Genomic DNA, 143629 nt, shown 5'->3' with positions numbered 1-143629 from the left:
GAAAAATGTATTTATGCATTTAGTACTATATGCATATATAGGCTTAATGGAAGCACGCACTCACTGAGGTGTCTTTGCTCTGTTGTATCATCTTATATACTGTCAAAAGTTTTTTGAGCTTTCTCTGAAACTCGCCTTCAGTTTTTGCAATAGTTTATAATAACTGTGTTCATAAGATTGTTAGGGTTTGGGTTCTTGTGTTTCTTTTTAGTGCTTTTCCATACACAATAATAGAATAAAAAGTTGTTGCTTGGGGTTTGGATTTTCATGTTTCTTTTTTTCTAATCTTTCTAGGTAATGTTTTTCTCTACACAATAAGAGAAGAAAAAGTTATTTTATGCTTCATTAGGCTGGGCGACATATTCTTCCAAGATCCAATGGTCAGCAGTATTTTCAGCAAATTGTGTGTTACACTTGACTGCAGTTTACAGGAAATTATAGAACAAGTAACTACAGAATATGACAGGTCTAATTATGAATATATTGACAAACTTTCTTTTCTGTTCACATGCCATTCATAAACAGACCTTGATTTCTGTGTACATATTTGATATTCATAAGTATTTGCCAAATACCTTGGACAAATGATACACTGATTTGTTGGTATCTATTTGTCCTGCATGTTTATGAACAATCACCTAAGCCAGAGTATATTATTTCTGCTTCCCACTTTGAGAAATGTTTTAACTGATGAACAAAAGCCAGTGCTAGTTCTTGCTCTTGAGTATGTAGTATGTTTTCAAATGGAGTATATATCGTGCATTAAAAAAAAATTCTCCTTTTTGAATTTTATTGCTGTGCCTATTTCTTTATACCACTTCTCATGTTGCCCTACTCAGTGCAGAATCCTAAAACTTTAAATAACAATAAATTATGTCCAATTAGGTAGTAAATATGACAGAATTTATTGATACCTTTCTGACTTTCAAATAACAAACTTCTGCATGGCAAAGATGCTAAGTGCAATGATGCTTTCTAAAAACCAAACTAGAACTCTACAGCGAGCTTCTTCTTAAAACAATTTGTAACTACAAATCTCCTCAGTATGCCTCATAATTGCAAGGAATTCTTCTGGTTTGAATGTTTCAAGGCACATTGCCTGGACAAACGGCACTAGCTTTACACATCACTGTGTCATCAAATGTCATTTGCCTTATAGAAATGTTAAAACAATACCGCCGAAAAGCTTGTGGTAGTTTGGAAAGATTTTGGTTCAATATTGTGATAAATCACCCATGTCCAATTCAAAGAAATTACGCTACTGGTTCAGACCAGCTAACTGGCTGGTAGTTGGCAATGGTGCAAAATAGTTTCACCTGTAAGCCTATAAAACTGGCCCAAGACTCTAATATCCCCAGCCTTCACTGAAATAGTTTAATCTGTCATTTCAGGATGTCAGTGTTAGAGTTTTCCCTTACATTTTTGCCAAGGCTGTTTCCTCTTTAATAATGGAAGCATTATATTGAAATACAGTTTAAAAACAGGTTGTAAAATATTTTCAAGTTCTGAACATGGATGAAGCACTTGCAATTTGGCAGATTCATTTTTCCCTCAAGATGAGTGTGCTACATCATCGAGATTAAATATAGTTAAGCTGTTAAGCTTATTGCTTTGTTTCTCTAAAAGAAGTTCTCACTTCTACAGGTAGTCTTTAAAAATGAGTTAGCACAGAGGATCAGTAAGAAATCTGAGTCTACTGGAATCCATTTTAAAAGATCAGCTCTGACTATTTTCAATTTCATCATCACATCTTAATGATCCATAAAATGATAAAGAAATGAACTACTCAAATCACAAAATGCACATAAATAGTCTCCACCTAGCAAGGACAAAGCAAGCTCTTCTCTGTACCAGAAACAAAACTGATCCCCAGATAAAATTCTTGAAAGCCATCAAAATGCTTACCCTATAGCAGAAAAACCCAAATAGAAGAGAAATTGTCATTTACCTTTAAAGACAAAATGTTTACTTTACTATTGACTCCAATGTCCTTTTTCCTTACTTTAACTTTGAAGCTTGACTTTGAAAAATGACCCTGCAGATTGCTCATACATTGGCACAGATGCCTAATTCTGTGTCATATTCTCATGCATTCTGCAGTTCTAAACAAGCAAATGCTCCTAGTTAGCATGAGAAATGGCTGGAGGCTTCTTCCAAAACCTACTGAGGCCAACAGACAGTGACCTCTTGCCCTTAAGCAGCAATTTGAGCTCCACAAAATAATTCTGCTGCTAGGCAACTTTTTTTTTTTCAAAAATCCTCATTATTTTTGCTGACCTGTAAAGCCTGTTCTGACTCAGTTTTATGTGTGCTTTTCCTTGGCCATCCACAGTTGCCCGTTTCTGACACAAGCATGGTCCCTGGGCTGTGGGGACTGTGGACAACCACCCAGGGCTCTCAACAGGCAAGCAGCCAAGATGCTGGCTGCGAGCTTTGCCTCCAACCTGTTTTCACTGCACAGAAGTTCTCTGTTCATCTCCATTGGGACCTCCAAGCTGAAGATGTGCACAGTGGCTAGCAGACAGTGAAGTATTCAGTTATGTTGATGCCACAGTGTGCATTACAGAAGCTGTTGTCAACTGTTGGCTCTGGGAATGCACGAAAGGGTCAGGGCCCATCCCAGACGGGCACGGAACATTTCTGGAGGAACTAGCTTCAATTCACAGCCAAGCATTGAGAGAGCTCTGCTACCCTCAGGGTCTGTGCAGCCCGATCAGTGATCAACCTCATGTACACTGAGTGAGTATCATGGTTTAACCCCAGCCAGCAACTAAGCACCACACAACTGCTCACTCACTCTCCCCCGTGAGATGGGGGAGAGAATCGGAAGGGTGAAAGTGAGAAAATTCGTGGGTTGAGGTAAAAAAAAAGCCATGTGCAAGCAAAGCAAAACAAGGAATTCATTCATTACTTCTCATAAGCAGGCCGGTGTTCAGCCATCTCCAGGAAGGCAAGACTCCATCACACATAATGGTTACCTGGCAAGACAAAAGCCATCACTCTAAACTCCCCTCCCAACTTCTTGTGCACCCCTAGTCTACTCACTGGTGGGGTGGTGTGAGAAGCAGAAAAGGCCTCAACTCTGTGGAAGCACTGCTCAGCAATAATGAAAACATCACTGTAGCATCAACTGTTTTCAGCACAAATCCAAAACATAGCCTCATACTAGCTACTATGAAGAAAATTAACTATCCCAGCCAAAACCAGCACATTCTCCATCCCTTATTCCGTATCATTTATGTCATGCTGAGGTCCCAAACTATCCAATACATTCTCATTACCCACCACCCCCCTTCCCATCCTTTGATACAATACACAGATTTCATTCCCCTAGTCTATGGACCACCCCTTTAAAATGTCTGTAAAATGTCCAGAAATGTCCACAAAATGTCCACTGAGTTCATTTAGTCCATGACTTTGGGGTCCATCTGTTATGGTGGTCACTCAGGACAGTTTTGCGTGGAGTTATTGGGCACCAAAGCCAGCTTAGGTTAGGTCAACGCTGCACTTACACTGCTTCTTGTAAGGCTTCTCCTCCACTGGTTCAGGTGGTTCCTGCTATAGTAATTCTTATAACATGCAACTGAAATCCCAGGTTACAACAATTTAAAGGTATTTCCATTACAATTTCCACCCCTGGTCCCTTTGGGCTAGGTTATAGGGTTTAACATTGCAATAAACTCCTCCCCTTGCCCCTGCTCTGGCTTGGACTTATCCACAGACTGCAGTCCCTTAGGGATGTACCTGCTCCAAGTGGAGCCTTATCTATGCACCACAGTCTCTCCAATGGTACACCTGCTACAGCATAGACTGATCCACAGCCACAGTTGCTTTGAGATGGGCCTGTTCCAGTGTGGCCTTATCCATGGGCCACAATGCCTTCAGAGATATAGCTGCTCCAGTGTGGCCTTATCCATGGGCCACAATGCCTTCAGAGATATAGCTGCTCCAGTGTGGCCTTACCCACAGCCACAGTCCCTTCAGAAGTAAACCTGCTCCAACATGGCCTTACCCATAGCTGCGGTCCCTCCAGGGGTGTACCTGCTCTGTCGTAGGCTTATCCATGGCCACACGCTTTGAGGTGCTCCAGCATGACCTCATGCACAGCCACTGATGCTTCAAGGTGTACCTGCTGCAGCATGGACTTATCCACAGCCACAGATGCTTCAAGGTGTACCTTCTCCGGCGTGGACTTATCCTGGGGCCACAATCCCTTCAGAGGTACACCTGCTGTGGCACAGACATAACCACAGCCACAGACACTTGGAGATGTACCTGCTCTGGTGTGGACTTACTCATGGCCACAGACGCTTCAGGGTGTCCTGCTCCCACATGGACTCATCCGCAGGTCACAGTCCTTTAGACTTGAGTTCACACTGGAGTTCCAGCCTGTCCAGTAGAGTGGCACAGAAACAGCAGCAATGCCCTGGCCATCTGCCAGCCCAGGCACATCACCGTTGCTGTTATCAAAATGTTCCCAGGCACAGCAGAGTAAGATGATGAGCAGTACAGCAAGCAGTGAAAGCAAAAAGCAGCCACTAACGAGCACTAGACTCTAATATGTGACATTTGTGGGTGTTTATGGACATTTTACAGACATTTCACAGGGGTGGTCCATAGAATAAGTGGGGTGGTGGTTAATGAGGATGTATGGGATAATGTGGGACCTGAGCATGACATAAATGGTATGGAATAAGGAGTGGATACTGTCCTGGTTTCAGCTGGGATAGAGTTAGTTTTCTTCTTAGTAGCTGGTATAGTGCTGTGTCTTGAATTTAGGATGAGAATAATGTTGATAACACACTGATGGTTTGGTTCTTGCTGAGTGGAGTTTACACTAGGCAAGGACTTTTCAGCTTCTCGTGCTCTGCCAGGTGCATAAGAAGCTGGGAGGGGGCAGAGCCAGGACAGCTGACCCAGACTGGCCAAAGGGCTATTCCATACCATATGACATAAGCTGGGGGAAGAAGAAGGAAGGCGGGGGACATTTGGAGTGATGGCGTCTGTATTCTCAAGTAACTGTTATGCGTGATGGAGCCCTGCTTTCCTGAGGATGGCTGAACACGTGCCTGCCCATGGGAAGTAGTGAATGAATTCCTTGCTTTGCTTTGCTTGTGCGCATGGCTTTTGCTTTACCTATTAAACTGTCTTTATCTCAACCCATGAGTTTTCTCACTTTTACTCTTCCGATTCTCTCCCCCATCCCACCGGGGGGGAGTGAGCGAGCAGCTGTGTGGAGCATAGTTGCTGGCTGTGGTTAAACCACGACAACAGTAAAGTAAGCAAGCCCCATGGCAAGCACAGAAGCCTGCGAATTGATAGCTAAACAGCAATAGCAGCTATAAATTCAATCTAATCTAGCACATGCCAATCAAACCTGTCATTATCTCAAACCCTTTGAGCCCCACATTGGGCACCAAAAAGGACCCCAGTTTAACCCCAGTCAGCAGCTAAGCACCACAGAGCTGCTCGCTCACTCTTCCCCTGTGAGATGGGGGAGAGAATTGGAAGGGTAAAAGTGAGAAAACTCACAGGTTGAGATAAAGACAGTTTAATAGGTAAAGCAAAAGACATGTGCTCAAGCAATGCAAAATAAGGAATTCATTCACTATTTCCCATCAGCAGGCAGGCATTCAGCCATCTCCAGGAAAGCAGGGCTCCATCACATGTAACAGTTACTTGGGAAAACAAAAGCCATCACTCCAAACGTCCCCCCCTTCCTTCGTCTTCCTCCAGCTTTATATGCTGAGCATGACGTCCTATGGTATGGAATAGCCCTTTGGTCAGTTGGGGTCAGCTGTCCCAGCTGTGTCCCCTCCCAGCTTCTTGTGCATCCCCAGCCCACTCGCTGGTGGGATAGTGTGAGAAGCAGAAAAGGCCTTGACTCTGTGGAAGCACTGCTCAGCAATAATGAAAACAACCCTGTAGTATCAACACTGTTTCCAGCACAAATCCAAAAATAGCCCTATACTAACTACTCTGAAGAAAATTAACTCTATCCCAGCCAAAACCAGCACAGTGAGGAACTGCACAGAGACTTCGGCATGAAAATTAGAAAACTAACTTCCATTCTTTATAAAGCTTCTCCTAACCACGCTAATCTCCATGACACACGAGCAGCTCTCAGAGGAAGACTAGGCAATGTGTCTCTCACCTTTTACACATCTGCTCTATAATCGTCTCCTTGGGTGAAAAGTGGATAGAGTAGAAGATGGGACACTTTTGATAAGCCGTAACTCATGGCCTTTGGGTAGGCACTGAGCAAGTAAGGTCCTGGTTATTTGTGGATGTGACATGGGACGGCACAAGATGCAGTAAGACACAAGAGCAGAGAGGTTAGGGAGATATTGTTTTGAGCAGTTAAAAATAAAACAGTCTACATTTGAATGGACATGTGAAGAGAAGGAAGGTAGTATGGGATGCAAGAAGAGGTTAACCTTAAATATTCATAAGCAGGGCACCTGCTTAACACTTATGAAAAATAAATGCATGTGGACAGTGCACTTGTTTTCTGTTTGGGGTTGTTCAGAGATTTTTGATGCATACTCTGGTCACAAATTTCAAGTGCTGCCCTATAACCTTGACAGCTAGAGGCAAGCCTTAAAAAATGGAAGGAAAAGTGAGCAAAGGCAAGAAGAGGAGGGGAGAAAGAGTGGAGAGACAAGGAGAAGAGGGGGAGAGGGAAGATTCCTTTTCTCTGGAAACGGGGGCTTTCCATCAAACATTAAGTAATAGTTTCAATAAAACCTTAAGTCTTCATGACACTTTATGAGTGAAAGCAATAACATAAAAATAGCTCCATTAAACTGTCAAAAGTCTTGTTTCAGTATTTTATATTACAGATACTGAAACATTCAGTTGTAGCCATAATGATTAATCAGTCTTGTTGGATGGAGACCCTAAAAGAATAATCTCTAAAAAGACGAACTGGTTTTCTTGGTGAAAACCATAGTGAAGTTTGCTTCCCAGTGCTTACAAGCCTTTCTTTTTAACAGAACTTCATTTCAGTAATTAGTGTCAAAAGTGCCCATTAGCTGTTAAGAGATTTGGTTTTATCATCATTCTCTTCTATACAATCTAGTTCTGGATAAAGCAGTATTTGTCAGAAGTATTTTAATGAGAACTTTTGAAACTGTTGTTCAAACAAACACTTGTGTTATTAAAAACAGAATATAATAAAACAAACCTGTGAAATACAAGCTAGTGAGACCAATATTTTACCCTAAAATGTCCTCTTTAAAAATAAACTGATATTTCTGTATTCGTCCTTCACTCAGCAGTAGCTAAAGGTTTCTGGAGAAGTCTTATTTTGTTGAAAGTTAGTAACGTAATGCCTCAGGCCTAGGTTCTAGTCTGGTTTATTCACAAAAATATTTAATCCATGTTTACTTGAGCAATACAATAAAGCAGAAATAAGACATATGTGGGGTAAAATCCTAGACACACTGAAGTCAGTGTTGCTCCATTATTTATTGGCATTTACAAACCTACAATGTTTTGTTAAAAGTGTGCCACTTTTTTAACTATTGAATATCTACATTCTGATTTATGATAAAATAGACACTAGTCATTATCATATAGTTTATCATATGTCTAGCTAATAATATCACATTATCAATGCTTTTAAAAATTAAACAGTAAACCCCAGTAAGAATACCTAGGGTTGTGGATTGACTGTAGTCATGGGCTGGAGCGTGATGGATGCGCTCGACCCCTTGACCAGACCAGCAGTGGTTTGGTGCAAGCTCCGGAAGAGGTAAAGGCCTGAGCTGTAGCCAGGCCGTGAACTCCTCTAGTTTCAATCTGTTCTCTGAAAACCCACAAAGGAGCAGAGTGGTACAGTGAGCATCGATGCATATGAGCTTGGAACACCGATCGTGCGATTGACAGATGAATAGTGGGGTGGCTTTTCCAAGACTCATTTATAAAGGAACAAAGCAAGCTGTGGGTACAAGGAGTCTTCTGCATACCTTTTCTATCGCATGTAATTTGACTACAAACCAACCACTTTATCCTATAAATATGACAGCCTAAGTGAGCCTTCTTTGAGGTTTCTCTGCTAAGCAGCATGGCTGCATGGTGGTGATGTCCCCTAGAGCTGGGACACTTCTCAAGGTTGCTCCTTGAAACAAGGAGACCTTTTACCAATGACAGATCTTTGGTAAGTGACCAATATCACGCATAATTTTGTAGTATGGTGACTTTGACTTTGGCTTGGTAACTGATTGCATGCTGAATTGATGCTAATGAAACATTATATGAATCTTGCACGTACAATCCCTTAGATATAAACTGCTGACCAAGTCTGAGACTACGACTGGATTCAGCCGCACCTAGGCTCCTCTCTCAGAAGGAGTTTAGAAAGCAAGGGGGTCCTTTCTGAACCTTGTGACTCAATGGGAGAGTCTTCCTTATTCTTTGCATCTCCAGTCTCTCTGTGAATCATTCTAACTCGAGTGTAACTCAATTTTCCTTTGTATGATTCTTCCATGCAGTAATTAATAGTGAACCTTGCCATCAAACTTTGTTAAGTTGCACTTTTTATTAGAACTGCTTTTGCTGATACCTTTGTTGGTGATTCCTTAAGTGCTCAAAATCTCCCATTTGTGACAAATTGGCGTCGTCGGCAGGACCATAAATCAGGATTTGCGACAGAAGAGAAAAAGCAAGTTGATCCTTTTGCTTTAAAGTCATATTGGCTGTTTATTGCTAAGAGATTTGAGGAGTTATTCAGTGGTCTGTAGGCTTTTAAAGGAAACAAAAAGTTGATAAAACTATTTCTGCCACAGTAAATTATGTACTGTATGCATTCTCCATACATGAAAGATCATTTATCCAAATGAAGAATCCTCCTATATCCAAGGGAATAAAGTAGTGAATGTACCGAACATTAGAGCTGAATCCTGATAAATGCCCTTATCAAAATTTGAATGCCAAAAGAGTTCTTGTAATTAGGTAATTTTACAAGTCTTGTCTGCTACCCGTAAGGACTCTTATCATGTATCCTAAAATAGGCCAATACATTCATCCAGATGCCTAGCCAGTTTATGAAAGCCATAAAGCACCAGCTAGCGTGCATATTCTGTATGCCTTTGGGACCAAGGCTTCTGGTCTCTGGCATGGGACAGCACATGGCCTGATGTTCACCCAGGGCCTGGCCTTGATACTGAGTCAGGATTGGGCCAGTATGTGCACTTGGACATAGGCCCTCCAAATTCCCTTATGATCTGCCAGCTGGGATGTAGCCAAAGAATGCCAGGAAGGAAATGGCTAATGAAATGCCCTGCTTGATTCAAAAGAAGAAACAGATCCTTCCCTCCACCACTATTTTGACAATGATGTAAAAATCATTGGCTACTACTCCCAAGATTCCAAGTGTCTCTCAGGATAATAACTTTGATTAGTACATGATGTGGAGGTTTTAACTGAGTAGCACCTTATTGTACAAGGGATACCACTGAAGTCAACAGATAATCATGGAGTAAGATGTTAATGTGAGAGATAGCTGTCAGCATCTGGCCTTTGATCAAAATCAACACGTTTTAAAAAATATTTTCATGAGAAGAAGGGGGCTGGTGGGAAAGAATGGTTTAAGCAGAATACCTGCATTCCTTCCTCAAAAGCTTTGCTCTGAGGGAGCGGTGGAGATAGGTGGACAGAGTACAATGTTTCTGCCTCCTTACAGAGTGGGGAACCAAGAAGAGTCTCTGCAATTCCACCCAAGTGCTCAAACAGCCTCTGCACATGAGGGAGAGGTAATCCCTCAAAATGAATGTCAAGAGCGATGCAGGGCACCTTAGCCATCCTGTCTAACCAAGGCCACCGTGAGTAATGAAACTTTCAGCTTGCAGTCTTCTGCTTGGCTTTCAAATTCACAGACATTCACAGAGAGGAATGTAAATTCCCCTCTTTTCCCCCACTTCTATCTGTTTTCTGGTCTGTTAGGAAACACAGAAGAAAGATGTGTGAAAGAGGATATCTTCACCCTGGATTTGTGCCAAAGCTATTGAGATCCAGGAAGAAACAAGTGACCAACTGCTATGCCAGGAAGAAAAAAATCTAATTCTTAAAATGCTATCAAAAGGCCCTCAACTAAAAGCTAAGGCTAGTGTAAAGTTGAAAATAAGCAATGCTTTTGGAGACAACACTAGTGATACCTCTGGGCCCTAAATTTGTCATGTCCACCATAAAAAGTGTTGGTTTATATTTAGGGAATATGACAGCAAGTTTAGGAAGGTTGGAAGGATGAACAAATCATTGAATGAAAGAAACATACCTTTCATGTAAGTGGCAGACTGAGTACTTTATTTTCAATTTTTTGAGGGAAAAGAGTATTGATGATTTAATACCAAGAATTGATGATTTCATATTGATGATTTAATACCTGATATTAAAATCATATGCATCCACAGTAATAAGTTGAAAGCCTTGCGTAGTCATCTTGAGCATTGAGGTTTTATATAAACTCACATCATGGATCCATGTCACTGCTAATTGTAATTCTTTTTCATTCATTACTCACAGGAAAGTAAAACATGGTGTGGACTTTTTTAGAGTTGTGGAATTATTTGGGAAACAGGAGTCAACAGAGAATCACCCTCCTCAGTGGCTTTAACTGAAGCCAGTTAATTAAGCAAGCAAGCATTGGCTTGATAACTGAATAAGACAAAAGACTACATGCACCACAATGGTCTTAGAATTTTGAAAAGAACATTTTAGCATATTTTTTCTAACTTTTTATCAAAGATAACTTGCAGTACAACTATTTCATTTATTTTTTCCTTTATAACTGTTCTGTGGCACAAATTTTTGGAAGAGTGTATAAATTTCAATTGTTATTAACTTCTACTTTCCATAGCTACTTTAACTCATATAGCCTGTTGTGACCAAAGTTGCCCAAACTTGACCAAGTTATAACAGCTAGAACCTTTCAAACTGTAATCCTTTGCCGCTAAGTAATGTGAAGGTCATGCTGGGCATGTCTGTCTCACAACTTCAGGTTCCGTTCTTCTGGTCTTTCCCCATGGTGGCCACTCAGATGGATTTGAAGGACAGGACCCTATGCTGTTAGCAATGAATGCTCCATATTGCTGCAAGTCATGTCATAGGCATGGGAAAAATGTGGGCTGCGTGACTTGATGAGCATGCCTGTAGAGATACCAGAAAGGGTAGGGATGGCACTTCTCAGAGGGGGTTTCCACCCACCCAGAAAGAGGACTGAGGGTAGCTGTAGCTCCCCTATTAAGACTGGGAATAGGAGGAATGTCCCTTGGATGCAAATGATACAGCATACAGGGGTTAAAGGTTGGCACGCACAGAGGCAAATGAAGGAGTCCACCATGAACAGAGAGAAAGGTGGGGCATAGCAGTTTGTCTGCATTTGAAGGGTGCTGGGCTCTTTGCATTGGCCACCCTGACCATGGCAGTAGTCCTAGGGGCTCTGACATGGCGCTTGATTCCTGCTTGCTCCACAGGCAATGAAAGTGTGAGGGCACCAGTGGTGGACCCGATGGCATCAAAGAGGTTGGGAAACCACTGGAAACCACTGCCAGCCAGTGGTGATGCCAGCAGCCGATAAGCTGGAGTTGCTGTCAGTAGAGCTAGAGAGATTTCAGGGACTTGGTGTACTTGTGACAAAGCTCTTTCTACAAACATTGATGTGCCTGGCACACCGCTTCCTGGGCCATCACCACTGGGATCAACTTCTCCTGACAGTGCTGACTGCAGACACAGATATCGTACCTAAATCAATAAAAGGGAGTTCATCAGAGATCAAACATGGGAGATGAATATTTGCAATTTCTTCCAGACAGTCTGAAAAATCCCATGATCTTTCTTATAAAAAGTTCCCTTTCCTTTATCAAGCCAAATGTTGTTCTGGCTTTTTTAATACCCTTGAAAGTACAAGTCAATTCTTGGCAAAAGGAGCCCTTGAATAGCAAGATCAAATCAAGTTTCAGGAGAAAAGGAGACATACACAAGGGCAGAAGAGTGGATATGAAGTTTTTTTACCAAGGAATAACTGAAGTTAAAATCCTGGAGAGCAGCGCTAAGGCTGAGAACAGTGATGCCCAGAGGGCTGAACTTGGCCTGCAAGAACACTGCCCACAGAGCAGGATTAGAAATGAAAGCTGCACGATGCTTTTGCAAACTGAGCTCATGAAAAAATATAACAGTACTAAATACAAACCCTGCCAGTCATTGGGAGGTTTGCCATTTATTGCAAAAGCTGATTACACTTCATTATCTCTTCTTTATGAAGTGATGTGGCATACTTTTCAGTCGTGAATGCCTGGCTAGATGGGAGCCAAGCTTGGTAAAGCAAAAAACCCAGATTTTCCATGTACCGAAATGACAGGATGTAGAGGATCTTTGAAAGCTGTAAAATAGCATTAGTCAGAGATAATAAATATAAATTTTCCTCTCTGTTCATTAATAACATATGGACATTGGGGATAGTGCTGGCTTTTTTGGAGATGGAGATGGTAAATATAAATCAGATGAAGCAAGCTACCTTAAAATGCAAAATCTCTTGCCAGATTCCAGAGCACTTGTGGTATCAGGAGAAGAAAACTGACAGACAAAAAAACAAGGCATATTTTCATTGCATATTCGTTAACTCATTGCCATGGTTTAACCCCAGCTAGCAACTAATCACCACACAGCCGCTCGCTCACTACCCCCCCCAGCAGGATGGGGGGAAGAGAACTGGAGGGGTAAAAGTGAGGAAACTCGTGGGTTGAGATAAGAACAGTTTAACAATTGAAATAAAACAATAATAATAAAACAACAACAATAATAATAAAAATAATAATAATAACAGCAGCAACAATAATAATAACAATAACAATAATAAATAATAATAAATTGTAATGAAAAGGAAAATAACAAAGAGAAAGAAATAAAACCCAAGAAAAACAAGTGATGCAAATGAAAACAATTGCTCACCATCAACTGATCGATGCCCAGCCAGTCCCCAAGCAGCTGCCACCCTGCCAACCATCCCCCTAGTTTTACTGCTGAGCATGACATCATATGGTGTGGGATATCCCCTTTGGTCAGTTGGGGTCAGCTGTCTTGGCTGTGCCCCCTCCCAGCTTCTTGTGCATCCCCAGCCTACTCTCTGGTGGGGTGGGGTGAGAAGCAGAAAAGGCCTTGACTCTGTGGAAGCACTGCTCAGCAGTAACTAAAATATCCCTGTATTACCAACACTGTTTTCAGCACAAGTACAAAATGTTGCCCCATACTAGCTTCTATGAAGAAAATTAACTCTACCCCAGCCAAAACCAGCACACCAATGTCATGGATGCACTTCAGTGAATATTTCATGCATTAATGGAAGTGATTATACACAGCTATTTTGATAATGCAAAACAAGAAGTAATTATTTAACCGGTATAGTTTTTGGCAGACATTTTTTGTAGCTTTGAGTAACAGTTGAGAATAATGCATTTTCAATTTAAAAGAGCAAGAGGTTGTCATGAAACACAGGATCTATAACAAAGACTTTAGGAGACCGGATATGAGTGAGGAACTCTAGTATGAAGTGCTAAAATAAAAAATAATTTAAAAGCAGAACAGTTTAAAAAAACCTCACAACCCAAGCTTATTAAGGCTGTTAACGATATGATTTTCTGCCAACTGTTTCCTGTTTGTTCCTCCACAGAGAAATCTAGAAAGAATAATGACAAAGAAACAATTATCTCTTAAAGCAAACTTTAGAAAAAACATGCATTTTTTTCTACAAAATTAAATTCAAGTCTCAATGAAAATCTCATTCACCTTTCAGCAGAAAGATAAAATTTTGTACTTTTACAAGAAAGCCATCCTCCTTCTAAAAGACAAAGGCAAAAAACATACCTGAAAGATGGCTTTTATATCCAAAAGCTTGTTTGTTATTTTATTGGCTTGATTAAAGGTATTACTCCTCACCTCAGATCCTTCCCCATTTACATGTTCAGAATACCATGGCAGCAAAAACTTCACTAAGAATACACCATACATCCTGAAGACTACTTTTTCAGTGCAAAATCATAATTGACAGCTGTGACATTTATTTGTAGAAGAAAACTATATGCCTGGATACATGCCTCAATTTGCCTCTTAGTGTAGAGCATATCTTAAATGGATTTTTCCAACTATAAATAATTTATATTAGAGAAAATCCAATTATTATTTAGTGCATTTTGCCCACAGCCACTACCATGCTACTACTGTGTTGATGCAAACCATTCCCAGGTCCTTTCAGTCATGGCCCCAGAGCTAAAACTTTCTGTGACAGGGTGTGAATAGTGAGACTGAGAAGAGACTTGAAGGTTGTGTGGCACTGGTAAGGGTACAATTTACTGGAAACTTACTGTTTAGAGTCATATAGCTGAGACATAGCTTTGGACAATTCTCAAGAGCCAATCCCTAAATGATTATCACCATGTGCCTCCTTCTCTAGATCAAACACTTATAGTCAAACATAAACAGCCATCTGCAAGGCAGGTGTCTGTTCTAAGCTCAATACCTAGTTTGTCTCTGAGAGAGACCTTGATTTATCCTACAGGTCTTAGTCCCCTGCTTTCTGGAGGTGCTTATCCCCCACCACCATTACAGAAAGGGCCTATCAACATATCTCATCCTGGCCCAGTGACGTTCGCCATGTAAAAGTTAAGTGAAATGAATACCACCCATAGACAGTTGCATATACTAGGTATATGTGACCTGGGGGATCTTGGCAGTATTTCATCTGATTTTAGTCATTCACTGTTCACAGAATGAAAAAAGAAAAAAAAAAACAATAAACTAACAAAGAAACAAAAACCCTATCAGATCCGTTAGCAAGGAAGCTCGACATACACACAGAAAAATAAATTCCAGTAAAGAAATGTGACGGAAAATACTAGGTGCTTATCTCAAATAGGTGACAAAATTTATTAAATTATTTGAATACTTTAGACAAGCTATTTCGGTCATCTCTACTACCACATAAATTACATAAAAAAGAATGCAAATAACCAGCCAGTACTGCATAGCTGTTACATTAGTAGAGCAGCTGGATGCAACATTAAAGTCCTCATAAACGAGAGGAATTATTGTTGTTATGCTACAATATGAGACTTGACTAAGAGTTTAAAAGTAGCATTCAATTTCTTGATTAAAGATTAACAAGGTTAAGTGTTTAATTGGTATTTTAACTGTATAGCAAGGAGAGAAATTCTGCAGTTGGGAGTTGAACAGATGTCGTGGAACATGAGAACACAGTTCTTTGTCTAACTTAAAATTAAATAGCTAACTCAAATTGCATTTGTTTAGGAACATACTGGTCTAGATTTAGGGAAATGAGGGGATCTGATAAAAGTGTATTTTGATTCCTGTGCTTTGTTTCTATCTCAACTGTTTTTCTGCTTCATAGACAGGAAATCTTGTGTAACTAATCTTAGAAGTTTAATGACCTTTCAAGTTTGGCTCAAAAAGTTAATGATGCTGATATAACATTATTTCATCCAGGCAATGGTGTCCTCTTAAGAACCCTAAAATATCTCTTTACTTGACAACACAACACCTTCTCTCAATGCAGCAACACATTTCCCGACCTCCATTTTTGTTCATATAATTTCAAGAACTTCCCTCTCCTGTCTACGATATAGGTTTTACCGCTTTCCACAGACTTCTGCTGCTCTATTTGTATCTTTTTTTAAGTATTTTTCTTCTTTAGCTGTAGTTTCCTTTTAATTTAGGTGTTTCATTTTGCCTTATATCATCAAAAAAAAAAAAAAAAACAAAACAAACAAACCCTTGTAAAACCTTGTCCATCTCTGAGCTGGATGCCTCACTTCTCCTGGCTTCATTGTTCCATCTCTGCTAATTTTGCCCTGTTCCATAGTTCAGCTTAGTCCAGCAAGTGGCTAACAAACAGGCTTGTTCATTGTCTTAAGCTGTTTCTGTCACCACCTTTGCTTATTATATTGGAATGAGACATAAAAGAATTTCTGGCTACGTGACTGGAAAATACAATGGCAGACAGTGATTCTTGAGGAGCAGTTTTTGTCACAGCAACATAAGCATTTCCCTAATTTCAACAATAATTCACACTTCGTATGAATTATTCCAGATAATCGTCCAGATTATCATTCCAGTTATCCAAGTAAGATTAGATGAACACAGTTGTTTTTTTTCTGACTTAACAGTTTGTGACTATTTAAAACTGTGAAATGTGCTAATATATAATATTTGTCAAGAGACTATTTGACGCAATATCTACTGGTTGATAATGTCACTATGCTTAGACAAGTTGCTTGATTTTTAGACTTTACTGCATAGTAAGACCAATTTGAAATATGAAGCTATGAAGCTATGTGATACATGTCTTAGTGTATAGGGACTGGATAAAATTCAGCTGTTGGACTAAAGATGAGCCAAACAAAACTCACAGGCAACAGTAAGAACCTTCCGCTTTTAGCATCAGCATCTGCAGCAGCAGATGTTGATCAAACAATATGTCTTAATAACTTGACCATGAAACATTGTTGGATTCAGACCAGATTCTCTTTCCCAAATCTATTTAAGGTAGATCCTGCTTGGTGAGCTCAGAGCTCACTTTCAATAATAATTGGAGCAGAGAGGGCTACTTTCCTTGGGAGAGCTGAATCCAGATTATGTTCCCACACCATTTTTGTATATTCAGTGATACCCAGCACAACTCAGACTTTTTCCAGACAAGTCAGGAAAAGAGAATCAAGGGACTTTCATTGTTGAATATATGTATCTCCTTCTGAAGGTTGTTTAGAAGTTCTCAGATTTGCAAAAGTAGTACCATCAGCTCCTCTTTAAACAAAATAAAACTATAAGAAGGAAAAAGGACTAGAATTGTTCGACCTGGGTTTTGACATTGCAGTAGTGTTCAAATGAGTAAGCCTTAGAAAAGTCACCTTTAGCAAAAGAGAGTGATGATGTACAGAGCAGTGGGAGTTGTGGTGACATGCTGACCAGAGCTAAAACCGCTTTGGCCCACCTGGGTTTTGAACCCATGCACCAGAGGAAAGGAGACGTCTTTCTAAAAGGGGAAATGCATTACTCTATGTGATGTGTATGAGGCACTTCTGTCACTTGTACATAACCGTCATACCTATCCAGACTGGTATGCAAGGGGGACCAACATATACGGACAGAGAATCTACCATAATTAAATCTTGTTCAACTTTAATAAAATTGGCTGCCAGCAACTGGGACCATAAAGAGTAAGGAACTGGTGGCTTCATGTTAAACACTCCTTCACCTACAAGAAACCATAGGCACTCTACAAACTTCTTCATATGCAATGACTGGGATAGCATTATGTATTATGAAATAAATTTTTTAAGACTTACTAAGAAACAGCATGCAGTTGTAATTAATAAACATAAAAGCAATATTTACAAATCATGGTACTTAGCACTGAGTTTCTAAAATCATCACAGTCTAAATTTAGTTTCTGTAACGTGTTCTATGGAGATCCAGGAAAAAAGTCTCTAAGTTGCCCTGATTGTAAAGGGAAAAAAAGACCAGAAGAGAACAAGAGCACTGATCTGTACCTGCTGTGATACACTTACTTCTCTTTCATCCTTGGTAGCTCAGTTATTTTGCTTTGTTGAAGGTGTTTATGAGATCTCCACGTAATACAAGAAAACTTTCTAGTCTGTTGTTTCAAGTGGAAAAGGACTGGTGCTGGGGGGCGAGGGGAGAGGGAAGGTAGCCATCCTCTCTATAAACTTCACCCTGAACCTTCTGACAGTATTTTAATTTTCTGTTTACAATATACAAAGAGGTACCTTTGTGTTTTGTATTAAAACTTAGTTGACTGTTTATACTTGGTGTCTCAACCGGACAGGAAGAAAAGTTTCTCCCCAGATTAGATTGTTTTTTCCCAGATGTTAGACATGCACTTATATCTAGCTACAAATGTTGATCCTTTGTTGAACTGCAAACTTCAACATGCTCACAATTGGGATAATGGTCATTATATTAATGGTCCTAATCACTTCTATCATTTTGATATATCCAAAATCAACTGTTTGTCTCCCAGTTAATTTTAGGATTTTTTTCTACCTTTTCCAACAGACTGAAAATTGACAAATATTGTTTTATAGGAATATACTTTTCAGTGGACACTTTTTTCCTGCAAGAGCCAGCTCTATGAATTGATCAACTAATTCATTCCCCACAACCATCTCATTTAAAATACACTGACAAAAGGCCAGCTGCAAAAGTGACTACACTAAACTGCTTCTTCCCCAACAACACAATAGAGAAACCAGATATTTATTATTCAGATTTGATTGTTCACAGCTGCTGCTTTCATCAGCCAAGCATAAATATTGGATGTTGGACCCATGCCGCCAAATTCATCTTCAAATTGTAATGCCCCAAACCAAATTTTGTGGACTTCAGATGCAGATTTTTTTTTTTTCTTAAAATAATAAAAAAGGACAACTTGTAAATTGGGTTCTGGGGTCAAATTCCAGCCTTTCCCAGATCTGTAAGAAATTGGTTATGATGTCTTAATCTGAGTACTTCTGTAGTCACTACACTTACAGACTAATGATGCAAGGAAGGTTAACCTCATTGACTTGAAGCACTTGTTTTTCAAACATAATTCTGGAGCTACTGAGTAAAATATTTACACAGTCACCTGCTCTGTCTCTGAAAGAAGCATCTCTCTAACCTCTAGCCTGAACCTTTAGGTGTACAGCATGACACACAGAAGCAGCCACAGGGATTTTAAGAAGAATATTTCACTTAGGAACCCATAAAAATCTGGTTCCTCGTTTAAGTCACACTTCATTGAGGTTAATTATCACTATTTCCATTTTTTTGTGTATGTGAAAGGGCACTGATGTAAAAAACAATATAGGTCAGAACTCATTTAATCAGTATTTTGGCAAAGGAAAAGGCCATTCTATATTGCAGTGTAGCACTGGTTGTTTGCCTTATGTTATCAATCTTTTCAAACATGGGAATTCAAGCTAAAGCAATAAAATATGAACTTCCAATCTTTTTATTTTTTTCCAAAAGAATACTGAAAAGGCCACATTAGTCAGAAGAAACATTGAATAAACTGAATAGTAGGATGAATATCAGTTTCTATGTGTGTATCCAGGTAGGGATTTTAAATATCCTCCTTCCTTTTTTAATTTAAGGTGATAAAAAATTTCACATTAGAGTATCTGGTCTCATATCAGTTTGGGTAATCTCCAGAGATGTATTCTGGTATGTACAGGCTCTAGTCAACTTAGCTGTACCTTTGAGCTAGTCAAATCAAAAAGTAGCATTTATCCAGGCCAGCAAATATATTACTTACAGCATAGCACATTCATCATGAATGATCCCCAACTGCTGTTACAAACTCTGTTTACTCATGTTTAGTCACATTATTTTCTAGTGAAATACATCCACTGTTTTGATGGATCATAGCACCAATCTAAGAGCACAGCAACAACACAGCAGTAGACGGGAACTGAAGTATTCTGGATTTACATCAAATAACAGAAAGATTTAAGTAGATTTGCTACATATCGAGAAAGTAGGTACCAGCCAAAAGAACACTGTCAGTCTTGCCAGCCACTCAAACGAAATTGCTCTGATTGAAGAAGTTGACGTGTTGAGAAGAGTATATTCAATTTTTAATACTTAGTCATAGAATCATAGAATCATAGAATGCTTTGGGATGGAAGGGACCTTTAAAGGTCATCTAGTCCAACCCCCCCGCAATTGGCAGGGACATCTGCAACTAGATCAGGTTGCCCAGAGCCCCATCCAGCCTGGCCTTGAATGTTTCCAAGGATGGGGCATCTACCACCTCTCTGGGCAACCCGTTCCAGTGTTCCACCACCCTGATCATGAAAAATTTTTTCCTTATATCTAGTCTAAATCTACCTTCTTTCAGTTTAAAACCATTAGCCCTTGTCCTGTCGCAGCAGGCATTGCTAAAAAGACTGTCCCCATCTTTCTTGTACACCCCCTTTAAGTATTGAAAGGCTGCAATAAGGTCTCCCCGCAGCCTTCTCTTCTCCAGGCTGGACAACTCCAGCTCTCTCAGCCTTTCCTCATAGCAGGAGGGTTCCATCCCTCTGATCATTTTTGTGGCCCTCCTCTGGACCCATTCCAACAGGTCCATGTCCTTCCTGTGCTGAGGACCCCACAGCTGGACGCAGTACTCCAGCTGGGGTCTCACCAGAGCGGAGTAGAGGGGCAGAAACACCTCCCTTGACCTGCTGGCCACGCTTCTTTTGATGCAGCCCAGGATACGGTTGGCTTTCTAGGCTGCAAGAGCACATTGCCGGCTCATGTCCAGCTTTTCATCTGTCAGTACCCCCAAGTCCTTCTCCTCAGGGCTGCTCTCAGGCCCTTCATCCCCCCCCAGCCTGTATTGATACTGGGGATTGCCCTGACCCAGGTGCAGGACCTTGCACTTGGCCTTGTTGAACCTCATGAGGTTCACATGGGACCACTTCTCAAGCTTGTCCACGTCCCTCTGGATGGCATCCTGTCCCTCAGGCATGTCAACTGCACCAGTCAGCTTGGTGTCACCTGCAAACTTGCTGAGGGTGCACTTGATCCCGCTGTCTGTGTCACTGATGAAGACATTAAACAGCACTGGTCCCAGTACGGACCCCTGAGGGACACCACTTGTCACTGATCTCCATCTGGACATCGAGCCATTGACCATTACCCTCTGGATGAGACCATCCAGCCAGTTTTCTATCCACCAAACAGTCTGCCCATCAAATCCATATCCTTCCATTTTAGAGAGAAGGATATTATGAGGGACCGTGTCAAAGGCCTTACAGAAGTCCAGATAGATGACATCTGTAGCTCTTCCCTCGTCCACTGATGCAGTCACTCCATCATAGAAGGCCACTAGGTTGGTCAGGCAGGACTTGCTCTTGGTGAAGCCATGCTGGCTGTCTCAAATCACCTCCCTGTCATGTTTCTAATTATGGTTATTTCTGGCTGTTCTGTGCAATTCACCATTGATCTGGATAATATGAGCCTCCATGGAAAGTCAAAAACATTATAACAATGTCTTTAAACACCACAGGCAACCTACACCATTGTACAAACCAGGACCAGTTTTTGTTTCTAAGACAACCAGTTTCTCTTGGAGACCCAACTCAGACAAGAACAAGTTGGGAGCTTTCTAGGCATGGCAGACTGGCACCTACAACACACTGGCAAGTATCTTCATAAATGATATGGGATTTTTTTGCGTGGCAGCATAAGACTTGAAATAAAGACCAAAGATGGGAGTTTGTCTAGGATATCAGCCAGGAGCTTCCTCTGGACCTATACTATATGTTTCACATCAATTTCATGCTGACACCTGTTAAAAGAGAGGCTACCAAAATGAATTAAAAAATTAGAATAAAAAATACTTTTTTTCCTTGTCACTGTTGTCCTTCTTGTCTTATGCTTTGATCAATTCACTGATTTTCAGCGTCGAATATGTCTAATAAATATGTAAACTTTGTCTTCAGATGTATCTACAACTACATTAACAGCCTTAAAATATTTAAGTTAGTTTTAAACTGATATTACCATCTGATATTATGAATGAGTTACCTAGAAAAGGAAGTTACATATGTGATGCAAAACTGAATTTAGCTGTATGAATAATGAAACGTAAACATGTGTTGGGTTTTTTAATTATGACCACAGCTTTATCATCTTTCAACTTTAATGTGGGAAGGGTTTAGCCCTTACTTGAACAGGTTTAGAGTTAAAGAATATGTATGTATACATAAGCAAATTCTTGGGATTTGATTGATGTGATGTTATAAATACAATAGCTTTGATTTTTTGCCATGTAAAATAGCCGATATAATTGACTTTCGTTTATTTCTGGAGTTTGAGGCTGAATTTAATGAAACTTTTACTCTTCCTATTATAATTCTACCAAACCAAATGTATCTATCTTTCCTAGGTGTCATTCTACTGGGAAAAACTTCCTTGACTTACAAACAAGAAATATCTGAAGTCCAGGAGTCAGCATCATCACAAGTGAAATAAGAATCTGGCCAAACTCATGAAAAGAAAATCAAATAATCTGCTGCTTCTATCATATTCGCATTTTCACATGAATTCCACCCCAAGCCCACAATCTTTTTTAACACTTATGTTTGCTGAATCCAGTCTTTTGCTCTGGATAATGATACTGTAGATGAATCCAAGAAAAGCATTGCAATTACAGTTATTCTTGCAAGAAAGATTAGAACCACTTAGGTATGAAATAGACAATTTGAGAGCAGAAAGTCTTTAAAATTGCAAGCAGAAGTAGATGCAGTAGGTGGCTGCCAAGGAAATTCAAAAGCCTGAGTAGGGCAGGGTCTCTGCTGCCTGCACAACCCCTGCTACTGCCTGCCCTGGGTGCAGGGGCTAGTTGGGAGGGGAAGAAGGGCAGCTCCCAGCCCTGCCCTCACCTTGCAGTGGGGGTAATGAACTGCATGCTGCCAAGGGCTGGGAGGAGACACTGGCTCAGTGGAGAAGGTAACGTGTATTAGTGAGGGGAGACACACAGACCTCCTTCCTCCCTGGAGCTCTGTGAGTCCAGCCCACCTCCATGCTCTGGCACTTTATGGTTGTCACCTATGCCCCTCAAAATCTCCCCTTGCCATCCTGTCATTCTTCCTGCAGCCCCTCCTGGGATTCACTCTCTGCCCCCACACCCTGAACAGTGCCACCTGCAGAGGTGAAGTACAAGGAAGGTCACCAACATCATCACCATGGGGCAGAACTTCCATTTTGTCTGTGCCACTGCATAACCATGAGCTGGCTCTGGGGACAAAGCCCGCTTTGAAGTTGAAATACCTTCGAGCACCTTTGTCTTTGATGGCCCATGTTGGCCAGCTTTCCCCCTTGCTTAAACTTACTGTAAATTTAAATGAATCCTGCTTAAAGTACAGTGACACAAGTGAAAGATTAAACAAACTGAATGAATCTCTATGTGACGTTTTTTTCTGAAGAGGTTTCACAGTGCATCATAGTGTGGCAAGTCTTATTTATTCAGGAAATGTTTGTGTTAAATAAAGAATACCAAATGGTATCATATGCAAGCCTCAGACCTTGGGAGTTTACTACCAATAGAGAAAGCAAAGGAGGAACAGGAACTTTCAGACCAAAAAACCAATTAAAAGATCAGATTTATATAGTATCTAGCTTGAATTACTGCAGCTCTGCATTTCAAACATGGACCACAGTAATATAGAATTAGACTAGGAAATAAACTCAAGACTCAAAGTTTTCATTTGCACAAAAAAAACCAGCATTACTAAGTATACAGTTATTATTTCCTCCTTTGTCATCGCTGGCACTGTGCAACACAGTTTACTAATGCATGTTCTGGAGGGGTGCAGCGGGTATGGCGTACTGAGAGTCTTTGTGCTTACTTTGAACTCAGGGCTCTGCGCTGAGTACGACCCTACCGTTCTTCAGCTCCTTCAAGGTATGTCCAGGTTTGTAAACTTTCTCCTCTTCCACTTCTTCTCTGAAGGAGGCATCTTAGACAGAAGTAAGGTATGGATTTGCACCGCAAAACCTGACCATGACTTTGCCAACTGTAGTACAGAAATACGTTTTCTTCTTAGGAAGTCAGTAATTGGTAGGAAATGCACAGGACTCCAAATATGCTAATTCCACATCCTACTAATTTATCTCTGAAAACATTCAAAGCAGTTTCCTCTTGTGCCTAGTAATAGAAATTCATTGTCTCTCTGAGAAGTCTTCCTTTCTTCAGATACTCCTATCAAGAGTCACCAGGTTCTCTAAAACTGGTTATGTATTCACAGTTTTATAACGAGAGAAATTGCTTTTGGTTGTTCTGTCTTCTTATTAAGGTCAGAGATTATATAGGAGATTACATATTTGTCCCCAAAGAGAAAGTGATTTATAGCCTTTGCCAGAGAGGTGTAAAAAGCTGGAATATATTTTCTTTCTTCTTTCCAATCCAAAGTATTAGAGGAGAGCTTTAAAAGTGATATTGAATGTATGGACGTGAACAATATTTAAGCATTAACAGCAATATAATATTACTACACTACAGACCTTCTGTATGACAGGTTCAGCTTTGCACAGCTGAAATGCAAAGCTTAATAATGCCTTTTTTGCTCTTTTTTAGGTTTTTTCTTTTCATTTTTTAAAATGGTAGTTATAAGAGCCTGGAATTGCATTTTTAAAACAAAATGTCTGTTCTTGAGGTAGTTGTAGATAAGTTGCAATCTATGTATTTCTTTAAATTCTAGCACTGTTCCAAAGTCTGTGTTGCACGGTAACAGCAAGTACACACGCAAGCATATTCGGTGGGGAGGGCATGATCAGGAAACAGACTGCTGTCTGATGAGCAAGTAAAAGCTGTAGAAGGATAACTGACCCATCCATACTTACAATCTTTGAAGACCTAAGAGATGGCTATAACTACAGTCTGTCAGGAGAGGGACATGAGCACGAGTGGGCCCACCTGGGTCTCTCTGGACAGACACCTACGTCAGCCGCGACGTGATGCTCAGTGCTGGCACCAGAACTGTTTCTTGAGTTAATGGTGTAGCAAAGCTGTCTGAATATCTTAATGAGTATTCAGCTTAATTAGATGTCTGTAGTTGTGCACTCTGGCTTTAAAAAGACAAATCCTGAAGCTCTAGAGGATGGTAGAAGCAGTTGTGAAAAATCTCACTGGAATTCCATATTATTTCATAGAGCCCGCACAGTTGCAGTAAAAATTTGTTTGAATTGACAGTGATTCATTCCTAAGATTTCACATCTTTTAAAAATATTCATGTGAGAGCATTTATGTCTTTGCGTCTTCAAAAGGAAGAGAGAGCTTTTAAAAGAAAGTGTGTCTTTAGCACTTAACCACTGGGATTGATCAGCTTAACTCATACAATGTGATTTAGGCAACCAGCCAGGCAGACCAAGGGATCTCAATCTCCTTTGTTGGCTGATACAGTGCATCACAAGCATGGGAGACGCTGAAGACTTTGAAACCTTCAGAGAGAGATGAAATGGGAGTAAGCAGGTCTCAAATGTTTTAAATATTAGAATATTTTTCCATCAGCTCTTTCCCAAGAGTTTATATTGCATTTAATAAGGTTCATGGACTCACGATTTAAAAATAGCTGTCTTCTCTCAATACTAAAGAAAAGAGACAGTAATATATCAGGTTTATTTCCAGTAATCAGACTTCACAATCAGTTTTATTCTGTCTTATTCACAATACAAAATTTTCTTTTCTGTTTTCTCCTTGCTGCTTTTATTCTAATTCCCATTGCAGTGAAGAAGCAACTAGAAAAGCATTTCTAGCATAAATTCAAGTGTGAGTGCAAAAAATCCTTGTTCTGGTTTATATCAGTGAAAAACAACTTCTCCAAACATTGATATGAAGAAAACAAATTTTACAGAAAATACTCCAAAGTGTATGTTTGACTACGTTTAAGTTTGTAAGACACATTTAATGCGTGCAGCTTTACGAATATACAAATATATGATAGTTTTATAAGTATAAAACCGTTTGTATTATATTAAGGAAAAAATAAATAAGGACAGGTAATTATTTTTCAAGGAAAATATCTACAATATAGGTCCTGTGCCTGTTTGCTTTGAATAGCACGTCACTCCTAGGAACGTAATTCATTGTCAATAACGCAGTAAATAAATTTTGCTTTCTTACTGTCTGAATTTTTTCTGCTCCTTTCTTGGTTTCTTTTTCCACACTAATTTCTGAAATTCATAAAAATACTGCTTTTTAACTTGCTTTTCTGGAAGAGCAAAAAATTGATGATACTAATACTTTGATTGAGCACAGTATATTTCATTACCTGACTTGATTATTATAACCTTTAAAATTAGGTTCATGTTGTGAACAAAAGCAGTAGAAAATTCAAAATTAATTTATTAAATACACTGCAATGTTTGCTTAAAATTAGCTGTTTACCAGACAGACAGTTCACTTGCCAGATATACATGGGAAATGTAAAAGAGGTGCAGATAGGAACAAGACAAAATAATTTTAAAATTAAAATAAAAACATATGATGCTATTCTGTTGTGACCTTCGACTCATGGACTTCATTTAGATAAAAGCAAATACTTCAGCAAGTACCTAATAGGTGGCACTGGCAAGAAGAAAAACTTTACTGACCTGTTATGCTTTCATACTTTTGCAAAATGGAGGAAAGCTATTGCAAAATGATGCATCTAATTGATAAATTCTGCTATTTATCAGGTAATGGGGGCTGAAAAGGCCCTCAACATAATTTTCACCAGTTTAAGCTTTACTCTGATTGCGTTATCTCACACAGCAGTGAGATGATGTGGAAGCCCATGCTGGCATACCTTGGCAGCCAATGATTCGATTAAGGAGGGGGAAATGCTGCTCTCTCTCTGCACACATTGAAAGAGCAAAGAGCGACTGCCTGCTTTGTTTCTTATCAAGACAATGAGCCAGAAATGTGGAGATTTAACAGGCCAGTCATCTCGCCTAGAGACCCTGGAAGGGGTCCTTTCTGAACCTCCTCCATCCCTTAAAAAACACATTCTGGTAGGAGGCATCAGTTATCAGCAATACAAGTCAAGCCTGTCCCCTTCTACAGGACAGCATCATATCTTTCAGGGTGAGACTGATGATGGAGATGGGGACAAAGGCTAGGAAAGCCTTGGCAAATGTGCGGCAAGTGTTTCTGGAACAGAAATCACACAGCAGAAAAGCGGGTGCTGGCTGGAGGCTGAGGCATCATCAACGGAGAGCTCCAGCATCAGGCACTCCCAGGGCAGCAGCCCTGGGAGTGACCTAGGAGCGTGCACGAGGCCATCAGAGCTACACCAAAGCTTTCTGCTCCATTCTCTCCTCCAAAATACCCTGTACACAGAGACAGGGAGTGGATGATGCAAAACTAGTGAAGTCGGCTTTTTCACCAGAAGCTCCCTGTATGTCAGTAGAAGTGGCAGCTCCCACAGCAGCAGATTTCCAGCTGGCTTCCAGCAACAAAGTGGTGCAATGCACCTGCAATGGAGGCTTAAGGGACTAAAGGGACACCAAATTCTGGGAGAAAGGAACGCTCGCTTAAAGCTGCTGCTTCGACTTCAACTCAGGCTGCTGAAACAGTAAGAGAGGCCATGGGAATAAAAAAAAGGGCTCACTCCTGCTTTTTAGTTGTGTCGATCAGTGTGTTTGTGTCTCAGGCTTTCAGTTTGTCCTTTTGAGAATCCTACACTGTCATGCAGTCCCCTTGTTTGGGGAATACATGCAGAATGTTTGAAAACTCTCATTATTTATCCAGAAAAGCTGATTACAGCAGCTACTGATTGCATGAGGATGTGCAAGAACAGTGGTCGAGTACTAAACACTGCAGCAGTTACTGTGGGTCTTCAGTGCACAAAGGGGCTGAAAAGAAGAGATGTTACATGCAAGTACAGTAAGAGGAAAAAAGCTGAAAAGTCTCAAAAAAACACACTCAGGAAAAATTTCAAGAGAAATTCTGGTGTCAAAAGGGACTACTGCAATAAATTAATTTTAAACAATGTCATTTGGTTTGCTACAGTATGATGGGACAAACGCTCCTTTTTAATACGTGAAAATGTTCTAAAAGAGATGCATTTTAATGAATTTAATGAGAATGTTTTAGAAACTTAAGAAAAACACCCTCAAAGGATCTTCAAGGAGTTAAAATGTAGGCAGGCTGTTCTTAAATGCATTAACATTTATGTGGAATCAAAGTTCAAACAAGACCCTTCCATCCTATATATGATTCAAGCCAATAACGAAATAAAACCCTGCTGTGTTAAAGGGAGCCTATCCATTGGTTTCACTGGGATTTCACTCCAGCAAGCCTCAGATACAGTCCTACTTTAATTTAAAGTTGGATTTGCAAACTCAAATCAGTACTTTTTATTTGAGGAAGATTTCTTAAGCTGTACTGAAACCCAGCAGACAGAGATAAATGCTGTTTTCCTGCCTGTCTCCCAGTTTCTCGCTTTTTACACACTTCAGATCAGCTCACAGCCAGCTGCTCACTGATCAGCATCACTCTGTGGTTACCTGCAGGTTTATTTCTGCCTGGTCATCTCCCAGATCACCGATGTCTATTTTGTACTGCTAGCTTACACTAAATTCACCTTACCCCAACTTGGGTCTGGAGCAGAAAAGCCTTCTGGCTCCGAGGGAATTAAACTTTCATTTGCCATGGTTGTTTGACCACCTCAGCTGGTGTTAGATCACAACCAGGGAAATTACACTTCTTATAATAAATGCACAGAGGATGGGGTCAGACACTGCGGCTGTGGTGATTTACCTAGGGCTGCTGGTTCCTGACACCTCCACTGGTCCCAGGAAACCTCCCCTCAGAGGGCTTCGCTGCCTTGTCAGTGCAGATGAAGGCTGCCTGGCCCTCACACAAAGTCCCAGACAAAGAAGGTGCAAGTACCAATACCCATTCGGCCTTCAGTTGAAGTGGTTGGAAAGGTATGGGGAGGTTGGAGTAGTAAATTTGTCCTTTACACCTATATTAAGTAAATTCATGGGCTTTAAGGATATATACGTGTTTTTCTACATTACTGTCTAGAGTACTTGGAAAGCACAGCTAAAGGCTGCAAGACTAATATATAAATCAGTGAGCTTTCCAACCAGTCAAGTAAGGGATCAGAGAGGGAGAGAGGTTTCTCTGTCTCCAGTGCTGCTTAAAAGGAAGAGTGACTTTCTTTTCCACCCTCACCTTGCTGTTGATGGATTTCTCTGATGAAAGACCTTCAGCATTTAATTGAAGACTGTTAGCTTAACCATGGGTGAAGGGAGATGCTCCACTAGACCAGACACAAAGGGAACTGTGATTTGAGACATACCCTTGTCTTGCTGCTGACACATCCTACCTGAAGGTGCTGGTTTATGCAGCTCTCAGTCGAAGGTGGCCAAGTTGCACCATTGACCATGCAGAAATCATGGTGGCAGGTCATTTAAACTTTTTCAGACATCTCCACATGATGCTGAGATCTCAACATACCTTTCTGAAAACCCACTCCCAGGTCTGCATTACTTGATCAAGATTTTCAGAAGAAACATTGAGACATGATCAAGGACTGGATGCACTTCAACTAGATGCCAGTTAAGGTTATGAACCTGATACCAGCTTTATAGTGGCTCTGCCACTTACTTGAGCATAGGAATAATTTTGTATAACTTATGGAAATATCTGGCCAGTATTATGCATGCAAGTTCTGAAAACAAAGAGAAAAAACAAAATGAGTCCTTAATTTAGGCCTCAAATTAGATGTCTGATTTAGAATAGTTGAGTAAGAACTACATGTTGCCAAGCATTTTAGGAAATGAGAATTCATGAGACTAAAAGATAAATTAAAAAGCTTATCTGCAGGTTCTTTTTTTTTCTTAAGGAAAAGCCTTGTCTCTAGGGGTTAATGTTGATATTGATTATATATAAAATCCCAAAGATTAATTATGCTTATAGTGATGATGCCCTAAATATTGATTCTTCCAATTGTGCAGTTTTTTAAAAGGCTGAAGTTAGTACTAAGCAGGGGATGTGTCAGTAGGTTTCAGCTGCAGAGAATATTTAGTGTTTCCTCCAACTAAAACATAGGCATTATTTTGATTACAGGAAGGCTAAAAAAAGCCCATATCAAAATATCTGGATGACACTAAGAGAATCAAGAAGAAGCAGAGTTTTTCTCTGAAATATATAAAGTCAAATTATTGCAAGCATGATCAGGTACCACAAACGCAATGTACTCTTCTATTGCCCTGGGAAAGTGATTATGAACTATGTACGGGATTCCCCAAGTTAAATGTAATAATGACAATGCAATAAGGTTATAATTTTTTAAGGTATTTGGCTTGGTCTTACTTTACGTTTAAATTACAAAAATGGGAATTATACAAAACTACCACACCATATGCTAAATGGATTAAAAGCCAGTACATCACAAAATGTAATTGCGAACAAGAATGCATCCTCCAACAGTTGTATTCCTAGTGGAGTCCCTCATGTATCACCTTTTGGCCTTAGGCTCCTTAAAATATTTTATCTAACCTGGAGAAGAAACACAACGCTATCCCTGACATATTTTGGGTCTGACAAAGATGAGGAAAATCACAGGTAATGAAATGGCAAGCTGGCGCTACAAAGCATTCTGAATAATCTGGACACAGACACTGAAATATGAATTTCTGTATCATCCATCCAAATCAAGAAATACAAGTCATGTTTCCAGGACGTGGGAGCCTCTCCTGGGAATCACTGCTTTGGAGCAGGTGCTAGAAGCCTTGGCAAACAACTAGCTAAGAATAACTCCTTAGAGTGACACTGTGGCCAGACCTGGAATATAATCTATGCAGTCCAAGTAAAAATTCCTCTGTTTCACCCTACAAGAACTCTATATTACATGGTTTGTGTGACTGCTTCTCAGATCCTAAGCCCAGCTTTAGTGTCCTCAGACGATGCTGATCAAGTTCACTTAGGAGAAAATGAAGAAAGAATCACATAATCAATCTCACTAAATAAACTGAAAAAAAACCCTAATTTTAGTGAAGATTTCCCCCTGCAAACAGGGAAAGTTCTGTAATGACTCAGTCAGTCTAATAAAATCTATGTGGTGAACAGAAATTCAATAACAGCAAACAAAGAAAGAGCTAAAACAAAACCAGAAAGTCAAAGGAGAGAAATTTAGAAGGGAAATACATTTAGCAATGCATTTTTTACACATCAGAACAATTACCCAGGCTTAAGCATTAGTAGAAACAAAAACTTAATCAACCAGCAAGTGTAAGATAATAGGCAGTAAACTTGCATGGCAATGAATGTACGGAGGAGATGCCATTTCTGACAGCAAATTAGAAACTTCTTATGCTGGAGACAAAGCTGAAGATCTCAATTCAGTGTCCTGCATGTTTCCACATTTTGGTGACTTTTTGAGTATTTCAGATGCACTTACTGCAGCAGTTCTGCCAAACTAGTCCAACCACTGTCTGCAATGAGGATAAACTGCACATCAGAAAGGCCTTTTGCAAAGACTGAAATACGCATGATCGAACTCAACTGACACCTTTTGACAGATGTTGTCTTTATCCTCAACAGCTTTTGAAGTAAATTCAAAATGATGCCATAACCTTTTTGACTTAGAATGAGTTCAAGACCACAAAGTGAAATGATTAGACAATTTTGGAAAAAAAATAGAGCTATCAAAATGTGCTGCATAAGAGAAACTTTTAAACATTGATAGGAATGGCTTTGACAGAAATTTCTGCTGGAAAGTATGTCAAAGGCTGCCACTTGTTGCAAAAAGGGGAGAAATAAAAGTTATTCTCATGTCTCCTGAATATGTTTTTATTTTTAACGAGGTCTGAATGAACATATCAAGCCTAGCAAAATAATGTATATATGTACTTCAACTTTAGTCTGAATTGCTTAAACTTTCAGGTCCAGGATCTTGATTTATCTTTATCTTTTTATTAAAAAGCCATTTAATAATATTTTGCTCTGCTTCAAGTCAAACAATTTCCATTTGGCTAAGCTAAAATATCCAAGTTCCAGCCATCATTCATGGTTAGTTTTGTGTCATTAACTGTCTGCTGTTGGAAACGATTCAGGGAGAAATCACAGCCACCTCTTCCATTGTGGAGAGAGAACTGGAACCAGTTCTTCAGAGGAGGTATAAGCATCACTGCCAGTGCAACACAGAGAGGCAGGATCTCACTGAAGCCCAGTTCAGTTGACCTTTCACAATGACTGTGGACCACTTCTCATAGTCACTGGCAACAAAACTGATCTCATAGTGTGCTGCCACCAGAAAGGGGGCAGTGGTTTGGGCTATTACACATGCGACCAGAACTGTTGCAGAGCACATTGTTTGCCCAGCCGATCACAGAATCCTGATTTTTTTGGCTCTGTGCTCTGTCATCTTAATTTTTTTTTTTTCTTGCCATTTTCCATTTTAGTCATGTATAAACTTTTTCAGCAAGAGCTCCATTTTTACAGACCACTGACAGGCACATGAAAGAGGGTAGAATCAAGGTCTGATCTCTGTGGGGCTGCTTTGGAGACTCCTTTTCACAGGTTAAACTGAGATCTCATTTGCCAGTTTCTAAAGCATTTAATGTGTGTCACGTTGATTTTGTCATCTTCCAGATATTTCATAAGACTTTTCTAATCTCGTTTCAAGTAAAGTTTGAGTATTACACATCAACATCATTATCCTTTAATCAACCAAAATTACAGAAAATATAATGTGAAGCTGGTTTGATAGGATTATTTTCCATAAACACAAATGAATTGGCATTAATTATGCTACTCTTTTAATTCTTTATTAATTCAGTTTTGTATTAGCTGTTCCATTATTTTTCCAAGGATTTATGTCACTCTGAAAAGCCTATAATTACTTGGGTCATCTCTTTTATTATTTTTAAATATTAGCATGTTAACTTTCTTTTACTCTCCTGAAACTTCCCCTGTGTTGCAAGAGTTATTGAAAATCAACATTAATAGTCAAGCTCCTCAATGGTGCCTTTAAACCTGTCGGATACGGGTTATCCAAACCTGCTAATTTAAAAATGTTTAATTTCCTGTTCCAAAGCAGAAGAGAAACAACTTCAAAGTTCCTGAAGCACATACAGCTCTTACCCCTCCAAATCAAGCCAGTAAGAACTGGGAATGCTGAGAGTCCCCCATGACTTGGAATAAGTCATAGAGGGCAATGACAAGAATAATTTCTGACTGCAGTCCAGAAGAGAAGGTGACAAGCAAATACTCTTTGACCTGTAAGCTGTTAAAACACAATTGTTTCTGTTTTAGCAGACGTGAAAACTGAGATGTGGGGAACCTTAGCAATGCCCACCGTGCACATATCAAACCTAAGATTAGAAGTCAGAAGGTCTGAGCCCCTCCACACCTAGCAGCTATAACCAGCTCCACACATATCCTCCCCTGTGTAAACCAGAGGTTCCAACAAAAAATCACCACATCAAAGCACAAACAAAAATGTAAAACTGTTTATTATTAGTTGATTATCTTTTTATTGGAATCACAGTTAACAATAAGTAAGTAAATCAGTTAACTGCTGATTTTTTTCATTTCATCTGTACAATTGCAGTTTTTTGCCCCAGAGTGAAATTTTTTTGTAAAGCAGTCACTGCACGTGGAGTTCGCATGATGTATAACTGCAAGCAATTTTTAAAATAAGACTGACTATCATTTGTTTTTTTACGTTGTCTTTTTATGAAGATAATGGCAAAAAAAAAAAGTAATGCAGACATACACACCAATATTGTGTTAGGAACCTAGAAAAACAGCTTGGGATGTTATATGCCAAACTGGGCCAGTACAGTATTAAAAAACAAATATCCACATTTTAAGTTTATTTGTTGTAAGGTTGAACTTCTGAAACATGCAAGTATGCATGAGCTAAAAGAATTATGAAGTCAAAGGTAAAAAAATAAATCAAAAATTTAAATAAATGTCTGATACAGTCTAGCACTAAAACAGTCACACTTCTATATAGCATTTTCTGAGATATGTTCAAGTAGGAAAGCAGTTGAGACCAACTAGTGTCACTGAAAACAAGCTATAATGTTAAAATATTGAATTGCTCTTGGCCAGAGTAGCTAATACGACTTATAAATTTGAATTCTGTTCCTTTATGCTTAGTGCTTGGAAATGTGGAATGATCCAGCAACAATAAGAAATCTATATAAATTGAATACTGTATTTGCTGCTTTGTGATTTAGCATTCTAAAACACTCAGGCAAAAGAAAGGCTGCATTAAGAGAACATCAAGTGACTCATATTCAGAAGACAGGCAATACCATATCTGAGATTGCTTTTAAAATGTTAATTCAGCCCAGCTGTGTGAGTTCTTTTCCAAATAGCAGGTCATTTAATGAGAGCATTCTTTTTCAGAAGACCCCTGTCTCACTCAGATCTGGGAATAAGTCAACAGTTTGTGTTGAAGAAGATGCTAAATGTGAGGTAGCCAATCCCTCATTTGCTGTAGAAATGGAATATGATATAGTGAATGAGGTGGCACTTGCAGAAGGGTTGCTGGATTAAAGAATTTGAATATTGCCCAAAAGGATTCAAACTGCTCTTTCCCTATAAAATTCCAAGGTCATACGGGAATCATTTAAACCAACATTTTTAAAAACTGTCATTAATTCTGTTTTCCTCATTTTCTATACCCTATCTTAAATCCTCACAGCTTGATTTGGTGGAATTTTGAAGTCTCATAGTTGTAACCTAACATTGCATAGAGTGCATGTCTTAAAGGAATTGCAGCTACCCACAGTTAGTCAGAAGTTGAGTTACAGGATACCTGCTATTCATCTAAACCAAAGTGACTGTGATAATTTGTCCTTCTTTCCTTTTTTCCTGTTCTTGGGACTTAATTCCAGGAGACTATAGGCACTCTGAACTTATTAATTACTATGAAAAATCAGGTCCAAGGTACCTCAGCTTAGGCATCCAAAGTTAGTGAACAATTTTGGCCATACTTCTTTTGTGTCCACGCAAAAGATGTGGAAGAACTGAAATCTATACAGTGGCTGAATATCCATACAAGGTGTATGTTAACCAATTCCTCAGCTCTTTGCCCTGCTTCCTAAGATAAAGAAACATCCATAGTTGAACGTGAATCTCCATCAATGGTTCTCCATCGAGGTTCTTGATCTGAATTGAAGGATCTCAGGGAACATCACAAAATGCATTTGTTGTGCAACCTACACATCAGCTTAATTCACCTTCTGCAAAGCAAAGATAATACCACTGATTCAGCTCATAAGAGTAAAGACAAATTAGTGGTTGTTTGCGAAGTGCTCAGATGCTGTCATGAGGAACACCACAGAAAAGTCTGTACGAAATTAATGATGTCTATCGAGACCAGCGTCTGAGCACAAAGTGATAAATAAAGTGCGAGGTCACATACCAAAATGGGAAGAAAATAATAAGTGAATTATCTGGGCACCATCCATTCTATCCAATAAATGAGGTAAGTGTATACTGAAAGAATAGTTTATGACCTGATAACCAAAGGCCATTGTAAGGTGCCTTCACAGAGGAGACAGGTTAAGTTTGCACAGGCAGTTTTAATTCTGACGTGTTCTAACTGTTCTCATCTTTGCTGATCCTTTGGCAATAACCATTGAAACTGTGGGGTATGTGTGTGCCTGTTTATGTGTCATTTCCTAGATTTTTGTTAAAATAAAAACTATCATCTACTTCATATTACAAAAAGATACATAGATGCAATTTATTTCATATTACATTTCACTGGGACTTTTGAGTTCCCTAATTTGTTCCCTAAATCTCTATATTTGAAGTTTGTATCATTAACAGAAACATGCTCCAATCACCCAAACATACCCTGACATATGTATTCGCTAGGTACCCAACTCCTTATGGAATTCAAGTGTATAAACAAGCTCAAGCAGATCTACTGACAAGAAATTACATAGAAATTACACATCCAATTGAGCAACACCCCCTTGATGTCTGCTTTTTCTAACCATGTGGTCTACAATACAATATTATTGTCCCATACACATTTTTTTTGTCTTATGACTTCCATTTTTATTTACATATTAAAACACGGGTTTAAATAAGTAACTTGATTAAGAACAGTTGAAAATCTGTGGCACTGCCCGGCACCACACCTGCATTTACAAATCCCTGGTTGGTGTTTTACTCACAGTAAAATCCTTCCTTCCTTTTAATACTTGCTAGAATTCAGTTCTTAAAACATTACTCCTATAAAATTCTGTCGAGTCTTGTGATTTTTTAAATTTAAATAGCAAGAGAATGGTTTTTCTGATAGCACTATTGAGTGAAATTAAACACTGATTCCTGGTTTGCTTTCAGCAGGATCATCTCCAGCTCAGCTGCATGGACTTTTCTTCCTACTTGTCCACTTGCATGGACTTTTCTTCCTACAGCATTTTAAAAGGTCTAATTTTTACTTCAAATTTTCATTCCGTGTACATCACCAGCTGTGAGAACAGCCACTTTCTTCATGTACTTGTTTTCATTTGGGGGTTTGTTCCAGTGCAAAGTCAAATCCTCTTAAACCTTCAATTGGTTCCCAGCATTATTGATGGGTACCCTATACTTTGGGTAGCTATATATAAAGTCTTCATCTATCATTCTGACCTCTAAATTTTTGATATATCAGAGAATTGAATCTTCTAGCAAGAATATTTTCCTTCTACTGTACGTGTTATAATACAATGCCCTGTAAAACTACTTCTCTCACCAAGACAACATCCAGCAACCCAGAATATGATGGTGAAAGAGAGATGTTAGTCTGGAGCCATCTACTGGTTGTATTGCTGAGCTTTAATAGACAGATTTGAAAAAACACTTTACACATGTAATTTTATTGCAATTATAAAAATAACAGCTTATATTAATAATCACCTAAGTATGTGATGTTTCTTGTGTACTGGTTCTTTGTTTTTAAGATTAAATACTCAGTGAACTTAATATACCCCAATTATCAAAATTAAAAAGAATGTATTTATCTTGCTTTCATAAACAAAATAAAAATGGAGGGGAGGGGGCCTAAAAAGCTCTTATTTCTCAACAACACCGAAAAGAAACCAAGGAATAAGGCACTATTAATGCTAACTAATCCACATATCTTTAGTTTTATTGCTGTCACAAAGAAGATAAATAATTCTTATTGCCTTGTTTGATGTTTTGTAAGATTTCACCCTGAATTCAATCCCCAGGTGCAAGAAATCAGGCAAGGAATGGAAGAGGCTGGCATGGCTGAGCCATGACCTGTTGGTCAAACTAAAGGCCAAGAAGAGATTGCACAGGCAGTGGAAGAAAGGACTGGTATCTTGGGAAGAGTACAGGGACACTGCCCGGTTGTGTAAGCATGGGATCAGGAAGGCCAAGGCTCGGCTGGAGCTGAACCTGGCAAGGGATGCAAAGAATAATAAGGGCTTCTACAGGTACGTCAACCAGAAAAGGAAGCTTAAAGAAAGCGTACTCCCTCTGATAAGCAAAAGTGGCAAGCTGGTAACAACAGATGAGGAGAAGACTGAGGTACTCAACAACTTTTTTGCCTCAGTCTTCACTGGCAACCTCTCTCCTCACACCTCCCGAGTCAACGGACCATTTGACAGGGTTCGGGGGGCAAAGTCCTTCCCACTATAAGTGAAGATCAGGTTTCCGACCACTGGAGGAACCTGAACATACATAAGTCTATGGGTCCTGATGAGATGCATCCCAGAGTCCTGAGGGAATTAGCTGATGTATTTGCCAAGTCACTTGCCGTGATATCTGAAAAGTCATGGCAGTCAGGTGAAGTCCCTGGGGACTGGAAAAAGGGAAATATTGCAGACATTTTTAAAAGGGGTAGAAAGGAGGACCCTGGGAACGACCAACCTGTCAGCCTCACCTCTGTGCCTGGGAAGATCATGCAACAGATCCTCTTAGAAGCTATGCTAAGGCACATGGAGGACAGGGAGGTGATTTGAGACAGCCAGCATGGCTTCACCAAGAGCAAGTCCTGCCTGACCAACCTAGTGGCCTTCTATGATGGAGTGACTGCATCAGTGGACGAGGGAAGAGCTACAGATGTCATCTATCTGGACTTCTGTAAGGCCTTTGACACGGTCCCTCACAATATCCTTCTCTCTAAAATGGAAGGATATGGATTTGATGGGCAGACTGTTTGGTGGATAGAAAACTGGCTGGATGGTCTCATCCAGAGGGTAGTGGTCAATGGCTCGATGTCCAGATGGAGATCAGTGACAAGTGGTGTCCCTCAGGGGTCCGTACTGGGACCAGTGCTGTTTAATGTCTTCATCAGTGACACAGACAGTGGGATCAAGTGCACCCTCAGCAAGTTTGCAGGTGACACCAAGCTGACTGGTGCAGTTGACATGCCTGAGGGACAGGATGCCATCCAGAGGGACGTGGACAAGCTTGAGAAGTGGTCCCATGTGAACCTCATGAGGTTCAACAAGGCCAAGTGCAAGGTCCTGCACCTGGGTCAGGGCAATCCCCAGTATCAATACAGGCTGGGGGGGGATGAAGGGCCTGAGAGCAGCCCTGAGGAGAAGGACTTAGGGGTACTGACAGATGAAAAGCTGGACATGAGCCGGCAATGTGCTCTTGCAGCCTAGAAAGCCAACCGTATCCTGGGCTGCATCAAAAGAAGCGTGGCCAGCAGGTCAAGGGAGGTGTTTCTGCCCCTCTACTCCGCTCTGGTGAGACCCCAGCTGGAGTACTGCGTCCAGCTCTGGGGTCCTCAGCACAGGAAGGACATGGACCTGTTGGAATGGGTCCAGAGGAGGGCCACAAAAATGATCAGAGGGATGGAGCACCTCTGCTATGAAGAAAGGCTGAGAGAGCTGGGGTTGTCCAGCCTGGAGAAGAGAAGGCTGCGGGGAGACCTTATTGCAGCCTTTCAATACTTAAAGGGGGCGTACAAGAAAGATGGCGATAGTCTTTTTAGCAATGCCTGCTGCGACAGGACAAGGGCTAATGGTTTTAAACTGAAAGAAGGTAGATTTAGACTAGATATAAGGAAAAAATGTTTCGTGATCAGGGTGGTGGAACACTGGAACGGGTTGCCCAGAGAGGTGGTAGATGCCCCATCCTTGGAAACATTCAAGGCCAGGCTGGATGGGGCTCTGGGCAACCTGATCTAGTTGCAGATGTCCCTGCCAATTGCAGGGGGGGTTGGACTAGATGACCTTTAAAGGTCCCTTCCATCCCAAAGCATTCTATGATTCTATGATTCGTATGTGTTGTTCTAAAATGGCTGAGATGCACCATGTACAGTTTTCCTGGGATTAAAAAAGGTCTCAGTCAATTTTATGACATTCTTCAAAGGTTTTTACTAAAAATAAATTCAGACAAAAAAGGTATCAGATGAACAAAAGTATACAGCCTTTAAAACCAGAAGTCCTAATAAACAAGCTACTATGAACTAAAAATAATCCAGACAATTTAGTTTGGACACCAAAAGTATACTTATATAATGATGCTGTTAAGTATGTAATTACTCATTTATTATATAATAATATTGATAATTATTTGTGCTGTAATTTAGTATTATTTCTATTATTGCAAGATTATATGCAACTTTAACTGTGTCTTCAGGAGCAAGAGAGAGCATTTTACAGATTTTACCAGTTTAAGAGAGATCTATTGCACCTATTAAATTAGCATACATATACATCTACGTATATGTACGTATACACACAGACACACAAAATATATACATATTAACTCATTATGCTCATGTCCGTACATATGCATATATGTATATAAAAGTGCACATATGGATATACATATATGTATATACATGTATATATGTATGCAATATATATATTCATCTATATATGTATATACATACACATACTTGCATGCATGCACATGCATGCATGCCTATATATCACACCTAACATCTACTTGTACCTTCTACAATCTCAGTTAAACAAAATTCTCTGTTGGCTGTGAGTTGTACTGGGATTAAACATTTGCCATTATTCATACATGCTCTCAGCAGATTCGTCAGCAGGAGAAACTTCCAACAGGAGCTGTAAGTGGCAAGTAATTTTATCAAGAAATGCAAAATGCAATTTAAAATGTACAAAAGGCAGATAAACAACAAGACTTCCAAGCATAAACAGGAAAGCATAAACATATTGCAGGTTTGGAGACCAGACAATGGGAGCTAAAACTAGGAAGAAAGACATTGCCACCATCACAAATGGAACTGGTAGAAACACCTGCAAGAGAAAAAAAAAAAAAAAAACATTTTAGGAAACAAACTGTCCAACTGTGATTTTATGCCTCATTCATAAAAGTGGTAATGCATTCTTTGCCACACTAGAGTACCGTTTCTCACATTACTGCAATCTCACCCAGGATGAGATTCATCTGACCTCAAATTGCCTAGAAGATAGGTAACTTTTCTAAAATACTTGTTCAGGCTCCGTCTATTGTCAAGGGGGAGAGACAGACAGGCCCTGGAAACCATTCAGCCACATATGATATTATGCGCTCCTAAAAGAAACTCAGGGTTGGGTGCCTACAAGAAGCCTTGACAATGAGCATGCACTTCTAACCCATCCTTCTGCCAGCTGGACTGAGATTAAATTAAACCTATCCTTAACGTCTGTGGTTGTGTCAGGAAAGATGAGAGTAGATCAAGGTTTAATTAACCGTGAATGGCCAGCCTGGATCGCACACTGTTCTGGTTACTACTCCACACTACTATGGTTTCATGTTGTTTGCACATCTCCCCCATTCTGCATATATCCATCTCTTGTTTTAAAGTGCAAGCTTTCTGGGGCAGAGACCATCTGTTTGTTTCTTTTCCTTCTACAGTGATGCAAAGCTTTTGAATAAGGCTCTAAAGATTGCGATTATTATTTGCAGTTTTGTAGTGACTATCCACTTCTGACTTGCACTTGTTCCGTAACTTTTGTACACTACCCATGACCCAAAAAAATCTGTAAAAATATTTTATAACTTATTTCCATTTACTTTGTATGGTCGGTGTAGATGAGGTTCCCGGTATCGAAGTACAATCAGGCTTGCACAAGTCAATCCAATCATAAGCCAGGCAGAAAATCCAAAGTAATTTGTTAACATAATAAGGTCAGAGGGGATGATAAAAATGGATGCAATGGTGGTTGAAAAAATCATGGCTGGTGCTGGAGTACAAGAGTGGACATTAAGCATGGATATTAAAACAGGTAAATGTCCTGACTGACTTCCAGCATAGCTTAATCGACCTAGTGTGAACATGCTGCTGTTGAGGGCACCAAATATCGAGACAGCAACAGAGAGAGGAATGATCCAGGCAACAGAGGGGATCACTCGATCAGCCCAAGTGACTGCCACAGCAACTGCAAAAAAGCAAAGCATTAGTGTAGCATAGGTACCGTGTCTGAATTACTGACAGACTCAACAGAAATGAAACTTAAAATACATTAAATACCCATTATTTACCAGTAATGCCTGTTTTTTGTTACAGTAGTCAAACATGACTAATCTAATCCTAAAGGTATTTAATTGAGGAGCTAAAAATTTCCGGGAGAGGATGACAGCAAGAAGGAGTGCTGCCTGCCAGAGCAAGCCGGGTAAACCTGCTGGGGCCAATACCACGGTAATGGACTGCCCAGCGGGAGCAAGCTGCATCTCACCGCCATGAATCACAAACATACACGCATGGGCAAGGCCACGAGAGGAAAGAAAATGAACGCAATAGCCCCCGGCATGACCACAGTGGTGACATGACCTACTGTTATGAGGAAACTGCCAACATGAGTGCATGTACGTGCAGAGACGGGTCAGCGAGCGTGTTATTAATGAGGTTTTGCTTTGGGTGGAACTGGGAAATGTGAAAGATTATTTCTGAACAAGAGATATTCAGTATTGCTGGGAAATTAGCTATAGCCCATATTGCAGCAAGAACTAATACTTAGTGTGTCTATAACCAACTGCCGTAAGGAATATAGGTCTTGCAGTGACTGGTGCAGCATAGGAAGTTATTAGACACGGGCAAAACAACCCCCCCAAAAAAGTAGTGTAAGAACAAGAACTGCAGCAATGCATAGCAATGTTTGAAACAAGAGTTATAATTTTAAGGCTATCTCCTCAGCTGACATAGATAAGCACAGCTCCCCCAGTAAGTCTGGAGCTGGTCATGCTTGCTGGGCAGCTGCTATTCACGGATCCTCTGCTATTCACTGCCTCTTTCATTGTAGGATGGATCTGCAAATGTATGCATGTCTCACAGCAGATAGCCTGACAATGGCTGAGCGATAATACGAGGTTGCTGAGTGACAGCTACACCGCTCCCATTTATGTGATTGAGCTGTTTCCACAGGAGAAAAAATAATTGATCCATCCAAATGAAGTATGTTTTTTGTCGCTCCTGGAGGCAAGGTCTGACAGCTCAGTCTCATTAGAGCGGTATTTAAAAGGTGCTGTTTGGACAATCAAGGAGAAATACAGCCCCTCTTGGACCTTTTCATGGACAGCTTATTGGTACAGGATCTGAGAGAGGCTTTACATACACTGGACTTTTGTATAGGCTTTTCTAAAGAATCACAATATTTATCATGAATAACCCCCCCACACACACACGAAATGGCTACATTTTTGTGTTCATAGTCTTCTCTGTATTACTTATCACGGTAGACTTGTCCACCTCCTAAAAAGTAATGGCTTTAGCCTGAGACACCATGAGGTAGGGAAGGAAGGAGGAGAGAGGATTAAAACTACAGGAAAACAAAGGCCTTCTCTATACTCAACAGAGACCTGATCTTTACCTGATTTCCACGTTTTAATACACTTCTGATTTCTTTTTTGAAAGTGCAGGTATAAGCCAACATTTTCAACACCTAATAACATCTGTCTGCATTCAGTCCACCTTGTGTCATACAGTAAAATTAAATGAGACTTCTCTGTTGAAACTCAGAATGAAATCCAAACTTCTTGACTGTGAAGTTAGATGAGCTGAAGTAACCAGTAAACTGACATCAGATGGGTATGCTAATGGACCACACCTTTTTAATAAAAAAAAATAAAATCCATACCTGAAGAGACAATTTCCTTAGGTGTGAGGACAGTCAGATATGAGATGTTCACCAGTAAATAAAAAACAATTACTGCAGGAACAGCAGTCATCACAGTTAAGGGGATATTTCTGCTAGGGTTTTTCATCTCTTCTGAAAAATACAATATAAAAAGACTAATAAAGCAAGCAGTGTAGCTTCTGCAAGTGTGTTTCAGTAGTGAATCTGCGCAGAGCTTGACAAGACTGATACCAAAGTCCTGCCCCAACCCCTACTCATTGCTACTAAGCTACATTGCTTGTAAGGTCCTACAGTGGTTTTCAAATAGTTTATTATCAAAGAAGTCTAAACAATTTTTTTTTTTCCTTTTTTAGCTGTTTTTTTTAACTATCTTGGAAGGAGGGATGGATGGAGGTCTGATAGACCAATAAAAAAAGTCAAAAGGACTGATAACTTCGATTTAACACGTATTTGACTTACATTAGAAAATTGATTTCATAAGAAATTTTCAAGTAGCCATACTTTTAAATCACTAGCTTAAATGTGAGACTCTAAAGTCAGATTATTTATTCTTACATCACCTCATGAGTCTTGATCTGAAAGTTTCTGAGAGTATTTTCCTATTCCTGCACAAAACCTTTCTCTTTGCCCTTGTATCAGGAAATACAGAAAATGTAACAGGAGAGACTGAAGGTACTGACAGAAGAGCAGTAATGCAGTGGCTTTAAAAGGGGGTCATTCCCAGCTGGATTCTGCTGTTGATTATCTTTTTCAGGGCAAAGCTAGTAGAGGAAAACTGTTTAGTGCTAAGCCTGGCATCTTAGCTTAAAACTACTCTTACCAAATATGAAAAACTCTAAATTCTGCAGCTGAACAACTGAGGCACTGGCACACATTCCTGATCATGTGATAGTCCTAGCAAAAGATGGTGCTGGTTTCCAGAACCCTAATAATTCACCCTCATCTCAGTCAAAAAGGGTCTTTTTCATCTCTTCACTCCTTCATCCCTTCGCTCTTGCTCCCTCTCCCCTTCCTGCTTCCTCCAGCATTTACAAAAGACTTCCTCAGTATTACCAACCGATAACTCACAAGGGGAAAGAAGTGAAAAGTCAAATGTGCAGCTTACTTAAGCTTTTTTTAGGAGACAGAAATCCCTTTCCTCCCTCAAACATAATTTGCCTCCTGCTCAGAACATCAGCTCTGAGCCTGCCCCAGCACCGGCTGCAGTGCGCAGAGCCAGAGGGACTGAATGAGCACAACGGTGGAATTCAGATATGGACAATTGGAAAATTTGGGATTTATTTCAAATGTTAGAAATACACTTGGTAATTTTGAGCCCAGAAGGGGACAATCACTAAAACTGCCAATTTAAATTTATCTTTCCATTTGTTTTGTTGCTCGTTACAGTCCTGCTGTCCAGCTGGCACCTGATGCTTTAGCTGAAGCTCACAGGAATGAAGTTATTGTTGAAGAATAGGAAATTCAGTTCAGAAGAGGACTATTGCATAGGTTGCATCTGTCTAAACAGCTGTGCTGTCCAGTGTATGTTTTTATTACTACTGCTAACTGATAAGAAAATAAATTAATATTTTACCACTAATTCTTTTATTTTCTTGGGCTTTCACAGCTAAATGCTTGCCTTTAAGAAAATCCTAAGATTTCAAAATTATACTTTGCTGCTTTATATCACCTTTTTTATTGCAGCATATTGTTAATGCTGGAATAGCTGGATTTTAATAATAACAGTCATTTTTTTAAACATTAACCCAATTTTCACACTGTTCTCACCATTGAACTTTGTGTTATGCATTTCACACATTCGGTTTATTTAATGTTTTACATGTGATAGAGGTCAATGGATAAATAGGTTTAAAGATATAAGAGCAACATCTGTTTACTTACAACTTAATTCTATAAATGTGATGATACTATAAAACACTATTCATTCAACTTGTGACATGCGTGACTGACATTATGAACATTATCTCTGCAGCTTTCATGAAAAACTGCTCTATTTATTACTGCCACATGTGTCATCAGATACAAAATAGGATAAATAAATGGGTATTCAAAAAGGTTTTAAATGTTTAAAATTGAGCACAAGTTATATGAAAGGATTTATCCTGTTTTCCTTACATTTTTCTTCACCTTCTGTGCAAAACTCTGTTTTCCCAAGGAAGTGACTACCAACCATCCTATATATCCCATAAAATTACTATATTTGAACACAATTCAAAATTGTCCATGTACAAACCAGCTGCATAATCTCAGAGAAGGTACAGATATTTAAATACACATTAATCAATTATCTTTTTGGATTTGCTCCTTATTGTGGACACAGTTTGGCATGGATATCTTAAACCTTTTCTAAAAATGCACTGACACTGACGCTAAGACAAAATGTAGCTTTTTAAGGTATGAAAAAATCTGTTTATTCATGAGATTTCAAACCAACTATTTTGATTTCTCTTGTATTCCTTTGGAAATGTCAGTCTGATTTTGGAGACTGCACAAGAAGAAAGAAACTTCCCTAGGGAGGAACAACGTCTCTTCTACCAGCCCCAACAAACACAGGACTCGTGTAAATCCTGAGAGACCCTATGGTCTTGAAGGAGAGACAAGTTCTACTAAGATGAGCTGAGGAACATAAGAATGGCAACTGCAGAACAAAATCTAAAGAAGAGGAGTGAGATACCTGCCATATAATTGAGGGACCACCAACCACCATACGCATACAGTCCCTGGAAGAAGGCTTCAGCAATCTGTGACGCGTTGGGGATCTCTGAGCTGAATGCGTCCTCAAACCTGGCCAGACTCTCCTTTCTCCCGCCAATGAGAACTATGCCACCGATGGCGATTACGGACAAGGCCATCATCTTCAGCAGAGTGAAAACTGTCTGCACCCATGCAGCCATTTTGACGCTGCAGCCATTCAAAATCCCCAGGGACCAGAGAACGGCCAAGGCCAAGCATTTCTTCAGCACTTCTGGTGCAGGGCAAATGCCGTAGAATGGCTGGGTGGCGTATTCAGCAAACAGCAAGGCTCGAGCAGCATTTGATGCTGGCTTGGTAAACGTTGACGTCCAGATAAAGACGAAGGCAGGTAGGGATCCAAGGCCTCTTTTAATATGGCTGTATTCTCCTCCGGAGAAGGGCAGAGCGGTTCCCAGCTCCGCATAGCAGAGGGAACCCATCAGAGACACCAGCCCAGATGCAGTCCAGATTGTTAGTGCGATGCCCACGTTGAGTAAGGAATGCTTTAACACCCCCGTGGGAGACACAAAGATCCCTGCCCCAACAATTGATCCTATAATAAAACTTACCCCATCAAAATAACCTATATTTCTTTTGAGTTGCATCTTGGCCTTTTCTTTTCTTTTCCCATCTTTGGGATCGTCGCTATTTCCTTTTCCCATTTTTTTCTGTTTTTTCACAGCAGGTTATATGGCTTCAGATGCTAGATTACATGTATTTCCCTCTCACTGTTGTTAGCAGGCTGCCACAGCCCTACTTGCTGGTGAAATGTTATGGGACGCCTGGCTTAATCATTCAGAAAAGAGAGCATACTTTGGGTTTTGGTGCCTTCTGTGTGAAGATGATTAACCAAATACTTCAAGAAACATTGGCAAATCATATACATGTTGGTTTAATATGTACTTCAGAAATTATTACTGTCTGAAGGTATTTTTAAAGAAACCGGCACACCAAATAGTGTGCAGTAAATGCACATTTCTCAGCTGATTTTCATCAACAGATTTCAAATTTTTTATGTATGTCTTCAGAGACAACTGCGACTGGTGGGTAAATGTGAGCTCTGCATCAGACCTAGGGACAGGAGAAGGATATGGCAGCATGAAGAAAGAAATCAGCCCTCCTTATGGTATTCACAGTGACATGGGCATTAGTTGAACAGCCTGGCACTGTTTTTCCACCATTAATGCATAAAATGGACAGTGATAACCAGTGATCACCAGTATGTTTTGCCAAATCCTCATCAGTCACTGGGTATACTGGAGCTTGTTTATACTTCACTCATTACACACTGCCCTAGAAAGAAAATTACCAGTTTATTCCGTTTTTTTTTTTTCTTGAGCACTCATCGTTATAGTAGTAGCCAAGGACTTCCTAAGCAGGTATTAATCTTCGGACACTGCTGTGAGGGGAAGGGTCTGCACCATCGTTTCCGTTGTCTGTATGGAGGCTGTGGAACAGAACGATGAAGGCTGAAAGTTCCCACCAGTTTGGTGTGTGCCTTTTCAGGTGCGGCCACTGATTTTTCTACATATTTAACAATCTGTGGTATATTTTATGTTCAAAATACAGAAAAGGAGCTTCTCTTCAATCAGATGCGGATATACCATTGCCATAGACTTTTGCTCCAAGAAAAATGTATTTATTCTTTTTAAGAGATGTAGAGAAAAATGGGCAGAAAGAGGGAAACTAACTGAAAAAAGAAGGTCAGCATACACCTTAGGGGTTGTTAAGTGCCCAAACTAGTAGCTGCAAAGTTCTTACTTTTTGCCAACCAAGTCACAGAACCAGTTTTGTCTTGAAGGTCAAAGCTCATCAATGCAGCGAACAAAACTCACGGCTTTTACAGGGCCCAACTTGAAAGACACAGTGGTTCAGATGGGTCCTGAACAGCAGGATTTTCACTCAGGTACAAAATAAGTTCATCTGAAAAATTAGGTTTATGTAATATGCCATCATGTAAAAGGCCTTTAGTTAAAACAGGCATGGGCACAGACTTTTATTTTTTAATTTTTTCAATGACTTCGTTAAAGTGGGTTTCCATCACCACACAGAAACTATGGAGCATGGCCAGTGACAGAATCCACAGCTCCAAAGCAGCTCTTCACCATAAGACAATTCTTCTACCTTCTGCAAATCACTGCAGCACTCACTATATACTTTCACCTCCAAAAAACATCAAGTCCTACAGACTACAAAAATTTTAGTTCTACATGAAACACACTTCTATTTGTAAAAATTTGCATTCATTTTAAATTGCATTTATTCACTTTATAAATTGCAATATGTATTTAAGTTCAAGTACGTATTTACCATGTATTATGAATAATTCATAATAATTCAAATATTTATTCACCAGTATTCGTGAATTGGAAACTAAGTGTGACAAATGTTTTAAATGGTTAAAATATGTAATCTCCTCTTTTATTTCAGGGCCTTTTCTGAGTCTCATTCTCTGTGAATGCACACATTTTTTTTGATATCCAGCAATCTTCCAACTCTTTATTTTGGGTGTTCAGTCATGTAGAGCTGGATTTGGATTACTATTTTAAAACAAACCAGTATTACACTAAATGGCGGCTTAAAGTACAGATGCAACTGATGTTGTTTCACTGTTCATCCCAAAGTACATTAATTTCTAGTATAATAAAGGCATCTCCAAAATCTCCCAAGCAGCAGATTAATAAGGATTTTTTACTCCTGACAAAGCCGCCTGATTTCAGAAAATCCCACTGAGATTATTACTTTCTTGTGTGTGCTTTCTGCCTACTGCAGATGTATGTTTCTAGACTTTCAGTGAAACGCTTTGGAGATTTATGCAAAGTATGCTTTTCATTTTGGTGTGTTGTTGCCAGAGTAGGAGGAGGTAAAAGCAGAGACAATGACGACATTCCTACAAATCCAACAAAAACTGACATTCTGGAAACAGTACAGTAACATGAGCATTACCAGGGCAGAACTCAGTAAAATACCGCTACTTACACAACAAGTAGTTTTCCACCAAACTTCTTTCTTTTTCAATATGTAAGGGCAGAGCCTTCTGAAGCACATCATAAATATTCACTTCCCAGGTCTTCTGTAAGATGTCCAAATTCTCTCTCTGGCTGAGAGGATAAATTGCCACAGTCTATACGGTTACCTCAAAGTTTCATACGTCAGTGTCTCCTGCCTCATACCCAACTATGTACTCAATACCTGGCCATATTCACTTTGATGACATTATCCAGAGACTCGACCGCTGAATATAGGGCAAAGATAAATGACTAAAGTAACCTAGACACGTTTGTAAGACAAGCCTAAGATTCCCCTGATACGTGGAGTAGACTGAAAGGTTGTATCATCATCAAAATAAAATGCCAAAGTACTGCAATTTTTCTAGTCAACAGGGAATGATGACATTTCTTCTGAGTGCCAACGACTGAGTTCTCTTTGATAGTAAAATGAGGTCAAGAGAGTGCTATATAACAGCTAGGGTTGAAACCTGACACTTCAGCTGATCATTTCTAGTTCTCCTAGCATTTAGGATTTTCCCTTTTAATTTTCTTTCAAAATTCTTTTAGACTTCAGTGTCAAGTTTTTCATTATCAACTATCTAATGCTTATCATGACTGATACCTTCAGTCACTGTAGTTTCTCTAGATTTAAGAGAGAAACCAATACAGAAAAGTAATGCAAGAATATTTTTGTTGCCTGAAATGGATATGTATTATCTCCTAATTGTAGTTAACTGAATTTCAGTGTACTTGGATAAGGAGTCTCGATTTCAGTCTTGTCAAGAATTTTCTGTGTGTACTCACTAGGTCTTTCCTATGATCCATTCACTGATTAGATGGACTAGAAAGAAGCCCTTCTGTCTAAACAATGTCAGATTTTAAAACATTTATTTAGTTCCTTTTCAATTAACTACACAGTGTTTCAAGCATGGTATCGACTTATCTCTGCATCATCCCAAATCCTTTAAGGGGCAAAGATATAGCAAAACTTACAACCTGATTTGTCTTGTAAAGTTTCAATAAATACTCTTCTGTGTTGCCTCTGAAGCAGCTTCCTGCTGCTGACATTCATCAAGGATAAAGAAGCAGAGGAACAAAGGAAAAACCTGAAGAGACCTTCTAGGAAAAAAAACAGTCACAGTTAATCTTCCTTGGTATATATCAAGGGACATATTGTATTTAATATGACTGACAAATTTGATTTACAATCCTCCTTTTTCTTCTCCTCTTCTTTAGCTCACCTTTTGTTGGAAATATGACATTTCAAAGTAGTTTTCTTTGTCTTGCCTTCTGAAAGGAGCTAAACAGCTATTCAAGGATTTCCGCAAGACCCATTAGAGAGAAGCCAGTTTACCATTTGCCACACCGGACCCCATGATGTATTCACAAACTTTTATTTAGAAAATGAGTTTGCACATAGAGGCATGTGACAATCTACTGCCTTGGCAATATTCTTTTTTTCCTGGTACTCTGCCAAACTTATTATACATCTGCCTTTTACTAAAAGTCTTAAGAATCTATGTTTCCTTGGCAGATGCATCATGCTACTTTTACTATTGATCAAGAAACAGACGCCACATAGCAGTCGGCTAATGGCAAACCAAAAAACATGGAGAAAGTCACTGTCTCATGACATGCTACGATGTTTGCGCTTTCATCCTATACAGCTGTTCATACTAGCCAGTTTACTTCTCTTAAATATTTCTTTCATAAAATATCAATGTAAGTGCGTTTGCATGAGCTGCTGTATGCATTCTTTGTTGGGCTGTAATGTGTGAAGAAAAGTATGATGGATTTTTTGTGGTAACAGATATTAATAATCATTGGCTGGTGAACATGGCCAACAATAGCACTCATTTGTGTAAATGCAGACATTTAAAAACTAAGTGTCTAGACTTTGTTAGTCTTCCCCTGGAGTAAACAGCAAGAGATGGATTGGGACTCATCCAGTCCCAGCAATGGCTGTATGAACTGCCCACTGGAAATGATTCCCCTTCTACTTTTTGATGGTTAGATGAATCTACCCCTCCTCATATCGGGACAGGCTTGCATTTTCTACATCAAATGCCCAGTGTTGCACTGTGTGCTTACATAGTGATGCTGTAGTGCCCTCAAAAATAAAGCCATTCATGAAGAAATGTCAATATGGTATTGTAAAGGGGTACTACAATAGCACTGATATTAAAAAGCATGTACAGTGCCCAGCTCAAGTAAGAAGTCTATTAGGACATCTAGTCCAGCCTTACTGAAACTGTTTAACCAAAATTCACTTTTAGCTACAGTTCTCTTCAAAATCCTAGTTGTACTGTAACAGCCAGTGCCTTGTCACTAGTTATAGTCACCAGCAGGCTCTCCCCTGCCGTGCAGGTGGGCCAAGCTGAGCAAGATCCCCCCGTTGTGGCCAGCAGAAACCCGCCAGCAGCTCAAGACAGTCCAGGGATCTTCCTGCTCCTCAGGATCCAGCGGGGGTCACGCCATGCACAAATATCTGGGTGGGAGCCCCAGAGGTCGGCACACTGACGCTGAGCAGACAGGCCCATGGGCAAGCACCGAACCAACGCTTGACGTGCTGCCCGGGCTTCGGTGCGTTAGAAAATGCCTCTTCCACAGAGTGAATCTGTGGCGCCTACTGAGGCCAGGCCTGCCTGAGCCAGGGGCCAGCTTTGAGCCACGACCGGAATAAACTCTTTAATACTCTATCAGCCCTACAAAAATCCGAAGCCCCCACCCACCTCCCTGAGGAGAGCTGCAGGCAGCCCAGTTGACACAGCCCGCCTCCCCGCCGGGCGCTCCCGGGCGGCAGGGGGCCCGGTCCCGCAGGCGGCCCGGCGGCGGGACGGGACCCGCCTCCACGGTCGCCCGGCGGCGGGCAGGCGGCGGGCAGGCAGCGGCCTCGCCGGCTGCTCGGCGCCTGCGCCCAGGTGCCCGCCCCGCACCCCGTCCCCGCATCCCCTCCCCGCATCCCCGCCCCGCCTGCGCCGTGCCCGCGGCGGGGAGAGGGAGGCGGGAAGAAAAGCGGGGAGGGCGGCTTTGCGGCGGGGTTGTCGTGAGGGGTTTGCGCCTCAGCCGTAAAGCACGGAGCGTCGCCGTTGGGAGGCGAGGGAAGTTTGAAGTGAAGCGGCGGTTTGCGCGGGTGACCCCGCGGTATGGCGGGGGGCCGCGGCGTCCCCGGCGAGCTCAGCCTCATGGATAAGGGTATTAAGAGGTGAGGAGCGCGCCGGAGGGGCAGGCGGGGCTGGTGCCTCACTGCAGCCGGCGCGGGGAGCTGGGCCGGGGGGCGAGGGGAGGCCGCGGCCGTGGCGGGGCGCTGGGTGGAGCGGCCCGGCTGATGGCGGTGCCTTTCCCTCGCAGCTTGCTGGAGGTCTCCCTGAGCTCGGACCTGCACACGCTCAACCTGCACTGTAACCGCATCGCCAGAATCGAAGGGCTCGGCCACCTCCGGAATCTGCAGCATTTAGATCTGTCATCAAACCAAATCCGCCGGATCGAGGGGCTAAGTTCCCTGGTTAATCTGCGCACCCTGAGCTTATCCTGTAACCTGATAACGAAAGTGGAGGGTCTGCAATATTTATTTCTGTCCATTTAGCAATTCATGAAGCTTTTCTAAGAGTTGTGTTAAAGCTTGCTTCTGGAAAATACGCATATGATTAAGGTTATACGATTTAGTATGAGCTACTAACTGTACTATTATGTAAATTTTAAAGAATGTGTATAGTCTCTGTAAGCTTTATCATAGCAAAATGCCTTAATTTAGAAGGAAAAACTGATTTTATATATGATGATTATAGTTTATTGTCATAACTTGTAGTTATGATTTTTAAAGGCTTACTTTGCAAGTTTTGATTTGATGAAAGCAGAGCATTCTTCTGAAAAAAATTACTGTTCCTTTTTTTCCTCATTTTGTTTAGGACTGGAAAAACTCTTTAACTTAACTATACTGAATTTGTCATATAATCGCATACATGATCTCTCTGGTAAGTGACTTCGGCATGTGCAGTGCAATAAAAAGCATTTCTCTCACTTTAACTTTGAAAAACTTGACCAAGTGTATTTTTAGAAGTTCCTAATAGTACAGCCAATTGACTGAGTAATGCTACTAAAGATGGCAGTTGCTGCTACTCTCAACTTTCAAGTTTCTAACATCAAAGTTTGTTCTGAGCTGGAATTTATTCTCCTGTATTTGGTGAGGCTGAGCTTGTTCACAAAGTAGTACAGTAAACATTTCAAACTCATTTCAAAAGTGAAAAATGGAATAGTCTCAGAAGCTATTTCCAAAAGATTAATATCCTTCCTTTTTACAGGACAAAAATGCAACTTTGGAAACGATATAGAAGTTCTCTTCTAAATCTGTTTGTTGAAATCGTCAATTGTTGCTCCTAATTAAGCTATTTTAAGCTACAGAATCAAGGGAGTTTGTAATAGAAAATTAAAAACAACATTGGTAACAATTTTGTTAATGAACTGAGTTATAAAAAGGAACTTCAGGCAAAATGTTTATTTTTACATGCTTCTTAACAGTTAGAAACTAATCTGTTTCTTTAAAGTTAGTTCTTATAACTAGATAAGTGTTGCACTGTGTGGTAGTGTACCATAGCTAATAAAGATGTAGACAGGGATATGAAGCAAAAGTTGTTACATCATTTCCAGTTATGATGTATTATTTACTGAATATTTTTCAACAAGATACCATTTGTTCTAAACTCTAGTCTAGGATCGTAGCAGACATTATTTTGTGTTTTTTCTCAATTTTTCAGGATTTCTGTGCCTTCACGGATCCAGTCATAAGATTAGCCATATTGACCTTCACAGCAACTGTGTAAACACTATTGATCACTTACTTCAGTGCACAAAGGGGCTGTGCTGTTTGACGAATCTGACACTGGAAAAAAATGGAAAAGCCAATCCGGTTTGTCACATAGCAGGTATGGATCTCATGTTAGAGGTCAGTGATTTCACTTAAGCTGTGAGCCAGGTTCTGAAGCTCACAAATTCATTCATAAACTGGCCAGCCTGCAGAAATCTAAATTCTGTCAAAATTAATTTGCTTTCCATAAAAAAATTCTTTTTTTTCTTCCCCCCCGGGCACATTCTCAAAATTGTACTTGTTATATGCTTTTATAAGGCTCAACTTTTTACATATTATTTTAGGTTAAGGCAGGAGATAGACTAAGAGTGATGGGAAGAGAAAGTATTGCAGAAATAGGAGGAAAGGAGTATTAATATTATAAGGTGAGTGAGTGGAGAATTTGAAGAATGTACATGGAGATATTGAGCTATATAGAAAGAGGGCAGGCATGGGAAGCGGATGGTCTTCTACTGATAGAGACCACAAGAGAAGATCAGTAATAAGCATTATTAGCCTTTCCTCCTTTTCCCACAGCTTCAGTAAGCAGTGACAGACTCTAAGGCGCTCTGCAGTAGTTAGCATTTTCATCAAAATAGTAGGCAGGGGTTTCACTAGGCAGCATGGAGGCAAGTCAGTGGAATGCATGTGGATACATCACTTTCAGTTGCATTGCGTAGAGCTTCTGGTTTGGGGGTAGGTTTTTTATGCTGTTTAAATATTATATCCTGTGTTCAATAAAGTAAATTGTAGCATCCTATTTTGGTGCAGGCTTTGTTTGTTTTCTTAATTTGTGTATGAGAGAGGGGAAAATCTCCTACAGGAAGGTAGAAGTGGAGCATTGATAGTTTTGGGACAGCTCAAAGACAATTTCATTACAAAGAATAGAACAGTAGGAATTACAATAATACAAAATAACAACTATATCATGAGCATGTAAGTGATACAGGTGTAATATGTGTACAGTTCTTAGAAAGAAACCTCAGAGATAATTGAGGGAAGCCAAATAAGATCTTAGGTAATGTTTTCAAAAGCATCCATGAACAAGTTTTACAATGGCATTCAGGCACCATGGAAGCAGTAACAGGACTATTAAAGTTAACTGGATGACTTAGAAAATTACACTAGTTTTCCTCTGTAAGTGTTTACATACCTCTTCACATCTACCTCTTTGGTGGCACTTACTTTCAAATCTGCAATGTTCAGAAGCCCAAATTCTATTAATTTAAAGAAATTTAACTTCAGTGCCTTACAGTTTCATAACGCCTTCTTTCATTCACTGAAAAAGGTTCTAAGCCCTTTCAGAACTTGTCTTTCCATTACATTTGTCTATCCTTGCACTTGATACAACTGTTTTGGTTCAGCAGGCAAATATTAAAAAGTTGTTTGTGCAACTGCAGTGTGCTGATGGTGGCCAGGAAATCCCCGTGTAGACCAGGACTAGCTTCCCAGTTAGTTTTGTACTGTTGTCTGTTGAAGGCCTTATGGGTGGGGAAAGGTGAGACACTTGTAGATAACTCACTACTTTTTTTTCTTCTTTTAAAAATGCAATGAATAATTTAAGATGACAGGGTACCTAAGATACACTAGACATCTCCTTTGAAGATTAATTTCAATTTAAATGTGGTCTTTTCCTCAAGGTTATAGAGAAACTGTTCTTCAGATGTTGCCCCAGCTAACCGCTCTAGATGGAAGAAACATTTCTGGTGAACCAGTGGACACAGCAGAAGAAAACTGTTCAGATTTGCAGTGTTTAGAAGACATTTTGGGCTGTTTGGTTTCATCTGGGTGCCCCTCATCCAGAGATCAGGTGCCATAGTTTGTGTGTACTGATTTTAAAATTGATACATTTTATTTTTATATTGCATGCAACTCATTAATGTTAAAAGGGTTGTCTTTCCTTTTGATAGAACTATGTTACCTTACCAGTGGTGACACCGCATATTGACCAGGCGTTAGCTCATTTTCGTCAGCGTACAAGAATACCAGTACAAAGTGCCATCAGTTCCTCTACAGAGCTTGTTTCTTCTTCAGAACCAGAGAAGGCTGAACTTGATAAAATATACAGTGAGATGAGGATTAAAAAAATAGAAGATCAAATTTCACAGATACTGCAAAAGGTGAATTTTTTTTTTCCTGTGGTTGCAGAGAAAGTTTTGTTTGTAAAATGAGGTGTACCTTTTGATAATGCAAAAGTTTGCTGGGACAGACTGGAGCATTTTTACTGGTATATATATATGCTGACTTCGTGGTAATGTGTTCTTAATAACTTTGAGAAACTGGGAATAAATTTAAAACAAGTCTTTAAAACTGAAGATTGCACTTTAAATCACGAAAACTTTCATACTGAATAAAAAACATAGTGTGTGGGACTAGGAGAACTATCTGATAATATTATATTAGAAAATTGTTTTCTGTTTTTCACCCTGAAGCCATCAATATAGTAACTGAACCAGAGTGAAATATGAAATGCAGCAAAATATCTGGATTATAGAGTTGGTGAAAATTAATTTTGCTAGTAGATCAAGTTGGTCTGATATGTTTGTCAGGTATGTTTTTGTAACAGTTTGTGGTGTACCTCGCATGTTTGCAAGGCTTTTTTGAAGTGCTGTGTTTGTTTTACATTTTGCACCAAGCTTCTATGCCTAAGGATTTTGCCAAACTTCAGGTATTTCAAAAAGATACAACTATATGTTCTTAACCATGCTGTTTGGTTGGGTTTATTTTAATTTTAAAACAACAAAATGTTTTAGCAAGGAGGGAAGGGGTTGTTTGGAAGCAATTACTTACTTGTCTATAAAAAGTATTTTGTGTGAACTTTTTTAAAAATAGCACCTGAATAAGTGTTAGAAATTAGCCAATTAGAAATTGTAAGATGTATAGATAAAACTTCAATCCGTTCTTAGGTATCTGATACCTCGAGAAAGGAAGCTCCTCCAAATGTTCTCAAAGCTAAGAGAGACACAGATCCAACTTCTGAGAGTGAAAATGAGAGTGGGAAAGAGAACAACAGAAAGGTGGTGAAAAGAAGCAAGATCCCGACTTACCGTAGAACTACCTTATCTACCAGGTGTCATACAAATCATCTTAAGAACAAAATAACTGACAGGTATCCCAATGTTTGCCATTTAAAGCCAAAATGAATTAAACTGAATATTGTCAAAGTGAACGTAGTTTGACTTGAAACATTTTGCTGAAAGTGGTAAGTTGGGTAAATTAGCTCTGTTAATAATGCTCTAAAAATTATTAGCTACTGAGGCTTCACTCAGTCATTTGCCTATATGAGCATTTTCTGGCTTTAGGTGAAAAGGAAATTGAATGGAAGATACCAAAACAAATGCTCTCAGAATTCTAACAGCTTATATTTTCATCTTTGTTTTAAATTGTGGTGACAGAAGAATTCTCCACAGACAGAAGAACTGAGTCATTAAAAAATAGAAATAAAACATCCATAGTGTTGTAACGATGGTCAAGAATATAACTGTCCTTATTTTGTGATGAAACTGAGGATGCCATAGTAATTTGACTTATATAGTAAATATCAGAAGTGATTAATAGAAGGTGATATAAATGGGAATATATTAGTTTAGTCAGCCACTGCAGCTCTGCAGCTACTCTGCTTCTCTAAAATTGTTTCATATCTATGTGATCATATTTTTCAGATAGCATCCACTAGTACTACATATTTTTTTCACAGCTGAAGATTTGAGAAGCTGTTTTATGATCTTCAAATTATTCTCTGTGTGGTTTTGAACTCTGTACAATTGAGCTTCTACACAGAACTGTAAAATTTTTTCCTGTAATGGTGTCTGAATCCCCTGTTACTGTATAAACTCTGCATATTCTTAAATATACTGTGATGTCCTACTATTATAGGGAAGAGAAGAGTTCCTCAAAGTGTCCACGCTCCAGTCAGAGAGACTCTCATCTCAATTCATCATCAGATACTCGAGACTTGGAAGTAGTGGGAAGAAAAGCTGAAATATTAACTGGAAGACAGAGCAATATAGCAAAAGTAGAAGAAATTAATTCCATTGCCACAGAGGAATCAACATACCGAGTATGTTTTGCATCATTTCAAGTTAAATATGAGTATGTCTTCACCTGAAGCCAAACATATGTCTCCTGGTGAGACTTTAAAATTGGAGGTGACAAAAATAATTGTGTGTAGATAGTATCAAAAAAATAGTGGATTTCTTGTAGTGTCAGCTGGAAGAGAATTTATTTTATTTGACTTTTATGGGGGCTTTTGGCCTGCTTGCTTGCACTTTCCTGTGTCATCCGTGAATTCCAGAAAGACAAAAAAATCTCGTTCTACAATTATGAATATTATCATTTTTGGCTACCTTTGAATGTTTCCTAGTAAGTTGATGCTTACCACATTCTTGCTAAGGTGCTGATTCAAGAACTGGATCAGGAGAAAGAAAGGAGGTGGAAAGCAGAGCAAGCAGAGAAGAAATTAATAGAGCATGTCAGAGAGCTACAGAAACATGCAAAAGAAGAAAAGAATATTCAGAGTATGGCTGTATACACTACAGACAGGTAGGGAAACTGTGCTGTAGTGTAAGAGTTTTGGTTTTTAATTCAAGACAATTCAATTTATAGGCTTAAGAAATGAGAACAGCTTTAAATTATATACTTGGAAAATAATGCATCAAGTAGTAGTGCTAGAATTTCTCTTGGTATTACCTAATGAAATTCCTTTCTGCAGCTCTGCAGCTTTCTTCCTGTTCTTGTCTCAGAACAGTATCACTATGTCACTTACCTCCAGTTCTAGCCATTACTTTCCAAGCAAATCTGTATCATAATTGTACTTTCTTTTTCAGCTCAAGCTCTAGTAGCTGTCTCATATCATACTTTCAGCTTCCAATTCCCAGTCTCCCTTTCCACGTATACATACAGTGTTCTTTTTTCCTGCGCAGTGCACTTGAACACAGATGTTTCTGGCAGGCCAGAGCTGGCCAATAAGCAATATGTTGTGCCCGTCAGGCCTAGCATATCTTCCTATACACTGCTATCATCATCGCTATAAATTCTGAGCAGCATCTTTTTTTCAAAAGTTCTCCTTTCTAACAAAGCATTGTTTGTTGTCAGCTATGATTGGAGATGTTTGATCTATTTGTCTTTTTCTTAACTGCATTGTATTTATCAAAGACACATTTTCTTGTAAGGAAGAAACAAGCCAAGTGCTTCCTGAGTTACCATCCATGACCGATGGTGATTATTTCCCCTTTTTTTTCTTTTTGTTTTAGGTTCAGTTCCGACCTTTATCTTGGTTACCACCTTGGATAAGAGGCTTATTATGTTTCGTTTCTTTTGAGATAGATCTTACATCAAAAATTATTAGAATATTTAAGGATATTTCAAAGTTTTCTGAAGAAAATTATTAAATTACAAATTGATACTATATGTTTGACTTCTGTATAAAGCAAAATGATACTGGAATGTCATTTCCTCAAAGACCTATCTATGAGGTTGTCTCCAGCTTAGTTTCCTTTAAAATGAAGCTCCATATAGTAATGCTACACGACTTCAGTAATATTTTACATATTTTTAAACAGTTTTACATGACAGTGCTGTAAATAGTAAAACTCTGCGAAGAACAAGATACAGTGCTACAACACTTACTAATGTCTTTTTCTCAATGTATTTGGCATCAAACTAGATACTGAAGTGTTTGCAATACAACTTTATTGCATTTATTCTCAGGTTAAAGGAATTGATATTGAAAGAGAGAGATGTTAAAGCAAGACTGCAAGCAGATGTCCAAAAGTTGAAAGGTGAAACTGAAAGACTTACTAATGAGTTAAATCAGGCAAGAAATAAAGAAGCAGAACATCAGAAGGCCATGCAGGCTTTAGAAGAAACACTATCCAAGATGGAGACACAGAGATTGCAGCAACGAACAATAGAGGTAAATATTTTTCATGAGTAAATAATACAATGGCAACAGGATGGCTGCTATAGTCCTAGATGTTAAGAAACACTAGATTTTACAAGCCTGAAGTCTGAGTTTTCCACGATAAAAGCTGGGTCTTTTTTTCTACATAGTAGTAGTTAATAACAAGTATCCTTTTTAGTTGTCAATTAATGTCTTTTATAAATAGAAGTATGTCATGTGATGTGGTCTTAAGATAAAGGAGAAGTACTTAACACTAACAGTTGATATTTTCTGAAAATATACAGTAACAAAGACAAGTTTTTTTTAAAATGTTGCTGAAATCAATAAAGATCTTACTAGCCTGATGGAAATCTGGTGGTTCTGTTTGTTTTGCTGATCTAAAGAATTAGATGCTTTTTAATTGCAACCAGAACAAAACAGAAATTGCTGAGAACTTTATTTTAAAGATTCTAGTTGTTTGGGGGGTTTTTTGTTTGTTTGCTTGAGATTTTTTGGTTTTGTTTTTACAGCTGGAGATGATAATGACGCTTTTGTTGTCAGAGGCACTTTGTTCAGTATACAGATACATAAGATCAAGATGCTGGACCAGATAGTGCCACTATTTCTAACTGAATAATTGGTGAATTTTCAGTGGCCAAATGCTGCATCCTCCAATATCTATATTTGATTATATTCCTATATCAGCCCATTCCTGTGATCGCATCCACTTACAGAAATTGAATCCTAACATATCCATCCTGAAAAGCCTCTGAACTGCTAGTATGGTGCTCTAGGACGTGTTGTTACTCGGATACCCTGAAAGGAAACAGAATCAGGGAGCGTGCTGACAGCCAAACTGCAAGTGCCATTCAAGTTATGGATTAGCCACCCTCCACTTTAGAATCCTGTTTAGGCACCTGAGTGGCTCTTCTATTTTCTTCCTTACCTGTAAACACCCTGGAGCTATTAAGGATCTAGAAGTGACCATCAGTTTAGATCAGGTATCTCCTTGTCACTTTGAATCAAAGTACTAAATTTAGTGATTTAGAGGAGAGTGGTTGGTTGTTTTGGTTTGGTTTTTTTTTTTCTTTCTTTTCTTTTTCTATAAGAAAGGAAGTACTTTATTGGTGCATGAGGTTTTTATTTTTCCTTTTCATGAGTTTGTAGAAATGAGTCATCTCTTTTGATTGTAGTAGCATCATTTTTATTAACTGCAAAACTTCATTAAGGGAGGGTCTTTGTTCCTGTCTTTAAGATCCTGTAGCAAATACTCTTTAATAATTATGTTTCAAAGAATAATCATGATGCTCTAGAAACTAAATTCTCTTTTTGAATATTCAGATTTAATATACCATTGGCCCATTTTATCAGCTGTAAGATTAACAAATTCTAGAATATTTTATAGAGTTTTCTCATACTACACATTGGCAGTTAGCTTCAGTGGTAAATTACGGTTACTCTAGGTAGTCACTGTTTAAGGATTGCAGTCAACATTACTAGATTACTTCTTTAAGTGATTCAAGATAGATAAGTTAGTGTGCATCTAAATGTGTACCCTATTTAAGTGATTCAAGATAAATTAGTGTGCATATAAATGTGTACCCTATTTAAGTGCTTCAATTTAGGAGATAATTGCTTCAGTTCATCCAAAAAACAACAGGAATACAGTGGGGTGCATCTAGATGTTACTCGTGAAGAGGCTTAACATGCAGAACATGAGAACTTAGCTTCATACTCAAGCCTTACAACAATTTTCATAGAACTGAAGTTACTCTATGAACTTTAAGTACCTCTGGCATTCCCAAGCTGGAACTCATAACATGCAGCAGCGCTTCCGTATCTTAAGGGACATTGCAGGAGATGATAAACATTGGAAACAATGTTTCATTTGTCAGTGCAGGACATTCCATACAGCTGTTCCTTAATTTTTTATTTTCCATTTTGATTGACTGTTCAAAAATCAAGTTGAAGGGACAGTTGTGATGGAATTCTGAAAGAAAACAGATTTGGGATTTTGGGGGATTTTTTTTGTTTTGTTTTGTGGGAGTTGGGGGTTTTTTTGTTTGTTTTCTTGTGAGAGTTGGAAAGTAAACTGAGTTGTCTCTGTTGTGTTCTAGCTCTGCCATTAGATAACTGACACTTAGAGTAATCCTGAGTAGTCCATTAACCATTTAAAGCTTTGATACTCCGGAAAGCAAAGAGATTAAAATTGCATAAGTACAGAATGTGGAGACCCTTTGCTTTGCTTAGGAGGACAGGTTGGCAAAATAGTTAAGTTACTGCTTGAGCACAAAAGGATTGAGATGAATGCTACAAGTAATGATTATGAGTAAGAATATCTCCATTAACATCACCTCTGCTGTTTCTGTTGCATGTTCTAGCTTGCAGCGTTCTGAAGTGTCTTGATTTTGAATTACCATTTCATGAGTAATTAAAACCTTTTTTATAACTTTTGTCATACCTTTTTTCCCTACTTGTTGAGTCAGAAAAGACAGCTTTGTATGTAAAAGGCTTAAGATTATAAAATGGAATTATTCGTAAAAGCTTGCATCAAGTGGAGAAAGTGGAGTATGCCACCTGGTGTTTATACTGATTCTCCATTTTTTGTAAAATCATTAGAAAGCAGCTCTGTTCAGCAACTTGAAACTCTAAAACTCAGAAAGACACAGACTTCTGTAACTGGAGTGTTTTGTTTTTTTTTTTTAAATAGTTGCATTGAATACATCTTAAAATGTTTTGCTTGAAACTAATACAACTATTACACTATGAGAGTTTGTGATTGAGGAAATCATTCTGCCAATACAATTGTTCCACTTCTGCAGGACACTTTCAAGTTCTTGATAAATGAAGTAGATGTCCTTGGCTCTTCATGAAATTTGCTTTTTTTGTGTTGTAGTAAGTTAAGCTAAGACTTAATTTTAAACATCTTAAATACCTGCAAGTGTAACAAAATATATGAGGTAATGGGGGGGGGAACCAACCAACCAACCAACCAACCAACCCAAAAAACCCAAACCCTTTCTTTGTCTTGGGCTAGGTAACATAATAAAACTCTATAAAATTTTGTGAAAAATACTGACAGTTGTGGAGCATGCTGTAAACATAATGGCCCAGGTAGACATGTCTAAAATTTTAATAAAGCACCTGTTCCTTTGTATTGTAGTATAAGACATGAAGAATAGATTACAGTTTTAAGAAAATCTTGTTCCTCTTTTTATGAATTCTACACAGATGAAACAGGTGCAAGAAGCAGAGCTTAAAGCGTCAGCAAATGAAAGAGAAGTACAGTTACTTCGAATATCCTTTCGACAACAGAAGGAGAAGATAAAACAACTACATGAACTTCTTATATTAAGAGAGCAGGAGCAAAGGTATGGGGTCTTCTATTTTCTTTTCACAAGTTAATAGAGATGCTAGTGTTGCAAACGTGTTTTGTTTAAATTCGTTCTGCAAAGTGTGGGTATGGTTTTGGTTTTGGTTTTTTTTAACAGGAGAGATGGTCTTTGTAAAAATGTAGGTGTCTTCCCACCCATTTTCTTGCTCATTTAAGAATATCTTCATATCTTGTAGATTCCTGACTCATAAGTCCATGTAGGCAACTGTGTTCTTCCAGGCTTTCATTTGATAGGTTCTTGTCTTATTATATGGCTGAATTATATTTTTATTTTAAATACTTGAGCTTTAATCCAGGAAGTAACCAGATAAAAATAAAATCGCATTTGAATTATTGTCTGAAGGTCTGCATATACTACAATAACACAATGTTCCAAAAAAAAGTCAGCTTCTACGGTATATTGCTTCAGGGTGGGTGGGTGGTTTGCCTAGCGGTTCTCCTCTTTCCTCTCAGAATATCCTTTTTTTGGAGAATACTTGAACATAAGTTCTATACTGTTTATCTAATACAGTAAAATATGTGTACAAACTAAAGCAACAAGTGATGTGTGGTATACTAGTATGTGAGGGAAGTTATTAATAAAATAAGCTGGTTACACTTGCTAAATTTTACAAGGATAAATGTATTCAGATACCAAGATAACTGCAGGTGTAGATGGGAAGAATCTGATAGCTGTGTTTTGAGAACTTCCAATTATTATCTCCTAAATCTCCAAAAGATGTAATGTGAAGGACAGTGGATATGTTTTGTGTTTGCTCTTTAAAGCAGATGAACAAAATAGTCTTAAGAACACAGGGTACTTTTGCTTCAGCATTCTCCTGTAGGGATGCTTCCGGACAGGAAGGAGGCTTATCCTGGAACCCTGTAGGTCCCCGTTGCTGCTGCTTTTCAGGATTTGGGTCTGACTGAGAAGCAACAGTTGTTGGGTGAGGGTGAAGAGAATGACTGCAAAAGAGGGTATCTGGCTGTACAGTGCTTTTATCACAGAATCATAGAATGGCTTGGGTTGGAAGGGACCTTAAAGATCATCTGTTTCCAACCCCCCCTTGCCATGGGCAGAGACACCTTTCACTAGACCAGCACTTTTCCCCAATTCCAATGTCTCTTCTAGATCTTTGTTAACAGCAAGGCAAGCAAATGCTCACTAACAGCAAAAGAGCAATGGAATAATTTCTACAAAAGTTTGAATTAAAAAGTAAGGTTATTCCTTTGGGTGTTTTAACAGTAGTCAACACACTTTTCCTCATCCCAGGGCCATTGTCATAGAAGACTGAAATCTGTCTGTGAAACTAAGGAATTTATCCCATTTATTATGTAATTGATTGTCCTTTCTCAGAAATATTAAGGAAATGAATTGAAACAGCATTGTGAGATACTGCAGTTCTTGTCTCAAGTATATGTTTGGTAACTTCAGGAAAGAACTTGAAACCCGAGTTGCTTTAAATGGACCTGAATTTCAAGATGCGTTGTCAAAAGAAGTGGCTAAAGAGCAGCAGAGGCATGAACAGCATGTTAAAGAATTTCAGGAGAAAATTAATATGTTAAACCAGAAGTACAAAGAGTTAGAAGATGAATTTCGTTTAGCTTTAACTATTGAAGCAAAAAGGTTTAAAGAGGTAAGACTAAAGAGAACATTTCATCTCAAACTAGGTGGAGTTGTAGTTCTCTTAGAATGTGTTGGGTTTGCGGAGGGGTTGTTTTTGTTTTGTTTTATTTAGATCCTTAAGGTCTTTGCTCCAGATTCATCTAAAAATACTGGTAGTAAGCTTTAAAATATCAGTGATTAGAACATAGACACCAAATACCAAGTCAGCACTCAAAAAACCCAGCATTTTTGTTGATAAGTAAAAGCTAATCAAAAGAAATTAGAAAAACTTCTATCTGGTGGTATTAATTTATTTTAAAAGATGTTGACCTTCTCTTAGAATATATTCAATTATTGTAAGAACTCTCGTGGTGTTTTGATAAGGTTAGGGTTACATACTAGTGTTGTTACGGTTACACTACTAGTGTTTTTAATAATAAAGTTCCCTATTATTTAACTTTTCAAAATTGAATTTTGGATATGCATTTTGAAATTGAAATTCAAAACTTGCTTACTAAATTCCTTAGATAACTTATTGCTATGGCTAGCGTTCGCATTATTTTATAGGTTAAGTGAAATAAAATTTTAAATGCTTCACCTTCACTTAAACTTGGTTTCCTTCATTTTAAATCAGTTGGATACATGGGAGAAGAGGAGAAAGAAAAGACTTTTTTTTCATCCTTCAAATCTTTCTCTTGAAAGGAAAAAAAAAATAGAGTTAATTTTAAGGTCTTTCCAGATTTTAATGATCATCTTAACAATGAGATTAAATCAAGGCATTGTTTTCATTTCTGAAGCTATGTTTTTTCTGCTCTGCTTCCTGTCGACCCATGATTTTTTTTTTTCCCCAGGTTTTTTTTTGGGGGGGGGGGGGGGGGGGGGGGCGGGGGGGGGGTGGTGTTGGGTTTTTTTGTTGTTGTTGTGGGGGGGTTTTGTTTGGTGGTGGTGGTTTTTTTGGTTGGTTGGGTGGGATTTTTTACAGATTTGTAGCTGAGCAGAACCAATTTTTTTAGTTGAAGAATCACCAACAAACTGGTAGAAAACCAGTTTCGGATATTTACTAATTTCACATACTGTTGACAAGCTTCTATTTCTTCCTTTATTTGAAATTCAAATGTCATTTTTGTGTATGTATACACACTTTTTCCAAATGTTAGCATTTTTCAAGTAGTATCTTACGAAACATTAGGTAAAAGAGGGTTTTGAAAATGCTGCTGCTGATCTAGATGAACATAAACGAGCCCTCTTTGAGTTTGAACAAAAGGAAAAAGAGATGGCAAGTCTGATCCAAGACCTGACAAGTATAGTGAAAGAACAGAAAGCAAAGATTGCAGAATTAACAAAATCAAATGAAGAAGCTACAGCAAACCTAAAGGTACTTGTTTCAAAACATTTCAACTACATATATGATTATTTTGGTAATATTTTATCTATAAAAGTAACAATTCCATACAAGGTAGATTGACGGAAAGGTGGATGTTTCCTGTTGCACTAAAACCTAGTACTCCATGTCAGCCTTTATTCTTGCATCTTGTGCTTCTACTTCTCACAAACACTGCTCCCCATATAGCAAAATCTAGACTCATTCATGTCTCCAGAAGTGCACTCCTTGCCTTGTGAGCACTAGCAGTTTGTATATGACCAAGTGATCACTCTAAACTGAGATTTAAAACCCTACGTTAATAGCTCTGACCCTTTGTAAATTCAAAGTAATGGAATATGATTCTGCAGCGGTCACTGTACGTGAAGTAAAAATGAAATTGAACAAATAAAGTGTAGTTATTAGCAGCTTACTATCTCTGAGAGTTGCATAAAATTAGCAGTATTAGTCATTATCTACTAACTGTCTAATTTTAATGTTAAGTACTGTGGGCACAGTTGCTTTATCTTACACTACTGATCACCATATAGTAACATGTTATAGTACTATGTTGTCCATAAATAATTTTTAAAAATCTTAGGAATTGTTGTGTGATCCAGTCCATGTACGTATCCAGTCCATCTTTATGTTAAAACTTCCGTGCAGTACAACCCCTGCACAGCTGTTTCTAATCTCCTCCCTACGTGTTGCTATTGGGGTGTCCAAACATTGTGTTGCTATACAGAATAGGATTCTGCCAGTCAGTGATGCTGCTAAAAACAAAATTAAAAAATAGCTATATTAAACAGCCGTAATCTGTAAAACAAAAAGTAGCCTGCATAACTGAAGATAAATCTTTATCATGGGAAGTAGAAGTTCATCTTAGCTTCTGTCTGTTTTCTTTTGATTAGGTTTTTCATATCTTAACTTGACTTTCTGTTTCTCTCTTTTTGACTTGTGCATTTATAATTCTAAACAGGTTTTTATAATGGCATTGATAATTTAAGGTGTCTATTTAGAAATCAGCTTTACGGTTTTCTGGGATTGAAGTATGTCTATTTCAAGCAAATATTTGTGTTTCATTACTGGGAAAAGATGCAGATAGAACCCTGCATGCAAGCAGAATATTCCTCAGTTAACTTAATTTGCTATATATAATTATTACTTTCCTAGCCACTTAGTATTGATTTTAAATTTTGAATACTTGTTTTAAAGGATCTTACTGTCTTTTTCCAATGTTCATTCATACAGTGTCGAACCGGAGAACTTGAAACTGTGATTGAGGAGGACAAACAGAAGGCTGTTCAAGTTGAACTTCTGAAAAAGGAAAATGGAAAACTTATTTCTCAGCTGACAGCCCAGGAATCTGTGATTGATGGGTTAAAAATGGAAAGAAAATTATGGGGGCAGGAGTTGGCACAACAGGGTAAAATACTTTTTTTTTTTTTTATTATTTTATTTTTTATTATTCCTTTGCAGAAAAACTGGTGGTGTTCAATGTCATACCTTTCAAATAAACACTCCAATATAGTTGTAATCATGACAGGGTCTCTGAAGGCCTTGTTGATCTTACCCAGTTGTAAAGATGATGTGCAAAAGTAGATCTTCTGTAGTACGCAGGCCATTATGGGAACTATAACAGCAATTGTGGCCGTTAGTTGTGAATACAGTTTATCTATGTCCCCAAAATGTCAAAATACCATAATGTTATACAAAGAACTTTTAAATATGAAACTAGGAAAACAAGGATTTGTAAGTAGTCTTACGTCATGCTACTTGTCTAACAGATAAGTCCAATGTGAAAATTTCAGTATGTATCTTAACAACAACAACAAAAAAAAGGTGTTAAATACTGGGTGAAAAAAACCTTGGGCTTTTTTTGTTTTTCCCTGACTCATGTGACTCAGCACCACCTTGTGGATTCTCTGAGATTGGCTGGGTCTGCAAGAATTACTGTTGACTTTTATCAGAGAAGTTTTCAAAGGATAAAATACAGATCTTCAGTTCTACATCTCCTCTTAAGTGTTACCTACCTACAGATTAAAGCCCTACAGTGTTTCCAGTGGGCGAAATGGTCATGTTTGGTTTTTAAGGTGGTTCTTACCTTCCTCCCTCCCCTGACATCATACATCTTGAAGTCATCTGTAAAATGAGTGCTGTAGTGTGAATATCCTGTTTTATCTAGGAGCTCATCTTGCTCAAGATCGGGGAAAACTGGAGGCAAAAATTGAAGTTTTAACGAATGAGATTGAGATGTTAAAAAAGCAAAAGGAACAGGACAGTGATACTATAAGAATTAAGAACAAAATAGTGGACGATCAGACAGAAACAATTAGGAGATTAAAAGAAGTAAGTGCCATGTCTGACAGTTTGTGTGCTTAGCTAAAATTAAGACTTGCAGTGAAAGTTATTGTAAAGGCTGTAATGAAAGCTGGCTCTGCACTCCTAGTTTACCAACTCAGAAAGCAGAATCAGGCTGTCAGTGGCAACTGATTTCAGAAAGATCAGAAGAGGGCCTTGTATTAACTAGATGTACAGAGATGCTACTTTGAATCTCTCATTGAACCACATTTATGTAAAGACTTTCTTCTCTTTGCCTTGCTTCAAGTTATTCTTGATAATGATTTTGAGAGAGTTAAAACTAGGACAGCATAATTCTTCCTGTGCATTTAAAAGAAAAGGAAAAAAAAATGTAAAAGTTTGCTTCAGGTTTATTTCAAAATGTAAATGTTTTTTCTTTGTTCTTGTAAATCAATATTTTAACAGCAGAGCTACTATGTTTTGTTGTATTAATTCCATTCATCTCATTTAGAGATTTAAGACTTTAGCTTATTAATCAGAGGAAGGTTTTACAGCATGTTATGTCTGTCAAGGTTAGATGTGCTACTCATTTTATATATACATATATGTATTACATATACACATACTATATATATGTATATATATATATGTATTACATATACACATACTATATAGCCACGTAACAGAATGTGAGCTCAGTGATTTGTGTATGTAGAATAAATTGTTGTATTAGAGTACTAAATAACTTTTTTCTTAACTTGCTTTCAATTTCAGATGTATGTTTTGATGGTGGTTTTTTTTTTTTTAATTCTGACTTCTTTCAGATGAAGATTATTTAACTGGCTATCACTTTACTACGTATTTTTCATATGATAATACGTTTAGAAGAGTAAACTTTCACACGTCCGTCTCTGCTTTATTCCAGCATAGACTAAACAGATACTCTTAAAGTGTAACAATACAGTTAAAATGAAGGGAGTTTGTGTTTTAAAATACTTTATCTTCTAAAGGGCTTACAAGAAAAAGATAAACAAATTAGAAAACAGCATGAAGAAAACCTGGAAGCTCAGAAACTTTTTCAAGTACAGTTGGATGAAAAAGCTGCTGAATTTGAAGAGCTAATGGAAAAATTAGAAAGACAAAATGAAAGAAAAGAGGAATTAAAGCAACTGCTAGCAGAAAAAGAAGAACAACTTGATGACATTAAGAATGCGCACAGGTGATACACATACAAGTGGCAATAATTCCTTGGGATCATAATAGTATGCAACACTGCTCTGAAGTTATTCTATGTTCAGAGGGTACTTGTTTGCTATTAGAACCCACAGAAATGTGGAAAAATGGAAGCATGGAAAACTTTTTTCTGCCTTTCTAAGAAGTGGTATCTACATTCATTGTAAATATGTGCGTTTTATTTTCAGTGCACTGAAAAAGAAGTGGCAAGGTAAAGGAGAGCTATTAAGCCAGCTGGAGGTGCAGGTTAAGCAAATGAAAGAGAGCTTTGATATCAAAGAGAAGAAGCTGATTGAAGAGAGAAATAAAAGTCTTCAAACTCAGAGGTGAACACCTTAACTTATTTTGTGACTGCTCAGTTAGTATATGAGTTGCACTGTTAATAAGTATACAGAAATGTTTGATTATATGGTGAAAGAATGCTTAATACCTTTTTAAGTACTTCGTGAGCCCAGTTGCTGCAAACTCTGTCTGTGTAGAAGTAATTCTTGCTATACAGGTGACTTACTTCATGGAACTAGCATTCATTTACAGTATTCATCCTCTAAACTTCTTAGCTGTGTTCCCATTTTCCCTGAAAATAATTGGAGCCTACATTTATTCCTCCCTAGTACGCCCATTCCACCACATGCTTTTGGTTTACCTCTGTGAGGAAACTCCATGTCACGCTTACATTATAGGGACTCATACAGTCATCACACATGCTGGCTGGAGTTGTGCAGTGAAGATGCTTGTGCACGTGAGGCCCAGTCTCACAGTCTGTAGCGGGGTTTTTTTGAGCCTGAGCCTGTCAGCCTTCTAGCTCGTGACCAGGATGCATGGGACAAATTGGTTGCAAGTCACAGGTCAGGCCAAGCAACTGTGGCTGGCGTTTGGGCTTACGAGAGAGGCCACAGCGCTTCACTAAGGTCTGTGCAGGATGATGAAAATTGAGGACAGATCCTCAATATTTATCACAACAATACTAAGAAATATTTCAGTCTGTGACAAACAGGCTGTTTATAAGTTACCTGTCATTTTCTTCCCATACAAGTAGCAACAGGCTTTTAATTTATTTTATTATTCCTCTTGTACTGTCAATTTTTTTTGAGCAGGTAATAGTACATATGAGATGATACAGAAACAAATACTCAGAACCCAGAAAATAGTCAGGGACTTAGATGATTCTGAGTTATTTCATATGCTTCTGGCATTATGGAGAGGTATGGTAGACTGCTGCCTGTGATGAGCTTGGAGTCAAGGAAATGCTTCACTGCTGTGTTCTCTTTCTGTGAGACACAAGCTTACAGGGCATTTACAGGATTGCATAGTTCAGTCATTGACTTCTCAGGAAGAAAAAGCATAATAAGTAGATGTTTGCGAACAGTTCTTATCCATGTTGACAGTAGCAAGCCCGAATCTTCGTATTCTTTGCTAGTGATTAAATGTTTCCGCTAAGAGGAATGCCAGAAGCTCTAAACATGGTGCTCTAAACAACACTTAACTTGAGAAAACAGGACATCTTCAAAGCTAGATATTGAAATAATTGTGCCTATGTTATTAGAACCTTATCGAAGGCAGAACTAGGCAAAGCAAAATACTTCAGTTGTTTGCAGGAGTATGATATTTTTTTTTCTTTTATCGTTTTTTAGGATTGCTGTGGAAAAGCTTCATGAAATGGATGATGCTTTTAGAAAACAACTTGAGTCAATGTTGGCAGCTCATCAGGAAGAACTATTGCAGCTGGCAAATGAAAAGGAAAAACAAATTGAAGCAGCAAACGAAAAAGTAATTTTAATACTAAATTTATGTTTACTGTATTTGCATTTTTATTCTACAGATGCTACAACAGTGGTGCTTGGAAGTCACCTGTTGGTATCTATCTGGCTAATCTCTGGATGAAAGCAGCCCTGGTTTAGTACTCAATTTGCACAGCTAGAAAATCTCTAGAACTGTACCATCATGAGGTTCTGTATTCAAGCAAAGTAAAGTTGCATACTATGTAGCTGTTATGAGTCAATAGCTAAATATTTCCTTATTTATAAAGGCAAGACTAATGATTATTATGCCAGATAATCCATTTAACTCACCTATGCCAGTGTTAGCAGTTACTGTTCCTGTCATATACTGCGTTCTTCCTTAGTGTGACAACTGGCACTTTTTCTGTGTAGTAAGTATTTTGGTTTTGATACGTTATTTGCTATCTCCTAGCAAATTCATACTTTTTTTTTTTTTAAAGCAAAATTCTGCTACTGCATCCAGTGGCAAAAGTAGTGCACTCCTTATGTAAACATATGGATATAACTCTCGCATTACTTATCAGTGTTAAAAATTGCCAAGATTATATGGGTTTTTTAGATATATTAAGGAAAAGCAAGAATTCTATTTGATTTCTGTGTGCTCTTTCAGGTTTACTATGTTGAAGAAGAAATGCGGCAGCTTCTGCAGGAAACGGCAAACAATAAAAAAGCCATGGAAAATAAAATAAGACGACTTACACATGCACTGAATGATATTCAACAAGACCTTTGAAGACTAATACACATTTTTAGTGTCTGTATTAATACACAAAGTTAAGCACATATATACATGACAATGCACTTTTTTACTTGTTTTCTAGACAATAAATTCTTTGTGATATATTTTGATGCTTCAGGAATCAGACATAAATATTTGTACAATGTTTTCATAATAAATAGTTATTTCCAACCCTTGGTTATTTTTTAACTGTTTTGTCAAGATGGGTCAGAATACATAGACAGATGAAAAGCATCGTATGAAATTAGGAATTAGTGTGTTTGGTAAGAGAAAAGAAGGTAGAAGCAAAGGCCAAAGACAAGAGCTGGAAGGTTTCCTTCACTGGGGTAAAGATTCTTGTAAGGAGAGATCCAAGAATTTACCTGAAAATACATTTGATCTGCCACTGTTGATGAAGAATGCATGACTCCTGCAACTTAATGGCTTTTTTGGCAGCATATTTTGATTTTCTACAGCAACAGGCTTCCTAGCGGGCTTTTGAAAAATAGGAGATTATAAACTACCGGCTTCTTACGGAATGTAATCATAAGCCTTATGTTAATGATTGTTATACTTCTGTCATGATGGAGACTTCACCTTCTCTACTGTACTCGGGCATTTATTTCATTTGCTTGTTTTCAGAAGATCCTAAACTGTTATTGTACTACACCATACTCTGAAGTGTTTAATGCTGCAATAATAAGTAGTAAAATCAGTTGTTAGTTGTTACGCCAGGTGGAGCTATTGCTTCCCACCTTGCAGTAGCTAAAGCAGCGTCCTGTTGCTCCAATGACAACAGAAGCCACTAAGCCAACTTGACCATCAGCTTGTTCAGCGTGCTGATGCCCGCGTTCTGATGTGGTATAACTGTATGTGCATTTCTGCGCCCAGCAGCCCTGTAAAAGTCCTGGTGCTAGTAAAAGGCTCCCGGCCTTCGGCTAACTGTGCAAGGCCTGTTGGGCTTGTTGTCAACTTGTTATGAGAACTTGCTGTGTGACCAGAGCTTGATTACAAGCTGCGGTTTAACTGTGGGATGTAACAAAGGCCTTGAAAGCGCGGGCGCAAGTTGGAAGCACAGGCCACAGCACCAAAAACAACTCACTGGTGGTCAGTGACTGGTCTTTGAAAAAGCACGACCTTGAGAGCTGGGAACAGACTGCTTTTGCTTTCAGAAAGGAAGCAGCAGCAAAGCAAAATAAAAAAACAGCCCGACAACTGAACAAGGCACCTGGAGTGGCCTGGGAAAACAACACTCCCACTGTGCTTTGCACAGTAACATTGTCCAAGGGTGGAGGGCTGGGAATGGTCTAGAGATTGCACCGTCTTATAAAAGGGTAAGATCCAAAATCTGGGAGAGGGGGCAGGAAGAAGACACCTGCTTCAGCTCTGTCTCCCTGCATCCAGAGTTCCTGCACCTGGCCCCAGAGAGCACCGAGGACCGGAGCCGTCAGCACCGACGAGGAGGCATCCGCCCTGCGGTCCTGTGTGTGCACTCCCAGCTAAGGTGGGACATAGCTGTTAAGGACTGACTGCTTTGAATCCGTGGTAACAGTTGATCGTGTGTAAAAATTAATACATAGTGCTAATGGTTAGCAAGGTGTAAGAACGAACTCGGCACAAGCAGATTGATGAATGTCAGTCTAGCAAATTTTGCGATGAAGTTTTAAATTAGCCTAATGTATTAGTCTACTGGCATCCCAGTGATCTCTTAATTCTGTGATACAAATATATCAATGTTACCTAAACGCAGAAGAAAATGACTTCTCATTCTTATCTCGTGCTTTACACACTCCTTCTTCAGAAGGAAATACTCACCTGTAAAGCTGTTCTATAGCATTTACCTGGATGTCACTCATGCAGAAAGTTTGCAGCATTTCAAAGTGCTTTTCTGTCATGTTTATCAAGTGTTTCCTTGGGCACGTCTTTTTTCTTTGCTTATTATTTGACCAAGCTACACCTTGGGACCTGGAATGCACCAGGAAAATAAAAGAACTTACTCTTACCCTGATTCAATTTATTAATATCAGCTGAGTTTTTCCTCCAAAATTTTCATTCTGAAACTATTTTCTGATTTCGTCAAAGGGAGTTGTTCCTGTTTTTAACATAAATTCTTTTTGTTCCTTGCTCTTGGCTCAGAAATCTCATACTACAGTACTTGGATACATGCACACGTTAGTAGTATTTGGATTGTTTCTTTTTCATGCGGCTGATTCTACCTTTGGCATCGTTTCCCTCTTCCTGCTTGCATGGCTTCCTTAGAACTTTTTAATAGATATTTAAATGATTTCTACCTTGGGAAAAGGCCTAAAAATGATAAAATTATAAAAAGATGGTGTAGGTGAAAGCTGTGCCAAATTTACCTATTCACAAGGATAAATTTCAGGCTGAGATTACTGAAAGGTATAAGATAACTGAATACATAAAATAAAAATCTCAACAAACTGTGAACGCTGACCTTGTCAGATGCAAGGCATGTTCTCCTGCATTAATCATGACAATTTAAAAACGATTCCATTACTAGATTCTGCTTTGTTTTCATTTCCAGACAAGATAATGGATCTATTTAAATCATTATCAAATGTTTAATCAGTTAGGAAATTCCTATGTTACCTGAGACCAGGAAGAATGTGATTCAAGGTCCAGAGAGAGCGCATAGCTGCTTGGTCCTACACGTACATATGTTGCCCTGAACATGCTGTTACCTACGACGGTACAGCTCCTGTGTGGCACGGCACATTCACCGTAATGTCCCTTCATGATGTGCTCCACTGCCTTGCGTGGTGGGGTGTCTGAGGGTCTTTTCCCAACACTGTTTCTTTCTTGAAGTCCATCTCTTCAATTCTTACGCTATTTGGGCTTTAAAGCCTCTCTACTTTTATCCAAGGGTAACTGAAGGAAAGAGGCGTACCCGAATGAAGGTTAAGGCCGCGTATGTTTGGACACCAGTGCAAGGGACTGTGTAAGCATCCGAAATTCTCGGTGGCTCTCGCCAGACCATCAGCACGGCCTGCGTCTGGCCTCAGGAGATGGGAGAACATAGTTTATAGTTAATGTAAGTAGTTTTATATCAAATGCAAGCGGTGACACGAGTGACGAGGAGCTATCGTGTCGGGGACAGGCAGGCTGGCAGGGGCACATCAGGCACCCGTCCCCCCTCCCGAGGCGGGCTCCCGGCCTGCGCCGCCCGCCCCGGGGAAGCCCGAGCGAAAGCCCGGCCCGGCCCGCGTCAGCCCGGCGCAATTCTTCTCCCGCACGCCGCGGGGCTGCCCGTCCTGCTCCCGGCTGCCGGCGGCGGGGCAGAGGAGCGCCGGCCTCCCCGGGGGGACGGGCCCTGCCCGGCGGCCGCAGCCCCGAGGGGCGGGCGCGGCCCCCTCCCCGCGGGCAGCCCCTCGCCCCCCGCGGCCGAAACATGCCGGTGTCCAGGCAACGGCGGCGGCGTCACTTCCTGCGGCGCCGCCCCTCCCGCCGCAGCCCTCGGGCCGGCGCTGCGTTCCGGGCTCGGGCCGTTGCAGCGGTCGCGACACGTGGCGCGGCGGGGCGGCCCCGCTGGCGGCATGGCCGCGGCGGCCGAGGCGGCGGGCGGCGGCGGCAGCAGCCGCCACGAGAAGAGCCTGGGGCTGCTGACCACCAAGTTCGTCTCGCTGCTGCAGGAGGCCAAGGACGGCGTGCTGGACCTCAAAGCGGTGCGAGGGCGGGGCGGGGCGGCGGCGCCATGGCGGCGGCCTGACCGTGGCGGGGGGACGGCGCCCGCGGCACCGCCGGGCCTGCCCGGCGCGCCCAGCCCCGCCGCGATGCCGGGAGGGCGGCGCAGCGCCGGGGCCGGCCCGGGCCGCCCGCTCCCCCCCTCCCTCGCTCCCCGGGCGGCGGGGGTGCCCGGCGGCCGCTGACGGGCTGCGGCTGCCCGGTGATGGCTGACAGCCGCCGCGGCCGGCTAAAATACGCGTTACGACTCTTTTCCTAAGAGGTTGACTTGGTTACCAGGCGTAAAATGAAGCTCACTGGGGTTTTTCTATTTATTTTTTACTCACCTGCGTTGCTCTGTGCACTGACTCAGTGTACGGGCTGTTATTTAAAACTGTTTCTCTCCCGTCCCCCTCGATGTCCTTTTAGCAAAGGGAAAGCAATGTTGGAAAACAGACCATCGCCTCTCTAGGACTTTTTTAATATATATAACTGATGCTTAATTGGCAGGGTTGGTGGCGAATCCTCTTCACCCGCTTCCGCAGGCTGCCGCCTCTGAGGCGTGAAGGCGTCGGGCGGCGGCAGCGGGAGGGCTTCCCCGGCGCGGCCCTGGGACGAGCCCACCTTGCGCCAGGTCCTGCTGCCGGGGGGTCGCTCCGTCTCGGGGGGGACCCTTGGCGCGGCGTCCCGCTCGCCGGTTCCCTGGAGCGTGCTGGCGAGGGGCTGGGGCTCTGCTTGGCTGTCGGGGTGCGCAGTGCATCGAGGCAAGGGCGTATATTGCCGGGCTGGTTAAGGTCCCCAGCGAACTGCTGAGGAGCTAAGCAAAGTGCAGTAAGAGGCTGGCTTGGCGCTTTGGTTACTTGAAGTCCTTTCTGGAAAACTGACCTTATTTGTTGATTATTCTTCATGGGCTCCAGGAGGTAAATGGTGTTCTCAGAGCTTTTTAGTGCATCCCTGTTCAGAGAGCAAGCACTTCAGTGGTGTTGCTGTGGCTAGTGAAACTTCAGGGTGAACTGGGAGAGCCACTGATAGGTTTTATATTCCTCCTTTAGTTATGCTGTGGTCTGGACAAGTTGATTAACTTCTTAGTATTTAACTGCCTCTTTCTTTAGTAAAATGGAACTAAGCTGTCCACATCTCAGGGATTGTCGTGCAGCTTACTTTATTATCTGTCATGTGCTGCGAGGTGTTCGAGGTCAGTTTGAGAAGCAAAGTGTACTCGATTTGTAAGACATCAGGCCAAAAAGCTTAGCTTAAAGAGCCAAAGAGGATGGATTTGAACAATAAAGTTGGGCTGTGTAGAGGGATGGGATGACGACATTTCTCATTCCCGTTTGTGAGGAAGGTATCCACCCAGAGGGAATGGAAGGGTTGATAGCCAGGGAAGAGTATGCGGGCATTGCAACAAGTCATAGACATTTCTGGTCAAGACCTTTATTGGAGATTGGTTTCTGAATTACAGGATACCGTTTGTTGGAAGTAAATACCTACTGAAGTAAGTAAATCGTTGGTACTTTCATAAGCAGTGAGTCAGAACATACATTTCTGTAACTGGTATTTCTCATCAATAAGCCGCATATCTAAGGAAAAATGAAAACCAGCATGCGTGTTATGTTGGTGTGCTCAGGCAACTGAAGAACCGGGGTGGTCTTGAAACGGAACAGAGCGTTCCAAAAAATGATTCATGCAGTGAACATCTTCAGATGTCTCCCTACTGGCAGGTATTGACCGTCTGATGTTGTGCTGCTGATCAGTATTTCTGTAGCAAAGCCAGCAGTGTGCTATGAAGAAAATACAATTTGGAAACATTAAGTGTGCTTCTGGCTTTGTGATTTAGCAACTGAGAGTGAAAAGCTGTTCTATAGGACATTTCCTGGTGGTTTTTTTGATATATCTATAATTATAGTGAAGCGGTCTGTAAGAGGATGCTTTGGGACATGTGTGCTGACCCATCATGAAGCAGCGGTGATGCATCGCCCTATGTGTGGGCGCTGTCCCTCGCTTTAGGAGCAGGGAGCCCTGTGAGTTCTGTATGCTGAACTCGTTTTGGAAATGTTTTAGCACTGGACACTTTTCTGCTAACATCTGACAACTCGTGGGAGTGGAAGTGAGGATTTTCTTTACTTGGAATTTGAATTCCACAGTGCTTACTTAAAAATCAAAAAACTATTCTCCAATAATTGTATAACTGTCCCTGAATAACCCTGTATAAACAAATCTAGTTATGGAAATAAGCTTAAAACATTAAGGAATGAGATGGAAGGGAAAGAAAACAAAATTCCTATATGCAGCAACCCATGAATTGCAGGGAAGAGAGAAGAAGAACAAGATGAGTGAATAAGGGGTCAGCCTCCTGAAATGACTTCCAAAACACCGTGTATTCTTTCTCTTCAGTAGCATACAGTTGCTTTTGCCTTGATTTCTTAAATGGGCTTGGTTTATAGCAGAATGCCGTCCCTGCTATACTCAAGGCTAAGTAGTGTTTCTGATCATTAGTGCAAAACATCAAGTACTCTAAAATCTACTTGTTTGCTACTACTTTTAGTAGTAGTAATATTGATCAGGAGCAAATAACAACTGCCTTATACTTGCCCTATTCCACAGAAGAAGAAAAAGCCTACCTATTATATTTTACATTCCCTTAACCTTTATGCGTGCAGCGATGTTCAGTACTTTTACGTACAGGTTGCCAAGCACGCCATTCAGTTTAAAACTCCCTCCAAACTGTTGACAGTCCTCTTGGGGAGAAGAATTTTTCATCTGCTAGGGAGGCAGGCTGGAAGATGCAGGACCTCTCTCCTTTGACACATGGAGAGCAAGCAGGCATCGCTGGCCCTTCTGTTTTGTTAAGCTTCTCAGTAATGACTCTGCCTTGGTGCTCTAGCAAATTCCTCTGCTCTTCAGTGCTACCGCAGCAAATGTGCAGCTGAGAATTCCCGCTGCCTTTTGTCAGCTCCCAGGGAGCTGAGAAGTTGTGTGAGAGTGCATGTAAACTCTTGATTATCCTTTTTCTGGTTGTTGTTATTTCTGGGTAGGGTTTTCTGTGTATGTGTGTGTGTGTGCATGCCTGCAACTGAAACTGTGCTGAACAGCGTGTTTTCTGTATTCCAGAAGTTGCACAACCTGAATGCATGCAGACCCGAAGCACTGCGCTTAGATGTTTTTCTTCCAGTTCAGAACCTGTCTATGGGACACTCATATAGTGCTTGTCTTGGGTACATACATATTCAAAGTGCAAGGAGATACTAGAAGGAATGACTAGAATGCAGCAGCTTTACATTAAAAAGATTTTATAAAGGAACTCTAAATACAAATGATTCAGAGGAAGGAATGTGGAAGCTACATCCAACCATCTTAACAGGGCCATTGTGGTAGATGTCCCTTTCTTGTGCTGCCTGGATCTGCTTCAACCATTTGACATAGGCTGAGAAACTATGAGTTTTTAAAGTGTTTTTGACAGCAGGACATTTGTTTAAAAGTCTCCAGAGGCTCTTTTAATTATTGAAGTCATTAGTGCATGGTTTGTGTGGAGGAACTGAATGCCTGAACTTAATTTCTGAGCCATGTCCCTACCAGAAGGTGTTATGCTGGTAACTGCTCAAGTGTTGGGGCAGAACTTCTGAATTGGTTTTTAAAATATCTGTGAAACACCTCATAAAATTTTGAGAAGATAATTAGCTTACAAGACTAGCACCAGAAAGTTAGTGAATGTCTGGATTAAACTTTCCTGACTGGCCCCAGTTTGATTTCATTGTTGGAATTCTTGTTGTAAGTAGTTGGACTTTGTAGCTGTGATTGAATTATATGCGGTGCTAGTCAAGCCAAATACGTATGTAACTGTGTCCTTCATTTTCTCAGTCCCTCGCCTGGGGTTCTGGAGCCCGTTTTTCAGCAGTAGTGAATCTCCACTGCTGGTGTTAATGGGAGCTCTGCTTTGGGCATACAAAATGCAATAGAATGTAGACTACTGAGACCAGTCCAACTTTGAAACATCTGAAGTTGGGCACTCAAAATTAGTGATTTTTTTTTTTTAGTCTTAAACTTTGTTTTGGAAATACATTAAGAGCAGGAAAGCATTTATATATTGTACAGATGGGCATTTTGGAAAATCTCATGAGGTCGTGAAATCTGTCTCCAGAGCAGTTTCTTCATTATTCAAACCGTGAGCGGTAGACTAAGTCCTAGGTCCGTGTGCTGAGCAATGGGAAAAAAGCAGAAAGTAATTAATCAGAATAGCAGCTGATTAAGTGTGTGCTGTCCATTCCTTGCACTGAATAATGTAGAGAGCTTGTAGAAATTGTGCCTCTGAAGACTGTGAGATATACAGGGTGTTGACTGAATGTTGTGCAGGTGGCATCAGTTTTGTCACTGCCTACATTTTGAAGACTTCTCTTGCGATCGTTGTAAGCAGTGTGTATGCATGCAGCGAAAATAGCAGGTTAAGATAGCAGGTGCGTACCTGCTGATACAAGTGATTGAAGAGTCTGTTTCCTTGGAGGGAACTGAAGTGTGCGCTTTGTATGTATTTTGTTTTGTTAGATAGGAAAAGAATTTAACAGACTGCTACAGAAGACCATAAAAAAGATAAATGACGATAACAGTATCAGTAGAAGCACTGTTTAGTAGGTACGTCACTGTCAATGAGAAAGAGCAGTGTTTACACTTAATGGCTATCAGTAGTTTTTTTCATCTCCATTCTTCTTTCATTTTTTCCTTTAATTTTACTTCAGTAGCAAAATATTCACTAGTATGAAATGGACTACTAAGTCTTAGTAATTAACTTTTTAATAGGAAAGTGCCATTTCTTTGGAAGATTTAGTGAGTTTGTTCATGGTTCAGAAAATACTGTAAAAGGAGTTATAAGGCCTTTGCTCTAAAATAGATTTGGTTTTCCTTCCTATTTGCGGTTGTCTCAGGTTGTACTCTTCATATAGGCTACTTCACTAAAAGCATTGATTTAATAGATTGTTGGACAAACTGAAAGAAATCGCTATGTGCTTATGGTGGAAATTAATTGGCTTTCTGCCTTAGTTCAGATTTGGGATGCAGAAGTCTTTGCCAGCTATTCTTCTCTTTATTTTTCTTCTTTTTTTCTTTTAATCTGTTTAATACGTATAATCCCACGTAATCATTGTACTGAGTGTCCTGAGTAGTTACGGAGTCAGACTCCTCTTTGCTTTCTCTCCTTTTGGCTAATATTCTTTGAACTTGAGCCACTTTACAGCATGAAAGAGATGAGGGTGTGGAAGGCATAACTAGCTCAAGTTTGCTTATTTGATCGTAAGTCTTTGCATCAGGTACATAAAAGTCACCATGGAGAGAATTACGGCATGAAGCAGACTGTTTGCTCTGCCTGACACTCTGCTTTGCTTTGAGTGACGAGCTGGGACAACATGCAGACACACGGCCTAGCTAGCTGTAATGTAGAAGTGATAGTGTGACAGTGGCAAGCATCCCTATGAGCTATACCAGGGTCCTGGTGGCTGTGAAATGGCTCTTGGTACTCAGTGTGACAGATTGAGCGAGCCCAGGTACACCGTGAGGTGGATTCGTGGAGTGAAACGTTAGAGGACGATGCTGGCTTGAAGCATTGCAGCTCTCCTTCAGCCACTTTGTGAAATTACAGCCCTGTCGTTTTTGTATCCAGGCACGGTCTAATCCAAACAAAGCCTGCAGTACCTCGAGTGTCAGTGGGAGGGATGATAAACTTAAGAAATCATTGGCTTCAGAGGCTTGTTCTGCTGGAGGGTGTTGCTGTCTGCCTTCCCTGCTTTTTCCCACCTTCCAAAAAGAGCATTGCAAGCTCCTCCGTGCAGTTGAATAGCACATGCTCCAAATACTGAACACGGTCTTTGCAACACACATGAACTCTCCTTTCTGATGAGGGTAGGCCTGCTGGCCTCCAAAGAGGTGACTCCTCTCAGCACGCTTTGTAGCACTACATGCAGGTGCTGAGCTTTTGAATTGGTGATTGAGCATCTGGCTCTTGAAGAGCTGAACCTTCTCCCTTCAGAATGACATTATTGGCATTTTTCCAAGGGAATGGCTTAACTGTCTTTTTCCCTCAGCATGCAAGTTGCTGATACTCTTTGTTCTTCTCCTGACAGGCTGCTGATACCCTTGCTGTGAGGCAGAAGAGAAGGATCTATGATATCACCAACGTCTTGGAGGGGATTGATCTAATTGAGAAGAAGTCAAAAAACAGCATTCAGTGGAAGTAAGCTGTGTCAATTCTGCAAATTTTCACGTGCTCAAGAGCAACAAAAATTGCCTCTTTCCGCTTCTGACTAGATATGACACCGTAAAATTAATGTTACGCTCATCAATGAGCAATATGACATTCTAGAATCACAGTAAAGTTGTAAACAAACTTTATTTGTCTTCCCTTTAACTTGAGTTTTTGATACATAAAATCAAGTTTAAAGTATACAGGAGAGAAAGTCAGAAAACTTGTCCGGCTACTTTATAACTAGCACTTGTAGTTGAAAAATTTACTCTAGATGAATCTGGGAAGGGTATTGGGACACAGTGTCTCCACCTACCTACCTGCCTGTAGTCCATGCCTATTTTCTCTTGGGTCAGTGAAGGTGAAAGCTCAAGCTAAGAGTTAGAGGGGAAGGAGGAAGGGCCTGCAAACCAGCTCCAATGCAGAAAAAGCTACATTCCAAAAGAAAATAGGTAAAGCGGAATCTTCAATTTTATTTGAAGTTAAGAATTTTCATTTTTCTGTTAAAACACTACTGGGAGGGTAAACACTCATTTCCTTCATATTGAATATTAGTAGATTTTCAAAATGTTGAAAGTAGCCTTAAGAAATTATCTTTGCGTGTTTGCTTCAGATTTTCACTTCTTGTGGTTTCATGATCCCTTATGCCTTTTTAAGAGGAGTAGGTGCTGGCTGCAATACAAAAGAAGTCATAGACAGGCTGAGGTATCTGGAAGCTGAAATTGAAGATCTAGAGCTAAAAGAAAAAGAATTGGATCAGCAGAAACTGTGGCTTCAGCAAAGTATCAAGAATGTCATGGATGATTCTACAAACCACCAATATCCTTTTAAATGAATTGTGTGCATCTTAGAACTAGCATTAAACCAACAGCTGAAGTGTAGGGAATGGGTAAAGCATAATGTAATCCATTTTATCCAGAAGCAAGGAAAGGCAAATATTTTTTTCTGGTTTTGGTTCAAAAAGAAAGAAAATATACATCTTATTTACATGACTTTTTAACCTTTGTGACTGTATGATTGGTAACCTGAAAATAATTTAGCACATATATCTATATATATGGCAGTAATTTTTAAGTCCATGGTATAATCCTGATGCCTTATTTTAAATGAATTGTATTGCTTTCCAGCACTTGAATTTATTCTTTCTTAGCAGTGCTTTACATGAATCTTTTTTTGTGTTGCTTCCTTCTCTTGACAAGATTAAGCTATCACCAAAGATAAGTTGAGTTGACAAAGTCCTGAAGCCTGTTGGGTTTGGAACTGGAAAAATATCCTGTGTGTAAATACCCCATGAGCAGAGAGTTCCAGCTACATTGCTTGTAACCATGTGTTTAGCTGTCTTGCAAGATATTGAACAAAATAGACACCTGAGATTTGGAGCAGAAAAGTGCCCTTCTTATCTGTAGTACCAGTGATAAGTACGTAAAAATTGCTTGCAGTTGCTCTACAGAAACTCTTCCTGTAAAATGGATTTTGTAGGAAGGAGATTGAAGTTAGATGTTAGGAGAAACTTTCCTTTGGGAGAGCTAGCACTGGAACTGACTCCCCAGGGAGTTGGTGGAATATCCATCACTGGAGGTTTTATAGAAGAGGGGAGGCAAATGTCTGTCTGGAATGTCTCAACAGTTGATCCTACCTTGAGGCAGGGGAATGGGATGGCAGATGAACTCTCAGGTCCCCTCTGGCAGTATTTTCCTGTGATTCTGAGAAGTTGTGATACATACTTGAATTCTGTAGTGTCAGGTTAGTGAGGTAAATGGTATTCTTCAAAAGATTTTACATGTTCTCCTTTTTTAGGAGAATCTCTTCTCATTCAAGCTACGCAACTTTTTTAGACAGAACTCTGCTATTTTTAACTAACAATTCTGAAAGCCAAAAACCATGCCTTGATTACACCTCTGAGTAACAGCAATAAGTTTATAGTTTAGGCTCAGTTTGGACAAACGTCTTTTAAAGGGCAACAAATACCAGTTTCATGTTGCTTTAAGAAAAATATTCCTTGACATAAACTACATTTTCATATGTCACCCACGAAGATATCTGCAACTGCTTCAATGGTAAGTTGCTGCTAGGCTGTATTTCTTAAAGTGAGGGATTTCCTGATCTTCCTCCTAAAAACTAACCTAGTTAACTAACCTGCTTTTTCCCTGTAAGTATTTTGAATTTAGCAGTATTCAGCAGTGATCAGTAACTACTACCAGTGATGTCTCTCATAACATTCAGGACTAGCAAGTTCTGGAATTTTCTAGTTGTAGTCACAGATAGTATGGAACGGAAGCTCAGCTGTTTCCAGAGTACTGTTTTTGGATGTCTCTTTCTGTATTCATACTTTGCACCAGCTTGCCTCAGGCTGTTAACAGAACCAGGGACAGGGCATGTTGGTCCAACCCACCAGAAGGACCCGTCAGGTCCAAATTTCATAAAATTTTCTGGTGGCAGCTGCAGCCAGAGGGAGCTCCTGCTGATGCTATATAAATGGGGCCAGCTGAAGTTCAAAGATAGGGCATTGGTACTGAATCAAAAGGATTCCGTCTGTACAGGAGGTTTGAAGAAATTGCCAAGAATTGCTGCAGAAGTTAGTTACTTCCCTTGACATCCTTTCCTCATCCTGGGGGACCCAAGGGAAGATTGTTGTTCAGCCTCCGGCTAGGCTCAAAACCATGTCTTCTTTGCCACAAGCAAGGTTGTGTTTGTTTTTGAATAGAAGTGCAAGATTAGACAACAACTGCAGAGTTTAGCAAAAATGAGCTGTTACTAAAAAGAGTTAGTCATGGCAAAATGTGGAGGCACCTAGCATGCCAGTCACATAGTACTTCATGTAAGTGTCTCTTAGGAGGCAGAGAAAGAAAAGCATTATTCCAAGCTATGGACAAAGGGGAAATGACGTGCAGGTAGGTGAGTGACCTGCAGTGTAAGGCAGGTTGTGCCAGTGCTGTTGATGTAATCGTGATCTCCTGACTTTAACCAGTACATTTTGGTGCACATAATAAGCCACAGGTGAGTTTGATAGTCAGCTGTTACATCCCAGTTGTATGTGCTGCAGAAGCTGTGATGGACACTGGGAAGTGCTGGCACCAAAGATGATCATGAAGACCTTTTCTTCCTTCTCCTGTTAAATCTCTCTGCACTACCATTTTTCAAAGCCATAAAGTGAGCTGGACCAGAGAGCTGTTTTAGCTGAAAAAGAAACTAGTTAAACAAATACTTTCACCTCACATTATGTATGCAACTAGGAGATCTGAGGACAGTAACAAACAAGTAAAGGAAGTGCTAAATACTGCATTGCTATGAGAAAAGGTTCTTGCAACTATGGTCTAAGTATTGGAATTCTGTGATTTATATTATGCGATATACTTGGATCTTAGAGGGACTATGCAAGTCCTGCCACAAGTTTGTTTATGCTAGAATTACGCAGTATTTTAAGTGGCCTTAGAGAATTACTGTATCTCATTTGAGTGGATACCATGCAAGACTTAAGAAAAATATGCACACTTAACACTTTCTTAAAAATTGCTATTTAACCAGGAGACACACTTCTAGCAATTCAAGCACCTTGTGGTACACAGTTAGAAGTACCTATACCCGAAATGGTATGTACTGGTTTCTTGTTTACCTAAGTGTTCTAGAGGGACAGTGTAAAAAGAAGAGCTACCTTAGAGTGGAGGATTTCTGTCTAACTACATGTGAGAGGGGAAAAAAATTTAAAAATTCAGATGCTGTCAGTTGAGAATGGAGGGGATGGGCGAGAAAAAATGTATTTGGATACTTGGATAGACTGTCTTCTATTAAAAAAAAAAAAGATACAATAGTGGGTTTATCTGCCCTCTCTTCTTATCTCTTGCTTTTAAATGTTGCAGCTTCCCAAATTAAGCATAATTGTCATGAATTCCCTTGAGAACTTGTTAGCAGTGACTTTTATGTGTCAAATTTATCTCTATTATATTGCTAAATCAGATCTTTTATGAAAAAGCCTTTTAAATTGAGTTGTAGGATTAGTTTAGATTTAGTTTATGTTTAGTAACATGGTGCTAGCCTGGGTAGAGAAACATAGACTGCCGTCTTGCTTTAGCCAGAAGGCTTAAACAGGCAGGATTAAAGTAGGAGGCCAAATTACTTACCTCTCTCCATCTTTAATTTTTTTTTGTTGCAGTGCTCTGTTTTAAATAGGGTTTACATAGTTGGGAGAGAGCATTGTGTGAAGCATGATAGCCACTATGCTTGTAGAAGGGTGAAATTCACCTGAGAAGTTTCACAAGCTATTTTTAGTGAGGCTAAGCACAGACTAATATCATAAGAGCATCCAAAGCTAGAACCATGAAGCCGATCGCAGTGATACTATCTTTGTCCGTCTCTGCTGAAAACAGTTCAGGCAATGGTAAGGTTCTCTGGGGGAGCAAAGTTAGCAGCTGTGATGTTGGGGGGGGTTTGGCTTTTTGTCGAGGACTAAAACAGCTGATCTTAGTCTTCATCACCAACTTCAAATTGCATGTTTTTGTTTTGGTTCCCCTCTCCCGAGGCTCCTTTCCCACTTTTCGCATCCTCATTTTTTGTAGAACATACTTGCTGAAAACCTGTTTGCTGAATTAGCCGCTCCGCAGTCAGCGGTCTCATTGAGACTGTGCTCGAGGAAGCTAGTCCTAGCTGTATTGCTTAAATAGCTTGCCAAAAGAAGGCCTGGCAAACCAGCTAAGAAATTGTTTCTACTGACTCATGATCCTGTGTTCACTCAGTCTGGGTGAGATATTCAGCTGTTTTAGGATGCCTGGTCCCAACCAGGATCATTCTGAAGCTCCGTTTGAAAGGAAGAGATGTACAGAAATCATTATCTATCATTGCTGTTATTGATAAGATGTAGCCCTGCTATAAGTCTCATGTAACTTGAATTCAAGATTTAGTTGGGCACTTTGAAGAATTGTATATTTGTGTCTTCTGTAACTGTGTTCTGGTCAGGTAAACACATTACAGGTTTGTAATCTTGTTGGTTTGGTTTGTTTTGTTTTTTTTTAATTAGATCACATGTATTAGTTTTAATTTTTTTTTTTCCTGAGTATGATTTGATAAGTTTGTGCCAATTCTCAGCTCTTCCTAGTGATCTAACTAGAAGAGCACTGTATATATCTTCTGCATCAGTTTGAGAATTCTGTTCAAACATCTTAATTACTTTCTGTGGGACATAACTCTATGCGGTTACTGTTACATTTTGTAAAGTTCCAAGTTCTCAAGGAACGGTAACTTTCTTAATACACCACCTCTACAGGGACAGAATGGACAGAAGAAATACCAGATCAATCTTAAAAGTAGTTCAGGACCTATCCATGTGCTGCTTATAAATAAAGAATCAAGCTCCTCCAAGCCCATGGTGTTTCCAGTTCCTCCGCCCGACGACCTTGCACAGCCCCCATCTCAACCTGCAGCTCCAGTAACTCCCCTTAAACCTGCTACAGCTCCTCAGAACCCACCAGAACAACAAGGTCTTAACCAAGGACAAGAGTTACCACAAACATCAGTTGCTGACAGGCCATCAGGTGGGTCCAGGGTTTTTCCTACCCCAGATGGGTGGGGGAGGAAGGGGACTGGAGGGAAGGAAGAAACTGTTAGAAAAGGTGGTAGATAAAGGAAAGATCAAGAATTTGCATAGCGTAGTGGCTGTCTGTTAAGAAACTACCCCAAGGGCTTACTAACAGCTCTCAGGAGGTTACAGAGAAGCCTCTTCTGTCTGGTGAAAGAGATTCTCCCCTAGTAGCTTATCATCTTATACCAAACAGGTTTTGAATGTGATCCTGTTAATTATTCTGAGGTGCTTCTCCAGAACACAGTATGGAATGAAATTGCCAACCTCTGATGGAGTATGCGATTTGAACATGTACCTTTTAATGAGACAGATAATACAGGCACCAGTTCCAGCTTTTGTGCCACAAGGTCACTTACCTTCTTCCACATAGCCACAGTGAGAGACTGCCTGAATATCAGGTATTTTTTTTCATAATAATAGTAGGGTAATATGAAAAGACTTAAGAAAATGCTGTCAGTGTTACAGACCATGTTTCTGAGGGGTCCTGATTCCATTGTGCCTGTGACTTTGGAAGGGCGAGACTCCTCTCACCTCATCCCAGACATTGGCCATGTTCTCCTCAAAAGACAAAGCTGTGTGCAGGCATTTTTTGTTCCCTTTTACCGTAACAGACTTTGTAACACGCCCTTCTGTCTTTGTAGACAGCAGCGTGCAGCAGAACAGTACAACCCCAGCAGCTCCTTACTCCAGCCTTCCAGAGTCGGTGTTGTACCCCAGCCTTTCAGGAGATGTCGCCCAAGCTACAGCTAGCTCAAATGACTACCAGGGCTTGCTGCCCCTGGATGTTAACTGTATTCTCAAGCCAAACTCATTCGACATAGCAAAGATGGAGGAGCCCGCAGGTAGGAAGAAGTAGTTACTGTTTAAATGTTTTTATTAGTTTCCTGAGCCCTTCTTTGTGACCGTGCTACCGATGAGTTACACAGAGGGAAAGATGAGCACTTTTCCCACAGAGGGAATGACAGGCCTTTGTTCATCTCCTAATGAAGCCACTGAGCCAGCTCTGAATAGCAGACTCATTTTGAGCAAAATACCTTTCTCTGCTACCAAATAAGCTTCGTATTGTACATGGCTCTAGGGTTATAAGGGATCAGTGGGAGAAATCTATCAGGAAATACCGAGGGATACAAAGATGAATGTATTTTACATATACATGCTATCTCCACAGCTCCTACACTGCATGAGCCATACCGTACTTCGCAATTCAGTGTTTTAATGCAGAGAATATGTGTTGACTTCCATAAACACATGCTCCTGTCTTTCACAGGAAATATCAGTGGGGATATTATTGACGAACTCATGTCTTCTGATGGTAAGTATTTAGCATCTTTACTTTTCTAATAATCACAAGTAGCAGCATGTTTTTTGTGTGAACAGCACTCTTGGTAGGCATCTGTTAAATCTGATGCCAAGAGTCAGTATGGAACTACTTCTTTTCCCCTTTCTCCTCTATCTTTGTCATTCTTGTCTTTGCTCCCCTTTCCATTCCCCGCAACAATTTTATTTAACAATCAAAATACGAAAGCCTTAATCCCGCAAGCACTTACATGCATGAGTAACCCACCAGTCCTTAATTCAGGAACAAAGAAAGAACAGGCTGATGACTAGAGAGCTGCCTTAAAAAAAAAAAAAAAAAAAAAAAAAAATCTGGTTTAATTCTGTTGTGCCTCAGGCTTCCTGCAGGAGCTTTGAGTAAACATTTCAGAACATATTTACATGCCTGCATGCAGACTGATACATGGCCAGCTGTGGTACACAAACAGAACAGACAAATGTCACCCGTTTCCGCTCCTGCACCTCAGTGGCCGTATGAGGGCAGAACTGAACCCTAGTAAGCTCACGTGCTCCCTGCCTCTCTGCTCTGTCTCACTAAGGTGCCAGGCAAGGAGGTGAACTCAGCTGGCATTGTTCCTCTTACCCTGTAAATATGCTGCTGTAGCAGCCTCTGCTAATATCTGCCCTTCAAGCAGACAACCCCCGGGCTTATGCAGAAAGAACCATGTAATTATAAGATCCGAGGGGCAAGATGGGATTATGCGAATGTGCCAACACATGGCTAAAATGGAAATAGTCTCCACTTTTAGAGCAGGTAGAGCACGCCCAGCTCATCTGCACTAGGTTAGTGTTCCTGAGGTGCAGCATGAGGGCTGAGGCTTCTCTTCTTGCATTCCCTCCCCAAAGACAGCTTCAAGTCCATGCTTGAAATGCAGTGCACAGAAACTGCTAGCCTCCCTTTTTCATCTGTAAAATAGGGATAATGGTAACTTCCTTTCTTAAAATGATAAATATTTGAAGGCTGATACATGCATTGCTGTAACAAGACGGAGGAATATAGATATAAATGACGGCTTTCTGATGAAAGTTTCAAAAGCTGCTCAGGAGCTCCTTTGCTGCAGGAGAAATTAAGCCCATATTCCACAGTTATCACTCCATTCCAGCAAATTCACTTAAAATACTAAGCAAAAAATACTGTAGACACGTCACTTACTGCCTTAGTTTGAAGGCAATACAGGTATTCACAGTATGTATCCTAGCATGCTTGTCAGATTATCAAGACTACTTTAATTATTAAGACTAACCCTGATACTGGTGATGACAAACATACTGAATTATGAGATAGGGCTGATATTCCATAAGTGTTTTAATTTAAACTAAACTATTCCTGCTTTACAGTTTTTCCTCTCTTACGACTCTCTCCTACTCCCGGAGATGACTACAACTTTAACCTGGATGATAATGAAGGAGTCTGTGATCTCTTTGATGTGCAGATACTAAATTATTAGATATTGTGTCAACCAGACTACTTATCTACCTCTAACTATAACATTCTAGACTTCTTCATAACCTAAGTATTTGAATAATGAATGTATAACTTCTTAGTTCACTGACTCTGGGAGTATATTTCCTTTTGCTTCCTTTAACTACTTCACAAAACAAATTCAACAACCAGAAAAAAAAGGGCTTTTATCAAAAATTCTGGCACGTTTTTTCACCTGAGTGTCCTCTGTGTAATCCAATTATTTGGAGTTTTCTTTAGTAAGAAAAGTGAAAATGCTTTATAGCCTTTTGATCATTTTTTTGAAAATGATTAGGCTTCTTGCTCACAGTTAATAGCATTTTCTTTGAAGCTTTACTGCCAAGAAGCTTTCTATTTTTTTTTTTAACATTTCAATCAATTTTGAAGCTTTCACTGCCACGCTGAAAAGTGAAGGATATCAACTTGAGTTATGCTAAATTGTTTCAGTGAACCAATTTTGTGAAGTGCCTTCTGTTTTAGCACTTTAAGTTTCTCACACTGACTTCTGACATTCCACTTTCCTAGGTGATAGGAAAGGTCTGTTTGTAGTTTGTATTAAAGTGTGCCAATACTTGTATATTAACAAGATTTTTTTAATAAAATTGTACAAACAAAGCCATCTGTATTTTTGACCTTCATTTCTTGCAATCCCTTCATTGTCCATTATGCATTACAACTGAGATAATAGGCTTGTGGCAGCATCCACGTTTGCTGGTTCCTCTTCCAGATGTGTGGAAACCTGAAAAAAAATTGAGTTACAGTTGAAAGTAGAAGGTGCTATCTTTTTACTCTGCTTAAAAAAAACCTAATAAATACCTGTTGTCTAGAAGATTAGTTTGTCTTTATATACTTAATTTAGGCTAATTTGGAGGATTACAGGATTCACTACACTTGACAGATAAGCAGCCAATACTTTATGCTGCAGGAGAAAGACAAAGCATCATGCCAGTAACATAACATACACGGCCAAATGAAAATAGGCTCAGCTTTTAGTACAGGAAATGCTCTCAACAACATAATTTTCCAGGTTTGGAGAAAATACTATTACAGCCTGAGTGATTAAATTCAGCATTGCGCCATGTACAGGCCTACCAGCACGTCAGCAGTGATACAGACCAAACTGCTGGTTTGCTACTGCAGGCAGCCAGGAGAGATCGGGCCACTGGCACCAACTGCCGTGAAACCCTTGCTCGGCCTCATCCCGTGCTGGCGGCACTGTCACCTACATTTAATTTTTCCCTCAGCCTCTCCTTAAGGTATTTGACACTCGTTGTGTCGCTCCCAGCCATACAGAAACTTGATCACCCCAGGCACAGTAAATAAAACTGAACTTGTGTCCACTTCTCCCAACTCCCTCTACTTCCCCCAACAGCCAGGATGGATTCATCTGTACTTCGTTCTGGCCTACAGCTTTCTCTGTCCCCCAGACTGTGCCCAGGACATCAGGAAGAGTCAGCATAAAAAGAGTTTATATGGAGGAACTTGTCTGCAATTAAATTCTGTGAATTATTTCTTGCTCAAGACTGCATGTAGCCCTGTTTAATAGAGTAGACAAAGGAAGACGAGTGAAATGCTGTCTTGAACTCCAAGTGCTACAGGCAAGAGCTCTAGTACTGAAATTGCTGTTTCAGGTGTCGGTACTTCTGATGAGGGAATATGAAGGCTTAGGAATCGGGAACAGAAAGAGGCAGAGCTATTTGGTTCAAAGCACCGCCAGGTGCTTCAAGTAGGAAACAGCAAGGTTCATCCTTACTTTCTGTGTCTATTTGTGTTGAGGCATAAGTCTCAAATCAAGGGGCTAGAGCTGGAATTAACTTTAAAAAAATGAATTAAAAACCAGCTAGAACGTAATTGAAAAATATGTTTTGGAAGCATGCTCTGGCTTGGCTGCCCACCCTCTTCTCTCTTGACTTTACTAGTTACATAGCACTTGAATATGCTAACCAGATTTCAACATTACCACACAACTGAAATTAATAAAGCTGGGTTTATAGCTTTAAAGCAACTGCATGAATTGCCTGCAGTCTTAGAGCCAGAATATAATGCTTTGAACATGCATTTTCCTTTCATTTACCTCCTCAGATTTTTACAAAGGGAAATTACCTGATGACTCTTCTGAGGTTCTGCTGCAGTGCCTTTTGATAGCTGCTGTACTTCTTTCTGAACTTCAGCAAATGCTTTATTTATTGTATTAACTTTCTCAGCATTTCTAATGTTTATCTGGGAGGGAAAAAAAAAAAACACACATTGGTATTTTTTACTGAAATTCCATTGGCATGTGAAATTGCACCATTTTTGTACAACTGTTATACAGCCAGTGTTATATGCATATCTTCCAAAATTGCTTTTTAGGAGGTGTGTTTTTAAACTTGAGTTTATCTGTTACTTAGTTATATCATCTAGTCATGTACTACTAATAAATTGAAAATTATGAAAGCAGTTAAACTTGTTCTACTGGAAAGGGAGCCCATAGTGATCCAGAAACAATACAGAGAAAACAAAAGCCAGGCTGTGGACAGGCCCTGCTATGCCACCCTCAGCGCCTCTTAGCTGGAGTGGAATTCCAGGAAGGGCTCCTTCCTTCATTTGTAAATGATCTTACCATTCTGAATTTCTTCCAGTAGTTTGCCTTTCAGCATCACACCTTGCATTCCTACTTGTTCATACTGTATGTCTGGCCAACAACGTTTATCAGATTTTGCTATGGTATTTAAAGAAACTTCTATGGCTGTAGCAGACCAGGATGTGTATGTATCTGGTCCCTGGACACCTCGGCCTCACTTACTAGCCCAAGTCTGCCTTCGTAAGTTATTTCAGCAAAGATGCTTGCTTTTGAAGGGGAAGAGCTAAGATCTGGACGTGTGCTGTGCTCTGGGGACAATAATCTGTTGTAGAGGAGCAGGGTGGATGTACAGAGCCATCAACTCTTTCACCACTGCAGCAAATTAAAATTCAGCTGATCTCAGCCCTAGCACCTGTTGCTTCTGAAGCACCAAGTTTGGAACAGGATTGTAGCCAGATAATGGCCTATTACATTGCAAATGTTCCAGAAGCACGCTCATACTTCTTCAGGCAACCCCAAATTTCAGGATACCTACTGCTGTTCCAAAGGCTACCCCTGTAATTCACCTCTCAGCAATTTACATAGGCAGCAGCAAACTGTGAACTGTTACACGTATTCATTTTGCTTTCAAAGCTTCCATAATTTCAGAGCATGTGCACATTAACAATAATTCCATTTATTCTAAGTGATGGACCAAGAGAACCAGTAGTAAGAAAGCAGTGGCAAGAGGCTGATAAAACAAGCCTATTCAGATTAGCAGTTTAATTCATAATAACCTGGATGGTGACTCAAGAAATATGGATTCAACTCCTAGCTCTAATCAGAGTGGATGGGACTGTGGGCAATGCAATTTACAAAGAGCTTAGGTTTCCCACTGGGGCTTGTTACAGTTTTCCAGCTTCACAGGGGTGCTGAAAGGATCCAGTCAGTTTTAATATCTGATATCCTCAGCCACGCTGGCAGGACTCCAGGGAGACCTTCTAGTGGCCTTCCAGTATCTGAAGGGGGCCTACAAGAAAGCTGGAGAGGGACTTTTTACAAGGGCACATAGTGATAGGACAAGGGGTAATGGCTTTAAACTGAAAGAGGGTAGATTTAGATTAGGTACAAGGAAGAAATTCTTCACTATGAGGGTGGTGAGGCACTGGAACAGGTTGCCCAGAGAAGCTGTGGATGCCCCATCCCTGGAAGTGTTGAAGGCCAGGTTGGATGGTGCTTTGAGCAACCTGATCCAGTGGAAGGTGTCCCTGCCCATGGCGGGGGGTTGGAACCAGGTGATCTTTAAGGTCCCTTCCAACCCAAACCATTCTATGATTCTATGACTCCTCTGTAGAAAGAGGCTCTGTAGCTAGCATGTGTATCTATATCAAAAGTTGTTTGAATAGTTATAATGGGCTTTTATCTATTAAAGAATAAACCTATTTTAACAATTTTTTCTGAGCATTTTCCTATACTGTTTAATGATACATAAATCCCCAAAGGCTTAATGAATTAAAGAATACAGCTTCAAACACACAGAATAAAATTTTACTCCTAATAAGCTACTGACTTTTCATGAATATGTTTTTAAACCTGTTTCTCCCTTTATTATACAGAACCCTCTAGACTAAGTGGAGATGTGATACCAGCAATACCAAGTTGTTTTGGGGCTCCCTGTTTATTTCCAAAGTTTGTTACGTTCCTGTCTGTCTACCAGATTAACTTGTCAAGTGGCTTTAGCTTCCAGGAGAAAATCTGCAAGGGCCTTTTTCTAGAGCTACTATTTAACTTTGTTTGCCCAGCAGACTGCAACTACATCTCATGGGAACAATAAGGCACTAACTTTCTGCGAGGACCAGCAGAACTCTCAGCAGATCACACAGGTCAGGGCGGAGGCAGGGTCTGAGAAGAAGATACCATGTAATGACTTGCTGCTACCAAAAGGAAAACTCTGGCTTACATCACCCCCATCCCTCTTCTCCTGCGTCGCTCCCAGCCACACAACCCACTGTCTCCCCTCTCTGGGCTGTGGTGCTCTGCGAACACGGAAACGGCAGAATATTATTTTTGCTTGTTTACTTTTCCATTGCTTTTGTGTGTTAAATCAGCTCACAGAAGGGTCTGTGGAGCATCCCAGCCCATCTAAGGTGTTAGAAGTGGGAAAAGAGGAACTGAGAGTAAAACATACGGCAGTGTGCGCTCTAGATCTGTTCACTGCATCTCACTGACATGGTTTTACTTGACAGCTGAGACAAATAAACAGCTTCTGGATCAGAAAAGGCTCCATCCTTTCTGGTTCTCCCCCCAAAAAATGTTTCTCTTTGCACTCACTCATAATTAAGTTTGTTCAACCCATCAACCCAGCAGAGAAAAATGCAAAATACATTTTTAATTGCTTTTGCTGCTGATTTAGCAAGTTGAATCACTTTGTATGCGATGAGTTCCCGAGCCGGCATCAAGGCGAGCTGTGGGAACAGAGCCCGGAGCCTGGGAAGGGGGGGCCGGGGCCAGGAACATGATAGAAAGGAGCAGGACTTCCCCTTGCAGTATCTGTGCCTGGTGGTTTGGATCAAGCCATTTTTTTAAACCATACCCCGAATTACACCATCAGTGACGCTGCAAGCGTTGCCTCATAAATGTAAGCCCATGAAACAACCGATGTCTTTAGCACCACGTTCCCCAGGACATTCTGAGGTGCTATCAGGTACTTGCGAAATGACTCCCCTCAAACTGAACAGCTTAAAGTCTTACGTTGCAGATGCTTGCAGGAGATTCATCAAATAAACTTTTTGTACTTCTCTTTTTGAAGATGATGACATCAACATACAAACCCAAATTTTCAGGTGGAAATGGTGTATTTTGCAATTTTGTACCCAGAAGAATACCGTCCATAAAACAGCTCTATTCAGTCAGCGCTTCCTCCGCCCCGCAGAAGAGGCCTAAGCGGAGGAAAGGCCGCACCGGCCCGGCCGAGGCCCGCGGGCGCCGCGGCAGGACGGAGGCCCGCCCGTGGGAAGCTGCCACGCCGCTCCCCGGGCAAGCCTCCCTCCTCCCTCCTCCCTCCTCCCGCCCGGCGGCCCCCGGCGCCACTCACCCACCTGCTTCAGCCCGGAGGTGACGGGCCGCGCCTTCCCCTTCGCCTTGGCCTTGACGGCGCCGCTGCGGGCGATGCGGAAGACGCTGGGCCCCTTCGCCGCCCGCGACCGGCTCTTCCCCATGGCGGCGGCACGGCGACGCGTGGCGGCCCGCTGACGTCACGCCCGCGCGCCGGGGGAGCCGCCAATCCCCCGCAGCACCGGCGCTGGGCGGTGGCGCCGGCAGGGGGCGCTGCGCGCCTCGCCCTCCGCCCGCCTCCGCCCCGGCCCCGCGGCGGGGAGCGGCGGCCCCGTCCCGTCCCGTCCCGTCCCGTCCCGTCCTGTCCCCGTCCCCGTCCCCGTCCCGGCGCCGGCTCCCGCGCTCCCCAGCCGCTTCCAGCACGGGGCAGCTGAGCTTGGCTAGGCGTGTCACTGCCGGCCGCCCAGCTAAACGCCAACGGTGCCAGAGCACGTGCCGGACGGTCCCTGAAACACAGGGTTTTAAATAAAGAATTCGAGTGAGTCGCGGGAAGCCCCTCTGCCTCGTGGGCCCCACCTGCAAACCGTGAATCTTTCTGCGGCCGACTCCAAAGGCTCCACTCCCCTCGGACCAAGGCGGGAGGGGCACACAGGGGCCCGGGGCGGCAGGCGGCAGCGCTCGCTTTGCTTTGCTTTGCTTTGCTTTACTGTCGAGAGGGGGGAAGTAACCCCCGGCACAGACACTTATTTCCCCGTCCTTCCTCGCCGCACAGCTCACGGCCCTTGCGGGAAGGCGGCTGACGGCGGGGTAGCAGCTTTACCCTGTTGGAGCGGTGCCCTGCAAGGTGGCACCGCGGCTGCCAGCCGGCCGCTGCCCCCGGGCCGCCCCGACGGCGCGGCGCTGCGGGGACGCCGGGCGGCGGAGAGCTGGGGGCGAGAAGCGGCAGGGATGGGGATAGGGATGGGGATGGGGATGGGGATGGGGATGGGGCCGGGGCCGGGCTGCGCGGGCGCGGAGCGCTGCAGGCGCCTTATCGGCGCCCGAGCATCGGGGCGTCGCCGCCCGTCGCCTTCAAAGCGGGCGGCGGTGACGGCGCGGTCGCCTCTCCCGTACCAGCCCCATCCCGTCCCGTCCCGTCCCGTCCCGGCAGGAGACCAGAGCCATGCTGCACTGGGGATACGACGAGCACAACGGTAGGGGGGCGGCGGAGGGCGAGGGGCCAGGGGCGGCCGCGGTCGCGGTGCTCCTTGCGGGGGGGTCGGGGCGGCCGCTCCCGCCGCGGGCAGCGAGGCAGCCCCGAGGGCACCTCCCGCGGCCGGCTTCGGCAGCTCCCGAGCAAGCCGAATGAGCTGAAATGCTGTCGAGGCTTTGCAACGTGAGACCGAGCAGATTTTTGTCTCGAAATGATGCAAGGCTGGCTGCTGAGAGAGGTGTTTCATGCGTGCAGCATCGCCTGCCAGAGTCGGGTCGGGGGTTGGCTCTGAGTTGGAAAAATTCGTGGGTCTCGTTCCCTGTAGGGACTTCGTTTGCTCGTCTAGTTAATCAGTTGAGTGAACGTATCGAGTATTTATTAGACGGTCCCACCGATCAGAGCTGCTGTATCGGCAGCGCCTCTCTGACTCCGGCTATGTTCTGCTTCTGTTACGCGGTGGGAAATACTAGGTACTAGAATCGGTCATTTGAATGTGTAACTATGCACCTAGGAGGAGATGCTTTTGGATTTCACTTGTTTCATGGTTTCCTTAATCTTGTCGGTCTTTGAAGTCCCAAGATGTGCTCATCAGCAGGCTTAAAGACTTTCCTCTGTTTTGCATTGTAAGTCATGCAAACGCCGCTCCTGTATGCAGACCGGCTCACAAATCATGCAAGTAGAAATGAAAGTGCTTTTGTAAATTGGGGAGTCAGCTCTGATAAAGTAAATGGAATCACTTATGTCGTCTGTTGTAATACACAGAGAAATAAAACACCGTGACAGTAAAAGGAGAAAGCTATGTATTTGTATGTACTAATGTCTATAGAAGTATGCTTCGTTTATGTTATTACTTGGAGTTTGGAATACTGTTTGCACAAGTACTACCTTTCTACCCAGTCCTTTTGTTCAATCTTTTCTGGATGGATATACTTTTCCTGAAAAACTGGGTGGTGGTGGATCGCAGCAATGTTGCAATGATTAGGCATGTTATCTATGGTTGTGCAGTCTACTCTACCCCTCCCCTGAAGACGTAAATGGGTGTTGTTTTTCAAATTTGTTTCTCCATATGTTTTCTGAGAGTGTTGTGGACTTCACCTGCACCGTCCAGATAAGAAGCCCACTCTCCCTCCCTTATCCTATCACTCCTCCTTTTGCTATTCTCAACTTCTAGGAAGGGGAGGCCAACAGAGTTTCTATCGGGGTGGCCCTGGACCTTGCTTGAGGCCCCATTGTGCCTATAAGACTCTGTTTACTGGCTGATAACATATTTGGGGTGGAGTTTGGCTTTCTCTCTCTCCCCTCTCTTGGAGCCCCCAGCAGCTGGGGTGGGTAGTTCCTCATCAGTCCATGCCCCAGCCCCTGCCTCCCCCAGGGGACTCATGGAGAGAGGCGTGGATATCCAACAGTTCACTGCTCTTCCCTAGCATCAGTTTCATTTCTCAGCTTTTTCTCTTTTTATGCATTTATTTTATTGGCTTTGTTTCTTGTTTTGCTGAACAGCAGATGCAGGAGATGGCTCTAATTCTCGAAAAGTTTTGTTGCCCTGCATGGCCCTGAATAGTTTCCCTGAGACTAAGTTTAGCTTTTGCAACTAAGGAGGTAGCAACAAAGTGAAATTAATTAAATTTGGTGTAGTCATATATTAAAGTTGATTTCATAAAGAGTTGGAAAGACATCTGCGTTCACTCTGAGTTCTGCATTTGTTACTTGCAGTGATAAAAACACTGTTTTTTTTTAAACCGGGTGAAAATCCATTTGCCCCTTAGCAATAATAATCGCAACATAAATCATTCTGTGCATAAACTGTCAAATGTTACACATACGTGTCTGCACATATGGTATATCTATGTATAAGGACATGGTCTGACTGGTATACACAGAATTAAATGTTCTCCCCTGCATTTCTGAAATGCAAAGAGGCATTATTTTATGTCTATGCAAACCTTGGCCTTTGCTTTCTTGCCACCGTCCTTGCCTCGCAGTTTTGATGGTGCTTATGTATGGAGGTGTAATACTGAGATCTTGAAAACTGGCTTCAGGGTGGCATCATGCACGCTTTTCTTAGCTGCTCAAGGTTCCTGTGAAGAGAGATACGTTCTCACCCCTTCACAGAAACAGTCCCCTTAGTTAACTGGGGAATTGCCTTAGTTAAAAGGCAAATTGAGAATCAATTGCCTTCTGTTTACTCTTTGTTTAATAAAATATATGGAAAGTACTTATGTGTATTGTGGTTTATTGCAAAAATGTCTCTTGGTCTAGTTACAACTATAACATTGAGGAGTTTTATAAATAAAAAGGGATATAAATTCCTTATTACTATTTTTTTCTCCCTAAGAATAATGACATAATTTTGCTGTCTGCTTTAAAAAATGGCACTTAATTTTACCCATTATGAAGTTCCAATTGTTTTTATTAGAGCTAATCTTATTGTAACCTAATCTGCAACTAAATTACTTGCAAACCTAACTTTATAAAGTTAAGCACTTTGTATATGATAAACTGGGCAAAGGATTCTCTTTAGGAATAAATGAGGATGTGATCCTGCAAAGGTCAGACCATACTAAACTAATAAACTTTCTGCATGTAATAGCAAAGCGTCCAAAAAAAGAATCCACTTTTTCACCCGTACGTACTCTATTTATGCAAGTATAGAGGCTCAATGCAACTGAACCATATCCTGTGATGTCTCTGCTAGGTTTGTTTCAAGTCAGTCTAGCTTTTTGATGAAACTCATCACCTTTAACTCCAACTGGGTAAAAAAGCACTGCTGTTAGGTGCTATAGCGAGTTGCATTTCCCGACAAACTCGTAACTGCCTTCCTTATGAGATTTGGTTCATGAATTGAATGTGTGCAATGCTGGTGGGTACCACAAGTAGCGATAGTCTAATCTAAAAGTGACAGCGGTGTCTCCAAAATAAAGGCATGCAATCTTCAGAGCAGATGGTTCAGTTTTTTGTCCTAAATCTCGCTCACAACGGCTTTGATTGTTCAGAGCTACTAGGTAATCTCCTCTAGCACGAGAACATTTTCCCATCAACAGGAGGGGATTTCGTAAGTTCAAAAATGGGTGTATTTGATCACATTCCCATAGTAAATTAAAAAATGAAGGGAGGTGAATCGCTGAGTTACACTTTTCTGGGTATGTCTTAAAGTACATATCTAGAAAATTAAACTGTACGTTATGTTGAGATGGAGGCATATAATTCAGGTCCAAATTCAGAAGAAATTTTCACCCTGGAGATCCCACTGGCTTGAATCTGATTGTGTGACATGCATTTGAGCATCTCTTCCAACTGTAATAGCTTATTTTCCAACAGTCATACACAAAGTTTGTTTTGGGATGGAGTCCATAGTAATGAATTGAGCCACAGCTTTCATAGAGTGGCAAGAGTATGATAATTGTATTAGACTGCTGGTAGATAATCTAGTAAGGAACACCACTTGATATAACCAAGTGGTACAAAATTGAGCTGAAGTTTCTTGATATTTTCCTGTATATTTTGAAAGGTCAGATATCTGGCAGTCTTGTGTTACTGACAGATGTTTAATCACCAAAGCAAAAGACGAGTTTGGTCACCCAAGCTAAGAACAAGTACAAAAGCAGGTACAATGTCTTTTCAGAACTGAAGTTTATTGTTGAATAATTAGCTAATGCCAGAATCAAAGCCTTAGGTCCTCTTTTTGGCACATTCATATTATTTATGAAGGCAAAACATTCATATTATTTACTGTACAATAACTATAGTTATTGCTGAGATGGAGCAATAGGACCAGGTAGTTAAGCACATAAATATATCTTGCCTTTCCTCAGATTAGGAATATCCTAAGCATTAAAATTAAGTAGTAATAATCTTTTTCTAAGTATCCTAAATCACAGCAGTTAGTTAGGCATAAGTGATGGAGTGGTGCTTCTTCAAATAATAGAATTGTGCATTGCATCTCTAACTACAAAGTACTAGGATCTAAACACAATTAAAATTATATCATATACTAAACTGTATGTAATTAAAATATTGAATAGCTTTGATGACCATTTGTGAAGTGAGAAGAATTAAGTTTAAACAGCTTTATATTTCAAACCAGTAGGATTTTTATCTTCTGCCTTAGAAGCAGTTTGCTTAATGAGTTTAGTTAATGAAGTCGTCAACAAAAGGACTTTTTAACAAACTCAAGACTGAAGGCCCTTGCCTTTGTTCTACTTGAGGTTTAATTCTTAGGCTGGTCTTTACAAGCTACTCCTTCCCTCTCCCATTTTTTGGTGCTGCTCAGAGGAGAGTCAGGCTCTGCCCAGGTGGCTGTGCAAGCTGCTTCCCCACGGCGCCGTGGGACGCTTCCCTCCCTGATTTACTGCTGGGGCGCTTGGGTTATTTGAGCACCTGTGAGTTTCTGAGCTATATTCACTTTTATTGAAGTTGAGGAGAGAAAACTGTCTGACAACTTTTGATGTTAGGCTATTAATCACAGCGTAGTACCTTTTAATCCTTTTTTGTCATCATGTTTATTTAAGTGCTAAGCCATCCAGAAAGACCCAAATCAACAGGCTGATTTTTAGACTGAGATCAGTTACCTTCAGTATAGGGAGTTATGAGATTTCCAGTGATGCAGATTTTACAAGATGAGGTTCTGATGCTCATATTTAAGTTTTTCTTATATCCAGGCTCTCTTAGTTGATTTATTATGCTTCTTAGCCATGATAAGCCTGGAGGAAAAACAAGTGCTATGCTCTTTATAATATTGAAAGATCATTAGCCCTGCTGACTTTTCCCTTACCCTCTTTTCCATCCTAAACCATGTTTACTATCTTTACCTTATAGAACATATTCCCCAAGCAACTTATTGTTCCTGTTTTTCTTCTATGGCCCCTTTCTGCATTGTTTGTTATTCAAATATGGTTCAACAGTGGCACATATATTCTTATGAGGACTCTCTGATGTTTAGTAGATAAGAACAGACACCTAACATCTCATCAATGAAGGTTTTTTACTGTTTTAGAATGACATTTGCCATTTTTCTCATATCCATATTTTTGATTTACAGGGACAATGCTTTTCAGCTGACTTCTGGCTTAGCTTGCATGGAGAGAGGAAGGTTAATTGGAGATCACTAGTATTGATTAACAGCTGCTTTAGTGTTTTAATTTCTGGCTAACTCTGGTAAATGGTGGTGCCAGTCTGTGTCTGGAAGATCTACTGTCATTTATCAGCAGGTGGTGGTAGAAATCCAAACCTCGTGCAGGCACCACTGTCCTGAGTGTTCATGTTCTTTGCTGATTTTGTCAGCACTATACTAGTGCGTGTGTATGTGTACGTGTGTGCATGTGTGTATGTAGACTTTATGGTTAGAGGGTGACACTCTCTCTTGTGTTGTGACAGCTGGTTTGCAGGGTTGATGGGTTGGGAGGAGGTGATCGGTTGTGCAGCAATGCTTAGGTTACAGGCACTGCCATCAGGCCCCAGGAGAGCCCACACACCACTCAGCCTTTTTATCTTTTTTAACATCTTCCAATCTCATTCAGCATAGTCAGTAGAAGATGTGTTCTCAGGTCTTTTGCAGCCAATGACTAAGGTATAAAAAACACTTAAAGCAGGGATTTTGGATACATAAGAGGTAATCCTTTAAGACGTAATGAGACATGATATTAGGCAAAAATGGCATGTCGAATATTTATTGGGGCACAATGCCTGTTGGATACAGGATGCTTGATTTGAATGAGCATTTTTTGGATATGTCTTGTTGAGTCTTAACTGTGAATAATTAAATAGCTACCTACTGCATGTGGCCTTGTCCAAAGGCTACATACAGTTTGATACACCATGCAAGGTAGATAAAGGGGCCCTGAGAGCTGCTGGTGCAATGTGGTGCAGCAAAAGTAGCTGAATATTTTGATCTGTGTTTTTCTGATGCACCCTTTTTAAGGATGCAGACAAGAACAATTCAAGGAGAGTCTTCTTTCACATGAAGCAGGGTGTTGCCATCAATTTAAACTTCTCTTCCAATGCATTGCAGGGCCTGCCCACTGGAAGGAGGTTTTTCCTGTTGCTAATGGAGACCGTCAGTCACCCATTGACATCAAAACTGAGGAAACCAAGTATGATCCCTCTCTTCGTCCTCTAAATCCCAATTACGATCCGGCTTCTGCTAAAATCATCCTTAACAACGGGCACTCCACCAGTGTTGAGTTTGATGACACCGTCAACAAATCAGGTTTGTTCCTTTCCTGTTGCACTGTGTCTTCTTCCACCGTTTCCTCAGTAGAGTGCATACAGCCTGAGCATGTCTCACTGCCAGGTTTGAACTTATAAACAGTAAGGCTTTGGTCCTCCGGATGAGAGATTCCTTTCTTCCCTGTCTTTCAGCGTGATACAATGCGGGAACATATTTGGACACGAGTTCGAGGTTGCATTTCTCAGAAAGTTATAAGATTCCCTTTTCACAGGGATGGTTTGATCTACCCCAACCAGCTAGATAGTGCCAGCCCACCTGTTTGAACAGTGTTGTGTACAATTTTTCAAATGCTGCTCTCTCTCACTGCAGATGAATCCTTTGTGTCTCATTACAGGTTCATTCCAACCGAATCGCTCAAGTCTCTTATCTGACTTTAGCTGCAGGTTTGGTTATATATATTTTTCCCCTTTACAATCCATACTTGGACTTCTTGTGTCAGGAAAGAGCCAATAGAGAACAAATGAAATATATCCCAAGTGATCCATTTTCTTCTCTGAAAAGTGTTATTGTCCCAGTCTTTTCTAGGAGTATGTAGTTTCCCTTTTTGCAAGCAATAATTCTTAGTTAGAAGTTCTCTGGTTTAGCACAGTCTTGGTAATGTTAGTGCCTTCATCTTTAAAACCTTCTCTTGGATGGTAGGCAAGCTAGCACACTTCCCCTTGAAACTGTAGGAGTGCAGTTTCTATGAGCAATAAAATCCTCTTGTGGTTGCATGAGGCTTAGCTGAGGATCCAAGCCCATATGGTGCATTCACAAGGGTCAAAGCCAGAGGGGGACTAATTTGTGATCACCCTGTTCATTAGTCCTGAGGAACTGTTGGCTTGTAGTAGCAACAGGGAGAGACCCAGATGGAGACAACATCATACATTGCTTTCCCAGACAGTCTTAGTTTAATTCTTAAATTTCCTGTCAATACAAGCAACATTGGATGTTGTCTGAAAGCCATCAGCTGACCGTCAGTGATCTGGTCTGACCTCGTGTGTGTCAGATGCCACGGGATTTCCCAGAATTAATCTCTGCTTCAAGCCTAGTAGGCGTGGGTGAACTAAAGCACATCTTTTAGAAAAACATACAATCTTGATTTCAAAATTTCCAGCGATGACGAACCTACCACAACCTTTGGTAAGTTGTTCTAATTGTTAATTACTCTCACAATTAAAAAAAATCAAAATCACACTTTATTTCTGATGTGAGTTAGATCAACTCAGCCTTTAAACTTTTCTTTTTTTTTTTTCTCCTAAATAATAAATATGAATATGAATACACCAAGAACCTCTTCCACTTTCTAACTCCATCCGTGAAGTGACAGGGCCTGACATAGTATTTCTGTAGGCTTACAATGGTACCAAAGCAGTGGTAATGTGATCCTCTTCTTACTGCTTTCCTCAGGCCATATATCCAAGGATATAGTTCATGTCATGGCAAAGCACTGACAGATGTTGATCAGATAATTAACAAATGTAATCCCCAGTCTCCTTCAGGAGACTCTGTATCTTCTGTGTAAGGACTAGATTCTTCAGTCCCCATACACGGCTTTACATTTTACATTATCATGCCTTACTTATCAAAGAATTCAAATCCTTCTGTATCCATAAACTGAGTTATTCACTATTTTCCCTAGTATTTGTCACTGACAAACTTTATCAGTAATGTTTTTGTTTTCTTTCAGGTCATTGATCAAAAAATACTGAATTTTCTAGGGCCAAAATTTGGCCTCTGGGGCACCCCTGTGAAGTAAGCACTCCTGACATATGGTGGTTTTCTGAAAGGAAAAAAAAAAAAAAAAAAAAAATTTCAAATTAATTGGTACTAAATACATTGGCATCTTTTAATACATTATTAACTGACTTCCATATGAACTATTTCTTCACTTTGGTCAGCATTGAAACCGGCCTGTCAAGTCTGTAACTGTTTGTGTAATTCTGTTTATCTGCTTTGGTACCACATTAGGTCCGTTCTCTGAAATTGGTCTATTGATGTTTCAAAGATCTCTTCTTCCAGCTCTTTTCAAACTTTAAGATACTGATATTTGCCTTAAATAGCTTCTGACTAACCTCTTCCTTAATTGCTGTTGAAATGGAAGGGTTTTACCATCACTGTATGATGTGGTACAAATGCATCATCAGGCCATTTTTCATATTTTCATATTCAATTTTCATATTTTATTGAATGCTGATGCATTTCTATGTAATTGTTTTCCCTCAACCAGTTAGAACAATGATCTTTACACATTGCTAGGATCATTTGCCTCCAAGTTTTCAGTCCTTGAAAGATGGAATTTGTTTTAGGAGCGTCACTTCCCCATCCCCTTTGTTCACTAGGTTTATAAGCTCTGTAAAAGCATGTTTTTGAGTTGAAGTTTTAAGGAGGTCAAATAATTTTCCCCACAAATAAACAGTTCCAGTTCCTTTTCATTAGCCAGGCTACTTGTGTTAGCAGATAAGCAACTTAAGAAATTCTTCTTTTATCTTTATTTGGTGGTATTTTGTTCCTAACAAAGTTTAGGTTTTGGACTAAACCTAGAAGACACAAAAAATGATTATTGGTCTCCCTGGTGCTCTTAATTTAAAAGCCATCTGGTTAAAGCTTCCATCCTCTCCCCTTAAAATCTCTATAATGAGCCAGTAAACCAGCTCGGACTAATTCCCAAACCCTCAGAGGCGATATGGAGCAAGGAGAGTGGGGTGATTTGTTTTATGGTGAATAAGGAATCTTTCTGAATGTGATTCACATTCAAGTCTCTGTGCAGAGATGTTTTGGTTCCAACTCTGATTAGCAAAAGATGAGCACTTGCAAAAGCAAAACAATGAAAAGCCCACCCATATGCGTGTTAAGTTGAAATAAATAGCTAGTTAAGTGTCAGTAATATTGCAGTAGTACACTGCATATGTAGTGTTGGCTTCATTTTATTTATGTTAATATATGCTCCTTTTTCTCAGACTTCAATCTGATGTAGCTGGATCTAGTTGCAAATGAAGGAAAGAGCCTTGAAAATTGTTTTAAGCTCCACCTACTTTCCCCCAAATTTCAAAGAGGAGAAGAAATTCTGTTAACATTATATTTTTCTGATCATCCCCTTTATTCATAAAACTGGTATTTTAAGCTTAATTTCTCAGTGATTCTTTTAAATACATTCAAGAGAGGAAACCACTTGCAAACCATCTTCTGAGAAATATCCAGCCCATAGCAAGACAAACCTGGTGATAACAACATACCTTTTAGTGGACCATAACCCACTAGTCTACATATAAAGGCAATTTTGAAAGTCATATCCTGGACAAGTGAGGGTTTCTGTAGTACTTCAAAGAAATGGGAAGCCATCTGAGACAGCTTTTGAGAAGGAGTAGGGGACTGTCTGAAGACTGAAGTCTGGTGTGAGGTTAGAGGATGAGGGTGGCAACTCCCGTTCCTGCAGTGAAGCCTTTCCCTCTGCTTGGGTTTCCAGTGCTGACCGGGGGGCCGCTCAGCGGGACCTACAGGCTGCGCCAGATTCACTTCCATTGGGGGTCCAACGACGAAGCCGGCTCCGAGCACGCAGTGGATGGGATGAAGTATGCGGCAGAGGTAAGGCTTTACATGGAGTCATCTGTACCTCTAAGCTTGTGACTAGTTTTCTGTTGTAAGAATGATGTTGCCCCTCCTCTGCCCGCTTTTCATTCTCCCCCCATTTTATCAAAAGACAAGCAGTCTTCCTGAAGTGTTGCATGTTTGGGCCTTTCTCAAAGGAGAACCTATTTGAAAGCTTTGGAGAGGATTAAAAAAGGAGTACAGAAGACAAGAGCTTGATAAGAGCAAGATTTAATGTTCAAGAGTTATTTTAAACTTTGTCTTTCACTGTCTCTTCCTTGGAGAATATTTTCAAAGTCAGCTTCAGTTACAAACCACAGAATTATTTGGTTTGGGGCCAGTGCAATGTAAAGTTTATGCAAGATTTAGGAGTGTTGCATTTTGGGGTGCATTTAGCAATGTGATGGTTATGACTTTGAGAACCGCATCTTAATATCTGTGGGGTGCCTGCTGTCTGTGGAGGTACTGCGTTTCAGTGGAGGCAGCGTGCCACAGGGAGAAATGCACCGTCTGCTCTGGCACGGAGAGTTCACTCCTGCTCTGGCTCCTTTGGTGCGTTTGAGTAGTCTACAGTACAAAGTATTCAGTATCCGATTCCTCTTTGCAAATGGAAGTAACGTGGAGTATGTTGATGAGACTGAGATCCTTAACAACACATAGTTCAGACAGTGGAAGAGTTTTCTGGGGTTAAAAAGAAGTAAAAAGTATAAAAATAAATGGTAATGGACAAATGAAATACATAATACTAAAGAAGAAAAAAAATTAAATGTATGCACAGTGGTGTGATCAGATGTTACTGGAAATGCTATAAGAGATAGTGGTCAGAAACAAAATCAGTTTTCTAAGACTAATGGGGAAAAGTGACATTTGCAGTGTTTAAAGGCTTATGTTTTCCACAGGAACCAGGTGAGATGGAATATAAAGAATTAATAGAGGTGCTTTAAAACCATTAAGTACCAAAACCAAATTTCTAGCTGAGAAAATATATATATGTTTCCCATCTAAGAAACCAAATGGAAGGAGAAAATATCTCTGAATTTCTAGCCAGTCTAAAAACCTTTCCGTTACCTGTTGGTCGGGTAACCCTCCACAAGAAGCTCTCTAGATGTCACTTTGGCTTTGGGATAAGAAACCCAGAATTAAGATCAAGGCTTCTGAGCACTGTTCACACAAAAGAAAATACCTCAGAAGGAGACATGAAGATGGTTTCAGTGCTCACCTTCGTAAGGAAGATGTGTAAGATTTCAAGAAAAAGCATCAACTGAGTTGAAGAAAGAAGTGGTGTACAGGTAAAGACGACTGCAAGGTTCAGCCCCCTAATCCCACCGGGAAGCAGAAGGGATCCATGCCTCCATTCTTTGTGACAACGTATGGTCTGATCAAGGTCTCTTCACAAGCTGCAGTGACAGAGCGGTGGTAAGACGGGATATATTCCTTAAAGAGAAGTCACAAGCCGTTGAGAATGGGGCTGTACCCAAAAGTGTTTCATAGCTCTGTTTGTTTGGGGGTTTTGGTTTTTAGGGGGGTTGGTTTGGGGTTTTTTTTTTGCCAAAGCTATGAGGGAGTGGGAGTGGGCTTTATTTAGTTGCAGGAATTTTGGTTTTTGTTCTTTGTTGGTTTTTTTCTTTTTTTAAAATCCACAATAAAAGTCAATTCTGATGGAGAGTATCTGTTTCCTTTTTGTGTATGTAAAAATGCAATTGTTTAAAAGTTGTTACATGTAGCTTTTGTGAACTTATAATACTGAGCGGTGCAGGCACTATTGAGCTCCAGGATACTAATGCACCTGAGAATGGTTTAGTGGACGGTGTTCTCCTCCCTGTTTAATTTATAATATTTTTAGCAACTTTCCTTCAAGGATCTCTGAAGCTGTGAGCCAGCATGTGTTTCATCGTGAGCATACATGTATTATTACTGATTTCAGTGGGATTCCTTACTTGCTGGAAGTCATTTTCAGCACTTTAGAGTCCAAGTGCTTAACAAACATTAATATTACCCTGTAACACCAAGTAACGCCTCTGTTTTACAGATTTGGAAAATTAAAACTCATAGAGGTTATGCAAGGATTCAGATTTAGAGTCAAAATCTTCACACTCCTAGATCCTTATTTCAACCATGCAGCAATGTTGCTTCCCATAAAAAGCCTTTAAAGCAAGTTCCAGCTTTCCTAAATTGCTCTTACTTTAGAGGTCTTGAAGTGCTGTATTCCAAAAGCAAGCCTTTTTTTTCGAGGGTTCATCCCAGTTTAAGTCATTCAGTGGAGCTGCTTTTCAGCACTCCTAGAGAGTAAAGTTGAAAGTCTGAAAAGATGGTCACCAATTTTAGAAAAGCCAATCCCACGCCCTGCTTCTGAGCCTCTCTTTTCTTACCTAAAAACTATGGGTAGTAAGATTTACTAATCCGCTGAGGACTTGTGAGAGTAATTAATGTTTGCGAAGTACTTAGTCTTAAGCAGTGTGTGTTTGTGCTCTCTCCAGTTTGGCAGTTGGACCATTGCTCAAGGCTGGGATGTCCTGGCGCTTCCCGGGAACCAGGAGCTCCTGCTGTGGAGCGTGGCCAGGATTTAGAAAACCTGGCTTAGCAGGAGGGACTGAGGTGGTATGGGGGTAGACATCACAGGCTTTTCCTTTCCCCACCTGGCTAGCTGGTGTCTTTAAGATGCTTAAGGAACTACCACAGGACAGTTCCAGAAAAGTGCATGTTGGAAATGCAAATGCTCAAACCTGAGATAATCAAGCTGCTTCTAAGTGCCTAACTACTGGTAATCATAGAAAGTGACATTTGGAAAGTATCAAAAATGAAATTTTGATGTTCAGCTTAAACTAAACAAGGGAAAAGGGGTCAGTGCAAGTTTAATGTGTGTTCCTCTGCCTGTTTTCTAGCTGATGTGGCTGATTAATGTTACTGAAAGCTTGATTAAGGAAAAAAAGGAGCAACTAATAACATTCTCATGATTTTCAATCAGTTTTTAAAATCAGCTGTACTAAAAATGGATTTAAAAGCTTTAGTTATATAACCATGGGATATCTTCTCTTAGCTTCTCTGTTCAAAATCTGGGGACCCAACAGCAGTTTGCCAGGCACTGTAGTGTGCGGATTGCTGCCAAATTTTGAATAATCCCAGCCACTGGAAATGCTTTTTGCCATTTGTCTGAACTATATATTTACGCATTTCAAAAAATAATTGCAGTTAGAAAACTGAATGGCTCTGAATACAAGAGAGCAAAGTAGAGTATGAAAACCAGTAAAGTTGTAGTATTAGTTTGTGACTATTTGAGTTCAGCGGGAGTTGATGCTGTCTGTGTCTCTTGCTTTTCAGCTTCATGTGGTCCACTGGAACTCAGAAAAGTATTCCAGTTTTGTTGAGGCAGCTCGTCAGTCAGATGGATTAGCAGTCATGGCAGTATTTCTGAAGGTAAGAAAAAAATGTCTCAGCCCTCCTAATAAACCTGCATTATGAGCCCAAAGGGATAATGATGATAGCTGAATCATCATAGAATCATAGAATACCAGGTTGGAAGGCACCTCAAGGATCATCTGGTCCAACCTTTCTAGGCAAGAATTTGCACAGTCTAGACAAGATGGCCCAGCACCCTGTCCAGCTGAGTCTTAAATGTGTTCAGCATAGTGGAGTCAACCACTTCCCTGGGGAGATTATTCCAATGATTGACGGTTCTCATTATGAAAAATTTTCCTCTCGTGTCCAATCGGAATCTCCCTGGGAGTAACTTGTACCCGTTACCCCTTGCCCTCACCATGTGCCTCCTTGTAAAAAGGGAGTCTCCATCTTCTTTGTAGCTACCCTTTATAGTTGGTATAATTATTGCTAAAGAGATAATTATTTTATGTGGGCATTAAATTATACTATTTCCTTCATATTGTTTACTTTCCAGTATAGAAAGCTGTGCTTGCTTAAAGGTTAAAAATACCAGATTAATAGATTTTCAAGACAGTGAGGCTCTTCAGTTTGCATAGTCTGCACTCCTGTACAACATAAGATGTGGAACTTAATTCAGCTGCCTCTATATGGATCCTGATAACTTGTGCTTGACTAACAAGGGCGATCTGATTTGTTTCGAATGCTTCTTTAACAGTTTGTTTCTGAGCTGATAGTTTCTTCTGAAAAATGAAAAAGGAAAACCCAGAATCTGAAGAATTCGCTTGTAATTGTTATATACCTCTTTGTCTCCTGCACCAATTCTAAGATGAAACTCAACTCTTGCAACAGCTTCATTGACTTCTGTATGAAGAAGAAGACGGAGAATTCACACAATCCATGACAAAGGATAGGGCTTTGGTCAAATCTGTGGTTTCTGCCTGGCTGCCACAGCTTCCCGGGCACAGCTAGTGCTGGCGCAGGCGCAGTCAGTGAGCCATTACATGCAGCAATTGCAATGAACTGCTACAGTAGTTCTGTCTTTCCAGTTTACATTATGATGATTTAAGGAAAGTTTCACTGGATTTTTTAGCACAGAAATTCTGCTTGGGATACATAAAAATGATGTTTTCACTGTTATAAACAATTTAAATTTCAGATGTAAGCCTGAAACTTTTAATATCCTGCATACAAAACATGAAAAATAACTTGCTTTTATTCCCCTGCAGGGTAAAGTTTGTGGGTCTTTTGTAGCTGAAATAATTACTATGAGTAGCCAGAATAAATACTGTCAGCAAGGGAGTGGATCTTCTTTACGACCAGTACTATTTCTAAGGACTATTTCTAAGTCATAGGCTTGTACTCACAAAACCCACCAGATCTCACAGTCACTTAAGTAGAGGTATATAAAATAGTTTGAGTATGCATTTGCTTTTTGATCATTAATTTTTGCTATTTTTCTCTGGAACTCAAGTATTTCTTTCTTCTCTCTGGTGTTAATAGATTGGTGAATGCAACCCTCAGCTGAAGAAGATTACTGACCGCTTGGACACCATCAGAATCAAGGTGAACGAATGCTTCTAAAAGAATACTAATACTGGTCGTTGTTTTTGTTGTTTTGGTTTTTTTTGTAACCTGGCTGCTACTTCCTTCACCTTCATGTTCCCCAGTCCTAGTTTCATAGCTATCCATATCTAACTCTGAATTGGGGCAGTTTAGGAGCATCCTTGTTAGGAAAGTTAAAAACGAAGGAGACAAAGAATAATTTTTATACAATAAGAGATCAGAGGAAAAAGCTATTCCTCACAGAGCCTAACCTCTGACAAATCTATTGCTATGAGAATATTAAAAGGAGAAGACCATACTTTATGGAAAGCTGTGAAAAAGAGAAGGGAAAAGTTTCCTCCCCTGTTTTGCTGAGGTACAGGGTGAGAAATAAGCCTTTGAATGTGTGAGAGCAATCAGCCAGCATCATGTTTCATACAGGCATCTCTGGCCTGGTAGCCTGAACAGGGAGAAGTAGTAACCCATGGGCCTGGGAGGGGTGAATGGGAAGGGGAGCAGGTGGCAGTAACCTGTGGGGTTACTCCCCCAGCCCCATACAGACCACATTGACAGTCTAACGTCTTCTCACCTCTCCCTCCAACCTCCATCCCATGGTCATTTGTAACTATGGGGAGCCTATGCTAACATGATGCCTTTGGTGGTGTCCTGCTGGCATCCAGGATAGCAGCAGCAAAGCTGTCAGAGAGGTAAGGCCACATCAGAAGGGCATTGGGTCACCTGCTGTGATCATCCAGGATGCTGCCAGCCCGCTCCATAGTGGAACAAGCTCTGCCTCCTTTGGAGTGATTTATCTTGGCCTCTTGCTTTTAAATAATATTGCACTGTTTTTTCTTTTTTTTTTTTTTTAGCTTTGTATAAGAAATAATTTTCTAAATATATTTAATCTAGAACCACAATGAGCTTTTTTTTTTTTTGTAATTTTCCAGGGTAAAAGAGCACTATTCACAAACTTCGATCCTAGCTGTCTGCTCCCCAAGTCCCTGGACTACTGGACTTACTTTGGCTCTCTCACTGTTCCACCTCTTCTTGAAAGTGTCATCTGGATTGTTCTGAGAGAGCCCATAAGTGTTTGTTCTGAACAGGTATTTTTTGATTTTTCACTGCTATAGAAATGTTGCTTTTGTAAGACTTCAAATTGTAAATGCCACCCAAAACCATATTCTTTTGCAGACCTTGACATTGCATCCCTTATCAAATTTTCAAAGGGCAAAATGTATCTATCATTTATCATGACTTCTTGTTGCAGCTATTTATTATCCATTTTTTAAAAAAGAATCTGCATACTCTAAAAATTAACAATCAAAAATAACCCACAAGGAACTTACAGAAAAAAAGGTTTCTGATGATGCTAAGAAATTCTAGAATTCCACTCGATTCAGTGATTTGCGCATCCTGCTCAAACCTCTTCTCTGACATTTTTATTTGGCAGATCAATAGTAAATTTCTTCTTGCATTCCAGATATGTAAACCTTGGTGAATTTACTAGAATTATGAAAAGCAAATACAATTGTAATAAGTTGGTTTTTATATTAGGCTATCTTAGGGAAAGTGTGATACCACATAAAAGAGGCTGCTTACATTTCTTGTTAAATTAAGCTTCATGCTATATATTAATGTTGCAACAGTGACACCCAGTGGGCTGATCATCTTAAGTATAAGGAGATTTTCCCACTGGAGACGCTGAAGTATGTCAGATTATAGCTTCTAATATTGGATGTTAAGTACATCACCTGCAATATGTTATCAATATTCTGGGCACACTGTGAACCATAATATTTTTGTACCACAGCATTTGTCTCATCCATGGTCAACATTACAAATACCTCAGAAAATTCAACACCCTATGTCACATGTTCACTAGAAATGGTGACTTCAGTCTTTGCACAAAATGTTAACACAGTCCACTGAATGGGATGCTTGTTAGTCAGGAGATCTCAAATTCTGTTTGTAACTGATTTGAAGTCATATATTTGCTCAGTGCATCCATTTTTCTCATCTGTCTGTCTTCTCCACTCCCCTCAATCTGACTGTAAGACTCACTGCAGTGTGTATGGGTCTGGGATTGAAAATTTGCGTTAAGATATGAACTTCCCAAAGACAAGTCACTGCTCGGGTTAAAAGGTTCTTATTTGGGCTAATCTATAGTTGATATATTCTAAAATGTGATATACTGTATAAAAACACCCATGTGTAACAGGTTCAGAGGACACAGTGTCGGAAACGGTGCCAAGTACAGTGATTCTTTACTAGTTATTTTTCATAGACTGTAGCTATATCTTCTGTATTAAAGTATAAATGTGCTATATTCTTATAAATATAAGCATGCATATAGTTAAAAGTGTTTGTTTCTAGTAATGTCCACTATTGTGATTGATCAGTCATCACCATGACTGATATTCTTTTGCCATTTAATTTTATTCCTCAAGTTTGTGTTTCTTTGGGGCTTTACAGTTTATTACCTACTTTTTGGTGCACTTTTCAGGTTGAAAGAAACTAAAAATAAATTTTACGTTTTTAGAAACTCACAGGGAGCCTGAATTACAAATGTTAGCTTTAGAATGGGGTGGAGTAAGATAGTATTGACTTTTTTTTTTTTTTTTACTTTTAATGCAATTAAGATGCAATCTTCCATATAACTAAATGCTCTATTATAATGAAATTATTTTTGTACTGTCCTACACTTGGTAATCAAGAAGGGAAGTAAGGTGGTATATAGAAATAGTAAATATTGGAAATATTAGAAATTAGACAAAATACTAAACTTCAGGTCAGAATACAGACTCCAGTTTCCTGAGATTAAACATGGAGCGCTGATCTGGGTTTCTGCTGAGATCAGCTTAAGCAGAGAAGCTTACGCTGAGGTATGAATAACTGCCTGTTCTGTGTCTCCACAAGGGAAAAGTTTTGAATCTCTCCTGGTTTGAGTACATGTTTAATATATCAAAAGTGCTAATTACAGGAGCTTTCTATAGTGCCACAGCTATTATTCCAGGTTAATTGTGAATATACTCTGAACAAGAAGATGTACACAGGTGCACATAAGAAATCTAATTTTTGGCACCAAACATTCTGAGTCTCCAAACTGTAAAATCAAACTAAAGAATATAGAAAACTTCGGTTTAGATCAGATTGTGGAAGACAAAGTGTGAATACAGGAAACAAATAATTCTTATGCGCAGTTTCATTCTGACGCGTATTTTGGGAGATTTTCTTGGTAGTCGTCGTTTTTAATTTGCAAGGACAGAAATGGTGGAATTGCCATTCCCCACATGCCATAGAAAAATACAGTTCCGTTCTTCCTGGTGGATAAAAGGCGGCAAGTATCTTTAATATTTACTACATGTTTTTTCATTAGTATAAGCATGAGGGTTTTCTGCTGAACCTTATGTCTCTCTTGATTGCAGCTAGCCAAATTCCGAAGCCTCCTGAGCACTGCTGAGGATGAGGTTGCCTGCTGCTTGCTGAGAAACTACCGGCCTCCCCAGCCTTTAAAGGGACGAGAAGTCAGAAGGAATTAAAGGAGTAAAGCCAGAGTAGTCTCCCTCTGAAACCAAAGGCTGAATTAATTTTAATAGTTAATATACTTTGTGATTTTTTTCTTATGAGTTGTTGTAACAAATAGGTGTTGTTTTATTATTGGTTACTATGCAGTCATTTCTCACAGACAATTATGTCCTGAGTTATTGCAGGTTCATCGATGTTAACAGGTCTGACTATGTTTGAGTGCGTTGGTTTGGCAGCATTGAGGCATTAGCGTTGCAGGCACAGAGGGCAGTGCTAATCGTAAGGGTCAGATGTGGTGAAGGAGTTGTCCAGAATTTGCCGCTAAATTACTGAACAGGATTCCTGATATTAATGGCAGTAAAGGATCTTCTGGGATTATTCTTCTGGTCTCTGACATCATAACATTTAGATTCTATATAAGACTTCACAGTGTAATTCTCAAGAAAACAATATTTCAAGGCTGATATAGTTTCATTGCTGACTTCTGCAATACCACGCTTACCTTCCTACAAAAAGCAGTAATGACTAACAGCATTTAAGTAAAACAGATATTTATATGATCCTGTTGCTCTGACTGCTTTGCAGCAGTAATGAGGTACTGATTGAATTTTTTTAAAAAAGCAAATAGTAAGGATTTTGTATATTGTGGGATCATGTCAGGTAGATTATGTATTCCTGAATTCTACCACATATACTGATGAAATTGTTCTGAAACCTGAAAACTGCAAGGGCATAGAGGGAACTGTTCGTTCATACCTAAACTCAGTCTGTTGCATTTGGTGAACAATAAGGAACTGTAATGCTATATCCATGTAGCATCTGACTCCTACCACTTAAAATCAGGAGGCAGGGGTAGCTGGTGCTCCAGACTCTTTCGTACCAGACACGTGGCACGCTGCAGTGTGAGACACATACCTCACATCTTGCAGCGGAGCACAGCACTACGCCGGTATGTCATGTCTCCTAGGCACTGGCTGAAGCTCTGCTGTCATCGCTGAACTTGGGTGGTTGCACTTACATTCCAAGACCAAAGATAGCATTTAGAGCAAGCCAAAGAAATCAGAATCAAGTCAATATCTAATAAAAGATCAGCCCTCAATAGCAATGTGTTGAAATGTCCGTCTGTATGAATTGACTTGAGCCTGTGTTTCTCTCAAGAGCTTTTGTTATCTGAATATAATTGTTTGTTTTATGCCAAATTTATTTTTATTATTTTTAATGAACTTGCCATAGGCTGTAGCTTAGTATAGGATTAGATTTACCCTCAGACTCTGAGAACTACAAGTGAAAACCAGTGATACCTGAAAAAGGCAGCTAGAGGTTTCATGGGCAGTGACTACCACCAATCTCTGTGGTACTTCTGAACAAACTCATCTTCCACGACTGCTCTCCATGGATTTGCTTTTTCATAGGTTTTATAGACTGTGCCTCTTGCCTCAGCAGATCTTTTGTTCTTAGATGGACAAATATGAGGGAAATAACACACGGGATTGACCTTATATACCTTCTTATAACTGAATAAATTAGACATAGAGACATAGATATTTTAGCTTTGTTTAAGATAGGTGGATTTTTTTGTTTTCTCCTTCCCAGAATATAGCCACTATTGCTGCAAGGCCTCTCAATGCCTTCTGAATGTTTTCTGAAGGAAAGAACACAAATAGACCGTGGAAGAAATAAAAGACATTTGGCAGCGGCAGCAGGTACAAGTATTAACCAAGGTGGAAAAACCTGCAGGCACTTTTTGTTTTCTGGCATAGGGAGAAGAATGAAGCTGAAAAGACCTCAAGCTGGTTCTTTCTGAATGAGGATGTCTGGAAAGTGTGCGTGGAGAGAGCAGGAGTGTGTTGCGTGTTTTCACACCCTTTTTTAGACTTAGTGTTGGATCTGATATGTTTCCCTGTTATGTGAGTAGCTGCAGAACATGAACAAAATGTTTACAAACTGCATGAAGGTTATAAAGTTTGCTTGCCTAAGAGGAGAAAGTGATAAGGCTACTGCTTCATATCAGAAACAAAAGTTTTATATGTTTTTTATATATTGAAAACAGTGGAGTTGATCCAGTGCTTTGATATTTATAAGGATTTTATCAAAATAAAAAATGGATTTTATGAATGTGTCTTGTATTTTCTATTAAGAGATTCAAGTTTTACAGTGAAGGCTGCAGTTTTATAACTAGCACCTGCAGCTCTAGTTTTGGAAAAAATAGTCACCCCTCATTTGAAGTCTATCTTTGCGCAGTGTAGTATTAGGTATCTTTTTTATGTTCCAAGTAAAATCTCTTTGGCAGCGGTAAGGTATGCAATCAATTGTACATAAAGTTTCTGATGATAGCACTTTTTTGAACTATTGACTATTTTTATAGAGTTATGTAAGTAAGCTTTAGAAGAAGACATCATTCACAGTAATTCTCCTAATGTGGAGATGCTGTGTTCACATTGGATTGACCTAGCATGGTACCGCATGTGGGCTGAAAGCTAGTGGTGGCATCTGAAAAAGACTAGAAATGCTCAGTTGCCTGAAATCCTTTGGGAACTGCTTCCCAGATTCTCTCTCTGCTGTGACTGTAAGGTGGGAGCATGGACCCAGTCTCAACACTGAGCACTTGGTTGCATCCTCAGTCATTAATTTACTGTATGCCCAAGCTGCGCTGAATCTCAACCAGATTGTGACATGCTCCCAGGGAATTAAATCTCAAGAGTGGGCTCCATGCTGTACTAAGATGACTCTAGAGCAGACAAGGCTAAAATATGTCCTTACCCCCCGAGCTGCAGGTCTCTTTGATCAGCTCTTTACCTTCTGACACACTTGGAGCCTTTATACTAAGAAGAATGAAATGCTCAGTGACCATGTTTTTTACATATAGGATATTTGCTGAAAATAGTAGCTGTCAAGAATTGTATGTGGCTGGATAGCTGGTCACCATAAACTTATTCTCAGAATTAAATAAACTGCAATCGAGCCTTGGGGTATGATGGGCTCATGATGTCTTTCATGTTGCAAAGAGAGTTTAACATCGGCTGTGAATTTTCTTTATGTCAAAGGAAAAAACTGAGAAGTAGCTGCTTCCCTTCTGGAGTACAGTGGGCTGAAGCTCAGGCAGACGTCTGCTTGCTGCCATATACCCACTTGCTACGTACCTGTGCTTTCTCTGCCCCCGCAGAGATTTGTCTCTCTTCCATACATGAACTGGGACCTAAAAGAATTCAAGGAATCAATTCCAGGAAAAAAACCCAAATACTTCCAAATACTTAATTTTAAAATAACTTTACTGAAAAAAGTGGAATATGGCATACAAATAAAGTAACATAATAAAAAGAAATATGTAATACATTTTTTTTTAAACTTAATGGAAAGGAAATTTGGGATTTAGATTCTTGTAGCTTTAGGTAGGCAAGGAGCAGATTGCTAGAGGTAAATCTTCCCTAGCCTTCAGATGTTAAAAGTTGCAAATAATTGAGAGACTTAGAACGCCTGCGGGTTGCAGCCTGAGCATGAAGGTACGAATGCCAGAGGAATGCTGCTCTAGCAATGTTTTTTTCTTTTATTATCTATTAACTAGTATAAAAAAGCATTGTGACAATCTCCTTATTTATTATCTTTGCTGCTAGATAGACTACATCTAACTTCTGGCCTAACTGTTATATTTTGCTGTTCCCCCCATAGTCTGATCTTGCTTTGTGGTTTTAGCTGTGGAGTAAAGAGTTTGTTCCATTTTTGGTTTTAATTACCATTGCTTGCCTATGCTCATTTTTCTTTCAGTCTTCTTCCCTGCCATTTCTTTAGGACTTAGGATAAAAACCTTAATTTATAAAGCATCCTACAAAAAATCCAGTAATGTTATATTTCTACCGATGTTCTGCACATATAGATAGCCTGCTTGCTTTTCATAGTAAGTCTTGTTATTGTCTGTTTGTACCTAACTAGCCTAATAGAGATTGGTCCATGACATAATCTTTTAGATACTGTTATTTCCATACCTTTTATTCATTAAGTGCTTACTCTATGGACAGATGGCCTTTTCTGGGTGTCTGCTGTATTTGTGAGACAGGAGATAATGCTGAAGTGCTTAAACAAAAATGTTTCTAAATTAATGTTTTGTTTCCTATTTCTGTCAACCTCTCCATCATTCATGCCAAGTACAAGTTTTCACTGTGGTGAAACATTTGCATGTGTCACCTGTGTTGGCCTCTCTTGTGCAGCAGAGTTTGGGGACAGGAGATGTCTCGGACAGGAGAGTACTCTTTTCACTGTTCTGTGAAAACAAAGATTCTCTGCCTCCGCTTAACAGAACCGATGTGCTGCACAGTCAATTCCCGTGTCACTTCTATTTTATCAAATTTCACCCACACACTTGGATACATAAATTTCAATAACTTGTAGATGCTCCTGATTGATAGTTTAATTTTTCAGATGTAAATCGTACAGGTTGCATGCAACAGATAGATGAAATGTATTTTTCATGAAGATATGATTTAATTTTTTTTCTGTGTCTCTCATTTGAAAATATTTTTAATAAAGCATCAGCCATTTAAATGTCAACATTTTGCTTCCAATTTTTCTCTTTTCTACAGTTGTATGAACACCAGACAGAAATGTGCACTCAATAAAATATTTTTTTTTGAAAAAGCAGCACTTTGGATTTTTTGAGGGGGAAAAAAAAAGGAACCCAGTCATCCTTCGTATTTTTCAGAAAGTCTGTTCTTGATTTCTGTTTTCCCTTTGTCCTGTTTAAACTCCAGCTTCTTACGTAGTTTGTGATTTCATGAATAAACAGTTCCCTGGAAATCACTAAAGATTTCAGCATCCAAACTTATATTCCAAAATTGTTTTAGAATTCTCATGGTTATGTAGAAAGCATAGGTACCTATGTATGAATAGCTGAAAGAATGCTGTGTCCCCAGGTCTGCAGATGGCAGTGGCAATCCAGAAACTGCTGAAGATTATTTAAATAGTTTTTGTTGCCTATTTCGTTGCAAATAGTTATGAATAAGAGCAATATTTTACTGTTGTATCGAACTAAAGAATACAAGAGTCATGGTACCATGCTATTCAACAACATATTAATTTTCAAGTCTGTTAAAAATGTCTGCAGAGATTAGCCAAAAAACTTCCAGCCTGTTGGCCCAATGCCCAAAAGAAACCTGGAATCTCTCAAAACAGTTGATCCCATGTTCATGACTGGTTCAGGGAAGCTGCATCAGAAGAGCAAAGCCAGAAGCAAAGCCCAGAACAAAGCCCTTCACGAATGTCTGCTGCAGCAAACCTGTTTGACTGAATTAGTTTTGAACTGGCTGATACATAGCAGTAACTATATACGGCAAAATAAAAGCAAAACGCTATTTCTTAATTAACATTATTTAAGTAGCTGTAGCATGGTGTGTAGTATTTTCAGCAGGTATCCTGAGCAAATCCTTGAAATAGTCTGTTCTGTACTCACAGTCTGATGGTGTTAATGTAATTACTGTTCCTACATATTGTTCCTAAAATGTTTAGCAACTATACTAAACTCTTTATAGATATTCTCTCTGTATATATGTTTATCAGTAGATACACAATATGCTATATACATGTTATGTATGTGTGTGTATATATATATATACACACACACACCATGGAATATACAGGAAGAGCTGGAGGATGACTCTAGAGCACAGCAGATTCTGTTAAGTGCTATGGAATTGGGCTGACCCTGGACTCCTGAAGTTTTGCAGACACGGTCCTGTGCCCAGAGAGGCTTCAGTTTTGGTGTGTGGATGGTGTCAGTAATAGCTACATTCAGTAGGTAGACATGTGGGAATGCTAAATAAACAATGTTGAAACGATGCTGCCCCAGCAGAAGCTGTGTTTCCTGCGTGTTGGAGATGCCCAGCACTCTTACATGCACTGGCAAACGGTGCTGATAATACAAAATCTTGTTCTGTCTTGACATACACTCTGGAGATAGGTGGATGACTGATTGAGGACAGAGATACTGGGTTTGAAAAGATGATAACAGACTAAACTATATCCAATAATCTAAAACGTTGAACTGACTGTGAACAACTGAGTGGTGAGATGTGAAGAAAATGAAGAAAAGTGCCAAAGATAGGAGCATGAACACCAAAAAAAACCCCTTCTAATAGAAAAAGAGGCCCTTTGCAGATTGCTTTTGCCGGTAGATGTCACTGTAAATAAGGCGATGGTCTGGGTGTCGCCTTCGTACTGACACGACAGCCCGAATAACATGCACGGTGTCCTGAAGTCTCAGCCTGTGGAAGAAGAGTCTGTAATATAACTCACGTACTAAGAATGTGCTGTTGATTGTGACTTACTCCCTTTCTTAAAGGTGAAACAAGGTTTATGAAAAAAAGGATTACTTTCAGATGCATAACAACAGACGTTCAGATTTAAAAGATCATATTTAGGTGAATCTGTGCATTTAAATGCTCACTGTTTTTCATAAGCAGTTACCATCACATAGTTCCACACACGCCTAAAAGCCACATGCCTGAAACAACCACTATGGGAGCAAGGTAAGTTTTTCTGTGTTTTCTCCTAGCTGGAAGTTTCCCCGGGCATTAAAAAAGAGTATTTAAGTCATTTGTGTAGAGGGAGCCTGGACTGTGCATGGCCACGTCAGGGCTACCAAGCAGGCTCTGTAGGTCTGGCATGACCTGGCTTAGCTGGACTTCCCTGAGCATATGGAAAGCTGCTGGGCAGAGCATGGACAGCAGGTCAGACTGTGCCGGCACCCGAAGCTCTGGGAGCAAGCTCCATGCAAAGAAAAATTCACACATGCAGTAAATACAACTGAGCATAGGTGATCATCATTGAGCAGTTTTTTTGCAAAGGGAACAGTAAAGATTCATATACAAAATCTGACCAGTTATTTGAAGCCAGTTTCTGCTTCAGTTTCCTGACAGATTAAGGTGAGCAGTGGTGCTCACTTCAGCCATGGCACCACTTTCACCTGACTCTCAGTGTGAGGTTCCAGAAGTATTTGCCTACCCATCTCTCTCAGTTACGACATATCTAAATATCACTGCTAGGACCCAAGGCAGGCTTCTTGGTTCACCCAAGCACCACGCTGCAAATGTGCATTAACTGGAAATAGATCTGTCTGATTACAGAAAGTTGTAATTGTGGACAGATCAATGCATTACTAAAAAGTTATTTTCTGGCCTGCTTTTTTTTATTAATTTATTGGATAACTGTCATTTTTATTGGTCTCTATTTCATCCTCTGTGTCGGTGTACAGAGGGTATATACAACCTACACTGCCCCCACCTCTGGGTTATGGCAATTAGGAAGTAAACGAGTAATCTAGCAATCTATCCCTGCAGCGGGCCATCTCATAGCGGGGTGGGAACACCCAGGATATCGGAGCTGAACAGCACTCGGCTATACACACTGCCTAGGTCTGATATTGCTTAAATAATACAGAAGTCTCATGATTGTGCTTCACTTTTTCCTCGTGACTGACGTGGGTGTTTTGCATCATGACAGTGTGTTCAGGGGTGTTTGTAGAGTCACTTGCACGAAGCTCCTGCTAAAATGGGTTGAGATTAAAAAAAAAAGCTAAACTAAAGAATTTTCTCTTGCATCTTGCATCCAGTAATTCATGCAAGAGGAAAATGTGAGTGACTGAACTGCTTTGTATTGAAAAAGAAAAGGCTCCATTTCTTTTTCTGAAAAATGTGTATTGCTGTTTAGTTGTGCTTTACCCGCTGTTACTGGACTTCTTTCCTGTTATAGCTTAAGGCTATATTCAGCCTCTTCAGAGTCAGTAGTCCTCCCAGTCTGGGCACTGGGTCAACTATTCAGCATGCAGGTCTTTGAGTGCTAAGATGTGCTTCACTTCTAGTACTTAGCACTCTTGCATTGGTAGGCACTGTAAAAACATTAGCTAATGTCTTACTGGCACTAAGAGTTACCTTTCTCATTTGGCAGGGAGAAAGCTACCCAGCCAAGGTACAAAACCACTAACCGAATGAATGGCTAGATAGTTAAAAAGAAATTATTTAGCTGCATATTCTTGTTGCTATCACTTTATTTTCTGAGTTTAAAGAGAAGCATAACATCACACCCACAATGTAAGTATTATCCAGTTACAGCAGTGAAGAGTTCATGTTAAAAACCAGTGTAGCAGACGCCTCCTGATGCGCTGGTTCAGAGCCTGCCCATTAGGGCACTTGCAGAGGCAACAGGGATCCCTCAGGCTAAGCATGGAAAAGCTGCCTACTTCTTGAATGAGTGTGTTAACTACCAACACCCCCTGCTTTTCCAGAGGGAAATCAAGAGTATCTGCTGTGCTTTGCAGTGAACTTAATACCTGTGCCTATCATGGTAAATAAAACAAGCCAGGACATACTTTCTGGTCCTGGAACAAGGGCCATGAGACTCAAGAACGTGTCTTGAGTCTGCACAGATGAACTTTCTTGGATACCTTCCTCCATACAGTGTATTGGGAATGATCACTTCACCCTGTCTGGGCCCTCTTGCAGAGAGCTCTAGCTGACATTTGCCAAAACCATGCTGAGGAGCTTCCACTTGACCATAGCCAAGTCCTGTCCCTCTCCAATTGCTAGTATGGTCACGGCTAACGCTGCTGGTGTGTACTAGGAGTGCCATGTGCAGCAGTATGACGCAGGGCTTCACCAGCACCTCTCTCCTTTCTGAATCCCATTGGAGCGCCTGTGTGACACCTTGTCCCCACTCAGTCTGGACACTTAAGTCTCCATAAGCTGGCTGCTGCGTGGGCACCACTGCATGCAGCATTCCTGCGCGACAGTGGTATTTAGATGTCTCGTAAATGAAAGAGGCAGGCTGGCATATGCTTTCTGGAGTTCTCTACTGAATTTAGCCACTGGCATTCATCCTGTTTCATTTTAGGTGCCAAAATGCATCTTCTGAATCCTATTGTAAGCCTGTCTTGTGCTTCTCCTTATTTGCAAAGTGAGTGTATTAATGCTTGTTCCATTCATAAGTCTGTTGTCTTTCAGCAGAAATTAAGATTTTTGTGTCACGGAAGCCAGCACATAAGTGAATGCTGATTTAACTATGGAAACAACCACTGTCTTTGTTAGGTATGTGGTCAAACTAGAACCAACTGGTCCTGTGGTCAAAACCAGGAGCATGTGGGTGAGATTAAGGAGGATGAGAGCAATTAGAAATTGGGCCCCCTCTTCTTTCTCTATGAGGAAAGAGGAGCTTTCTGGTTTGCAGCCTGGAAAAACGGGTGTGTGGGAAGAGTTGACTTTAGGCCAGGGGCAAGTCACGTATCTGTCTCAGGGAGAGCAGTAGAAGGTGTTTTTGGAAAGCTGTGTTTTAACGGCAGGTCTGCTCTAGGGGGCTGAGCCACCTCTAGCATGGGCAGAAATGCTATTCCATTCCTAACTTTGCACCATTTATTTTGTGGCTTTGCAGTAGTCACATCACATCCACATCAGTATTTTCAAACTCGTACTTAACCCCTTGATTAGCCATTTAAAAAGAAGCTTTTAATTACCTTGAAGTACTGACTACCTGAGAGATCTCCTTAATGGCAGCTCCGGCCCAGTGGCAAGTTGAGTCACTTCTGTTGTGATGCTTAGAGATTTCAAAGCACGACTTTTGAGAACAAGAGTTCAGGAGTAGTTTCTCAATCTTAATATTAGGCTCCCATTGGAATAACTATATCCCTTTATGCTTGGAGATCTACAGAAGAACACAAGAATGAACACTGTGTATGTCACAGCCTTGAACACAATTTGGTTTTAATATATACTCCTTTATACTTACAATATTGTTCTGTTGAACCATTTATTTGAATTCACTCTATGCTCCTTTCCCAACTGGCCCAACATGCTGTAGTACCACAGAAATGAGATTTCAGAAACAGGTCTAGAGCTTGATCTCCTGTACATAAGTGTCTGGTCTTGCAACTGCTTGAGCCAAACATCTGTTCTCCAGCTCCCTCTCATCAATCAGATATGCTCAAATGAGTTAAAATGTCACTTGAAGAAAGAAATGTGCATACAACAAATACTTGGAAGGAGGGCTAAAGGATCACAGGATAGGTCAGCAATGTTCATACCAGGGAAACCTAGGAGGCCAGAAGCAGGGTACAATGAGCGAAATAGGAAACAATTCTGTAGGTCTTGGCAGAACTTTCTTTTGCAATAATTATCTAAAGCTGTCTGGAGGCTTTCCCTGCAGCCTTTCTCTCCCTTGACCCAATAACAAAAGAATCCATGTTACAAACTTCCCTGTGGGATATGTAATGGAAATGCAAAATGCAACATCGTTAGCTGGCAGCCTTGTAAAATCCTGCCTAATGTTAATCCTACAGGACTTGTTCAAGGGCTGAAAGCCCTCTGAATAGTTGGGGTGTGACTGTTTCAGGCATTTCTCTTGCATATGTGGATTTTCACAGACAGAAGACACAATGGCTCCATTGGACCATGCCTCCAAAATATGTTGCCATTACAGAAATGGCCTGTATGGTTCCATGAAGATAATATCCTATGAAAGGATATTAGACCACACTTCACGACAGTGCAAATCAAGGGAAGAGCACACAGTTTGGTGAGGGAAGGAGGGGAACGTGCAGATCTGGCCTCCCCCAGAGAACTGCAGGGAAGCCCAATCGCTTGCACAGAAGCGGCTGTGGATGTCCCTCTCCTTGCTCTTCCTCATGGGGAGCATCACGATAAGACAGGGGTGGTCCTGTTGCATCAGTTGCTGACAGCTTTTTGTGCCACTGCTACCAAATCTGTCCTAACACATTTTTTAAGGGTAAATCTAAACGTTTCCTGACAGCACGTCGTTGCTGTGCCAAGGGTTAGTGTCTCCTTATCGTGAGGAAGCAGTTTGGTTTCAAGGGGCGGCCCAGATGACCAGATTGCCCTGGCCCTCAGCTCTCTCCTGATTAACACCTCTCCAGCTGAAGGAGCCAGTTGACAGCAGGGCAGGAGAGGGTATGTTCAGAGGTACCGTTTATAAAAGTATTGGCAGCGCATGACTTGGTCTTTTATATTGATTCATGTTATTACATTGCGCTGGTAACCAAACGTCCCAGGTAGAGACGAGGTTTTATTGCATTAGATTTTGTCATGCCAGACACTATTTTTTTCCAGTCTTTCAGCCTCAGCCATTGCTTTATCCTGTTCAACTTCAGTCAACAGGCAGTTTGCTAAAGATTTCAGTGAGAATAAGAGCAGGCCAATTCATCACCACAAATTTGATTTGCAATTGCAACATACAAAAAAGCGTGCCGCGAGGATTCTTGTGTGTATCTGGTGGTTTTGTGACCAAAAGGTCAAAAATGCTGCTTAGGAAACTGTCTTACCCGACGCTGACAAAGTCAGCGCTCGTCTACGCGGGGGGCGAGCCCGGCAGCCAGTGGGCTCAGCTGGGGCTGAATTCGGTGATGTGGCTGCAGCCGGGGCCCAGCGCGGGTCGCACACAGCCAAGCGGCAGGCCCGGCCCCTGGCCGTGCTCCGCGGCAGCGTTTTGGCGGACACACGCTGCCCCCCTACCCTGCTGTATCCGGTTACTGAGGCGTCGCTCCGGCAGCCATCATCCCGCCGAGCCACACGCGCCAAGAGCCGCCGGGCATGTGACATGCTCGGTCTCCCCTTGGCCATCCTCGGGTTTCTCTTGCTTGGGCGGGATGGATTTAAGCTCACGGGTGTCCTGAGGAAGGGTAAATGCTGTTCGAAAGGTATGTGAGGAATGAAGCCAATTCCCCCCCGGGGTGGGAGGAGAGAGGGAAGCTTGGGGCTTTCCCCAGCTCGCTCTTAAATTTCTACCCTGGATTGTGTGTGTGTATATGAGAAAATTAAGGAGAGACTACACGTTGCCCAATACAGCCAATATCAGGGATAAGATATTCCAGCCTCTTGATTTCACAGATTTATCCAAGTGTGAGCAGTAGCTCTCCACAGACAAAATAGGAAGTGAATGTAATGGATATCTAAAAGGGGATCATCAGGTGGCGATAGTTTGGCGATGAGGGAAGTGCTCGTTTCAGGCTGCAGGAACAGAAAGTGCTGCTGCTGTCACTGCTCCCAAAATGGCACAGCTTGGTCCCGCATCCGCTCGGGCTCCGTGGACCCCGGCAGGCCAGCGCCCTGTGGCAGCACCACCCTTTGCTCCTCTGCTGGAAGCCACCAGGACGCCTTGGGGACGAAGGGCACTTGGTCCCTCGGGGGAGCAGGTGCCCCATTGTCACCCGGGCTCCTTTAGCACCTTTCTGGGAGGGACTTTACACCTTTGGCTGACTTACTGCTGCAACAGATAGCCCTTAAAGAAATTAGTCACAGTATACTGTACTGGCGTGAACACAATCCCATAGGTGTATTTTTCCTGCACGTATACTATTTAAGCTGACTTGGCTCTAGCTACACTATGGTGAACTTTGTGGCACAATTTAGCTTGTTGACTTTAAAGTTTTTATGGTGTGATCTCTTGGTTACCTCAGAGGGTTGCAAAAGACTTAATGGCTTAAGCAGTCAAAAAAATAAATGCATTTTATTTGAGCTGTGTGCTAATGCAGAAAAACTTGAATAAGGCATGCAAGGAAGCTATAATGCATTACCATAACATAGGCAGCAGTACACCATGAATCCTGGTGGGATTTTTTTCAGCAATTTTTTTTCCTTTTCTTTTCTTTGATAAATAATGCAATCAAGAAGTTCACAATAGCTAGCAAATGTGTTAATTTTGATAAGCAGTTTTGCTTGAAAAACAATTTTAAAAGTTTCAAGATGCAGTATTACATCTGGACATTTTCTAAATGGTCTGCTGCGACTGACTTCAGTTTTAAGTGTTTCTTCCACTGCTCAGCATTGTTGCTAGCTGCTTCCAACCCCCACGTTTCCCATCCTGTGCAGCTGGGCTTGCTCAGCACTGCAGCCCTGCATTGCTGTGCCTGTTATAGATGGGATTAAAGATACAGAGGATTCCCAGAAAGTCCTACGAAAGAAGTGAGACTTCTTGTACAAGATCTTTCCTTTTCCAAAAGATCTACAGACCCTATGGTAAAATCCCTAAGCTGTATCAGGAGCTATTAACTAGACCTCCTCAGACTATCTCATCTACAGGGTTTTACCTAGGCATTCTCAAAGTACACTTATCAGTTGACACCTTTCTGATTATAACAGTACATTTATTCCCTCGATATGAGGGAAAAGTTGAATTAGGAAGGATTTTCTAAAGAAAAAATGAATGTAGAACATTAACCAAGCCAATTTTGTCTTATAACCCCAACGAAGGAGTCCTAGTTAATGTGCCCAGCAGAGATCAAGATGGAAGGGGTTGCTGGAGCCTGACCTGAAGGCCATTCTGCTGATCAGACGCTAAATGCTAAGTGTTAACTACTTTTTCACAGCTGTGGAGCTACACAAGAGAACTTTATTTTAGCAGAGTAACTGTATTTGGAAAGCCTTTGCAAGATGAGGAGAAGCTTAGCAGAAGTTGTCTAGATGAGTTGTGTCTGTGTTTGCTTGCATTTGCCTGTTTCTCTGTCATTTGGGACTAAAGGTGATTTACTGTGGGGTTTGGCTATTGATGCACAGCACACAGATACCAATATTTTTAAGTGCAGGTAAAATATTGAGCAGCAAATGAGAAAACAATTTTCATTCTGGTAAAAGGAAGAAATGGTATTCTTAAAATAAGACTTAAAATATTTATGTTCTTCTGTGCAATTTCCTCAAGTCTTTGGTGTTGAGAAATCACCCATTCAAACTACTGCACTGGGTAATTTTCCTTTCCATCTCTTATATTGCTAGCAAGTACTATTAGGTGTCAATATAGCGATAGCTTTATGTCCTAAAATAAAATCCTGTTTGTATTTTGTTCTCTTTCTTTGCTATAAAGATAAGAGATCTCTCCTTCACTGGCAGTCAAAGTCTAGAGATACTATGAAATGAGCTTGCCTTTCCTTGATCAAGTCAAGGACATTTCCTTTGCCTTACCGTTCCCTAGACTATGAATTGCTTATTCATTTTCTTGGTTGTCATCATCAGATCTATTTGATTTTCACAGTTGTTCCTACTTGATGTTTTCACTTGTATTTTATTGAAGTAATTTTCCGAAGGAGTTACACAAAAAAGAAGCAGGGTGAAGTGATTTATGTTGGAGACAAACTTGAGAGAAACCAGTAGATCCAGCTGCCCACTTCCTGTCACCCTTGTGCGCGCATGCAAAGGTCTCCAACTGATTGAACCCACAGCTCTGCAGCTCAGGCCCACTCTAAATCTGAGAAATTGCAAGATATAGCTCAGGACACTAGTTAGAGAGCTTTTTAAAGAGAGTCTGAATGAAACAGCTGTGTATAGGAAGCTGTTGTTCTGCCTAACAGATTTGTTCCCATTTCTCAAATGTGTGCTTGTTGTGATCTCTTTGTGAAGTTTAATTTTTTTGCCATCACAAGGAAGATGCCTCCTCTGAAACCAGTCAAACTGATATAGCTGTGTCTCTGTTCTCACGTTTCTCACAAGCACCATCAGATTTTCTTCTGGAGAAACTGAGAGGAGTGAAAATTATTATCTTCCTGTTCACAGCAGTTAAAGGGATGATGCAGTTGTTGCACTAAGGCAGAGACAACTGGTGTGGTTTCAGGATCACTCATTAAGAAGGTATCAGTTACCTGAGGGAATTATTGGCCTCTTTGTAATACATTTTCTACGCTTATGAACAGAAAGAGGCATTTTACTAGCTTTGCTTAATAAGGTAATAGGAATAGGTATTGCTGATGAGGATGGCAGGAATATCTGACTGAATGTTGATTTGTCTGCTTTTTAATTAGCACAAAAGTGGAGACTAATTTTGAATACTGAGCTCCTCATTCCCATACTCATGGGTAAGCTCTCATTTTGTTCATGATTCTGCATCAGGGATTGATATTATTAGGAAAATAAGCTTTTCTGACAAAAGGGAGATTCTTGTTTGTAAAGGCGAAGGTCTAAGACTAAGCTGAAGTATTACATTTTAGCTGCCATGTGGTTATTCGCAGTTTGTGCTCATTCTTCTGCACTTTCAATTAACAATTTTTCCTTTAGTTCCAAGCTAGGAGAGTAAGACTAAATGACTTCTTTTTTTCAGGTGTAAATTGCTTGTGATATCTCAAAACCTATTTCATACAGAAAGTTAGCCATAAATGTGGCACCTGTTTTGGAATGGAATAAAGAAAGGTCTTGGTATCATTTTATTGTGTTCCTTACAAATGCATTGCATGGAATTAAGTTAGTGTTTTGACTTCTGTCATTGTGCTTAGCAGGCTATTGGCACAAGGCAGCAAGGGTACACAAGCAAACCAGGCATAAGATAATTTGATTGGGGCAAGTGATTATTTATTCATTTCACATGTTCTGGTATGATAATTGTTGCCACTACATTATGGTGGCAAGTCACAGACCAAGGCCTTATTGATCCAGTTGGATACACACACTGAATACACACGTATTGAATACACACACTGAATACACACGTTGGATACACACACTGAATACACACACTGGTTTGCTGGAAAGGTGGACCTAGGAGTATGTCCCGCTGAATGCAGCTGACTGCAGGAGAGGCGGCATTTTGCATTAAAGCAATTCAGCTTTTGAATATGTTGGGAACATGGATTTGGAAAGTTTCTGTACTTTACAGAGGAAGTGTGAAGAACTGTAAATGTTTACAGCACAGCTTTTACTGTATAGTCAAAGGCATGCAAATGTTAAAGAAGAATCTGTATCTGTAACAACGTGCTGGAAAACCCCAACAAATAATAGTCACTTGCATAATTTAATGAAAATACTTTGTCATTTCAGTCAAATAACATTTAAGTTACATAATGGTGTCAACTGGAAACCTAATTTCTATTCTAATGCTTTATGTTGTTCCTTGTAGAGTCTGACTTTATCTTCTTCCAGCCTTTGCCACTGCTGGCTATTAAATATTTCAGTTGTCACTGCTGGAGCCATTTGCAAAGCTGAGTACTGCTCTGCTTGAGAAATAGTGAAACTGGTGCCCTAAGTGTGTGACTTGAATGTACAGCCAGATCAAGGTGCTTTATTTTTCCATGGACATACGTCTAATAATTCTTTATTAGATCTGCAAGTGAAATAAAACAGCAATTATCAAACAATTTCTTTTAAAACACTGATAGCATAACACTGTTACAATACTGTTTCATTTCAAAGCACTTTTTATTAATTTAATTTTAATCAGCTAAACTAGAAAAAGAAACCATTTTTATTAGCCAAATCAACAATAACCCATTAGTAATTGCCATTAACAGTAGCAATTTCATTGCAAAAACCAACAGACATCTCACACAGTTGCATGAACTCTCCTCGTGGGAAGCTGAGTACTGATTAATTTCACTCTGAACAATCACTTTGCTTCTTATCACCACGGTTTACTTAGTACATCAGAAGGACTGTGAAGGTTCATGAAAAATTTAAAAGTACATTTCACTGTTAAAAGTCATGCATTAAAACAGATTGGTTGCCTACCACAAAATGAATATAGATTAATTTTGGTAAAAGCACTAGCCAAATGCCACAGTGAATTAGAACAGCTTCTGGCAGGACGGGAATATTGCAGGTAAGAACACATGCACGTTCTCATTTCTTTGGCAGATTTTTCCATAGTCTTTGTTTGGATGTGTTGCTCTTGATGAGCAGACTGTGCTCCAGATTTGCTTTGGTTGTCTGGAATTAGTCTCTCACCACTCTGCCTTTCAGCGGTTGGGGTTGCCGGTGATTGCTCAATATGGGACAAGGTGCTTCCCCTTCAGCAGAAGACAGGATTGTGCGGAATTGAGCCAGCTAAATGGAGCAAGGAAAGAAGGGATATATTTAGCTTTTCACTTCTATATTGCATGTCAGTGAGCAATTGCTATACTTCCCTACTAGCTTTCTATTTTTTAAAAAAATTAAGCTTCATAATATTGAATCAATCCAGTGGTAAGTCAGGATTTATGCTGCCACAGAAGTACTGGAATGAACAACCGTCTTTTTGCAGATCCTATTCAGCCATCTATCACAGAAACTTCCAGACACTGGTACCACTATGTTATCACCTATGTAAAAAAACCTGGGGTTTGATAAACTAAAAATATTACCAATTGTGAAAGTAAAAAACAATGCCTTAGGACTAATTCAACTTTGCTTTAAACATTGTTTTTTATGTCAAACTATTTGCACTTAATTTCTGTCCCCTATCCGTTGAATAGCCCAATTAATAACACCTTGAACAAATATTAAAGATCCTTATAATACACAATTTATTTCTACATGTGTGCTTTTTATTTTCAAAGATTCAAAGTCCTTAACTAGCCTTATCTGGAAAGATATTAATTCCAACACCTTTGGAAGGACAGGTGACAATAATTTAACTGCATTAGACAGTTTCATAAGAGTTTAGACCAGAAAGAATACTTACGTCGATAAGGCCAGTGAGGGATATTTAGCTTATCCTACAAATCTTATTAGGAAATAATGCAATAATAAAGCAATTTGTACAGCTCCTAACCACTCTATGATAGCACTGAATGGAGAACTATACTCGCTATTTGATCTTGTGACACATCACAAAACTCCCTGCTCAGGCAGGTTTTTGGCTGAGATTTGATGAGAATGTGAATTTCTTTTGGGGAATCTTGCAGGAATGAAGATGGGAAGAATTCAGTTTTCTGCCTGGCTTCTGCTTTGGGAGACACAGCACTTCAAGGAAGTTTAAATAAGCAAATCGCCTTTCCCGGAGCAATGGAAGCAACTCCCCCAATCTGAAGTCATCTTATTTCAGTTCCCACAAGACTTTGTAAGATGTGAGTAGCCTAACCTGGCTGAGGCAGAATCATCATTAACAGCAATAATGTGGTGTAAAGGTAGTACCCATTTTAGAGTAAAAATGAGACAAATAAACCTAATAAAATGTAGCAATACAATGTAAAGTGATAATATCCCTGAAGCTAAAAGACTAGAAGGGTCTTGTTCTTTGTAATACTGTACCTGTTCTGAGCTGATAGTAATTGGGTCTTTAAGGATAATCCAGATGACACTCTCATGGAGGGGAGGATGAGTCAGAGAGCCATTGTAGGTCCAGTAATCCATGGATTTAGGCAGTAGGCTTGAAGGATCAAAATCAGAAAAGGGAGCTTGCTTACCCTGTGGAAGATATGCTGGGTTAATTAAACCCATGAATAAGATAGGATTTACATCCTACAAGGGAGTGTGTTCCTAAATCAGAGGAGGTCATTTCAAAACACTAATGTTTTCTCATAGCATCAGAGGTGAGTTGCTCACCCTGGTGATAAGTGTGACACTGAGATACATCTAGGATGGCACCACCAACAATAAGCAGTGTTACTGAAAAAACAGACAAAACCCAACTTCCCCCCCAAATGGTATCAGATACCAAAGAGTTCAGTCATCACTGACTAAAGGGTTGTGTTTTGTTTGGGTTTTTTTTCTCCAAATACTGAACTCTGTGCTACTGAGGAAGCAAAACACTTCAGTGTACAATTAATTTTCAGCTGTCTGTTGAGACTAAAGGGAGGATTCACACATGTTGATAATGTTTGCATGTTTAGGGTCAAAGTCTACATTCCTTTTTAAAATCCTGTGGGAGATGCTGTATTGTATTTTTAACATGCTTCACTAAAATTCAGATATTCAGATTCTATCTCTGCTTATCTTGTGCCTTTATGAGAGGCTTAGTGGGAGTGGTCACTGCTTTACAAGACAGCTTAAGAAAAGTGCAGTTCTGGTGTTATTTCTTCTCCCTTGTTTTCCCTCCTTCAACTGAGCAAAACTACAGTTTGGTTATTGTGAGACTGTGCTGGTGGTGGACACCAGAAGTAATTTTAAATAGACAGATGGATGGAAGCGTAGGATTAGGTAGGAATCAGGAACTGTGTACTCTCACTCTTACACAAAGAGCCCATAGCTATCTACAGGGTGGAGCCCCAACAATACAAAATATCTTATCGGATCCCATAAACTCATGTCCAGGATCATGCTTTCGGCTCCCACATCTCAACAGCGTCCTTCAGCTGAACCTCTGCATTATTCTGAAGTCTTCAAAAAGGCAGATGAGGGATTGCATAGATTTTAATTTAACTACTCTGTATATTATCATGATCAGGCTGTTTTGATGTTTACCTTAGTCTTTACTGAATCCAAGGCCTTCAAGACACCCTTCAGGTTTTCATTGCATAAACCAAGCTGTAAATTAAAAAATACTTTAAAATCCTAAATACATAACAATAGTTTTATTCTAACAGAATCAAGAATAAGAATATGCTTTATAAAGGTTGATTACTTCAGCTTTGCAAACCCACTATGAACGAGACAAAATGTAGAACTTTTGAGGAAATAACAGGAAGCTTTGCTCCTGCTTTGCAGAGTAATGCAAACAGTAGTGTGAAAATAATCTGATTCAGAAGTATATGATTGCTTCGATCATATGTGCTTATCCTTGAAATTTGCTTTGAAAGCATTCAGAGAGATGGTTTTGCTGCTATCTTTTTTGCAATGGGAACTATGAGTAATTACATTTTAGCAGTATATAATAATATATAATGTTATTTTATGATATTTCCTTAATATAACAAAGTCCTTAATAATAAGGAATTATTTTTCCTGCCTCAGTTGGTTTTGAAAGGCTAAATATGTCATGTACATGGATTCAAGATTTCTTGGAGTTCTGATTTATAAATTTCTCTTCTGACTGATAGACAGTAATAGCACACATGACACAAACTCTCTTTCTGTGAAAGTTCACATCACTGTTAATGGAGTGGAAAGCAAACACAAAAGGTATGAGCATTGCCTGTTTCAAAGGCGGATGAAACACCACAAGCTCACTAGCACTCATGCCTTTAAAGCACAGCTCTTCTTGAAAGTTCTGTGGATGAAATGGGGATTTGGGTAAAACATCCATGTAGGAGCATGGGCAAAGCGGGCAACATGGGCTAAATCAGGATAAAAGACATTAATCTCCACCGATTTAACACAAAGACATGTTTTTCCTAGTTCTCATCACTGGCTGCAGTTTTGATAAGGAAAGGGAAGAGAGACACATGTGTTTTCAGTATTCAGTAACTGACCTTCAGGAAAACAGTGACAATTGCCAGACCATCTGGCTTGTCGAAAGCCTCAGCTATATTCGAATACTTGTCCGCGTTCCAGTGAATGAGATGAAGCTAAAAAGCAATTGACAAGACCGTTTTTGCTGGTTCTATTACAAAGAACTGCCGTCATCAGAGTAAAATAGTTAGAAATGCCATTCTGCACTCTTAGGGTCTGACCGTGAAACTGAGAACGTGCTTGTGAATGCCTGCAGATTTATGGTGTTCTGCTGAATTGCCTTGGCATTGTCAGGACTCATACTCAGGCTTTATCTTGAGGTAGGCAGAACTGCACATATTCCTGAAAGCAATTTAGGGGTAAGTACAGAGAGATGTGGAAAATCACAACTTAGAAGGGACATATATTTTTCTAACTCTACTGCTAACAGTCTCCTGTGCATGCTTTTATTTCCATGTTTTTAAAAACATAATACATAGCATTTTGAGGAGTGTAAAACCCCTTTGTTACACATGGTGCAATATTTATTCACAATAGTCCCATTTACTGCAAAAGATTGATGGCATGGCCATGAACATCATGGCTGTGGATGGTTTATATTCAACATAGACATTTCAACAGCTTTTGAGTTCTGACACTATTTACTTTAATAGAGTTTTGAGGAACTTTTGTTCATCCTAGTATGTTGCTTATTATATCTTGAGCTATTTTTCATGTGAAATACAAATTTCCAAAAACTTACAGAACTTGGAAATCACAATAATTTCTTTAAATGCCTTCTCACCTATGAATATGCTTAGAAATTCCTTAGCAACTATTTAACTCTATGGCAATAGTCTAGTCCAGGATTATTTGTATAACATTTCAGCAACATGGTCACAGAAAATATCAAAACTTCTTCAAATACAAGGAGGAGATTCAAAAATACAGAGACAGAACATGGAAATTACCATATAAAGCACATAATTTTAAAATTCTGATTTAAATCAGATTTTTTTTTTTTTTTTTTAATTTCTGGTATTTTTTAAAGCTGGATTCCTGTCTCTTCAACTTAACATCTTTACTGTTTCAACATATTTAAACTATCGATTCAAAGCAAACTAATAAACACTTAATCATGTGCTGCTTAAACACAGCTTAAGTGCACTATCTCTTTACAGCAGAAAGCAATTCTAAAGGGACACCCCCTTCTTATCTTGGCTGTATCAAATGAGATAGCTTTAGCACTCTCAACAGCGGAAAATTTCCTATTAGGAACACACTTCTGGCTATGTGTTCCTAATGCCTAAATTAAAAATGTATAATCCATCTTATTAGATTGTCATGTTGTAATGTTCCTAAAATCTAAAAAGCTGCCAAAGATAACATTACATGGATTGAACATGAATTATTCGCTGGCACGTTGATGACTATTAGCAGGACAGTAAGACACTGGAAAACAAATAAAATCTCTGACTTTAGAGGTGGCTTTTAATTTTTGTACAACAGACCTTGTTTCATTATTGAAGACATTTAATGTACTTGACAGCTGCTGGGGCCCTTACTAGATAACGTTTTTACCTCTTTCTCTTCATTAATTTCTTCTGGGTTTCCTTCTTATTTGCTGTTGTTGAAAAGCTAGAAAAAAACACCTTACGGTGATCAGCATGCTTGTAGCTTTGAGGAGCTTCAGCTACAATTACAGTGGGGCATTGGGTGATCAGACTCTCTAAAAAGCAGCTGATTTAGTATTAAGCTGAATGTACTTGTACAGCTGACCTTTTTAACATTTAGCAGATGTTTATACCTGCACCCTTCAGCCCTATTTCATTATTTAAATATGGATTTAGATTATCTAAATTTAGATTAATAAGTACTGACCGCAAAACCCAATTTGCTCTTGCAAAGTCTACTTTGCACATGTAGAGATGGTATTGCTTTTGCAAACTAAAATAATTATCAAAACTATCTACATATGTTTTTTTTTTTTTCCTAGGGATGATATATGTCACTGGACTTTGAAAACTTGCTTTGACTTTTCTTTCATTGACTCTACCTCTGAGGCATATTTTCTTCCATCCACTGTGTGCTCCGAGCCTTGTTCATCTGTTTGGCCCCAATGGAAGTGAAACTGCTGCAATCTGTATGTTCCAGTGAGAGGTCCACCTGTGAGCACTGCAAATGCATGGAGTAAGGTAAAAACATCATTAATCATTAAAGTTTTCCTGACAGGCAAGTTACAGATTTCAAAGATTTTATAATGTGCAAGCAGTTTTCTACATGTTAACGTTTTGATATTAGATTATTTTTAAACATTTGGAGGAAAAAAAAAACCAGACCAGAACAGTTTGTGCAGTTAAGCCAAAGTTATTGAAGGTTTTCAGTCTAGGTATGTATATGGTGCATTGGTTATAGTAAATCTGCATGTCTCCTCAATATGGTTCCAAAATTCAGGTGAAATATATGTGAATACACCTTCTACTCCAGAGAGAAAACAAAAGGAAAAGTAATGCAGAAAACCAGCAGTTTGCCAGAAACAGTAACTGGATTTTAATAACTGCAGAAGAAACAGTCCTACCACATGGAATTCACTTCCCACTGAAATTTGTATTATTTATGACAGTATTTTAAAGGTCTCTTCCTTCACAGAAGTAACAGTTATAGGTACCTGAAGTTTTCTGAATTTAGATTATGAGATGCCACAGGTGTGCTCAGATGTTATTGACATTGTTTATTGGTCATTATCATTAATTCCTTGCTTACAAGGACATAAATGTGTATTGATTCCCACTGTGGTGATAGGCACCTGTGATTGTACATGATGCTTAGAAATACGTGCCTGGAGTTCTAGCAGCACTTGCAATACTATACATCAGCACAGAGAAATCTCCTCCTTTGCTATCAAGGTAATAAGACTCTCTGAGCAAAAAAAACTAGTCCAGAGTGATTTCATATCGAGTTATACTGTGAGTAACTTTTACATATGCATAAATCTCCAAGCACATGTTGATTAAAAAAAAAAAACAAACCACGATTGAGTAACTGTTTAGAAACTCTTCTCCTACCTTCCCCTCCCCAAATCAGTGATTATCCTGGAGGTTTCCTACTGGGAAATTACCAGTCCTTTTGCCATTAGCACAGGAACACTTGCCAACAAGTCCTAATTTTAAAGAATTTAATTTGGATCTTCTGTGACAATTACAGTGTGTTGCCAACTAGTATAACAAAATTAGCAAGTCTAATCTATATAAATACTCCTAAAAGGCACCTAGTCTTGTTTTCTATATAAACGAGAGAAAAAGCGAATGAAAAAAGAAAATGTCTCACACCTCCCTCTCCAGATCCCCTTTTTACTAACCTGATTGATTGTCCTTATCCTCAAAATTCACATGGAATGAATGTCCAACATTGACAATCTCTTTACATGTGGAAGGTTTCCAAGTGATCTGGAGAAGTCCCAGTGATGCATCTTTTTTGACTTCCTTGGTTTTAATATCAATAGGAGATTGACGGTCTCCATTGGCAATAGGGTATAACTTGTGCCAGTGGTCAGGTCCTAGGCAAAATAAATAAATGAATGGAGTTTTCTACTTCAAATTCTGTACCAATGCTGAATTCATACCACTTTACCTTGGAACCAATTGTATACGTAATACAGACACTTGATATGTTAATAATCCATGTAATTCTGAAGAATTTTTATAAGGAAAAGAAAGAAATATTCAATATATTATAAATAAATCTAATCTTCTATTAAAGACAGCTTTTACCATTGTTGCCTTGATAACTCCAGTTCAAACTTGCCATTTTTACTCCTTGCAAGGTACTGTCTTCTTTAAAAAGAAACTACTGGTGCTGATGAAAGCTGTTAAGACAAGATCTCTGCTTTGATTTTCTTCTGAATTTCTAACTTACACCTGGGCTTTTATATGCCTGCTTAAACAGTAAAGACAGTAATATTTTCTAACCAATGTTTATTGATTTCATATGATTTCTGAATGGCATGAGAAACTGTGATAAGAGAAAGGATTGTAATAAGGAAATAGTGTCGATTGCAATGTTTACTTTTTGATTCAGCACATATATTAAGACAGATATGAGTTACATGAGTTAAAATATACATCATTCTGACAGTTCAAATGTTGTCCAAAGACTTTTACACTAAATCTTCACAATCCAAAGGATAATTATGGTATAAAAGTGCAGACTACACAGAAAGCAACGGATGCTCAGCCTTCTTGAAAATCCATGTCAATCATTTAAGACATCTATGTGTGGATTTTAGAACATTATTTTTGACAATCACTAAAAAATAATCAATCTTAGTAGCTTTTAGTGGTGGAAAACAAATAACAATGTCAGTGCGTAACAAAATGGTCAATATGTTATTAAATATTACATTAATAAGACTAACAATGCTCTCTTTAACAAAAGGATGTTCAAAGCCTACTAAGTCCTACCAGCTTCAGATGTTTTGGGAATGATCTCAAGCCATTTTTGTACTGCTGGGAATCTTCAAGGCAATCTTCTTGGGGACTGATACCTGATTAAGTGCATGACTGAAGTCCAGCTTCCAAAGTTTTCTCCTGAAGTAGGTCTTATCTTGTAGTTCAAGAATATTTACACACAATCACCTATTTCTTCAGTAATAAGATACCATGTTCTGACTGTTTTAAAGCTAAGTTCTACTAATACATATGGGATTTTGCCTGGCTTAAACTGTCTCATACATGCTTAAGAGCAGGATTGTAGTTTTAGGACCATATGCTTGACAAGTACTGAAGCATAGTTAAATAGTTGTGGTATTATCTGTATGTGTAACCATTTGAATTGAGCGTATGGAGTAATTATTTCTATATAAAATAAGGTTTAGCATAGACTATGTAAGCATTGCCTTGTCATCCTGCGTTGCAAAAATGGAACCTGCTGACATTTTCCTGTTTTTCTTACAGACTATTCTCAGTAATAGGAAACTACTGATATCTGCCTTTGCAGATGTCCACAGCTGACGTCAGGAATTTCAGATACCATTGTGCAAGTAATGTTACAACCTGTAAAACTTGTGGCATTGATGCCTGGGAATATGACAGCTTGTAGGTGCGTCTCAGGTATAGGCGGACTGCAATTTTCTGTTAATTTTTTGTTGTTGTTCAGAAATTACGTTTTATCAGAATGGAAAATGTTCAAAGGAAAATTACCACCACAAATTTCTGCTGAAAGACAGGCAGCTTCATCTGCATAGACCCTGACCAATTTCCCAGTCAGATTACTAAGATGATATCAGTGTTTCACTACATCATGAAATTTCCGCTTGAAGTGAAGGGTGCACAATTTATGGTCCTTGGGCAACCTTGCTATGTAAACTATGATGTGAGAAATGAAGAGAGCAGAACTAATAGATCAGATGGAAATATTAGGTATGCTGGACTCAGCCAGTTATTAACTTGTAGTTCTCCAGCAGGGAGTCTGAAGACCTCCGTAACCAGGCTTGTGTCAAGCCTTCAGCACCCTGTTGGGGCAAGGGGAACGGGGAGGCCTGCTGCTGTCTTGGCTGCTACAGTCTGGAATGGCTGTTATAAATTACTGCCATGTTTAGCGCTGAAACAAACTCAGGCTGGTGTTGGTGACTAAGTTTTGAGACTTCAGAAACCAAACCTGACACCAGACACTAAAAAGATGCAGCCCACTGCTCTGGAGAACAAAGCCATACGGCAGGCAGCCCAGGAGCCCCGAAAAAGCCACCTTCACCCCAGGCACTCAGGACTTGCAGCCTCTGTCCTGCTGCAGGAGAAGATTTAGGGTCTGAGTCCAAGTTACAAGGTTATTAGTGACATGGAAGCGGCCCAGCTTCCTGCCTGTCCCCTAGGACAGTTAGGTGTCCTGAAGGGACAGATAAGCCTGGTACATTGGGGCAAAGGTGTTCATGGCTCAAGAGTTTTTCACTTTGAGAATCAGAACTCTTTTGAATGTATTTGTGGTGGGATTTAGCAGCCATCAGTAAAATTTATAAATTCTTTAAAGAACTGTTTTGAAACAGAATGTGTTTCTTGCAGAACAGAAATCCTGACTTTTGACCAGATCTGATGTCAATTATCATCGTTCCTTTGGAATCATGTAGGATAAATTCCTTCACTCCTATGAAAGCCACAGCACCAAATCGACTGCAGTTGTTCACACTCACAGCAGAAAAAGTGAAAGAGCCAGAGACCCCTCAATTCCTTGCCTGATATCAGTCATCTGTAGACAGTGTTGGTCGCTGTGAGTTAGTTATATAGATAGTATCAAAGACCTTCTGTCAGTGGTCAAGAACTATCGGCTGGGCCACTGGAAAAAACAAGTTAGGACTAAGTCAGAGATCTGAAATTGTGTTTGTGGTTTGAGTGAAACAGATGGTGCATTCCTGCATGATATGGGGACAATATAATATAAAGAAATTCAGTCACAAAGAATACAGAAGAATGGGGCAAGATCATTTTGAATTATCTAACAAAGAAAGGAATGAAGTTTTAGGAATAATAGCCAAAGGAAATATAAATCTTGTCTTGTTAGACAGATGCAATGGGAATATAATGTGGAAAAACTGCCATAGTATCTTTCGCTTGATCAGATAATCAATGTCAATTTTCTGACTATGAAAAATATTCTTTCTGTGCGAGGTGAGCATGGCAGAGATTCAGTAAAATGATCTCTTGGAAGAGCAGCCAAGATTTCAGAACTGTGACCTTTTTACTGCCTCATCAGCCAGGCTCTAAAGTAATTCTAGACCTCTGATTTAAATGCAGCAGATTGTGTGTGACTGACACAACAACTGGTTTGCTTCTTGAAACCCAACACAACTACCTTATGATTCCTCCCGTTACACCCTTTTATACCTCCCTAAGTGCACTTCAGCTTTTAACTATGACCCTATCACTGTTGCTAAAATATTTAATTGCTAGCATTTCTTAACTAAAGTCTAAGCTGCTGGTTCTTAACTTCAAATTAAAACCTGTCAAAAACAATTTTTTTTTTTTTTTCTGCATGAATGTAGAGAATGAGGTTAATGTTATGAAGGAGCTCTTGAGCTCCTGAAGAGCTCATGAACCAGGATTCAAAGGAAAAGAATCCAGTATTTCTTTGAATAGACTTACCACTTTTTTTAATTCCTGAAGTTACAATGCGGCTTTATGATCAGCCTTTCTCCAGAAGACAAAGAAATTAGGTTTGACTTTAAACAAAGTCCCAGGAACTAAGGTGATGCAACTTAGGAAGGGTGGCTGGTACCTTACTGCTTGTTGCACAGCTCTGCCCATTTGGGGAACTTCTTTCAGTTCCCTCTTCTACCCGACAAAAAACTTTTCAAGGCTTTTTACTACAACTTCATGCTAGGAGGAAAGACTTCTGAACTCAAAGAGCAATGAACTTCTTTTCCAGAATAAAAGCTTTTTACAAATTGCAATAGGAATTGAAGTAAATTATCTATAAATGTAAGTTGAAATAATACAAGTTAAAGCATTTTATAATTATTTTTTGGCTCTCGTGCATTCCTCCAGAGTACTTATAGTCCAGACGTTGTCACATTATACTAATGCATTAGAACTATGAGACTAAATTGCTGAGACAGCAACCACAAAAAATGTCCCAGCAGCACAGGGCATAAGAAGGCTGAGGATCATGGATGGTAATAAGCTTCTTAAAACACAAGCCTGTATTCCATCAGCCACTGATTATTGCCTCCACATTTTAGGCTATCCACACTCTGCAGGGAAAGTGTTAGCACCTTTCCAGGAAACTGGGATTAAAGAAATGTGATATCTTTGGCAAAACCTTCACAGTATAAATAGAAGTGGATCCCTGGCTTTCCAGATGAGTGTGGACAAAGTTTTAATATCTAAAGCCCTGAACCTGCAAACCACTATAGATGTGTCTAACTTTATGAATAGCAGGACACCAGTTGACCTTATTTGTGTATGAAATTAAAAATGAACATCACAGGACAGGAATGAATGTAAAATAGTCTTATTTTAAGGACACTGGCCAGAAAAAAACAGAAAATTCTTCTGAAAAATATTAAATTACAAGAATGTTCAAAGGAAATTTTTCATTTTTAAAGTGCCAAATATTACATGTCTTGATAGTGAATTGATTCGTGAAAAAATCCTATAAAAAGTTTCAAAAATATTTCAGTAGCTCTCATAGTGATCCTTCTTAGTTAATGTTTACAGAGAATCAAGATATTGTTATTTGTAATACTCTAGTCAAAATTAAATAAGCTGTTTAGATAATCTTCCCTTACAGCTATTGTAAGTAAACTAGTGGGAGGAAAGTTGCAAACTTATGAAAGTTTTGAAGCGAACTAGAAGGAGGGCGCTTCCAAACCATCAGGCATCGCTCGATCTGAGGAAGCTCTGGCCATCCTTGTGCAAAGTATTGCATAGGGTGCAAGAGACAAGGATTGCCTTAAAATAAGACACAGTAACTATTGGCCTGTGGCATAAAGGCAGGAGATAATAGGCCCCCAATGGTTGTGAAAGAGCTGTTGTCTCCTGTTACCTCATGCCTGCTTCCTGCACCAGGCTTTGCTGATGGGAGAGATACAGCTCAGTTCGTCTATGCACAGCTGGTTATTGTGGATAGGATCAAACCTGGCCCCTCTTTGTGAGGGGAAAAATGTCAGCTTAACTGGGGAGTTTTATCTGCTATGGGCTACAGTTTTAGGATTTTAATACTAACTGAGCATTTATTTTAAGTGGTGAAAGATAATACATCTCTATTTTTATTTGCAGACAGACCTATAAACCTGTCTGTCCTATAATTCCCTGTCCTAGTTATGAGAACAGCCAAAGTCTGAAGCAAGTAAAAAAAGCTGTGTCCACAAAATGAAGTATCCATAATCTTTTCTTGTTACTAGGTGTTCTGTGAGCTTATG

The 143629-nt window shown here is 40.1% G+C and overlaps 6 protein-coding genes across 9 annotated transcripts; 3 read left to right on the top strand and 3 right to left on the bottom strand.

Annotated features, from left to right (window-relative positions):
- Positions 1-39507: 39507 nt before the first annotated feature.
- SLC7A13 (solute carrier family 7 member 13) lies at positions 39508-45968 on the bottom strand (the record flags this gene model as incomplete). Its single annotated transcript, XM_082337965.1, has 4 exons — positions 39508-39753; positions 40514-40878; positions 42574-42705; positions 45248-45968. The coding sequence occupies 4 exons, from the start codon at positions 45966-45968 to the stop codon at positions 39508-39510; spliced, it is 1464 nt and encodes a 487-aa protein (XP_082194091.1).
- A 5435-nt stretch (positions 45969-51403) lies between these two features.
- LRRCC1 (leucine rich repeat and coiled-coil centrosomal protein 1) lies at positions 51404-71426 on the top strand. The gene is made up of 19 exons (XM_082317733.1): positions 51404-51501; positions 51648-51853; positions 52205-52270; positions 53051-53218; positions 54780-54949; positions 55050-55259; positions 56046-56248; positions 57016-57199; positions 57533-57681; positions 58849-59053; positions 62252-62391; positions 63829-64030; positions 65189-65374; positions 66611-66785; positions 67545-67708; positions 68671-68879; positions 69082-69219; positions 70525-70660; positions 71282-71426. The coding sequence occupies exons 1-19, from the start codon at positions 51443-51445 to the stop codon at positions 71402-71404; spliced, it is 3093 nt and encodes a 1030-aa protein (XP_082173859.1). The 5' UTR covers positions 51404-51442; the 3' UTR covers positions 71405-71426.
- A 3505-nt stretch (positions 71427-74931) lies between these two features.
- Positions 74932-89653, top strand: E2F5 (E2F transcription factor 5). Its single transcript, XM_082317745.1, has 9 exons — positions 74932-75072; positions 81178-81287; positions 81954-82117; positions 83312-83353; positions 84822-84886; positions 86554-86821; positions 87510-87710; positions 88136-88180; positions 89542-89653. The coding sequence occupies exons 1-9, from the start codon at positions 74944-74946 to the stop codon at positions 89649-89651; spliced, it is 1134 nt and encodes a 377-aa protein (XP_082173871.1). The 5' UTR covers positions 74932-74943; the 3' UTR covers positions 89652-89653.
- Positions 88235-95484, bottom strand: RBIS (ribosomal biogenesis factor). 3 transcript variants are annotated; one of them, XM_082317803.1, is made up of 4 exons: positions 95306-95484; positions 91769-91885; positions 90299-90404; positions 88235-88484 (listed from the first exon to the last, which is right to left on the bottom strand). In XM_082317803.1, the coding sequence occupies exons 1-3, from the start codon at positions 95423-95425 to the stop codon at positions 90336-90338; spliced, it is 306 nt and encodes a 101-aa protein (XP_082173929.1). In that variant the 5' UTR covers positions 95426-95484; the 3' UTR covers positions 88235-88484; positions 90299-90335. The 3 variants fall into 3 exon arrangements, with proteins under 3 accessions (XP_082173929.1, XP_082173930.1, XP_082173928.1); XM_082317804.1 differs by having other exon boundaries at positions 88235-88480; XM_082317802.1 differs by lacking the exon at positions 88235-88484 and having other exon boundaries at positions 90236-90404; positions 95306-95482.
- An 817-nt stretch (positions 95485-96301) lies between these two features.
- LOC309593367 (carbonic anhydrase 13-like) lies at positions 96302-116802 on the top strand. 2 transcript variants are annotated; one of them, XM_082317757.1, is made up of 9 exons: positions 96302-96454; positions 102461-102658; positions 103014-103062; positions 103776-103801; positions 106125-106243; positions 109565-109660; positions 111125-111187; positions 112114-112269; positions 114592-116802. In XM_082317757.1, exons 1-9 carry the CDS (start codon positions 96424-96426, stop codon positions 114703-114705), a joined length of 852 nt encoding a protein of 283 aa, XP_082173883.1. In that variant the 5' UTR covers positions 96302-96423; the 3' UTR covers positions 114706-116802. The 2 variants fall into 2 exon arrangements, with proteins under 2 accessions (XP_082173883.1, XP_082173884.1); XM_082317758.1 differs by lacking the exons at positions 103014-103062; positions 103776-103801 and having other exon boundaries at positions 96303-96454.
- Positions 116803-130753: 13951 nt separating this feature from the next.
- On the bottom strand, positions 130754-138528 carry LOC309592473 (carbonic anhydrase 1-like; the record flags this gene model as incomplete). The annotated part of the gene is made up of 7 exons (XM_082315900.1): positions 130754-130759; positions 132664-132819; positions 133816-133878; positions 134763-134858; positions 136778-136896; positions 138080-138277; positions 138492-138528. 7 exons carry the CDS (start codon positions 138526-138528, stop codon positions 130754-130756), a joined length of 675 nt encoding a protein of 224 aa, XP_082172026.1.
- Positions 138529-143629: the final 5101 nt, after the last annotated feature.

This window comes from Platalea leucorodia, assembly GCF_965183815.1.
Source record: "Platalea leucorodia genome assembly, chromosome: 1".
In the NCBI taxonomy this organism is placed as follows: domain Eukaryota; kingdom Metazoa; phylum Chordata; class Aves; order Pelecaniformes; family Threskiornithidae; genus Platalea; species Platalea leucorodia.
This window is presented reverse-complemented; position numbering and strand designations above follow the sequence as displayed.

What these genes read in the sequence shown, in the direction of transcription:
- LRRCC1 (XM_082317733.1), top strand. Translation starts at nt 51,443, where the DNA reads ATGGCGGGGGGCCGCGGCGTCCCCGGCGAGCTCAGCCTCATGGATAAG. An exon ending in AAGCAAAAAGGTTTAAAGAG is followed by an intron (nt 64,031 to 65,188) that starts GTAAGACTAAAG and finishes ACGAAACATTAG; the next exon opens with GTAAAAGAGGGTTTTGAAAA. An exon ending in AAAAGTCTTCAAACTCAGAG is followed by an intron (nt 69,220 to 70,524) that starts GTGAACACCTTA and finishes ATCGTTTTTTAG; the next exon opens with GATTGCTGTGGAAAAGCTTC.
- LOC309593367 (XM_082317757.1), top strand. Translation starts at nt 96,424, where the DNA reads ATGCTGCACTGGGGATACGACGAGCACAACG. An exon ending in GGGATACGACGAGCACAACG is followed by an intron (nt 96,455 to 102,460) that starts GTAGGGGGGCGG and finishes AATGCATTGCAG; the next exon opens with GGCCTGCCCACTGGAAGGAG. An exon ending in GGATGAAGTATGCGGCAGAG is followed by an intron (nt 106,244 to 109,564) that starts GTAAGGCTTTAC and finishes CTTGCTTTTCAG; the next exon opens with CTTCATGTGGTCCACTGGAA.
- E2F5 (XM_082317745.1), top strand. Translation starts at nt 74,944, where the DNA reads ATGGCCGCGGCGGCCGAGGCGGCGGGCGGCGGCGGCAGCAGCCGCCAC. An exon ending in AAGTACCTATACCCGAAATG is followed by an intron (nt 84,887 to 86,553) that starts GTATGTACTGGT and finishes CCACCTCTACAG; the next exon opens with GGACAGAATGGACAGAAGAA. An exon ending in AGTTGCTGACAGGCCATCAG is followed by an intron (nt 86,822 to 87,509) that starts GTGGGTCCAGGG and finishes CTGTCTTTGTAG; the next exon opens with ACAGCAGCGTGCAGCAGAAC.
- RBIS (XM_082317803.1), bottom strand. Translation starts at nt 95,425, where the DNA reads ATGGGGAAGAGCCGGTCGCGGGCGGCGAAGGGGCCCAGCGTCTTCCGC. An exon ending in TCACCTCCGGGCTGAAGCAG is followed by an intron (nt 91,886 to 95,305) that starts GTGGGTGAGTGG and finishes TTTCCCTCCCAG; the next exon opens with ATAAACATTAGAAATGCTGA. An exon ending in AACCTCAGAAGAGTCATCAG is followed by an intron (nt 90,405 to 91,768) that starts GTAATTTCCCTT and finishes ATTTTTTTTCAG; the next exon opens with GTTTCCACACATCTGGAAGA.